At 41.1% G+C, this 144,179-nt stretch overlaps 2 protein-coding genes and 1 long non-coding RNA gene across 5 annotated transcripts in view; 2 read left to right on the forward strand and 1 right to left on the reverse strand.

Annotated features, from left to right (window-relative positions):
- Positions 1–9,906: 9,906 nt before the first annotated feature.
- On the reverse strand, positions 9,907–11,413 carry LOC123586296. Its single transcript, XR_006706720.1, has 2 exons — positions 10,964–11,413; positions 9,907–10,672 (listed from the first exon to the last, which is right to left on the reverse strand). It is a non-coding gene; the product is annotated as an uncharacterized LOC123586296 (long non-coding RNA).
- Positions 11,414–11,453: 40 nt separating this feature from the next.
- RB1CC1 (RB1 inducible coiled-coil 1) lies at positions 11,454–104,729 on the forward strand. Of its 3 annotated transcripts, none has more exons than XM_045455331.1 (24): positions 11,454–11,871; positions 35,941–36,055; positions 36,966–37,087; positions 38,378–38,504; positions 38,679–38,849; positions 44,961–45,163; positions 46,523–46,949; positions 51,754–51,924; positions 61,613–61,797; positions 61,968–62,154; positions 62,239–62,320; positions 62,588–62,649; positions 64,455–64,558; positions 65,004–65,130; positions 65,221–67,121; positions 83,949–84,114; positions 86,824–86,932; positions 87,033–87,273; positions 94,207–94,261; positions 95,362–95,409; positions 97,715–97,773; positions 99,944–100,080; positions 102,461–102,531; positions 103,333–104,729. In XM_045455331.1, the coding sequence occupies exons 3-24, from the start codon at positions 37,017–37,019 to the stop codon at positions 103,408–103,410; spliced, it is 4,782 nt and encodes a 1,593-aa protein (XP_045311287.1). In that variant the 5' UTR covers positions 11,454–11,871; positions 35,941–36,055; positions 36,966–37,016; the 3' UTR covers positions 103,411–104,729. The 3 variants fall into 3 exon arrangements, with proteins under 3 accessions (XP_045311287.1, XP_045311289.1, XP_045311290.1); XM_045455333.1 differs by having other exon boundaries at positions 99,944–100,071; XM_045455334.1 differs by lacking the exons at positions 83,949–84,114; positions 86,824–86,932; positions 87,033–87,273; ... (4 more) ...; positions 102,461–102,531; positions 103,333–104,729 and adding an exon at positions 74,123–75,000.
- A 38,113-nt stretch (positions 104,730–142,842) lies between these two features.
- The window catches only part of ALKAL1 (ALK and LTK ligand 1), a 14,223-nt gene continuing 12,886 nt past the window's right edge, over positions 142,843–144,179 (forward strand). Inside the window, exon 1 of the mRNA XM_045455847.1 lies at positions 142,843–143,458. Coding sequence (XP_045311803.1) covers positions 142,843–143,458 — 616 coding nt within the window. The remainder of the gene's footprint in view (positions 143,459–144,179) is intronic.

Genomic DNA, 144,179 nt, shown 5'->3' on the forward strand with positions numbered 1-144,179 from the left:
AGGGCACCTAGGTGGCTCAGTGGGTTAAGCATCTGACTTCTGCTCAGGTCATGATCTCAATGTTCGGGAGTTCAAGCCATGCTTCGGGTGAACCCCATTTCTCTCTACCCTCGCTCACTTGTGCCCTCTATAAATACATACGTACATACATACATAAAGTACTTTTAAATCACTTCAATGATGGTTAAATGAACCAAGCTTAGCAACAGGTGATTTATGGGGCTATTCTCTCTCTGCTATTTATCTCATTGTATTTTTTTAAATACCATTTTAAAATGTTAAGAAACAGTTACACTGAAATGTAATTCACATACCAAAGATTGACCATTTTAAAGTGTGCAATGTGGGGGCTTTTAGTATATTCATGTGATTGTATAACCAGCACTATGTGATTTCAGAATATTTTCAACATTCCCAAAAGAAGCCTCATGCCCACCAGCAGCCATACCCTCTTCATCCCTTTCCGGGGCCCCTGACAACCACTCACGTACTTTCTGTCTAGGAACTGCCTATTCTGAACATTTTGTACAAGCAGAATCAGAGTACGTGGCTTTTTCTGACTAGACCCTTTGCTTAGTGTATTTCCACGGCTCACCCGTGTTGTACCACGATTGAGCTTCTTTCCTTTTGTTGCCAGATAATACTCCACTGCATGCATGGGCCATTCGGTGTATCCATTCATCAGTGGATATTTGGGATGCTTATGTTCTTTTTTGGCCGTCAAGAATGCTGCTGTGAACATTTGTGACATTTTACTGGGAAAACAGGTTTTCAGCCGTCTTGAGTATAGACTGAGGAGCGGAAATACTGGGTCGTATGGTGATTCTATTTACTCTAAGGAATTGAAACTCTTGCATCATATATATTCTATCGTATGAACACGCCTTTTGGTTATCCATCGATCAGTTGATAGACATTAGAGTTGTTTCCAACTGTTGTTATGAGTAATGCAGTTTGAACATTTATGTGCAAGTTTCATACTCTGTGGAGACATATTTTTATTCCTCGAAGAGTGGAATTGGTGGGCTATGTGGTGCTCTGTTAACTCTTTCGAGGGACCATTAATCTGCTTTCAAAAGTGACTGCACTATTTTAGAATCCCACCAGTAATATATTAGTTCCAATTTCTCCACATCCTTGTTATTATGTCTTTGATTTCAGCCATCCTGAGGATGTGAAGTGGTATCTCACTGCAATTTTAATTTGCATTTCCATAATGACCGAGATTGAGCATCTTGCCATGTGCTTATTGGCTATTTGTGTATCTTTAGAGATGCCTGTTCAGACCTTAAGCCCATTTGAAAAAAATGGGTCTTCTTATTATTGAGTTGTGAGAGTTCATTATATATTCCGGATACTTGTTCTTTATGTGATAGGTAATTCACACTTTCTCGCATTCTGTATCATCTTTTCACTTTTTGGACGGTGTCTTTTGAAGCGCAAGTTTTTAAAACTTTGAGAAGTCCAATTTATCTAACATGCATGTGCATGTATCGACTGTGTTTTGGTGTCATATCTAAGAAACTATTACCAAATCCAAGTTCACAAACATTTACTCCTATTGCTTTCTACTAAGAGTTTTATAGTTTTAGCTATTACATAGGTTTTCCGTCCAGTTTAATTTTTGTACATGGTATGAAACGGGGGCCCCACTTTATTTTTTTTTACATGTGGGTATCCAGTTGCCCCGACGCCATTTGTTGAGAAAGCTATTCTTCCTCCATTGAAATGTCTTGGTACTCTCTTTGGAAACCAATTAACTTTAAATTTATAGCGGTTGATTTCTTGTATAGAATCTGTGTTATCAGTTGGAAAAATATCACCATCTCCGTAAGTCTTGTGATTCACAAACATGGGATGTTTAATTTCTTTCAACATTTCAAAAAATGTTTTACAATTTTAGGTGTACATGTCTTTAATTTCTTTGGCTAAATTTATTCCTACTATATTTTTAAAAGGATGCTATTTAAATGAAATTTTCTCAGGGCACCTGGGTGGCTCCGTCAGTTAAGCATTCGACTTTGGCTCGGGTCACGATCTCACAGCTTGTGAGTCTGAGCCCCGCATCAGGCTCTGTGCTCACAGCTCAGAGCCTGGAGCCTGTTTCAGATTCTGTGTCTCCCTCGCTCTCTCTGCCCCTCCCCCGCTTGGTGCTTGGTCTCTGTCTCTGTCTCTCTCAAAAATAAGCATTAACAAATTAAAAAAAAAAAGAAAATTTCTCAGTTTCATGTTTTCAAATGTTTATTGCCAGTACACAGAAATATAATAAAAATGTTTTCATGTGAAGAGTTAATACTACTGAGTTTCATGAAATAGGAAAACAACGTATGTCTTTAATCACTTAATACAGATTTTTTGCTTCTTTTGAATCTGTACTATCCACTGTGTTGAAGACATCCATACCGTAACTTCTTTCCAAAGGCTGGACGCTCAGCTTATTGTTTGGCGGTGTTGGGTATTTTCAACCTTCTTGAAACAGGAACGTCAAGTAGTTCCCTGGAGCCTTAAATACGGACAGGAAAAGACAGGCATTTAACATAACCAACTCTCTTTCACCAGCTTCCAGTACCTCGGGGGTACAAAGGCACGAAAGGGAGAAGGAAAGGAGACAAAAAACCTACAATATGAACGTAAATAACAAGCAAGGTATAAAATTAAGAAATATTTTGAAGTCATTCTTTTATTGTTAAATATAACTAGAGGTTTGTACGAAAATGCACGAAAACACTTCATTAGTTTTAAGAACTGATGGGGTTGTAGTTTTCAAAAGGTGTGAGCAGCCACTGTTAGCATTATTCTGCGACTGTACAAAATGTCCAAAGTGCAGTAAATTTTACATGCAGTTTTCATTCTAACCTGTAGAGTAGTGTGGGGAAGCTAAAACAGGTATTGTGAACACGGGGGAAATTCAAATCATATGTATTAAGTGATCTTCTAAATCCAAATAAGATCTCAGGCTTTCCAATTTCTAAATGCAAACAAGCTTATGCTTCAGTTGTATAGAAACAATGTGCACAATTCAAAAAAAAAAATTAAGGAACATTTAAGAATGACAAGTTCAAATCAATCCCTTGATAAGGGTACAAAGATTCAGAAAGTGTTGTGAATAGATTAGGATGTTTCTGATGAATTCATTGTCAGAGAGGGTGGTACCAATGGATTTAAAGCAGAAGGAGGAAGATTTAGTAGGATCAAAGGGATCTTTACAGATTTACTCTTCTGTTTCCCAAGGCTAAGTTTGCGTTAGAATTCCCTCCAGAGCTTAGTGCAAAAAGTAAGTCCCGGGCCTTGTCACTGTATAGTGTATTTGACACTTAGAGTGGATAATTTATTTTTAACACTCTACTCTTCTATGCAGTAAAATTAGTTTCAGTAACAATAATAATGGCCAGAAGAGACAGTGACAGTTTTTACTGAAATTTCATATGAATTCTATACCTGAAACTAATATTACACTGTATGTTAACTAGGTGGGATTTAAATATAAACTTGGGTAGAAAAAGAGATTTCATATGATCAAGGCAGTCAAACATTAAAAGTTAAAAAAAAATAGAGGACGCCTGGTTGGCTCAGTCAGTTGAGAGTCTGACTCTTGATTTCAGCACAAATCATGATCCTGGGATGGAGACCCGTGTTGGGCTCTGCACTATCAGTGCAGAGCCCGCTTGGGATTCTCTCTCTCTCCCACAATAAATAAAAAGAGAAATTTAAGTAAAATAAATTTATTTTTTCCATAGAATTCATCTTTTCACCAGTGAAAGCACTGGCAACAGGTGTTTCCTGAAAATCCATCATGGAGTCAAGTCATGGTGCTAAGTCTCCTATGCTGGCTTTGTAATTCTTAGAGCAGGCTTTGGATTGCTTTTTGGTATGCTGTCCACCACGTCTGATTCATTATGTCTCCCACCCCCTCTCCACAAACTTTTGACACCTTGTGTTCGAAAGAATGTTCCATCATTGTTTTTAGGATTTTTTTTTTCTAAGCCAGTGTTTTTGATATCTTGCGTAAACAGGTAATGAAGGGCAGTTGGGTAACAATGATGTGGTTTTGGAGCGGTGGTATGGGTCCAGAGCTGACAGCCAAGAATGAATTCTTGATACGTCTTTGGTGCAAAAATGTGATTTTATTAAAGCACGGGGACAGGACCTATGGGCAAAAAGAGCTACACTGGGGTTGTCACAGGTGACTGGTTATAGACCTTCAGGTTGGGAAAGGGTTAGGGATAGCCTAAGTCTCTAAGGAATTTTGGAAGAAAGGTTTCCAGGACCTTGAGGGGGGTATTGTTTAGGAAAAGGTCACTTATTACTGTCCAGTAAAACCTCAGTCATGGGACCCTTCAGATGTCTATTATCAGTGGGCCACAAGCTTGGAGTATGATTGCCAACATAGAGCTCGTGGGGGTAGAGATAAAAGAAGTTTCCAAAGGAATTTTTATATGTTCAAGTAGACTCATAGGATCCTGGGGGATGGGATAATGTTAAGCTAAGATTGCCTTTTGCCCTTAGCAAAGTGTCATGACTGAGGCAGCTGCGTCCCCAGAGAAAGGTCACTCTGCCTGTTTCGAGGACTTGTCAATGGGCTGTAGGCAGTAAGGAAACTTTTCATTTGCCTTGGTTTCCCATATCAAGAAGTTGCAGGACCCTATTCATTGTTAAATGCATCCAGATTTCAGAGATGTGAACATACCAAAAAGAGTGCACCTTGAAAAACAGTACAGTAGTTCTGTATTTTAACTTATTTTCCTTTGTCATTAAATATTTCCCTAAAATATAAAGCCTGCAATGCATTTCATTGTATGGATGTACCATGCTTTCGTCTGTGGTTCTGGGAAGAAAGTGATTTGGTCACTTTGGGAACATTACAACACATCCAGAGACATTTTTGGTTGGCATAACTGGGGGTGCCACTGGCATCTATTGGGTAGAAGTTAAGAATGTTGTTAAATATCCTAAAATGTAGAAGACAGCCCTCTTATAACAAAAAATTACCTGGCCCAAAATGTGAATAGTGCTGAGATTCTGTGACCTACTGCTAGACTTAAAATTTTAATTTTTCCGCCCTCTAGAAATGCAGGAAATTAAGGGACAGCATAATGTGGTGCTTAAGGCTACAGCTTGTCAAATTGGCTGGGCTCCTATACTGGCCGTAACAGTTTCTAGCTGAAGGACATTACCTAGAAGGAATTAGTAACTTAACCCCTCATTTCCCCATCTGTAAAAATGGACAAAATGAATAGAAACTGGATAAAGCTATTAAGACAAATAGGTCTGCACCTAAAGCCCACATTTGTCATCTAAGATACACTCACTAGTGTTGCACCAGCTTCAGTTAGGTTATTATTTTTTTTTTATTTTTAAATTTTTTTTTTTTTCAACGTTTATTTATTTTTGGGACAGAGAGAGACAGAGCATGAACGGGGGAGGGGCAGAGAGAGAGGGAGACACAGAATCGGAAACAGGCTCCAGGCTCTGAGCCATCAGCCCAGAGCCCGACGCGGGGCTCGAACTCACGGACCGCGAGATCGTGACCTGGCTGAAGTCGCACGCTTAACCGACTGCGCCACCCAGGCGCCCCTATTATTTTTTTTTTAAATAAACATAATCACAAACTTTACTATCCAGGGGTGTAGTCTACATAGGAAGCGCTGATGGAAAATCAGGGGCAAAATATCTCAAGGTTTGAGGCCTGTTGCCAACTCTAAGATCTTCCAAGCCATTGAAGGGTGGTAAAATCAATTTAGTGGGTCAAGATTAGCATTGCAACAAAAATAGAATAGAAAATATTGGAGTGAGTCGCAAGTATTGTTTTCATAAAACATGGTTTCAGTAACAGAGGCCTGTATGTATGCACCAAGTCACAATGTTAAAATGTATTTCTTTAAGTTTATTTTGAGAAAGAAAGAGAGAGAGAGAGAGAGAGAGGGAGGGAGAGGGAGAATCCCAAGCAGGTCCTGCACTGTCAGCACAGAGCCTACCACAGGGCTCGAACTCAAGAACCCGTGAGATCATGACCTGAGCAGAAATCAAGAGTCGGATGCCCAACCAACTGAGCCATCCAGGCACCCGTATAATGTTTTAATTTTTTTAAATTTGATTTCATTTCTTATTTTTTAAAATTTACATCCAAATTGGTTAGCAGATAGTGCCACAATGATTTCAGGAGTAGATTCCTTAATGCCCCTTACCCATTTAGCCCATCCCCCACCCCCCAACTCCTCCAGTAACCCTCAGTTTATTCTCCATATTTATGAGTCTCTTCTGTTTTGTCCCCCTGTTTCTGTATTATTTTTGTTTTCCTTCCCTTGTGTTCATCTGTTCTGTCTCTTAAAGTCCTCATATGAGTGAAGTCCTATGATTTTTGTCTTTCTCTGACTAATTTCCCTTAGCATGATACCCTCTGGTTCCACCCACATAGTTGCAAATGGCAAGATTTCATTCTTTTTGATTACCGAGTAAGACTCCATTGTATATATAAACCACATCTTCTCTATCCATTCATCCATTGGTGGACATTTGGGCTCTTTCCATACTTTGGCTATTGTTGATAGTGCAGCTATAAACATGGGGGGTGCATGTGTCCCTTCGAAACAGCACACCTGTATCCCGTGGATAAATGCCTAGCAGTGCAATTGCTGGGTTGTAGGGTAGTTCTGTTTTTAGTTTTTTGAGGAACCTTCATACTGTTTTCCAGAGTGGCTGCACCAGCTTGCATTCCCATCTTTAAACATTTTTTTAATGTTTATTTATTTTTGAGAGAGACACAGAGTGTGAGCAGAGGTGGGGTAGACAGAGAGGGAGACACAGAATCTGAAGCAGGCTCCAGGCTCTGAGCTGTCAGCCCAGAGCCCGACACGGGGCTCGAACTCATGAACTGCGAGATCATAACCTGAGCCGAAGTCGGACGTTGAATGGAGGGGGCCACCCAGCCGCCCCTAAAACGTAATTTTTAATGTGAGTCACAATAAAGAAGTTTGAAAGGCACCACCTGAAGTCCAACTACCACTTGATGTTTGTCTGTCTATCTGTAGGACTGATAAGCTTCTGCTTTAGGACATTTCAGCTGTGTATTTGGACACTTGGTTGAAAAACTCTTCAAAATAATGAAAGACAAGAACTTAATGTGAAAAATGACTACAAATAGTTTGTGCCAATCTATTGGTTTAAATCTGTTGGATCTGTTGGGGGGCGGGCGCCTGGGTGGTTCAGTCGGTTAAGGGGCCGACTTCGGCTCAGGTCATGATCTCGTGGTCCGTGAGTTCGAGCCCCACGTCGGGCTCTGTGCTGACAGCTCAGAGCCTGGAGCCTGTTTCGGATTCTGTGTCTCCCTCTCTCTGACCCTCCCCCGTTCATGCTCTGTCTCTCTCTGTCTCAAAAAAAATAAATAAACGTTAAAAAAAAAATTTAAATCTGTTGGGCAATGAAGCAGGCTGGAAGTGTTGTATGTGTTGCAGCATTAGACACAGTGTTGTTCACTGGCCCATTACACTCATCACTAGCTTTGAAGACACACACTCATAAGTTAACTAGCATCATTATCATTAATAATACGTGAGTACCAACAAACCAGCTGAGTAGGGCAGCTTCAACATCTGTAAACAGTACTAAGAATATTAACTTGACAATCATCGTGCCAGAGCCTCTAAATAGTGCATGACCGCGTTTTATACATCATTAGCTATGATCTTAAAAACGAAAGCCAAAACTTTTTTAAAAGGAGCTAAACTTTAAAAAATGGTTAGCTCTAACCCATTCTTTGAAAAAAGCCAAATTACGTTAATTGCAGTTGCTGGCTATTTGAACATAACCTAAGAGACAATGAGGGCAATTATGCTAGGTTGAGAATTCGTAATTCCTGCAGAATAAAATCCCCAATCAGGCAGAGTTAACAAAATTCAGCAGTAAACTGCAATCTCCCCAATATCCTGATGTATTCTGGGTAAGGAAATAGTGTCATTTAAACTTGTGACCACAGTGATGTTTGAATGGTCCCCTGCACAGGCTTTTGAGATATTTGAGGGCAGCAATTTTCCACAGTAACTTCTTAGTCAACCTTCAATACACGTATTTTATTAATTGCTAATTAAGTGCCAATCTCTCTAGAAAGTTCTAGCAACTTAAAAATTAATAATTCATAGTTCCTAAACCTCAGGGTTTCATAGACTTAGAGGGGAGACAAGAATTTATAGCTGTGTGGTATGGAGCAGAGGCAGTAGACCCAGTGGATCACTATATTGCCCAGAAGTTAGAAGCGGGCTGCTGTCCAAGCTGTTTGAAAAAATGAGTGAGAAATGAACAAGGAGGGAGGAACATTTCCTGGATGAGGAAACTCACATGTGTGAAGGGGAAAAGTGCCAGGAGGTAAGCTGGAGAGATGGGTTGCTACAAAATGAAGAGGCTCTGTTGCTATGTTAAAAAAGTTTAAATTGTATCCAATTTGTTTTTTTTTTTTTTTTTTTTTTTTTTTTTTTTTTTTATTTTTTTTTTTTTATTTTTTTTAAAATTTTTTTTTTTTCAATGTTTATTTATTTTTGGGACAGAGAGAGACAGAGCATGAACGGGGGAGGGGCAGAGAGAGAGGGAGACACAGAATCGGAAACAGGCTCCAGGCTCTGAGCCATCAGCCCAGAGCCTGACGCGGGGCTCGAACTCACGGACCGCGAGATCGTGACCTGGCTGAAATCGGACGCTTAACCGACTGCGCCACCCAGGCGCCCCTAAATTGTATCCAATTTGTAAAACAAAACCAGGGAGGCCTGCTAGGAAAGACACCTGACCAACATGGTCCTGGATGGTGTAAATAACAGAGACTAGTTGAGGGGTGAGTTTAAGCATAAATTGAAGGTCCGAAAAAAAGTGTAGGGCACCATCAACAAATGTTTGTGTGTATACCACATATTGGGGAAATAGTTCCCTCTGTTAAAAAAGGACTTACATTTCAGCATGTTAGACAGATAGTGAAAGAATAATCTAGAGGAACTGCAGACATGTTAGGGAAGGATTCCCTGAGAAAGGGACCCTGAAATGGAGACCTGAAGGAAAACAGGATTTTAAAGATTGGAACTGATTTGAAGTACTTAACGGTGTTTCTCTGTAGACTCTGTGTAACCCCTACATACTCCTAAAGACAAACTCTCTCTTTTGCCCTCACTATAAATCTATTAAAAGCCCCAGACGTTTATTAAATTAAGAGATAATCATGTAATGAGGACAAGATTAAGCCTCTCACCTCTTTTCCCACTGGGAATATTTGCATCATTTACATCGTTTTATAATTACTTGATAATCTGGAAGAGGACCAAATGAAAGGACAGAGATTTAAGAGCGAAGGGGGAGACACTGCAAAAGGGAAGCAAATTAAAGAGTGAATACTTAAAAAGAAGCGAGCGCTTGAGAAAGCTCAAAGAAAGTATCAGCACTGTCCATTTAACGCAATAATTTGGAGGCCCCTATTGATCTGTTTGCATTTCGGGGAGAAAAGGGCAGCAGGTGGAAATGAGGCTATAGAGTGTGGACTTCTTATCAGTCAAGCGGCTTGGTAGAAAAGTAATGCTGCATGAGGAAGTTTTGTTGTTTTAATTTACTAAGGAAGGGAGAATACAGAGAGTTTTCAACGTAGTCCTCGGAGGCAAGAAGATGTAACCTGGTGAAACTTACTACTATGGACATAAGCATGGGTAATTTGTAAGACTATTTACTCCAGATGCCTGCATATACATAACAAGGCTAATATTATGTATCACTAAGAAACACCACTAAACGCATATAAACTTTTGACCTTTATATCCTGGAGCGGATTGTAAAACCTTTAAGGTATAAACCAATCACTTCTGGTCCTTTCTTCCCAACTATGACTAGGAGAAGATGAGGACTGAATTGTTTGCTTTCCAAAGAAAGAAGTCAGACAAATAACATTTAAAAACAACTTTATTATTTAAGAGATTATCACTGGCATAGTTCAGTGATGTTTTCACATTCCGGGCTGTAGTGTGTGGTATTTGGAGTGACGAGTGTCAGTGACAGCTAAGAGAAGTTCAAGCAGCGGTATATTCTTTAGAGGCCTAATGTGTTTTGCTTAACCAATTTTTGGCCAAATCTTCCTCACTACCTAGTTTCTGTGTGCCCGTTACTATGCGGTGACTAATAAAATCAGCGTCTTTCTTCGGTCCTGCCAGTTCGTACCTCCTCCCGAGGCCTAAGAACAATTCAACCTCTTAATTTTCACTTCTCAGCTCTATCTTGCTGGGTGTATAAAAAAAAAATCCAGCTTAAAAAAAAAAAAAAAAACAAAAAAACGAAACAAATAAAATAATTTGCCAGACAAGATTCTCTCGGGAATGTACAGGAATGTAAACTAAAACACAAAGTGGTTAAAAAAAAAAAAAAAGTAAGAAAACAAGAAAAGCTCTTCTCAAATAAAACTTTCAGATACCGGGTAAGTGTGATGGAAACTAAAAATCGCTCATGCTTGCCAGTCGTCCAGTCCAATGTTTTGTTTTGTTTTAAATCAGTTTCCACCGTGATAAACGAAGGGTTGCAAACTTTGCTTCCTAACAGTATTTGCTCCGTTTCGGTGCTCCTGAAAACGGCGGTAATGCTCATTTTTACGTAAACCCAACTCAAGGGCGCTCCGATAGCGACAGCACATCTCAGCTTTCACTTGTACCAGACATGCCTCGATAGAACAGGAATTTAAAGAGTGTTACATAATCATCCTACGAGTAACTTCTGCTCACCACATTTTAATACCCACAGCCTTGGAGTTTCGAGCCCTTGCTTGTAGCCGATCATCCGCACACACTCAGGATCCCCCGGAAATCGTGTCCCCTCGGGAACTCACGCTAACCCACCCGAGAACCAACTCCGTTTACAAAGCTGAAAACTGGGGGTCGTGCTGCTTACACCTTCACTCCAATCGACCAAGGCTTAACTCCTTCTGGTCTCTTGGACATTTTCTTTGGCTTACCTGGTCCGAGAAAAATCGTGCCGCCCCACACTCGAAGTCACCCGAGCCACTTATCAGCTGTTTCAGGTGCCGGCGGTGGGGGTGCGGTGGTGGCAATCTAGCCTGGCCGGGCCACAGCCAGGTACGTCATCCTCTTACAGATCTTGCCCGGTATGCGGACGGCCGACGAGGGCACACAACCTCCGTGGGCCCCGCTCCTCCGCGACAGGTGGAAAGAGATAAGCTGTTTGACCTGGGGCTAATCCAAAATTCGGCGGGGTCCGCCTCAGGCCAACTCGCCGTGGCGAGAAAGGTCAAAATCACCTTGGGGCAGTCCGCGGCCGGACCGCGGCTCGCACCGCCAAAGGGCGCCCCAGCTGTGTCCCCGGGTCAGAAGAGGACAGCAAAGTCGCAGGCCGGCCGACCGCGACTGAGGGCGGAGCCGCCCCCCTTTTCCCGGCGGCCTGCCGACTTCCGGACCTGCGCGCGCCTCTCTGCGCCGCCCCGGCCGCCCGGCGCGCCCCACCCCCCGCCCGCCGTTTCCCGGCGTGCTCCGCGGAGGAAGGGACGGAGTCGACAATAACAAACCCAACCGCGGCGGTGTCCGCGGCCCTGCAGAGCCCTCGGCGCTGCCTTGGGGGGGTCTCCGTATCGCCCCGGCCCCTCGGCTCTGACCGGCCGCGGCCCCCTGCCCCCCGGCCCCTGACCCAGAGCCGAGGGGCCTGACAGCGTCCCCTCTCCGCCCCGACCCCTCCCTCCCGCCCGGAGCTCGGGGCCGCGACCGGCACCTGGGACGCCGGCGGTTGTGTCGGTTGGCGGTGCCCGATGGGCGGTTGGTAGCCGCCGCCGCGGACGAGGCGGCGGCGGAAGATGGTGCCAGGGGCTGCCGGCTCTGCTGCTGCCGCCGGTGGAGGAGGAGGTGCTGCCAGGTAAGTGCTGTCGCCGCCCGGGTCCCCTTCCCCCATCTGGCACCGCGGCCGCGCGGCGAGCCCGGACACAGTGGGCCGGGGACGCCGGGGTCCCCGCCGGGTCGAGCGCCGCCCGCGCGCAGGTGTGTGCGCCCGCGGGCCCGGCGCATCCGGCCGCGGCAGGTGTTGCCCTGCGGCTGCCTCCCCGGCGCAACAGCCCCGGTGGAGACACGCGGTCTGAGTCGAAGCCCCGCTGGGCTGCGGGAGGTGTGGGGCCGACTCGCCCGGTGCGGGCCTGCGTGCGGCTTCCTCGGCCGGGGCCGCCGGGGTCCCTCCCTGTGAACGCGTCCCCGGCCGGCCGCGGGCCGAGTTTTCGGGAGTGGCGGAGGGCGAGGGACGCCGACCCCACCGGGAAGCATCCTCGCTTGTGGTCACGGCTGGACTTAGTCCTAAGGCTGTCTGTGACTTGAGAACCCGGGGAGAGGAATTGGGCCGAGGCCGAACGCAGCACACAGCGGGAGGAACGCAGAGATACCTTTGTCCCGACCCCGGAGTGCGAGATCGGTATAAAGTTACTCTTAGGAATGACTCAGCCTCCGCCCGCCCCACTGATAGATTTGGGATGGGGTGTGTTTGCGGATTTCACAACTTCCTTAGTCGAAGCTGGAGAACAACAGGAGAAATGGCAGCTTCTGGGGGGGAATGAATAGTTTCTTCCACCGCCTGGTGGATGTACTATGTTTATTGTTTATGGTTTCGTAATCTAGTCTTTTCCATCAGGAACTCTTTAAAGTGGGGTCATACCACGAAGTGCTGTGTGCCTGGATGTCAAGGAAGACTAATGTGCTCACTGTTGATAGAGTCTTGTTACTACAAGTCATTAAGCTAGATAACAATGTTTGCCTCGAGTTCACTGTACGTAGAGCGATGATTTGGGCCCTATGAAAATGTGCCTATGATTTTGTATAGTTTCTAGGTTTTTGGGTGCTGATGCTGCTTGTTGATCTGTCCGATGGGTCAGAAGGTAAGCAACTTACGAGGAGACGATTCTTAATTTACATCGACATATCCGCTTAATGAAGAGTCACAGAATTATATTTCGATATTTGATACGAATTGGGTCTTTACCATTCCGAGATGATATTACTATGGGAAGCAAAAGTACCTTGAGGATTTTATTTGGGGGGAGTTTTGCTTTGTAAACAGACAATTGTTAGGGGTGGGAAGATGTTTTTGCTTTTTCTGTATTTAGTGTTGTAGCAGAGTGTGGCCTTAATGAACACATTTTCTCAATAACATTCCTGTCTTTTTTTTTTTTTTTAATTTTAGTGTTTACATTGTGTTTAAAATCTAGAGTTTTATGAAAGAGATGCTTTATGTTGTGTTTATGTGATAAATGTCTGTTGATGGACATTAGATATGGACTCAGACCACTTTTGGCGCATAATTTTCTTTAGTCTATTTTGAATGTTTCATGATAGTCAAATTTAGGATTAATAATTGGCCTAGTTCTGATGGTGTTGGATGACAGGGAAGGCAGTGAGGCAGTACTCTTGTCTCAGAAAATTTTTCTGGCCCTTGCTAACACAAATTCAGAATGCATGACACATTGACTTTTAGCAAGTCAGATTCATAAGGTCCTAAAGGGCAGAGGACACAAGACCTTTGTTTTTGAAAAGCCACACTTCTGAACCTAAGTTTTTATCATGTAAGATTAAGAGGAGCTTTTCTTTGGCTTCTGATTTTGAGACTGTCTTTAAATTTTCATGCCTTCAGCAAATGTTTGAGCACCTCCTATATGCTGTCCTTTGCAGATGTGTGTAACTTATAAGTGTTTTTTTAAAAGGGATATCTAGTAAAATGTTCTTATTTGGATAATACTATTCTCTAACCCCAATTAAGCCTTTTCTTTTGTAGTACAGATAATAGTGGCTCAAGAAACTGAAGTGAAAATCTAGCAGTGCCTTTCTACACACATTCATTCATGCAGTTATTTACTTCCTACAGGTAGACCATTGGACCCGTAATTACAAGGAATATAGGAATGTGTAAGAAATTGTTCTTGCCTCATAATAGAAAATTGGAGTCATGTATAAAACTGATGGCAATATTGTAGCATTATTGGAAATTTGAAAGAAAAGTACTGAAGGAGATTTGGGTTTTTATGGAGCGTAGCGATATTTTTAGAATCATGATCTGACATGGATAAGTCACTTCCCTTTTCTTTAAAAAGATGTCCTATCCACCTCAACAAATTTTGGCTTGGGTCTGATCATGTACCTACTGTGTGCCAGGCACACTGGTGTAAAAGTACTGGGGATTTGGCAGTGAACAAACCAAACCAAATCCTTGTACTCATTCAAGAAAAATAGGGAGTAAGAGACGCATGCTGGGAGGGAAAACAAACAGGAGGAGAGGAGTGTCAGGATTGAGGGGTTGAAACTTTGGATCAAGTGGCCAAGGAAGTCCTCACTGATTGTTAGCTTTGAAATAAAGACCCAGGAGAAATAGGGAGCCAGCTGTGTGACTCTCTGATCTGAGGCAAGGGCATTCTTGGCAGAAGGAATAGTAAATGCAAAGGCTGTGAGTGAGATATTTGGCATACAAAGAAAAAGTGAAAAGGTTACTGAGGGTGGACTGATAGGAATGAGGGGAGGGTGACTCATGACTGGGAGAATGATGGTAGAGAGGGCTCTGTAGATACTCAGGTTTTTTGGGTAACAGTAAGGAAGCTGCAGAGTGCCGTAATCTTGCATGTGCAAAGGCACGGAGGTTTGTTCCAGTAAACTCAGCAAGGCTAGAAGGCAACTTGTACCTAAATTCACGTATGTTTTCAGGAAATGTTAAACCCCTGCAACACAGTTTTAGCTCCTGTAACATGAACAGTGAATTAGAAGAACTTTATATGTAAGCTTTGTGTATAAGATTATAGGAAATGGTGAACTTTGAGAAATGTTAAAGAAGATACATTGCAAATGCAGCCTGCTTTAAGATGCTGGAATAGATATAATGCTAGAGAAACAGATTGTAGGGTGCTGCATTAAAGATGTACTTACTGTTGTTGATAAAAGTATGTGAATTTTAATTATCACGTTTCTGGTTTGCTTATTATTGTGGCCCTAATAAACCTAATTTGCCTGTAAGTGGACCTCTGTTGTCTGTCTCCCGAGAGGATAGCATTTCTTTCCGTCCCTCAATAAAGATGAGGTCCTTTTAAATTACTTTTTCCAAGTAGAGTACTTGAGTACTTTCATGCACCCTTTCTTTCATTGGTCAGTTTCTTCTTCCACAGCTGTTTGGTGAGTACCCTGAGGATTATGGAGGACACCCCACCCTCCCAATCACCCCCCATGACTTTGCCCTCTTTTGAGTTCTCGTATTTTATTAGCTTGTAATCGTGTTAAAGGATGAAAATAATTATGACTCATTTCCATTTTGTTGTTGTTGTTGTTACTGGTTCGGGACTAAACACATCATTTTTTCCTTCATACTCTACACGTAATAATTGATCAGTAACTATCCAGACTATCTGTTGAAATGTTACTCGAATCAGTACCGTACTGCTAATATATCTATTGTTTTTTTAGGTGCTATTTTGCAAATTCCAGATGTGCACATCCTTTTCTTGAGATTGCTGTGTTTTTACATAGGCTTCCTAGAACAAAGCTAATTCAGTATTTACTGTATGTAATTTTGATTGCATTTTCAAACTAAGTATTCTAAAACGAAGCATAGAATCATAACACTTTTGCTATAGACACAATTCTGCGAATATTAAGAGTTTAGAAAACCTGAATTCACATGTACAGGGAGGGTCCCCACTTGGTACTGCCATCCCTCAAAAATTACACCAGGCGCAGCCCTGGATGTCATAGCTCAGCTGGTGACACTAATGCAGAAGCAACGGATGTGGCTTCCGTTCTTGGTATGACTTGGAGGCAAGACGGCTATTTTCTAGTAAACTTGACTTAAATTCATTTTAGCAGTTTTTTTGAATTCCTGTTAAGCAGAAGCTGTCAAATGACATAGTATGTATAAGAAAACATGTTCAAACACAATAATACAAAATGAATTTACTTTTTGTGAATAAGACTAATTCAAAATGACAAAACTAATGATACTTTCTCTAGGGACTTTTTTAAGACTAATAAGGTTTTCAAATTCAGATTATCAGTAAATCATGCATTTTACATAATTTTTTATGAGTGGCAGGAGAGCAACATGTTGAATACATTTATGTGTGTTGAGGGAAAGATTCCCACATATATTATTCAGCTCAAATAAGTTGTATAGCATTACGCGTGGTGTTATCTCATTCTTATGAAACAAAACTGTCCGTGTTTACACACATACATTTTTTTCTCAACACACAGGAGAAAAATCTGAAGGAATATGCCAGACTATTAAAAGTAGTCCTGTTGTCTTCATTCTGTTGGAGCTGTCTGAATTTGAAGTTGCGTATTTACTTGTAGATAAGGCATTCGTTTAGGAGGCCTTGAACTTTCATGGAAAAGGTTCTTTTGGGGGGAATGTGAGGAAAATGGCTGACCTACTCTTCTTTTTCTCTTTTTCTTTTCCTCTTGGCAGAGAAAGGGTAGGATCAGATGGAAATAATCTGATTTGGAGGGTTTGAAGTCCAGCTTTCAGTCCCTGGGTAACCCAGACATTCCGTTTGTGGTGAACGTTATTTTCACTGATGCAGCGCCTAGTGGTCCCTCCTTGAGGTCAAATTGCAACCTGCAGAATTACAAATCCGACAGAATTATTTCCGATTCTTGTTCTTTCTCTATGAAACTTTTGGGCCAGTGTGTATAGTTCATCCAAATTTTGTGAATTCGACCAGACCTGAAAGCAGTTTGTGGGTACTTGTAATCCCAGCACCTGGCACAGTCTTGGCTTATGTTGAGTGTTCAACAAATGCAGTGTGAATAATGATTGAATGTGTTCAGTTTGGGATGTCAGAAATTGAGGTTTTTTTCCCCCCTTTGTTTTTCCCGTAAGGAAGCTAATCCTAAATTTTGAAAAGTTGACAGTAAACTGTAATGACTGACCTAATCATTATCGGTACTCTCTCAAAAGAGGAAATTGTAAGTTAATCTCCAATCGATAAATTGGATAGGTGGTGGCTTTCACGGGTATTGGAGATGCTTTTTTTTTTTTTTTCTTCTGGACTTGAAAGTCTAGTTGTAACTCCTGTGTATCTGGGAGTGAATTGAATGGAAGCATTTTTTAAGAAAAAGAACTATATCTCAAAGCAAAAAAACAGAAAAATATATCACCCCTTTAAGTCCTCTCATTTATAGCTGACTGTATCCCAGAAGGATCCAGGAAGAACAAATGTCCTTTTGTGATATGAGATTTTTTTTTTCTCCAGTATAATTCTACTACCTTACGTAGGTCTGTAAATTCAGAGGGAAAAGAGTTCTCGTGGACCACCTGTGATTAGGGAATACGTCCCAGAAGTGCTAATAGAACCGTGTTTTGGGACCATACTTGGATGAGTAAAATTCAGATGAGCAGAAATTGGGGGAGTTTTATCTGGCAGGGTTATATAAAGTGAGAGAATAGAAGTTTCTTGTCTAGGAGTAGTTAGAGATATTTCTAGAAAGGTAAACTAGGGCTTAATTATGACGTCTGTGAATACTGGAGTTCTAATCGCCACCGTTTTTGCACTGTAATGGAGTCTGAGATACACTCTGTAGAAGGTATCATTTCAGCCCACGGATGGTAAACTGATCATATGGATTATCTGAGCCTCATTGAGAGAGATGGGATTCACATAGAGGTAAATCTGGCTTCAAAGTCTGACAGTTTAATATTAATCTAGCTTTAAGCCAGAGGTGGCAAATTCACACCTTAAAGGGGCAGACAGATAATGAAATTCAGTGAAACCAGACTGGGGGTAGTGTACTGTGGTCCCAGGAGAGAGAGCTGCAAAGAAACAAGCTACAGAGCGAGGTATGCCATTGATCTGTGACCTGCTGTAGGCAGCTGTGAGGTTCTAGGGAAGGTACTTGAAGGTACAGGAGGCATGCAACCTGATGGCAGTGGTTGTGACTGGTGGGAGTGCTCAGGGAGGCTTGGGGTGGGAAGGCAGTGGGAAGAGTTTCTAGGCTCTAAAATAAGGGGTGTGTCCTTGGAAAATGAAGGGTCGGATTCTGAAGGAAAAACGGATAGGGTTTAGATAGAAATAACTGAAGTTCTGAGCAGCAGGGGAAAGATAAGGGTTTTTTTGACAAAAGAAGTTAGGGAGTAAATAGTTGTAAAGGAAAAGCACTGAATTGAAATGTGGGTATGTCAGGTTTGCAGCAAACAATATGTATGATTGCTAACGGCTGATATTTAGCATCAGCTGAGGGTTAGTCCTGTGCCCCGAGGCAGAGATCTGGGTTAAACGGTAACTGATGATGTTTGTATTGCACTCCAGTTTGCATAACTGTTCCGTTTATGTGTAGATTCTTTACATTTTCACAACAACCCTGTGAGATAGGGAGTTTTTTTGTAATCAAACTAATTTAAGTTTGGGGGTGCCTGGCTGGCCCAGTTGGTGCAGCATGTAACTCTTGATCTTCGCGTTATGAGTTCGAGCCTCATATTGGGGGTAGAGCTTACTTAACACTAGAAACTCTAAAAAACCCAGTTTGTTTGATGAGGTTAGTCAGGGTCACACACAGTCGATCGAGGGAATAAGACTTAAAAATAGGCTTCTGAGGGCCACCTGGGTGGCTCAGTCGGTTAAGTGTCCGACTTCGGCTCAGGTTCATGATCTCGCGGTTTGTGGGTTCAAGCCCCGCATCGGGCTCTGTGCTGTCAGCTCAGAGCCTGGAGCCTGCTTTGGATTCTCTGTCTCCCTCTGTCTCTCTGCTCCTGTCCCACTTGTACTCTGTCTCTCTATCTCTCTCAAAAATAAATAGTAAAAACGTTAAAAAAATTTTAAAAATAGCTTTTCTGGTTCCAAATCTCATGTTCTTTTCACAGTTCTGTTCTCCCTCTTACATGGACATAAAGATAGCAGTTGGAGAACTAAATATGAATGACCACGTAGGGAAGATTGTGGAGTGGAGAGGCATATCTACGCTGGGATGGCAAATTGGGGGCTAGAATGGGGACAGCAGATGGGGGTCATTGACTTGCTCTTTCAGTTGGACCAGCTCTTCTAGTGCAGCATACTCAAGTTTTTTATTTCTTTGTGGTGCATAAAATGTTGTCTTTTTTTCTTTTTCAAAATGGAAGTATTTTTACGCCTGGTTATAAATGTGATTTTTAAGGACACCAAAGAAAGTGAAAGGCCCGCATCCAGAAATAGCCATTGTAAAAAGATCGATGTTAAGTTGTTCCAGAGTTTGTTTTTTTAAGTTTTTATTTTAATTTCAGTTAGTATACAGTGTTATTAGTTCTAGGGGTCCACTGTAGTGATTCAACACTTCATGTATCATCCAGTGTTCATTACCGCAAGTGCACCCCTAAACCCCATTTGGGCCCCCCCCCAACTCTCTCCCCTCTGGTAACCATCAGTTTATTCTCTAAAGTTGAGTCTATTTCTTGGTTTGCTTCTTTTTTCCCCTTTGCTCATTTGTTTTGTTTCTTAAATTCCACATATGAGTGAAATCATACAGTATTTGTCTTTCTCTGACTTATCTTCTCAGCATTGTACTCTCTAGCTCCATCCATGTCATTGCAATGGCAGGATTTCATTCTTTTTCATGGCTGAATAATATTCGTGTGTGTGTGTGTGTGTGTGTGTGTGTGTGTGTGTGTGTGTGTACCACATCGTCTTTATCCATTCATCATTGGACATTTACTTATGCTGTTTCCATAATTTGCCTATTGTAAATAATGCTGCTGTAAACATAGGGATGCTTGTGTCCCTTGTGTTTTTATATTTTGGGGATAAATACCCAGTAGTGCAATTGCTCAATCATAGGATAGTCCTATTTTTAACTTTTTGAGGAACCGCTATGCTGTTTTCCATTGTGGCCACACCAGTTTGCATCCCTACCGACAGTGCAAGAGTGCTCCTTTTTCCCCACATGCTTGTCCACATTTGTTGTTCTTGAGTTTAGCCATTCTGACAGGTGGGAGGTAGTATCTCATTGTAGTCTTGATTTGCATTTCCCTGATGGTAAGTGGTGATGAGTATCTTTTCACGAGTCTCTTGGCCATCTATATGTCTTTGGAGAAATGTCTGTTCTCCAATGTCTGTTCATGTCTTCTGCCCACTTTTTGTTGAATTGGTGCTGAATTGGTGTTGAATTTTATAGTTCTTTATGTATTTTGGATATTAACCCTTTATCAGATATGTCATTTGCAAATATCTTCTATTCCGTAGGTTGCCTTTTAGTTCTGTTGGTTGTTACCTTCACCGTGCAGAAGCTTTTTATTTTGCTATAGCCCCAATAGTTTATTTTTGGTTTGGTTTTCTTTGCTTCAGGAGACATATCTAGAAAAAAAGATGCTATAGGCCACACTTTTTCAATGTTTGTGTATACACGCACTCTGTCAGCATTAGTTAATACGATAAAAATAAAATCTGCCTACTGAATCCCATGATATGTACTGTAACTAACTTTTCTTACTGGATAATAAATACATCAGTAATCAATATGTATAGAGCTAACGTTTTTAAATATCTAAATGATGTCACATAATATAGCTGCACCCTAATTTATTTGATCAATCATGATTGATAGTTTTCTGAATTTTCATTGTTAAAAATAAAGATTTCATTGGATATATACCTTTGTACACTTGTCTTTTTGCTTTCAATATCTTTCCAGCGGTAGAGTTGCTGGTTTGTACATCTTAATACATAATTTATATTTTCGTATTGCCAGATTAAATCTTATAAGTTGCACCCATTTTCATTCTTGTCAAAACTGCCAGTGTGCTTGTTATACGATAACAAGAGTCAACACTCTTCATTTTAGTCATTAGAAGTAACCTGAAGGGTAAAAACTGGTGGCATTTCAGATAGACTTTATTTTTCAGTATGTGCGGATAGCCGTTTGTCATAGTACTGTTGCTTACACAATGTTTCCTTTCCCCCAATTTGAAATTATAATGTTTATCTCTGTGTGTGTATGAAGATGCATTTGAATCTGTTCTGTTCCATATGTTATCTATTAATGGGCCAGGCTCCTGGTTTTAATTACTGTTAGAGTATGTTTGACATGTTTTGATAAATGCTCTTTCCTTCAGGGTCTCTCTCTCCCCCCGCCCCCCCAATACATATATGTGTATGTATGTAAGTATGTATAGTAGGCACTTAGTAGTTATTTTCTCAATGGACAGAAACTAAAGACGTTGTTTAGGGAAAAGACCACATAATAACTTTAAGAAAATCTTGTGTCAATTACTGAGTTACTAACCTGTTGCTTTTAGTTTAAAATTGCTTTGGGTTAGCTTTTGTCATACAAAGTATGACTTCATTTTATAAAAATTAAGTTTATACAGAAAACGAGCATTGTGCCAAATTTTAGAAAATCTTGACTATTTGGTGAAAAGTAGTACTGTGTTATGTACTGGGCTTAAATTTTATGTCACATAAAGTTAATTTCCTTTTTTTAAAGTTTATTTTGAGAGAGAGAGCACGACGTGCATGTGAGCGCACACAGGGGAGGGGCAAAGAGAGGGAGAGAGAGAATCCCAAGCAGGCTCCTCACTGTCAGCGCAGAGCCTGACATGGGGCTCGAACCCACAAATCGTGACATCGCGACCGGAACCTGAGTCAGGAGTCAGATGCTTAACCAACTGAGCCCCTCAGGTGCCCGCTCCTAAAGTAAAATTCTAACTGTTTCAGCGACAGTTGACTTATATACTGGCACTTTACCATTGCTTGTAAGAGTTTAGTTCTGGATCGTTTAGATGTAATCCACTTAGAAATTTGGTAGATTTTATATGAGTTAAGGGAAAATGTGCTTATGAGCAATCCCAACTTTGTAAGTTGATAAAAGGGTTAGCTCTTTTTTATTTTAAATGTTTGTTTTTTGTTTAGAGAATGAGCAAGGGAGGGGCAGAGAGAGAGAGAGAGAGAGAGGGAGAGAGAGAATCCCAAGCAGGCTCCTCTCTGTCAGCACAGAGCCTGAGGCAGGGCTTGAGCTCATGAACCCATGAGATCATGACCTGAGCCGAAATCAAGAGTCAGTTACGACTGAGCCGTCCAGGCCGCCCCAGCGTTAGCTGTTCTTAACGATTGATTTCTTCAAGGAAGTTAGTGAGTTGCTAAGCTTATCCTCTTTAACATTTTAGTAGATGTGGTCAAGGAGGCTAAATCATAGGTCAATTTCACATACCCTTTTTTGGGTATTTTTTGGAATGGCATCACCTTTATGTGGACTCTCGCCTATCTCATTCTTTTCTAGAACTTTTGCCTGCCTCTCTGTAGTGTTACATATTGCATTGCACTGTCACGTTCACTTTATGTAACTCAGCTCCTTGAAAGGAGAGCTGATGCTTCTTTTTTTTTAATCTTTAGAGACTGGCTCACTAAGTAAGTTAGAAACGAGTTTAATGTACATTTGACTATCTGGCATTTTATAAAAACATGGAGGAATTAGCCAGTATACCCTTTTCAGTTTTTAGGTGAGGAAACAGATCTGGTGAAGGTTCTTAAGGTCACAGAAGGAAAAATGTGAATCTAGTATAAAACCCAGATCTTTTTCACTTCTGTTCCAGTATTGTTTTAGGATGAATTCTCTTCATTTTCAAGATGACCAAAGATGTGCTTGATTACTAATGCCCCTTTTTGCTGCATGTGTTAACAATTACGTACCAAGGAGCAAATTCAGCTTTGGATATCTTATTTTGATTGCAAGAAAATAAGAGTATGTACATTAGACACTCTAATAAATAAAATACTCCAGTGGATTCTCTTTGAGCCATTTTGTATTTCTGGTTTCACGGTTTTGGTTCTTGCTCTAGTCCTTCTCCAGAGCCTTGGCCTCATTTATTGACCGTCCAGTGTCTAGTAGTTTAGGTAGTGAGTGTGTGGTTTTTTAAAAATTTTTTATTTTTAAACATTTATTTATTTTCGAGAGCCACAGAGCACGAGTGGGGGAGGGGCAGAGAGAGAGGGAGACACAGAATGTGAAACAGGCTCCAGGCTCCGAGCTGTCAGCACAGAGCCCGACGCGGGGCTCGAACTCACAGACCGCGAGATCATGACCCGAGCCGAAGTCGGCCGCTTAACCGATTGAGCCACCCAGGTGCCCCTGAGTGTGTTATCTTGAAGAGCAATTTAAGGCATGGCCAACTTTTCTCTAGCCATTTACAATACGGTTTTGGGAATGTAAGACATTTGACACAGGAAAAATGTAGAGCAAGATGTTTATTTATGTTCTGGATACAACACTATTATTTGATTAGTTAAAATTTCAAGTGTGGGTCTGGGGCGCCTGGATGGCTCAGTCGGTTGAGTGTGCGACTTCGGCTCAGGTCATGATCTCGTGGTTTGTGAGTTCGAGCCCCATATCGGGCTCTGTGCTGACAGCTCAGAGCCTGGAGCCTGCTTTGGATTCTGTGTCCCACCCCCTGCCCCACCCCCGTCGCCCCTCCCCTCCTCGCACTTTCTCTCTCTCTCCCTGCCTCTCAAAAATAAATAAACGTTAAAAAAAATTTCAAGTGTGGGTTTTAAGTGCCTCAGGAAGATTGTTGGCAGCCAGTAGATTGGTGAAGAATTTGTGACACAGGATGTTTGTGACTTCATGGTTACAAAATGGATGCAGTGAGATGACATGAAGGACCAAGGCTTATTCATCTCTCATCAGGAGATGGGTTTCCGTGGTGTGGAGCTTCATGTCATGAGGCACAGAAAGGCAGTCTTGGGTTGTTTACTCCAAGGAGTGTAGACAGTTGAGTAGATGTTATGAAGCATTTTTAGTTGGGGAGAAGTAAAGTGACATTAAACTAAGACCTAAGATTATTTAGTTGGTTGTGTCCTCCAGGATGGATTTGAGATGAAATCTACCGGTAGAAGGAGCTCAGTTAGGTTATTGTCGGAGCTCGGGCACGTAGGAGGAAGCACTGGATGGGAATAAGGGGAAGAAGGAAGTACACAGACCAAGCAGTCTCGTCACTCGTCACACAGATGGCATCTTAATTATCTTGTGAACCCAAAGAGGTCAGTAGGAGCGACACTTCAGTAGAGGAAGTTCTGTTTAAGGTAGGGTTGATTATTATTATATTGTGTTTGGTTTTTAATTAAAGAGCCTTGGGATACCTTGGCTCTAAGGAAACGACCAAAAGCTAGTTGGTTGAGGTCTTTCTCAGTTAACTGTTTGATCTCTGTTTTGTTGGGTACTTGCTGCAAGTGGTATGCTAAGGGTACTTTTCCTCACGAGAGCTTATTCACTCGATAGATGCCCTTGAGTACTCTCTGTTGTGTTTCAAGAGTGACTTCCTGTTCCTAGGTAACACTTTGGAGTATGTAATGTGCACTTGGCATTGTGCTAAATATTAAGCTCATTGCATAGATAATTTTACTTGTTTTCCACAAAGCTTTACGAGACAGGTATTGTTAGCATTCCCATTTTACACATTAGCAGATGGAAATCCAGCTGTGTGGTGACAGGGGGCCCCTGGGTGGCTCAGTCGGTTAAGCGTCTGACTCTTGGTTTCAGCTCAGGTCACGGTCTGTGGTTTGTGGGATCGAGTTCTGTGTCAGGCTCTGTGCTGACAGTGCAGAGCCTGCTTGGGATTCTCTCTCCTCCCCCCCCCCCCCCCCCCCGCCCCCCTTTGCTCCTCCCCTGCACTCGCATGGACACGTGCTCTCTCTCTCAAAATAAACATAAAAAAAAAAGAGAGATTCAATTTTGTCTGTTTCTAAATAGATAGTTTCAACCCTGTACATAAACTGTATCTTACAGACTCTTGCATAGGTGGGCACCTTGGGTATCATCAAGGTCAGATTTTTTCTCATTGCAATGTTAGGTCCAGGGAAACTGTTAACTCCAAAGAAAATTTTATTTTTCATGTCTGTGGTGATTTTTGCTGAAGAATTAAGGCTGAGAGTAAGAAAGCTCTGCATATCCTTTATATTGTATATTGATTAGATGTTGGTATAAAACAGAAGTTTGATTTTTATATTTCTGTATATACATGCTTACTTATAGGAAGTTGTGATTTTCATTGACTGAAATTATTGTTCACAAAATCCATACATGTATACACGATTTGCATATCCTCATGTTCACGCACTAGCTGCAAATATGATCTGCTGAGATTTGATATGCTGGGTCCAGACTTATTTAACAAGTTGACAAGTCTCTTTGAGAAATTATGGGAAAGAAAATTTCTCAGCTCTGTTTTACCACAGTGAAAAGCTGCTTTTAGAAAGTGTTTCAACAACTCACTATCAACATGAGAAAATATGACCAATAGATGTGGGGGGAAGTTAAATTTTTGTCCAGCATGGATGGTGGGAAGTGTAGGACACAGACTTTCTCACATGCACGTAGCCCTTTGTTAGGCACTGGTAGGGGTTAGGTTTCAGAGCAGACAAGCTTCTTTACAGCAGCCTTTTATAGGATGTGCTTGCTTTAGTGAATAAGTCCTAGCATTGCTCAAAAAAGCAAAAATGAAGCCATCCAACCAAAATACAGAAAAAACAGATTATTGAGCCACACTTTTAGCTGTATCATTTTTCTTTTGTAGGGATGAGGAACATCTGAACTGCTCTGTAAATTTTATTCTTGTATATTTATATTTACTTGTTACCGAAATTAACACAAAAAGGCAGTAGAGTATTGAGCCACACGTAAACATCATTTTGCGTCCATCATTTTGTGTCTGTAGTTATCTCATGGCCAGTCTTGTCTCAGTTATGGGCCATACAGGCCCTCCCCTCTCCCCGCCATTTCCCCTTCTCTTAGTTAATTTTGAAGAACAGATATGCCCACAATAGCCCAGCAAGGAAAATGTTTTCTGTCCTTTTGAGATGAGAAAACTGAATCTTAGGGCGTGTACGTTACTTAACTCGCTCAGCTTGTAAATGACAGAATAAGAATTTAAATCAGGTGCGTTAAACTCTTCCTACATAAAAGTCCATTATTTTTCCCTCACTTTAGGTCACATGATAACCGGGAAGGTGAGGTATTCTGGCAGCAGCTAATTGTTTAACTAGATTTTTGCTAATTCCAATACAGAGGTACTTATTTTTACTGTCTTGGTGTATTTTCTCTGTCATCATTTTTCCTTTATTCTTTTTGCGCATTGTAATTCTGTTGCGTGTACTGTATTCGTTCAACATCGTAACCTTGTTAAATATTACTGTATATCCTGTTTTACCATGTGAATGGTTGAGTAGGCAAGTATTTTTAAAAGTATTCACAAGTAATGAAGTGTTTTGTATATACTCCAACTGTACTTCAGACTATTTCTGTAAGATGATTTTTACGATACAATTACTAGGTGAAGAGAAATGTGTGTTTATAAAACTTACCTACCTACTCCATGAACACCAATTGCTTTTCCAGCAAGATCGTAATTATGGTAGATTCCCACCTATAATGTGAACGTTGAATATGATTGTCGAAATGCTTGTGGTATTTTTTGTACTGTCTTATGGAAATCTGCAAACATATACAAAAGTAGCGAGAATATATATTTGTTAAGTTTTTATCTTAATTCCAGTTGGCTACGGTACAGTCTTAGTGTGCAATCTAGTGATCCTACACGTCCATCCGTCACCGGGTCTCGTCGTCACAGGTGCACTCCCTCATCCCCGTCACCTATTTCACCCATCCCCCCACCTCTTCCCCTCTGGTAACCATCTGTTTGTTCTACATAGAGAGAATATTATAGGGAATTTCTGAACTGTCCCATTTCATTTGCTTTAATAGTTACCGGCATTTTGCTGATCTTATCTGTCCTTCTGCCCAACTGACTTTTCCCTCTCTCTCCCGCTTCCTGACTTTGTTTTTGCTAGACTGTTTTAAAACATCTCAAATACTATTTTACGTATTAAGTTTTCAGAATTCGTTATTTCATAACTGAAATGCCATTATCATCCTGCAAAGGAATGGGAATTCTTCAGTGTGATCTATACCTAATCCATCTTTAGATTTCTACACTTCAAAAATGTTTTTTTTATAATAGTTTGATTCAGAATCCAAACACATCCACACGTTACGTTTGATTATTATGCCTTTTACATCTCTTTTTAGTAAGTAGAATTCTTCCTCTCTTTTTGCAGCCATTTGTTAATCTAGCTCATTGTTCTATAGAACGTTTATTTCTCCTAATTTAGCTGATTGTTTTTCTTACAGTATTTTTCTTTTCTCTCTGTACCCCATGTTACCTGTAAATTGGTAACCGTAGGTAGAGGTAGAGTCTAATAAATTTGGGTTTGTGTTTTTCGGGGGAGGTGGGTGAGAATATTTTCTAGGTATACTTCCGGTTGAAACACCTAGAGACACAAGTCTAGCGGTGTGACAAGTGATGGGTGTGTTCGTGTTTGTCGGCTTAGTTTGTCTGCCAGATTTCTTCTACTTATTTTAGCATCTCTTGATGTCTAGATCCATTATTTCATTGTCAAATTGTTATTTTCCATACTCTGTCTGTAGTAATAGCTTTTCTATAAAAAGGTGTTTCTTTATCATTGGTTACCCTGAGGTATAATTTATGTAGGAAAGAGAGGATAAATGCTTAAATCCTTTCCGTTTTTAGTTTCAGAATGAGTTGCTACTGTAAGTCACTGAGGATTTGTCCTTCCTTTTTTGTATCATTGTGAACGTAAACATTTATGGGCTTTATGCTAAGTGTTTATTCTTTTGATGCGCAAACTGCCCCATCTTAGTCATGGAAGCCCCTTCAGGCTGATTTCTTTGCCCTTTTGACATGGTCTTTCTTATTAGTGTTTGATAGCTTCTTTGCTGTATGGCACATGTCCGTGTTCTAGGCTTAGGTGTTAGTACATTTTCTACTTTAGACTTTTGGAATCAGTCACTTTGCCAAAGGTTCCTTTTAGAAACCACAACATGGGCGTACGATGATTCTAGTCGACTCTAGAGTTAGAAGGTCCACCTCCACAAGACTGCTCTCACTTTGGATACTGGCCACCTGTTGGGTGGTGTCCAGGCCCGCCCTCACTTCAGGTCAGCTGACTACAAATTCGGGGTCCCCACAACCACCTTCTGGCTCGAGAATTCCCTAGAGTGGATCACAGACTTTGGGGAAAATGCTATACTATTTATGGTTTCATGTAGTGAAAGGATACAAATTAAAATGAAAAGCAGGCAAGGGAAGATGTACATAGAGCAGCGTGTGGAAGAGAGCAGAGCTCTGGTTGCCCTCCCCCATAGTCGGGGACAGCATTCCTTTCTCTTAGCCAGAGGGGGTGACACTACCTAGAGTAATGCTCACCCCGAAAGCTTACGTGGGCCTTTGGTGTCCAGAGTTTTTATTGGGGCCCTATCACCTTTACAAGGCGGCTGACTTCACTCTCTGGCTCTTCCTGGAGGTCCAGCTAATGTCCTTTGGTCTCCATTTTTTCTGGAGACTGGAAAAATCTCCAGTCTCCAGGTAGGTGTGTCCTACCACCCCTGTCATAAATCCCGTCGTTAGACTGTTCTAAAACCCCCGGACAAAGACACTCCTATCAAGCAGGACATTCCAGAGACCTACAGTTCCCCTCCTGGCAGCCAAGGTTCAAGGCCAGACCTCTCTTTGGACAAGATTGATTCTTTACTACACAAGACAGTGTGGGTACTTAGTGCCCTTGGGTTGTCACTGCCTCTATTTCAGGGGGCGGTGCAGTGTGTGTTTTGTGCGAAGAGACATTTTTGGGTCGAACGTTTCTAAAGTCCTTTCTTTTTGTATTGTATTTCTTCCCTTAGATTAAAAATCTAGGGATCTTAGGCTGGAACTCTTGCTTGTTTGGTGGGTGAAGATCTCTTTTTGAGATTTGTATTTCTTTGATTACTGAAGAGGTTTCATGTATTTTCCTCACTGGTTAACTGTAATAACTTTCTCTTGCACTATTTATTGTGGATTTTTGCGATTTTCTTACTAATTAATAGGAACTCCTTTAAAAAATAAACAAAGCCATTAACCCTTAGGCACTTGTTGTAACACTGTCCCACGCGCCATTTTGAGGAGAAAGATCACGTCCTTTGATACTCAAATGGTGAAGCAGGTAATGGAAAGATTCATCCTTTTTTTGGACTTCACGCTTCCCCAAAGTCAGAAAATGAATGATTACTGTGACCTGCCCAGAGTCCTGTCATCTGTTAGAAAGAAAGCCAGGAAATTGGGCCTGTCTCCTGGAGGGCTTCCTGTTCGCTCTTGCTGCTGTCATTTCCACGCGGTGTTACCGTTGCGCCCAGCGCGTCTGCCGCGAGGCTTCAGCTCTTGGCTGTTTGGGGCCTGGTGATAAGCCGGGGTGTGCAAGCTCTCACTGAGCTGGCCGCAGTTGCTCAAGGCTTAGAGCAGAAGCCGCCAAACTTTTTCTATAAAGGACCAGATAAGTATTTAGGCCTTGCTGGTTAAGAGGCGAGATCAAGGCTGTTAAGTAGGTGTTTACATCACGAAAGAAAAAACTGCCTTGCCCTGTCCCGTGTGTCCAGAATGGGCCATCCAGGGTGCTGGGCGCGCTTTGTGTTCAGTTGCCATCGGTTGAAGCTTTTTTTTTCTGGACACACGGGGGCCACCTGAGGGATAGGGGCCTGGCAGGCTGGGGGAAGAGGCCAATCAGTAAGTTTTACTCTGTGTCCAGAGGCTCCCAGATCCTGGGGTGCCCTTCTTCCTGAAGGTGCGGCAGGAGGCCAGGTGACCTGGGGCTCCCATTCCAGGGCTGGTTTCACTCCTTGCCGCCAGCGGAAGCGGCAGAGTCCCTGACGTGGCGGTGGCCCCCAGTGTGTACCCTGAGTAGCGACACAGCTCTGGGAGTGGAGGCGGGTCTTTGCAACTCCACCTGTCCCTTGGAACGGTGCCCCCACAGCCTGTGTGGGCTGCAGAGCAAAGGAGGCCACTGGCAGCATTTTCCCTCGCCCGTGTTCTTCTTGGTTACCATGGGCAAGTTCTTCTGTGTACATCCCTTTATCTGTGAAGTTTTCGGAGAATCCCACCGTGCAAAGATGCCTCACAGTATGGAAGAATTTCCAGTCTGTGTGCAGGGAACCGTGTTATCTGTGTACCCAAGGGAATCTTGTTCTCCCATAACCTGGGTGCACACCAGTTCTTGGATGGTGACTTTGTATTTGAAAACGTTACTGTGTTAAATTTTGAAGTGTTCTGCCATCCCACCCCCCTTACTTAATTTTAGAATTTTTTTCTATTATATTTAGGAAAATGAAGACTTTTTTTTAATGTTTATTTATTTTTGAGAGAGAGAGAAAGAACGTGAGCAGGGGAAAGGCAGAGAGAGAGGGAGACACAGAATCCGAAGCAGGCTCCTGGCTCTGAGCTGTCCGCACAGAGCCCGACATGGGGCTCAAACCCACTGACTGAGATCATGACCTGAGCCGAAGTCGGACGCATAACCTCCTGAGCCACCCAGGCACCCTTAGGAAAATGAAGACTTAAAACTGGTTGTAGAAAGTGATAGAATTGTTGAGTGTGTGAGGGGGGGTGAGTATTGGGATTTGTAAAGGAACAATAAAATAGCAAGTGCTATTTTAAAAATAGGATGTGCTTCCTAGATGTTTTAGCAGCACGTTCATGTTCTCCTTTCCTTTTTGATCCGGCCATCGATTTGAACTCTGGTTGTTTTTGTTATGTGACTTTGAGAGATAAGTGAACTTTGTTTAGAATCCACAGTTTTGTTATTGAGTTGATGGGGATAACACCAACCCTTCTCACAGTAGAAATTGTGAGGATATGTAGCTGGTATAGGTCTTCAGTTCATGTTATCAATCAGTGGTAGTTATTGCTAAGTCAACAATATCCGTATCATGAAAGAATAAAACATAGAGTGCAAGTATATGTTTTGGAATTGTTTTTAAATATAAATAATTGCATTTTTGTAGCTATTCTTTTTGAAAGTAGATGGAGTTTGTGTAGATATAAAATTTTCATGTTGCCCAGTAGGATGTAGGCTTCATGAGAGTAGGCAATTTTGTTGTATTGTTTGCTCTTTACCATCTGAAGCGAAGAAAATGCCTCGGGTATACTATATTCTCAGGTGAAATTTTTATTGAATTAATGTTGTAAACTGAGGTGGGTTCAGACTCTTGGATCTCATATTTATTAAGTTTCTACCTTTAGGCAAGTCGAGTAATCTCTGAATCTGTTCCTCACCTTCAAAAGAAAACAGTAATAATACGGATATCTTCTGTTACGAAAAATAAGGCAAACGTTGCATATAAAACTACTGAGCATAATGGCTGGCATATAACGAACCACTCAGTAAGTGTTAGTGATGATTATTTTATGTGCCGTGTACTTAGGACATACGAAGTGAATAAAGAAGATTTTGTGGTCATGGAAGCTATTAGCCTGGGTTGTTTTGTTTTGCTGTTCCCTTTTTTATTTTATGTTTCTGGTTTTGTTTTCCTTTTTTTTTTTTTTTTTAATTTTTTTTTTTTTCAACGTTTATTTATTTTTTGGGGGACAGAGAGAGACAGAGCATGAACGGGGGAGGGGCAGAGAGAGAGGGAGACACAGAATCGGAAACAGGCTCCAGGCTCTGAGCCGTCAGCCCAGAGCCCGACGCGGGGCTCGAACTCACGGACCGCGAGATCGTGACCTGGCTGAAGTCGGACGCTTAACCGACTGCGCCACCCAGGCGCCCCTGGTTTTGTTTTCTTTTTAATTTCAATTTTAGTTTACTTGACACAGAGTGTTTTATTAGTTGCAGGTGTATCATGTAGTAATTCAACAATTCTACACATTACTCAGTGCTCATCATAAGGGAACTCTTAATCCTTTACCTGTTTATTTCACCCATCCCTCCGCCCTCTTCCCCTCTGGTAACCATCAGTTTCTTCTCATAAAAAGTCTGTTTTTTTGTTTGTTTATTTTTTTCCTTGTTCACTTGTTTTGTTTCTTACATTCTATATATGAGCGAGATCATATGGTAAAGATACCCTCTAGAGCTATCTGTGCTGTTGCCTAGATCTATCTGTGTTGTTGCAAATGGCAGGATTTCACTCTTTTTTGTGACTGTGTGTGTGTGTGTGTGTGTGTATACATCATCTTTATCCATTCATCTATGAGTGGGCACTCAGGCTGCTTTCATAACTTGGCTATTGTAAATAATGCTGCAGTAAACATAGGGGTGCACATATCTTTTCCAATTAGTGTTTTTATATTCTTTGGGTAAATACCCAGTAGAGGAATTACTGGATCATATGGTAGTTCTATTTTTACTTTTTTGAGGAGCCTCCATGCTGTTTTCCACAGTGGCTGTGCTAGTTTGCATTCCCACCAACTGTGCAGGAGGATTCCTTTTTCTCCACATCCTCGCCAGCACTTGTTGTTTCTTGTGTTGTTGATTTTAGCCATTCTGACAGGTATGAGGTAATATCTCATTGCGGTTTTGATTTGTGTTTCCCTGATGATGAGTGATGTGGAGCATCTTTTCATGTATCTGTTGGCCATCTTGTAGGTCTGGAGAAATACCTGTTCATGTCTTTTTTTTTTTTTCTTTTTTTTAATTGGATCATTTGGGTTTTTTTGGTGTTGAGTTATAGAAGTTCTTTATGTATTTTGGATATTTACCACTTGTCACACATGTCATTCACAAATATCTTCCCCTGTTCAGTAGCTTGTCTTAGTTTTCTTGACTATTTCTGTTGCCGTGCAGACACTGTTTATTTTGATGTCGTCCCAATAGTTTATTTTTGCTTTTGTTTCCCTTGCCTCAGGAGACATACCTAGAAATAAGTTGCTATAGTTGATGTCAGACAAATGGGTGCCTGTGCTCTCTTCTAGGATTTTTAAGGTTTCAGGTCTCACGTTTAGGTCTTAATCCAGTTTGAGTTGATTTCTGTGTATGGTGTGAAGAAGGCGGTCCGGGTCTCATTGTTTTGCATGTAGCTGTCCAGTTTCCCCAACACCGCTTGTTGAAGAGACTGTCTTTCCCACTGCATATTCTTGCCTCCTTTGTTGAAGATTAATTGGTCATATAATTGTGGGTTTATTTCTGAGCTCTCTGTTCGGTTCTGTTGATCTGTGTGTCTCTTTTTGTGCCAGGACCATACTGTTTAGATTACTATAGCTTTGTAGCGTATCTTGAAATCTGGGATTGTGATACCTCCAGTTTTGTTCTTTTTTTCAGGATTGCTTTGGCTATTTGGGGTCTTTTGTGGTTCCATACAAATTGTAGGATTACCAGTAGGCTGACATCGATTCCAAGAACACTGGGGTGGTAAGACCATGGAGCAGTTATGATTCATTTTACTACTAGGTTTTTCTCTTATGCTTTCTAGCCTACATCCTGGGTGGTAGTTGGCAATAAATGAGGATTTAGAGAGTGAAGCCTCAGAAGGAGGCCTCTCGTCAAAGTCGCCAGTTCAAGGGCTTTAAATAATAGGTAATGGAGGAAGACATTGGGTGTTCTATCAGGTAGGTCAGGAGGTGCTTCTCAGATGATTGTCATTGCCATCCCTTAGGACTGTTAGCAATGAGCTAAATGACAAGAGACAAGTAGTGTTATCCAGTCTGCCTGTACAGTGGAGCAAAAGCATAGCCTAGGTCTGGGGCCACAGCAATCAAAACTCTCCTTGAAATCTTTGAAATCATCTTACGTTATTCGTGAATTATGCACATAGACTGATTCTCACATACGCTTTGTGTAGCTGTTTTTGTAAGCATTGTTCACAATTGTGCTTTTTAGGTTGAGCTGTTACTCGGGGTGAGCACCAGGTGAAGAGATTGGTGTTCCTTCAAAGGCACGTAGTAGCTGCTGCATTTGTCAGAGTTTCCCTTATTTACTGTAAGGACGATGGAACAGGAGAGTGGCACTAGGACATCTTTACAGTAATTTCTACAGCCTCTGATGAACTATGGGCGGTATTATTCCTAGATCATGAAAAGAAAAAGAGCGATGAAGTATTCCAGATTGAAGGAGATTAAATAGATTTAACGATTAAATACAGTATATTTTCCCGAATTGGATCCTAGATTGAGGGGGAAGACTGGTATCATTGGGGCAGTAATTTGAGTACGGACTGTGGATTAGATAAGAATATGGCATCTATGTTAAATTTCATGATTTGATGAATGAACCCTGGTCATGTATGAGAAAATTCTTGCTGTTAGGATGTATGCATCCTGAAATATTTATGAAGAATGAGCCACTCTGTCTGCAGGTTACTCTTAGATAGTTCAGAAAAATACGTCTTGTGCGTACGTATTTATGTGTATGTGTTTATTTGTATAAATATACGTGTATATAGAGAGAGAGGTGGGGGAGGGAGGGAGGGGGCAAGGCATGGAGCATTAAGTGGCCCAAATGACAAAGCAAATGGAGCACAATGTGCCGAGTTGATAACACTGGGTAAAGGGTACAAGGGAGTTTCTTGTACTATTTCTGTAACTTTTCACTAAGTGTGAAGTTATACCAAAACAAAACAGGTAAACAATATTGAAAAGGAAACAAAAGTAAAAACTTCGAATACTGTAGTGATGATGACAAAGATTTTATATTTAGGCTCACAAATGTTGTGTCTTCTTGTACTGTTTCACTCCCCCTTCGCAGGACAGTCTTCATCTCATCCCCATGACCCCGTTTAAATGTAACCTACATAGGGCTCTACTTTGATTATCCACATCCAAAGTAGGTCCTTCTTGGTACCCACGCTCCTCTTTCGTTGCATTTATTGCAACTTATGTTTGCTTTCTTTGCGTTTAATTTCTTTTTCTCCTTCAACATTGTGATCACCACCAGGGGAAAGATCTTGTCTGTTTTGTTCACAGAATACATAAACTCAATAAGTGTTTGTTCTGTGTAGATGAATTAATGAATTAATGAATCATCTCTGGTACCGATATTCCTTCCATTTTAGTCACCGTACTTTTAGCCACCGAATCCTTCAGAAAACAAGAGAACTTCGTTTAACCTGTAAGATAAAGTGTACTCTTGGATTTGGGCGGGGGGGGGGGGTGGTGGTGGGGGGGTGAGATCCCACCCAAACCCTGGAGAGTTGGCAGAGGAGAAGGAGCCCAAGCAGGGGTACTAGGGTTGTTTATTGAATTCTTACTCCCTGCCGAGTGCTGTGCTAATATGTACTTTTTCTCCCTTAATTCTCATAATATCCCTGTGATGTGGGGTGCTGTGTTTATTATCTTTTGCTGAGTATAAGAAACGTTTCAGTCCACGCTTTCCGGGCATAAGTCAGCTGGGTCCTGTGTGTGGAGGTCTGTCAGAAGATCGCAGTGAACGCATCTGCCGGGGCCGGGGTCTCGTCTGAGGCTCAGCCAGCGAGGGATCCCGCCTCCAGGCTCAGTGGTGGTTGTCAGGGTCAGCTCCTCACAGCCCGTCAGACCCAGAGCCTCGGCCTCTTCCCGAGGCTGACTTCAGTTTCTTGCCACACGGGCCCCTCCGGGGCAGCTCATCGCTTATCGGAGCTGGCAAGGGAGGGTGTCAGCTGGCACCGGGCAAGTTACAGTCTCGAACAGCAGTCGTGTGACATCTCGTTAACCTTGCCGTATTTCATCGGCTGGACACAGACCATGGGCCCTGCCCACGCCTCGTAGAAGTGGGGTGTCACCGGGGTGTGGATTCCCGGGGGCGGAGGGGCGATTTTAGAGGCTGCCTGCCACAGGTCCCACTTTTATTCATTTTATAAAACAGTAAATGCAGACCGCTAAGAAAGTTGCGCAAGATCCTACACGAGTAACGGGGCCAAAATCACACCCCGAGGCGGTCAGACTCCACAGCTGGGCTCTTTTTTGCCATTATATTTTAAGAACTAAGAAATGGCTGTAGAATTTGACAGTTTGGGAGAGTTCTTTACAGACTTGTGTTTTAGGTCTTTTAATGGAGGGCTATGGGTCAAAGTTACACTCTTGTGGTTTCAGTGAATGTGCAGGTAGGAAGACAGACAGACTGAGTTTCAGGAGGGAATTTTTAAAGGAAGAGAACAATAACCATATGTTGTCATATACCGAATTTTTTCTCTCTGTGATAATCCAGAAATTCTTCTTTTCCAGTTCACTGAGTTTAACCAGTAATGCCATTCAGTTGCCAATATCAAGCAAAGCAAACATAAGCCAGTTTTAATCTGCTTTTTAAGAAAAGTGGTAGTCCTTTTCATAGTGCCTGACGGTAAGTCACCGTTCCTAAATTCATAACTTTTTTTTATCTAGCGCATGTAAAATAATGATTTTACAAACATTATTCTAAGGCTGTCTTCGTTTTTTCCTTCTTCCCTGATGATTTTCCTCCAAAAGAGCATAAAGAAAGATATATTCTAGCATCTAGGACTTGATTACCTTTCATCACTTTCATTAATCAGGTGGAATTTTACTCTAATTGTTAAAATCAAATGCTAGATCTTGAAATCTGTCCCTTCTTATAAATGAGGAAGTTTATTTTTTATGTGAGGTTTTGACTTGGACAACTAGTTAATGGCAGAGTTGTTTTGAATATTCTCTTCTCCAGACCTGTGCACTTTCCACTGTTCAAGGAGATGATATAACTGTTAGGGTCACAGTTCCTAACTCAGTGTGGAGGTGGAATTTAGATTAAGAGACAGCTGGTGGAAGGAGTTGGAACTAACTCATTTCCCCTAACTTGCAAGTAGTGGCTACTCTTATTTGCTCTTAGTAAGTTTAACCTTAAGACAGTTTTTTTATTGTTATAAGGAACCAGCTGGGGAGGAACTTCTTGAGTTAGGAAGATCTTTGATCAAATGTTTAATTTTAATTCTTAATATAGAAAGGTACATGAGAACAGTGTGAAATGTACACATAATTTTTGTTCTAATTGCTGACCTCTTCCTTAAAGCGAATTTTTAAAATGTTGAACAATTATGCATTTTATTAGTCTCACTACTGTTGATTTTTTTAAGCAATGGGTTTGCCGAATTGTCTGGTTAACCATCTTAGACCTCAAAAACTTTGTCGTCGTCGTCGTCGTTGTTGTGTGGTACAACTATACCATGTCTTATGGGAGGATATTTGTATTTGTTGTTGTGTTTGTAAAACTGACCGTTCTTCTTATCTGTTTCTGTTAGTAACCAGATCAGAGTGTGAGGTATAAGCTCACAGAATCCAGAGAAATCATCATGAAGTTATATGTATTTCTGGTTAACACTGGAACTACCCTGACATTTGACACTGAACTTACAGTGCAAACGTAAGCTGTATTTCATTCAATCTCATCAGTTTCGCATTTTGTATATGCAAAAAGTTAAAGTATTGATCTGGAGAAAACTTTTTTTGTTAAATAAGGGTAGCGATATCTGAAACCTTCGGTCTCCGCATAGTACGTGTATAATTGCCATCCTTCCTAAAATGCTGAAGTTAAATTCATAAAATTATGCTTTGTTCCATTTGTGTGAATATATTATTCATGATGAACAGACTTACCCACAAATGAACCGATTTCTATCGAATAGAAGAAGTTTTCATAGTTGATTGCTTGTCTTAAGTTTCCCAGGACACCACTAAGGAAATCACTGCTAGCTACATAAAGCAATATTGTCGGTCCCATGTATTTTGGTGGTTGATTTTTATTCCTTCGTATGAGTAAAGTCAGTGGTATTTGTTTTGTTTGTTGTTGCGAGAATAAAATCAGTTTAATATTTTTAACCAATTTAGGAAGACTCATACATCTTAATAACTCTCCCAACTTTACGGCAAATTCAAATATTTGACTAATGAATGCCCTCCTATATTTGTGAAAGGTGGGGAGAGGTGTCAGGGGCAGCCAAACAGCAAGAGAGGAAATAGTAACAACTATTCCTGCTTATATTTGGCCCCAACTCTGTTTTGGGGCCAAACAGCAAGAGAGGAAATAGTAACAACTATTCCTGCTTATATTTTGGCCCTAACAGCAAAGACTGGATAGCAGTACAGAATAAATAACTCTGACATGGAAGATATTATGAATAATTTGTGGAATTAATATTCTTAGTTTTAAAAGTGGAATTTGAATTTATTTTCTTTCTTAAAGTTCTAGTTTTTATAAAATACAATTTTACCTGTAAAGCAATGATTTTCTGAAAGATAGGGAAAGGAAGCAGTTTCTTGATTTATACTTCATGTAGTTTGTGTAATGTGATGTGGGGATTTTAACAGACATCTGTGTTCTGAGAATTTTAACAGACCTGATGCTAATTTGAGCATATTCCTTTGCTATGTTATATAAAGAGCACAGAAATAAATATGTCTACTGCCTGTATTTTATAGACTTACTTTTAGATGTACCACATGGTTGATTTATTCACCTAAGAGATCAGCCAGCTTATGGAGTCGAATTCCAGAAACAAGAAGGTTATATTTTCTACTACTGTTTTGGGGAAAGTTTTGAGAGTGAAATTAATTAGTATCTATCAGGTATTTTCACACAGTGCCACTTCGATAGTGAGGACTTTGTCCCTGGGAAATGTAAATAACTAGTATTTTTTGTGCCTCCCCCCGAAAGTGTGGCAGACCTCAAGCATGCCATTCACAGCAAATACAAGATTGCTATTCAGCATCAGGTGCTGGTGGTCAACGGAGGAGAATGCATGGCTGCGGACCGAAGAGTGTGCACCTACAGTGCTGGGACGGTACGTGTCGCGAGCCCTTGCACACAGACGCACGCGCTCCGGCTCCCCGCCCGGGGAGCTGGGAACTCGGCGTCCGGGAGTAAGGGGTGTCTGCCTCCTATGTTGAGGGCAGTGCGCGCGGTCGGTATTTCACAGCATTTCACCGGAGTTTCTTTGGCTGTCTTATTGCCACAGGACACAAATCCGATTTTTCTTTTTAACAAAGAGATGATCTTATGTGATCGTCCACCCGCTATTCCGAAAACGACCTTTTCGACAGAAAATGACATGGAAATAAAAGTTGAAGAGTCTCTTATGATGCCTGCAGTCTTTCACACCGTTGCGTCAAGGACCCAACTTGCAGTGGTAAGATAAAAATCATCCTTGTTATTTTTTGTGATTATTGTCCTTCTTTACATCTGGTGTGGTTTAAAATTAAAAGTGGGTTACTTAACAAAACGATGTCTTATTCGAATACTTGGTAATATTTTCACGAGGTTTCGGCTTATTTTAGGCATCGATGAATGTTCTAACAAATGGATAGTTCCTAAAAGCATTCCAGTCTAAACAACACAGAGAACAAATGGGTGGTTGCCAGAGGGGACGGGTGTTGGGGGATGGGTGAGGAAGCCCGGGAGATGCAGCTTCCAGTTATGGAATGAATTAGTGGGAATATAAGGTACAGCATAAGGAACATGGTGATATTACAGTAGAAGTGGATGGTGACAGATGGTGGCTGTGCTTGCGGGGAGCACAGCCCAACGCAGAGAGTTGTACACCTGAAACGAATGGAACCTCGTGTGTCAGCTATCCTCACATAGCTAGCAAAAACACTTTGTTAGGCAAAACACAAAAATAACAACGTGAGGAGATGTTTTGCTGGTCGCTATGTCTGGTTTTCAGATTCCTACGTTGTTAGTCATTCGACATTTGCAAACAGTTACAAGATTTTAGAGTGGAAGAGCTGTCTTAACCGTGATTTCTTCACTTCTTTCCTAAATGATGGTATGCAGGTGATGGTTTCTGAACACCGCTGTGATGAGTAAAGTTACCTGTGTTAGAGTAGACAGAAGCAAAGGGAGAGCTTACACAATTCTTAAAAATGTGATTCTTTCTTCCATATCCGCATTTAGGTCCTGGAGGAGAACAAGGTCTCTTTACAATACATGCCTCTTACGTTGCTTCTGTAATTTCCGTGGGTCGTTGCACAGGCCTCTTTCGTTTTCCTTTTTGAATTGCCAGTACTTCACTGTGATCCTGGCCCTAAACTGTCATCAGCAAGACACGTTTACTTTACTTTCCGACACGGAAAAATGTTATCTTTAGAACCACACAAGAGGATTTATCATTTATAAAAATAAACAGATTAACAAAATATCAAGTCTTTAGTGTTAACGTTTGCTTTTGTAAGTAAATCTCAGCCGTTTGTTTTAGTGTAGCATATACATTTGTGAAAAACTACCCCATTTTTCACATAGGATACAACATAAAAAGAGAATAACTTCCGATTTCTGGGACATACTTGATAAGCATCAGTCTAGAAATGTTTTTGAGAAGGCAAAGTTGTTTTAAAAAAACAAATTGTGTAAACTGAATTTCTATGAGTCCTTTAGACTTGTTTTATGATTAACTCAAAAGAGCAAGACTATTGGTATACAAATAAACTAATAAAACTTTAGCCTACATATTTAAAAAGTAATATTTTTTGATTTGGATGAAAAATATAATACTAAGAAAAATGTACAAAAATCAAAGGATCACAAATAGGACATGTAACTTTTAAGTGAGAGACAAGTCAAAAAGAATAAGTAAAACTAGATTGAACGAAGGCATGATATTAAAATGCATTATATTAAAACAATTTAAATAGAAGATGAAGTGAGGATTAATCTAGAAATAAACAGTCCTAGCAGTATCTAGTGATGCAAGTTGACATGTTAAAAACTACTGAAGGTTCTTCCAGGCGAGGATCAACACAGAAATAGGAAGGGGGGGGGAGCATAAAGAGTAGCAGTGATTGAATAATAGCTTCATTAATCTAGCAAAAATCTAGAAACGATATAATACAAGCAATACTAAACATAAAGTAATGAGAGTAATACAATCCAGTATACCGCTTGTTAATTAATTTAGCCAACTTTCTTTTTATAGAAAGATAAGTGTACAAGAAAATTTTAATGGCAGTATTTATATATGACAAAGTGGATATCAAAACATTAAACAGAAAAAAGTGAAATTTATAATAAATTATGAGAGGGGCGCCTGGGTGGCTCAGTCAGCTAAACCTCTGACTTCGCTCAGGTCATGATCTCGTGGTTTGTGAGTTTGAGCCCCTTGTTGGGCTCTGTGCTGACAGCTCGGAGCCTGGAGCCTGCTTCTGATTCTCTGTCTCCTTCTCTCTGTCTGCCCCACCCCTGCTCATGCTCGCGTGCGCGCGCGCGCTCTCTCTCTCTCTCTCAAAAATAAAGCAACATTAAAAAAAATTTTTTTTTAATTTATGAGACCGATAAGTCAGATCTGTCTTGGCCTGTCAACACGGCTAAATGCTAATAATTTCAGGAAAACTTAATAAAATATAATGATGTATAAAATGTAATGACATGTTCATACTAGAATTATTTCCTATAGCCAAATGGTAGAAACAACCCAACTGTCCACCAGTGGATGAAGAAACAGAATGTGGTATATCCATACAATGGGATATTATTTAGCTTTGTCTGGAAGGAAATTCTGATATTAACCATAATACGGAGGAACCTCGAGGGATAGATATGCTAAGTGAAATAAGCCAAACACAAAGGACAGATATTTATACCATCCCAATTACACAAGGTACCTAGAAGCGTCAGATTCATAGAGACAGAAAATAGAATAGTTACCCAAGGCTGGGGGGTGAGGGAGGGTTGAGTTAATTGTTCATGGGCTGCAGTTTCATTCTGGGATGATGAAAAACTTCTGGAGATGGATAGTGGTCATGGTTGCGTGGCAGTGTGAATGACTTAATGCTACTGAATCATTCACTTAAAAATGTGTTAAAACAGTAAGCTTCATGTGTGTTTGTAATAATTAAACAGTAAATTAAATATTTTAATGTCGCTCTCAAAATCAGAAAGCTCTTATGGGCTACATTTAGTTTTTTGTATCTCAAAAATCCGGAATGTATTTATTTTTTCTTACAGATAAAACCAGAAGAGTATCAAAAGAATAATACATTTTAGTAGCAAAGAGGATATATTATTGCAATGCACGGGTGGTTCAGTATTTGGAAATTTATTAATATGATTAATTGCCTCAGTCATAATACAGGAGAAAGCAGAGAGTCGTGTTAAATTGTCCAGATGAGACATGTTAAAATTCAGCAGCTATTCCTTTTTTTTTTTAATTAAGTAGGCTCCACACCCAATGTAGGGCTTGAACTTATGATCCTGAGATCAAGTTACACGCTCTGCTGACTGAGCCAGCCAGGCACCCCCAGCAGCTATTCCTAACAAGTAAACTAGCTCTAGAAGGAAACAAAATAAATAAAATACAGAATTGGCCAAATATAGAAAATAATCCGCTTTCAAATCAGCAAAACATTAGAGCCATTTTTGCATAAATCGCCATCCGTCTATTCAGTATTCTTTTGGAACTGAGAAATGTACTGAAATAAGAAAATGAAAATGAAAATGAAGTGGTAAAATTAATGGAAGAAAGTGAAAAACATCCATTTTAGTTGATGATAACGGTTGTATATTTGGAATGTTCAAGAGGATTTAACAAAACTCTATCAAGAATTTTGATAAGGTGGCTTGGATATGTGATAAATATATAAACATTCACATTTCTTGGTACTGGGCCCTGCTTTGGAATAGAAATGGAAAATACATTACAGTCTCAGTAGCAAGAAAAAATACATAACGTGCTACTTAAGAACATAAATTATAAATCAATGAAAAGACATACTGTTCTTAATATTTCCAATCATAACGTTAATATATTCATGCACTTAATGAATTGCACTCAAAGTTGCCACGATGAAGCATTTTTGCTTTGGAGAGAGAGGAGGAGCTCTTGAGTTTTTTTGTTCAGTTTGTTTTAAATAAAGTGGTCTTTAAGTTTATGGGGAAGGTTCAGTGTCCAGGAATATCTAGGAAAGTTAAGAGAAATAAGAATGGCAGGTAGAGGAAATAACGTGTCTTTCTCAGATTTTAAAACACACTTCAGAGCTACTGTAACCCAAACCATGAATATGTCCGTGCATTTTAAAAGGAAGTAGAGGTGCTACAACCATGACAGGAGTGTGATCCTAGTTCTAGATTCACCTTGCCAGAGTTGAAATTTGGTCACCCCAATTGTGGTGTGACCTTGGACTCAGATACCTTCATTAGTAAAATTAATAATAGATTTTTGTTTACTGAGTTATGTACATAGTAGAAAATGCACAAATTATGGGGCGGCTGGCTGGCCCAGTCGGTTGAGCGTCCAACTTCAGCTCAGGTCATGATCTCGCAGTCTGTGGGTTCGAGCCCCGCGTCGGGCTCTGTGCTGACAGCTCAGAGCCTGGAGCCTGCTTCCGATTCTGTGTCTCCCTTGCTCTCTCTCTGCCCCTCCCCCGCTCATGCTCTGTCTCACTCTCAAAAATAAACATTAAAAATTAAAAAAAAAATGTACAAATTATCGCGCATTCATTTTTAGCACATTTTCACAAAGTGAAATTTTAAAATATGGTGTCACCCCAAGAAGTCCTCCTTCATGCTTTCTCCCAGTCATTATCGCTTTTCCATAAAAACAACCAATATCCTGACTTTAAAACCATAGATTGCTTTGCTTCTTTTAGAACCTTAAATAAATGGAATTATAGTTTGTTTTCTATTGTGTCTGGCCTCCTTCATTCATCTTATGTTCCTGATGAGATCCGTTCACATAATTGCATGCGTTAATGGTTTGTATTCATTGCTGAGCAGTTTTCCGTTGTTCAGATATGCCACGGCTTATTTATCTATAGATATTGTTTCAGGTTTTAGACTGTTGGGGCTCAGGCTGCTGTGAATATCTTTGCACGTTGTTTGCTAATGTGCTGCTAGCGTTTGAAGTGATTGTACCCGCCATTGAATGTTCTGCTTGCTCAACAAACTCACTAATACTTGGTTTTCTTGGTGCTTTTAGTTTTAGTCATTCTGATGGGTGGGAGGCCATTGTAATTTAATTTGTATTTGTTTGATAATTAATAAGGATGAGCAAGTTTCCATATGTTTATGAGACTCTTCATATCCGTTTTGTGAAGTTATTCTTCTAATTTCTTTTTATTTATTTATTTATTTTTTTAATTTTTTTTTTTTCCAACGTTTATTTATTTTTGGGACAGAGAGAGACAGAGCATGAATGGGGGAGGGGCAGAGAGAGAGAGACACACAGAATCGGAAACAGGCTCCAAGCTCTGAGCCATCAGCCCAGAGCCTGATGCGGGGCTCAAACTCACGGACCGCGAGATCGTGACCTGGCTGAAGTCGGACGCTTAACCGACTGCGCCACCCAGGCGCCCCTCTAATTTCTTAATTATTCGTTATTGGGTTGCTAATTTTTATGTAATTAATTTAGAGTGGACTTTATATCATCTTTATATAAGCTGTGGATTTAAATGCTGAAAATCTCTTCTGCCACTCTGTTGCTTGCCTTTTGCCTTTTCATTCAACTAATGGCGTGTTGTGATGAATTAAAATTCTTCGTTTAATGTCCACTTTATCAAGACTTTTGCTCTGCGGTCTTACTTAAGGAACATGTGCTTATCTCAGAGATCCAAAGGCAGCAGCCAGGGTAGAGGTGGTGGTGTGTGTCTGCTATGCTGTCTTCCACGAGCGCTCCTTTTTAGAAAAACGTCTGTTACATTTGGATCTGTAGTCACCCATAATTGATTTTCATATTGTAGTAAAAATGGAAAATTCACTTTATCAATCAAGCACTGTACCTTTTAAATTTTAATAATGTGTATTGACCTCCTCATACCTTTATGAGATGTAAAGATATTACTATTCACACCTATATGAGTATATAAAGATACTTCATCTTATTGAATGCTAAATGGATTGCGTTGTATAGATGCACATAGTTTCTTGGTAGACAGTAAGGTGGGTTTTATTTCATTTGATAGTTGAAATAAAGAACCTTTTAGTGTTTTTTTGTTCATTTCTTTAAGCTTTTATAGGGTAAGTTTCTACAAGATGAATCACTGCCAGACGATAGATGCCATTTTACTTTTAATAGTTATCGTTGAATTGTCCTCTGCAGATGCTCCACCAACATATAGTCCCAGCGGCGGTGAATTAGGAGTTTCTTCCTCCTTACTGTCGCAACAACAAACCGTAGTAATAAGACAAACTAAAACACTGCCTTGTCATGCTTTGCTTAAAATATATTTACACTGCATTCATGCATACAGGTAAATACACATATGCAAACATTACCTTCTTTTACTGTGTTTCTTCCTTTTCGATACAGGAAATGTATGAAGTTGCCAAGAAACTTTGCTCTTTCTGTGAGGGTCTGGTCCATGATGAACACCTTCAACACCAAGGCTGGGCTGCAATCATGGCCAATCTGGAGGACTGTTCAAATTCTTACCAAAAGCTACTTTTCAAGTTTGAAAGTATTTATTCAAATTATCTGCAATCCATAGAAGACATCAAGTTAAAACTTACTCAGTATGTTTGCCATTAAAATGGATAAAACGTTTGGTTAAAGTACCTTCTCAGTTGTTTTAGTAACTGATTTCATTTCTAATAATTGCTTGTATAATAATTGTTCATTTTTTGAGACTTTTATGATGACTTTTACGGATTCTGAAATTTTAAAATTATGGTCAATTTTATTCACCACCTGTTTTATGGATCTCCCACATTTCTTCTTCTTACTTTGTTTTCTTTATGTAAAGGGCTTAAGATACTTTGGAAATCATTTACAAACCCAAGAATCTTTGCCTCCTTCTTGCCCTGCTACCAACTTTACACTAAAGGCAAAATATAAACATAACATATCTAATGGAAAAGTTTGCAAACATTTGGCAATCAAGGAAAATTTTGTTTTCCTCTTTAAATACTGCCATATGATGTAGGCTTGCTGAGATGGAAAGAAGCCATTGTGTTCTAGCTGGCGTTTAGGTGGTTTTCTGGTTCTTTGCATATAAGCACATCTGATAGCTAGTGGTTGTTTTGGAAAAGGGCTATAATGAATATAAAAACATAGCAATAATTCAGCATGAATGTAGCTTCTATTTTGTGTGTTTGCTTTCAATTTTCTACATTCATTTTTTCATTTGTTTTTACATTTTTTGTTAACTTTGAATTGAATTGGAGAGAAGTAACATCTTTCTAATTCAAATGAACCTTATTAATTCAGATTTTTTATTTTGAGGTATGAATTAGATTTTGGCTTTGCCAATAGGACAGATCTCGGGAAGGAAGGGAGTGATTGCTTAAGACTAGAAAGTTTTTAAGAGTTTGTTTATATGACAGCCTTTTCAACCGACTGTTTGGAAAGTTCTCTTAGATACATTAGTTTCATGTAAGAGCTTAAAGCATTTCACAGATGTTTTTACAACAATCAAATCATCATCACTTCATCTTTCCCATAGCTTTCGACAGCATACATCTACCTGTCTATAGGGTGTAATGAACGTGAGAGTTACCTTAATCTTTATTAGGACTGTTAATTTTATCCTGTGCTTTCAGCTTATCAAAAAATACTTGATTGCCTGAAGGGACTGTTGTGGTAAATCATTTTTGTAAATTTGAATTTTTATGTCTTAAGGTTTGATGAAAACCAACTGTTCACTTGTTAAGTATAAGCTGGCCACCTTTACTCGAGAGTGGTATTTTAATGTGTTCATGTGTTAGTTAACCTCTAACTAGGTTTCTTTTAAAGAACATAGACTATGTATTTATAATGTAAAAAGTAGATGGTAATATTTATGTGTGTAACAATTAAATGCTGTTTCTTTGAAAATGCTAGTCTCTAACTGGAGCAGTCCCATTATTTTACTGACAGATCTTTTGTATTTTAAGTTTAGGAACTGCGGTTTCAGTCATGGCCAAGATTCCGCTGTTGGAGTGCCTAACCAGACATAGTTACAGGGAATGTTTGGGAAGACTGGATTCTTTGCCTGAACATGAAGGCTCAGAAAAGGCTGAAATGAAAACCTCCACTGAACGGGTGCTCTCTCCTGATATGCCTAGAACAACTAACCAGTCTCTGTTAGCCTCATTTCACAAGTCAGTGGAACACGTAGCCCCAGATACCACAGATGCTGAAAGTGGAAAAGAAATGAGGGAATCTTGTCAAAGTACTGTCCAGCAGGATGAAACTTCAGTAGATGCTAAAGACGGTGATCTGCCTTTTTTTAATGTTTCTTTGTTAGACTGGATAAATGTTCAAGATAGACCTAATGATGTGGAATCATTGGTCAGGAAATGCTTTGATTCCATGAGCAGAGTAAGTCATGTTAATTTGATATTTCTTGTGTCATTTCAACTGTTTGAAGTTACATTATTTATACTAAATATTTTATATGATGGGCCAATGGTGGTATAAGTAGAAATAATGAGCCTTGGCGTGAGACTTCAAGGATTCACCCTTGGATAAATCAAGGATAAATCAAGTCTTTTCACTTGTAACCTTATTTATGAATGTACAGTAAATTCGTGATGACTATTCGAGGTCAGAGATGTAAAATTTGTCCTGAAGTTCAGAGCCTTGAAGTGTCTACTCAAATGGTGAAGGTTTCGGTGGTAACAAGTTTGCAATATTTTTTTTCTGACCTTGTAATATTACTTAGATGTTTTAATATCTCCTATTCTTTCATTTGTTCCTACAGCTAGGCTTTTACTTCTGCTAGGTAAAACTTGAACAGTCTTAATGTCTTCATTCTTATGCCTTAAGTACCGAGCTCTCTGTAAATATAAGTAGATAGGTAAATGGTAATATTTGGCCACCTCTAGCCTACCATATTTCTTAATTTAATAAAGGATCAGATATTCACATTTATAAATGCTATAGAACTTTCAAGGTTTTTTTGGAAAATATGAAAGACACAATATTTGATTTTTATAATTAAACTTTTTTTAGGAGGGAGAATTATTTACATTCAGTGAAATATACAAATTCTTGAGTGGTTAGGCCACAGAGTAATACCACCCCAAAGAAGACACTGAACATTTTCATCTCCCTGAAAACCTTGTGTATGTCTTTCCAATCACCATCCCCCCTTGAGGGAGGTCTTTCTGACTTCTAAAAGAAACTTTAAATACTATATCTGCCTGAAATATTTTGAAATTCAAAATTTAGACATTGTGGTCTTGGTTGTATTTCATAATTATAATGAGCTTGTATTTTGGATTAAGTCCTCCCCCAAATATACTTACAAAGACTTTTCAGCATGGGGAATAAATATCTTTTAAAATGTGATCCATAAGCTGATGGAAAATCTTTGAAGTCAGAAAGGAAGTTGATGGGGCACGTGTTTCAGTAATACAGAAATAATGAAATAATATTTTGAAGTCAGCTATTGTCTAAAGATAACGAGCACAGTAGTTAACCATGTTTAAAAGGGAGCTCAATTGGAAAAGAGATTTGATCTTTGAACATTGAGAAAGGCAGTGCCTTGTCTGGGTTGCCTGGAAAATAGCACATTTCCTTTCAAAATGGAAAACCTAAAAAAAAAATAAATTCTAGGTTTCTTCTTAATTCTTTAACTGTCTCCTTCCTTGATGACATCTTTTAAAGGAGGCATTTATTTTTGGCCATTTATTATTTGTTAACAAAGAAAGCTTCAATTAAGACATTTGCCAGGGCATGGGAATATATAATATATGATGTAAAGATTACTGACTAAAAGGAGTGAAAACTAGGGTTCCTGTTTAAAATGTTGGCATTTTAGTAGTCTGAAAATTCCAATCTATGATTGTGGAAAGGCAAGCACATGATTGTAATTAGGTGATTGAGATATCTATATATTCAAAAGGATTTGAAATTGGCTTTGTGTTTGCATGGTTAAATGAAGTCCAGCACAGCCATGTAAGTTTTACTCATGTTACGAAACAAGGGGAAATAAACAACGATCCTTTCCTGGCTTAGTGAAAATTCACAAGAGTTTATAGCTACCGAAAACAGAAGTTAGCTAGAGTAATATCACTGGGGTGTCACGTTATTGACCTGAATTAATGTTTACTTTCATAGTACATACCAACAATATCGGAAGTCTTTGTGGTACTTAACATGGCCATTATATTGTAAAAACAGAATATAAATTTTTATCTGTTTATAGTTACTTGTTATGAAACGAGTTAACATAGCTTAAAATACTGCCTGTAATACAGCACTCTTTTAGTTGAGCATGCCCATTAGATCTAAAAAAATTTCTTCAAAAGCAGTGAAAACCTATTTTGAAGAATTTGTTTATATATATCTGCCTGTATTTTACACAGTGTGGGATATTGTATTGGGCTATACTGCATAATAAATTGCACTTGCCATGGTGTTTTTATAAGGCTAATATGTTTCGTGGTAGTTTTGTGTATTTATTCTTAATACTACTAGTGGGATTCTAAAGACACATGGAACGGAGCGTAGGACTTCTCTCGCGTCACAGGGTGCCTTCCTTTGATCTCACATTTGTTATGTAGTTGCCCAAAACAGCTAACTAACCTGTTTGATTCTCTGATAGTTGTACTTTTTGCCAGTGAACTTTAAAATGTGCCAAGATTTGATGTTCCTCTTCTCAAAGCAAGTTCTGTTCGAAGCCTCCCTTTCTACATACCGATCCCAGTTTCAGCAGCATTTGTAACATGCATTTCCAACTGGCAAAATCAAGTGTCTTCTTTCAGGAAACAAGTCAAGATGTAGGCGTTACGGAACTAGCCTAAGATTGGACATCGGAAGGGTTTAAATCCTGGCACTGCCTTTATGGATTGCCCCTGCCCATCTATATGGCATTGGAATCCTGTTTTATAATACTTGGGGGATTCTCACAACCTACCTTTTCCCCTCACGTACCAAGAAAAATTTCGAGTTGTTTCTGCGTTTTTGTGTACTCGCATATTTTCTTAGGTTGTAGTGTGTTCATATTAGAACGAATCTTGGATATTCTAGTTCAGGTTATACCACAAAAGGCAAACGTTCATATATCTGATGATGAATAACAATTGGAAACATGCACATTTAGCTCATTTCTAAGCTGTTCAGAATAATACCAGTGTAATTTATTGACTTTTGGTTTAGTATTTCATTCATGATTCTTGTGATCTTATTGGAATATTGTTTATGCAATGGGCAGGCATTTAGAGGTGGGATGGAAAGAATGGTGAGGATGAGAAAATTTTATTTTCTTCTCTTCTAAGACAACAATAATGTTAGTCTTTGTAGATGTCGGTGGAAGAGTCCAAGAGGGACAAATAGTGTAAGACTGTGTTCGGTTGCTGAAAATTTGCTAAATAATTATTAGTGGGATTCTGTGGTTTAAAATACTGTTTTAAAAAATTGCTCCAGAGACTCTATTTGGAATTTTTATTTTTTATTACTTGTGGTCAAATGGAATAAACCATTAAGTAGAGTTAGATTTTAGGAAGTCAAGTTACATAGCCTGTGCTCAAGTGATTCACAAAATGCCCTTCCATATTAATACTGTCAGTGTAGTTGCATCGTACTTTCAATGAATTGGGAAATACAGAACTATCAGAATTAGGAGCTCTGGTTTGGGGGTTGTTTTTTCTTCTTTAAATCATCGCTGTCTGAAGTCTTTGTGTAGTTGCAATTTTGTACAGGCTAAAAATTTGAATCTATTTTAATCCTTTCTTTAGCTTTTTATCGTCTTAATGATTTATAGCTAGTCTTTGGTTTGTACAATATCTTGGGTCAGAAACGAATACAGATTAGACTCCGTTACCATGAAATTAAGAAAAGCGAGACAATGTTAATGTACGCACAAGTTTTCATTAATAGGCAGATGGCTGCCTGTATTTAAGTAGTGCCTCTGTTAACTTTTTTGTAGTGTTACAAATGCAGCCTCTTGTAAATTACACTGGATTATTGATAATAACAATAAAATAGCTGAGTTTTAACTGCTTTTGTATGTCCTCTCTGTACCAAACACTGTACGTTAAATAATTTATGGTCCCTTTGATTGTAGAGATTAGGGAAGGCATCATGAAGGAGGCAATATTTGACTAGGACAGAGATGGGCTTTTCAACAGCTAGGCAGGATAATCAGTATGAACAGAGATCAGAGCTAGAGAAACACAGGGCTTGTCTGGATGTAATGAGCAATTCAGTTTGAAAAGAGGATAGGCCTGGAAGGATTTACTCATATCCGGCCAATCACTGAAGCCTTCATTGTGTGCTATGTTTTTTGGATGTCATCGTGGGCAGAGGGAAGCCATTTGGGTATTTCAACAGGAGACAACTATAATTAGAAATAGAAGATACTGTGGTTGATACTCACACGGAGATATTATTAGGAAGGTGTCAGAAACAGGCTGAAAATGTATGAGAACGATCAGGCATTACAAAAGCGTTGGGAGCTTCATAGAAATTATGCTTCATTCTGAAATCACACAAGACATAGTAAAAATGGGCTAAGTACTAAGTCCTGGATCATCTGTGTTCATGGAATGAGAAAACAGGAGCCAGAGAAGGGAACCGTGGAAGAACCAGTGAGGTGATGCCCGAAAGCTTCCGGAGTTCCGGAGACGACATGTGAAAACCACTGCCAGTGTAATCTTTCCAGGGAAGGGGAAGGGTGTAGAGAGAAATTTGTTAGGTTTCATGAATTCCAGAAAATTTGTGGAAGAGTAAGAAAGTTGGGTTGATCAAGCAGATTTCTTTAGGAGATAGAGGCTGAAAATAAAGAGATCTGTAGGAGGGAATTAAGTTTGAAGATGTTGATACATTTTGAGGGAAATTGTGTTTTTAACCCTGCTTTATCTTATAAGACCATGAAAATAACATTTACGGTGTGACACTGAGGACTGATGAAATTGAGGCATTGATTGGAAGGTAGAATTCCAGGAATTCTTTCCAGTATACTTCCTGGAATTCCTAATTGTGTATTCCAGTATAATCAGTGATTTTTTACTAACATAATTATCTTGCTCTCAGTTTTGTGAAAGTATAACTTAGATTCCCGTGCATTTTTCTGTATTTTTCAATTTTTTTTTCCTCTGAAGCTGTGTATCAGAATAGTGAGAAATGTATTTTAAAGTATTTGCTGGAAACCTCATTCATATCTTCTGTTGTTGTTCAGCTTGATCCGAGGATTATTCGACCATTTATAGCAGAATGCCGTCAAACTATTGCCAAACTTGATAATCAGAATATGAAAGCCATTAAAGGACTTGAAGACCGGCTCTATGCCCTGGACCAGATGATCGCTAGCTGCAGCCGACTGGTGAATGAACAGAAGGAACTCGCTCAGGTGCCCATTCCAAACTTCTCTCGGGAAAAGCTGTTTGTAGTTTCTCTACCAGTATTTTTTTTTTTTTTTAATTTTTTTTTTTTTTCAACGTTTATTTATTTTTGGGACAGAGAGAGACAGAGCATGAACAGGGGAGGGTCAGAGAGAGAGGGAGACACAGAATCGGAAACAGGCTCCAGGCTCTGAGCCATCAGCCCAGAGCCTGACGTGGGGCTCGAACTCACGGACCGCGAGATCGTGACCTGGCTGAAGTCGGACGCTTAACCGACTGCGCCACCCAGGCGCCCCATCTCTACCAGTATTTTATGTGCGAAATCAGTTTGCTGTGCACCATCATTTCACCTCATCCTTCACTGTTAAGGAAGATGGCGTGTTCTTAATGTTCAGGTTTGATAAAATAAAGCAAGCCGAGACCACTTCAGGTAGTAACTGAAAGATAAACCGTGAAAATGTTGTGTGCGGCTGGGGAAAAAACATATGTGGAAGGAACATGATAAAACAGCCCTTGTACTAAACATCTGAGTACTTCCTGCTCCGCCCTCAAAAGACTACAAAAGAATAAATGAGGTTTCTTTCCTTTTTCTTTTTTCTTTTTTTAATGTTTGTTTATTTTTGAGAAAGAGCAAAAGACAGAGTGCGAGCAGGGGAGGGGCAGAGAGAGGGAGACACAGAATCTGAAGAAGGCTCCAGGCTCTGAGCTGTCAGTGCAGAGCCCTGTGTGGGGCTCGAACCCACCAGCCGTGAGATCACGACCTGAGTTGAAGTTGGACACTTAACTGACCGAGCCACCCAGATGCCCCAGAATAAATGAGATTTGTAAAGGTACAGGAGGAAAATATGAAATCTTGCAGGTTACGAATACTTAGGTTTTTAGGTCAAATTTAATGCAGTGTTCTAAGAATTCTGTTGTCAAGTTGGGTTAAAGCGATGGAATTGAAAGAGTGGTTAGCCTGGACATAGCCTGCCACTCTAGTGACCCACCCTCGAAAGTACTCTGACAAAAGAGTTGACTTGTATAATCTTGATTCTAACACACACTTTTCTAGTTTAACTTTCCTCTGCCAATATTTTCCCTCCAAATGCGTTCTTACATTAGAACATACAAATCATTTTAAGTGGGTACTGATGTTTTGCTTCACCTGCATGGCATTATACGCAGTATGTTGTAGGTAGGTAAAACATGTGTATCCTTGCTTTATTCTTTTTAAATAAAGTTTAAAATACTTAATTGCATTTTTATAGTTTCTTAATTGAATTCATCTGTAATTCACAGACTCTCCTTTTTTTGTTTGATTGTGTATCCAGCCACCGTGTGAACTGGATCCCTTTATGTTGTGCATTTACACTGACTTTGAATCCTAGTACGCTGCTGAGTAGAATGTGATAATGGTGTCCTTGTTTAATTTCTGATCTACAGGAAGGGTTATTTCACAATTATAATGTTTCTAGTAGTTTATTTTTTCTCTTTGTCCTAATAGAAACCTTTTATCAAATTAAGAAAGTTAATAGCTTCTAATCTTGAACCATCCTTGGATTCTTGGAATAAACTCAACATGGTCATAATATGTTGTCTTTTTTAACATTTTGGTAAACTGAATTATATTCGTGTGTGTGTGTGTGTGTGTGTGTGTTTCTTTATTTATTTATAGACAGAGCGAGAATGTGCACAAAGGAGGGGCAGAGAGAGGAGTGGGGAGAGAATCCCAAGCAGGCTCCGTGCTATCTTTGCTGACTTGGGGCATGATCTCAGGAACCTTGAGATCATGACCTGAGCCAAAATCAAGTCAGACACTTAACTGATTGAGTCACCCAGGCTCCCCTGTATGTATTTTTCATTTGGTATGTATTTGTCAAGTTTGGGCATCAAGGTTTTGATGGCCTCCAAATAAGTTGAGAAATTTCTTAATTGGAACATTTAGTCCATTTATTTATTTTTAATTTTTTTTTTTTAACAGTTTTTAAATTTTTTTTCATGTTTATTTTGAGAAAGAGAGCACAGTCAGGGGAAGGGCACACGTGGAGGGAGAGAGAAAACCCCAGGGAGGCTCCACACTGTCATCGCAGAGCCCGAGGCAGGGCTTGAACCCATGAACTGTGAGATCGTGACCTGCGCCGAAATCAAGAGTTGGACGCTTAACTGAGCCACCCAGGCGCTCCTAGTTCATTTATTTAATGAAATTACTGAATATTTGTTTTTAAATCTACCATTTCCAATTTTTCTTCTTTTTTTTCCTTCAATTATGTCTTTGTGCTTTTGCCCTTTGGATTATTTTTATCACTTAAAAGTTTTTGTTTTTAAATATTTAGTATTCTGTCTTCCAGATTAGCTTTTTTCCTCTTAAGTAACACATGCATCCTTGTAAGTTTCATATGCATTAGAATATCCTGTAGTATCCTTTAGTAGCATATTTAGTTTTTGTCATTTGAAAATCTCGTTAAATCACGTTTATTTCTGAAAGGTGTTTTCTCCTGATACGGAGTCTAGGCTGTCGACAGTTTGTTTTTCACACATTGCCTTTGGTTTGGTTGTTAACAGTTTTACAATAATATGACAGGATGTGGTTTTCTTTGTATTTCTGTTGCTTTGGGTTGGGCATATAGTACTACGGGAAGCTGTGGCTTACTGACATGTCTTTTGGTAAAATTCCCAATCAGTTTCTCTTCAAATTTTGCCTTTGCCTCACTCTTTCCCTTTTCCTTCATTGGTTCCAGTTACACACGAATTAGACCTTTCATCTCATTCTTTGCATTTATTCTTATTTCCTGTATTTCCCATTTGTTATATCTATCTGTGCTTTATTCCGGATGTTTCCTTTTGACCTAACAATTGGGATTAATTTTTTTTCCCACTGAATAGCTGTTATTACCTCCATTTATTGATTTTTAGTTTTTGTTTTTTAGCTCTACAATTTCAGTTTGGTTCTTTTGTTTATATAGTTTCAAATTATCTACCAAGATATTCTGTCTCATCCATCATCTCTTTGATCAAATTAATCATATAGTAATTTAAAAGTCTGTATCTGAGCTCCATGCTTGTGCCTATGTTTCTGTGGATGTTTTTGTTGTTTCTTATAATTAATGTGGTCTTGCCTTTTCATGTGCCATTAGGCATTATTTTTGATAAGAAAAGCCAAGGAAGCATGAAGCTTCTTCCAGAGAGAATTTGTGTGCGTGTTGAAAGGGCAGTTACAATCTTAGATCATCTTAATCCAGTTTCAGGGATTCAGGTGATAGAAGTTGCTCTTCCAGTCCTTGTGTTAGCCAGTCTGCTTTTGTAGACTCGCATTCCATAGGCTATAGCTTTGGGGGTACTAGGACAAAGTGTGTTCCATCATCCTTTTTGTTGGCTGGCACTGATCTCCAGTTTTTTATTTCATAGCTCCGTGAGAATGTCAGAAGGATTGCTTGTCTTTAAAAAAAAATTTTTTTAACGTTCATTCATTTTTGAGACACAGAGACAGAGCACGAGCAGGGAAGGGGCAGAGAGAGGGAGACACAGAATCTGAAGCAGGCTCCAGGCCTTGAGCTGTCAGCATAGAGCCCGATGTGGGGCTCGAATTCATGACCTGAGCCGAAGTTGGAAGCTCAACCGACTGAGCCACCCAGGCGCCCCAGGATTGCTTGTCTTTTTATTCTTAGTTTTGGACTCTCTTCAGGAATCAACACTTGTCTCTAGGCAAAGCATTCCTTAGTTGCCTAACCGGCCTCTCTCGGTTTCCTCCTCCTCCTTAGATCCTGGCCCTTCTCCTTCACTGCTTTCTTAGGTCTCTAGTAACTAATGCCACAGGAAGCTTGGTCTGCATTACCATTAAATTACAATTTATCATTACTTGAGACAGCTCTGAATTCCTGAAATTTTGCTGTTTCTCCGATGTCATTCTTTTTCACTTTAACCCTTGATAGAATGAATCAAACAATTTAGTTAACCAACCAGACTTCTCTTGATGATTCTTCAGGTCCTTTCCAGTTTTTCAGGTTACACACACTGTTTTAATATCCTAGCACTTCTCTGTCTTAACATGCATGTTCTAGTATTTCTTTAGAGACAGCCTCCAGTAATGGAATTGTTGGACTAGGGTGTTTGTGCATTTAAATATTAATTAGTAATGTTATACCCTCCATAAAGGAAAAATCAATCAACACTCCCAGTAATTAATGAGAAGAGCTGTTTCCCTTATATCAGTGTTTCCCATCTATTTCCTCTATTTGGTTGGTTGCCAGTTTTTTATCCTAATGTTTTTCTGTAAGAATTTATTATGTATGTAGTCTGGGTAATTCTTTGTCTATTGTAAATAATACAGATAACTGTCTTTCTCTTTGTTGATAGTGTTATAAAAGTTGTTACACAGAAATTTTGAATTCCGCTGTGGTCAGATGTATTAGTCATTTTTCATATTTAATTTTATGAACTCATCATTCCTTTAATGAGCCACCTTTGGGGGTGCCTGGGTGGCCCAGTTGGTTAAGTATCTGACTTTGGCTCAGGTCATGGTCTCACAGTTCATGAGTTCTGTCAGCACAGTGCCCACTTTGCATCCTCTGTCCTTCTCCCTGTCTCCCTGTCTCAAAAATAAATAAAATTAAAAAAAAAGTTTGAATCTCCACATTTCTTTATAGCTATTTCCCTAACTGAATAAACCAGGGCTTCCAGTTTTCTTAGATTATCTATTTCCTCTCTTTGGTTCCTTCAAATCTCTTGGTGTGTGTAGGGGTGTGTGTGTGTGTGTGTGTGTGTGTGTGTAATACTGTTTCTACAATCAGGCAGCTACAAGGAATGGTTTTACTTATGGTTGTATTTTTTTTTTTTTTAATCTTGCTGATGTTATTCTCAGATCTGCATTGGATTCAGCAAATGGACTTGTGTCATACAAGGATATGTCATTTTTCTGGAAGTGTAGTTGCCGTGATGAAAGGCTAATGGTACTTTTTTACTTTCTTTAAAAAACGGAAGAAGGAGGGGAGCCTAGGTGGCTCGGTTGGTTGGGCGTTGTTGGACTTCTGTGTAGGTCGTGACCTCGCAGCTCGTGAGTCCGAGCCAGTTCAGAGCCTGGAGCCTGCTTCAGATTCTGTGTCTCCCTCTCTCTCTGTCCCTCCCCCACTCACACCCTGTCTCCCTCTGTCTCTCAAAAATAAACATTAAAAAACAATTTTTTTTTAATGGGAGAAGGATTTCCTTTAGTTTTGATCCTTTTTTGTTTGCTTTCCAGACCTGACCCTTAAACTTTCTTGAACCCAGACTGAAATAAAATTTAGTAGACATGTCCTATACTGTTCCTGTGAAAATTTGAAAATTAATTTTTGATGTCCTGTGGTGATAGAAGTACCCTGTCCAACCAACTTCTTTGCCCCTCATGTATCTGCAGCTTTTGCTAATATTTTAAGCTGTAGTAGCTTATAGAATTTAGCTTTTAGAACATTTTATCCTAACTAGCGATAATACTTCCACTTTAAAAAAATACGTTTTTCTTTGATTTTGATACCTGAAACATTATAGTCCTTTTTTGACATTGAGGGGCAATTAAATTCTCATTTAATTATTCCTCAGTGAAATTTTTTGATGTTCCTACATACTTTTTAACATTAAGTGTGTTACATATTCAGAATAAAACTGTAAAATAGATGCAAATCAAGTCCCTGAGATTGATGGATGTCAGCTGGGCTTGCCTGAGTGAAGCCCTTAGAGAAATTGACTTTAATAAGATAATTCTCAGTGTACTCATGAGAGACGGGAGAGAACCTGTTGAGGTTAGGTGATATGTGTGCATTGGAGCAACTTTTCACTCCTCTATTTTTATGTATTTGACTGTCACGGGATTCAGAGTCAAGGGTTTTAACTGAGACATCACTTCCACAGACAAGCTTTCTCTGATTTTGCAGTCTTGATCCGATTTATTTTCTCTTCACATGTTGTTCTTAGCCTATGTCATAATCATATTTAAGTGATGGTGTGTGTTTTTTAAAAAGCACTTTCTTCTTGAAGAATATAAGCTCCACGCCAGCAGGACTGTAGTCTGTCTTTCTCATTGCCCTGTTCACAGTGCCTTGTCACTGTTCCTGACCCATAGTAGGTAGGCGATCTATACTTCTAGAATCAGAATTTGGGTTAGCATAGTCTTAAGTTTGTGAAATGTTAGAATTCTCTTTAATCTGGTCTGGAATCTTTCACATTTTATTTATAGATGTCTCATCTGTCAGTTTCGTTACAGCTAATATTTTTTTTCCCATTGCACATATTTTCTTTGCTTATCAGTATTTTGTTGAGAATGTGGTTGGTGAAGTAGATAAATTCAGATTAATTGATTTGAGGAATTGATTTTAAATCTTGTGGAAACACAATTTTGTGTAGTTCATTTTATCTACATAGCAGTTCAATCTTCTAAGCACTCTTGAAGAGAAAGGAAAAGAAATGGTAGAAGGCGATTTTTTGTCTACATATCTTATACGATAAAGATCAGTTCAGGAAGCTTTAAGCAAGTAATTTTTTTAAAACCACAACACTTCCAGTGATGTTTATGGACCCTTCTATCTGGTCTGACAGAGAAACTTCACCAGGTCTGTGAACACTGGAGCCCTGAAAATTTATTCAGTATGTATTATTTCTTTAGCCATCTTCTTATCCTTAAGGATTATCAGCAAACTAAGAAAATAACAGGGGCGGCACCCGGGCAGCTCGGTGGGTTAAGCACCTGACTCTTGATTTCGGTCAGGTCATGATCTCATTATTTTGTGAGTTCAAGCCCTGCGTCAGGCTCTACACGCTGACAGCAGGGAGCCTGCTTGGGACTCTCTGTCTCCCTGTCTCTCTGCCCCTTCCCTGCTCACACTCTGTCTGTCTGTCTCTCTCTCTCTCTCTCTCTCTCTCTTTCTCTCAAAAATAAATAAATAACAAGGAATCTTCTTCCTAAATGAAAAGTTCACAGAATACATCTTGACGGCAGTCGTAAATACTGTAGTAAACTAGCAAGTAGTTATATTTCTTTAGAACGTTGTCATGGTTATTTAATTCTTATTAGATAATCTACTGAAATTTAGAATTATGATATAGTTTAAGATCTGCTTTCTATCTTCGCTCAGTCACCTATGTAATTTTCTTTTAAACATATATGCGTCATGTAGCTATCCTTATTTACACACAAAAAATTAATACTACGTGACATCAGAGATTATTCTGGTTTTTTTATTTACTTTTTTTTAATTTAAGCATAGTTGACATGCAATACTCTATTAGTTTTAGGTCTACAATGTAGTGACTGAACACTTTTGTACATTACTTAGTGCTTACCGTAATTAAGTGTAATCACCATCTGTCACCATATGACATTACGACAGTATTGTTGACTCTCTTCCCTATGCTGTACTTTTCGTTCCTGTGACTTATTTTAAGAAGCTTGTACCTCGTAAGGATTTTTCTACTTAGTCTATTATACTAAGGATGGTGTAACAAATTTATTTTATTGAAAACGGATTTACATTTTTTCTTGCAACATTTGCATATATGTGCTCCCGCTGTCAGGAAGTTCTTTATTGATAGTCTAGAATTTAGTTTGGGGGATGGATGATGTAATTTACTTGGGTTCAGTAAAGAGTAGTTGAAAACTTAATAAGATTTTAACACAGTTGATGAAAGCGCAGTAAGTTATTTTTAAATTCGGAAAAATTAGTCACAGTTGAGCATATAGCATATTGCAGCGGAAGTAAGATACACAATTACTGTTGAAATTGTCTTATTTTCAGATATGAAACCATTTTGACTTTATTTTAATGCACATCATTTAAATTCAAATGTGTTCTTGAAATTTAGAAAGACATGAAACAGAAAGGAGAGTGAGAACTACCAAAAGTTGGAAGACATACTGTCGCCAGCCATATTGTTCCTAGAAGGATAATTATTTACAGCAGCAAGTATGGGAGTAGGATGGATGTGCAAATCCCGAAACTCGTATAGCACCTTAATTATTTAGAGAAGGAAAAAGAACCTACAAATACAATAAAAACACTTAGTAATAACATCATCAAGATGTCTTTGGACCTTTTTTAAGTGTTTGCTGTTAGGTTTTGGTTAAAGTTTTGTACACACAACTACCTTTTTTTTTTTTTTTTTTAACTTTTTTTGTTGTTGTTTTTTGAGAGAGAGAGAGTGAGAGGGATAGAGAGAGGGAGACAGAGGATCCGAAGAAGGCTCGGCACTCAAGCCCACGAACCATGAGATTATGACCTGACCTGAGCTGAAATCAAGAGTCAGACTCTTAACCTACTGAGTTACCCAGGCACCCCACAACTACCTTGTTTTAAATATGGCATATCTGTCTGAATTAATTTGTAGCCTAAACACAACCCCTACTTAACAAAATGATGCATATACCTATGAAAACAACTGAGTAAGGATAGCCAAGAAAAAGTACGAGAGTTATTTTTCTTACCAAGTAATAAATCGCATTGTAAAATTACACACTTAAGGGACTCCTGGGTGGCTCAGTTGGTTAAGCGTCCAACTTCAGCTTAGGTCATGATGTCGTGGTTTGTGAGTTCGAGCTCCGTGTTGGGCTCTGTGCTGACAGCTTGGAGCCTGGAGCCTGCTCTGGATTCTGTCTCTCCCTCTCTCTCTGCCCCTCCCGTGCTCGGGCTCTGTCTCTCTGTCTATCAATAATAAATAAACATTAAAAAATTTTGTTTAATTACACATTTAAGTTATTGTTCTAACAATATTTGCACTCATCTATCTACCTATCTATGTATCTATATATCTATCTGTATAGTAGAACAAAATATAGTCCAGAAATACTGGAGAGAGGAATGACTTTTCAATAAGAAGTGCGGTCACTTGATTGTTACTCATTTGGGGAAATGTACAAAATACTATTGAGTATCATAGAGGTTAGATTAAGTCAGTTATTTCATGGCTTAAAATCAGTGCCCATGTTTTATGTAATGTCATGCTCTAACTGACCCATGATGTCGTAGGAGTCTAGACACATAAGTTCCAGTTGTAATTTGACTAAGTGTGTCCTTGGACAAATCACTCTTCCCAGTGGGTTTTTGTTGTTTTTTTTTTTTTAACCCCCTAGCGTGAAAATGGAGTAGAATTAGATGAGCAGAGAGTTCTTAAAAGCAATCCCTTTGGGGCGCCTGGGTGGCGCAGTCGGTTAAGCGTCCGACTTCAGCCAGGTCACGATCTCGCGGTCCGTGAGTTCGAGCCCCGCGTCAGGGTCTGGGCTGATGGCTCAGAGCCTGGAGCCTGTTTCCGATTCTGTGTCTCCCTCTCTCTCTGCCTGTCCCCCGTTCATGCTCTGTCTCTCTCTGTCCCAAAAATAAATAAACGTTGAAAAAAAAAAAAATCTCTTTTTATGAACACACCTACATTCAGTAAAGTAGATTTTTAAAATCTTGTTTAAGGGTTGGCTGAGCTCCAACTCTTGATTTCGGGTCAGGTCATGATCTCAATGTTTGTAAGTCCATGCTGTCAGCACAGAGCCTGCTTGGGATTTCCTTGCTCGCTCTCTGCCCCTCCCATGTGGGTGTGTGCTCGCTCTCGCTGTCTCTCTCCCTCCCTCAGAATAAATGAACTTAAAAAAAAAAATCATGTTTGAAAGTAGAACAGTTCATGTTTAACAAAGATTTTCCTCTTAAATGAATGTTGATGTCTTTCATGAAAGAAAGTTAATATCCTTTTCAATATTTTCTCTCAAAGGGATTTTTAGCTAATCAGATGAGAGCTGAAAACTTGAAGGATGCATCTGTATTACCTGATTTGTGCCTGAGTCACGCAAATCAGTTGATGATTATGTTGCAAAATCATAGAAAACTGTTGGATATTAAACAGAAGTGTACCACTGCCAAACAGGAGCTAGCAAATAACCTACATGTCAGACTGAAGTAAGTGACTCTGTTCCATCGAATCTAGGGTGGCTAGCATTGATTTTTAAAATTTCTACCACGTAATGGAGTCATTGTCTCTTACCATTACACTGAAATATTTGCTTGGTTGATAAACTTGGGATTAGATCATTTTTATAGAGTTTGTGTGTCTCAATTTCATTCTATAGGTGGTGTTGCTTTGTGATGCTTCATGCTGATCAAGACGGAGAGAAATTGCAAGCTTTGCTCCGCCTCGTAATAGAACTGTTAGAAAGAGTCAAAATTGTTGAAGCTCTTAGTACAGTTCCTCAGATGTACTGCTTAGCTGTTGTTGAGGTTGTAAGGAGAAAAATGTTCATTAAACACTACAGGGAGGTACGCAAGTTGAATTCTGTTCTCGTTGTGTATGAGCCTTAACGAATTGGTGCGTGATACTAACATCAGCTTTCCTCCTCTTAGTGGGCTGGTGCTTTGGTCAAAGATGGAAAGCGATTATACGAAGCTGAAAAGTCAAAAAGGGAATCCTTTGGGAAATTGTTTAGTAAGTGTTCTTCACTAATAAATTTATTTGTGATGAAAAATGCTGTTTCTGTTTTGTAGATACGAATGTATTATTATGTAGCATGTATGTGATATTAATTACAGTCAGATCTGGAGGAACATTGCTTTTAAGGTCTGTAGAGTTGAATCCATTGTTAAAATTTAAATATGAAGAATTGTCCATTTGTTTTTTTAAAAACCAGAGGGTTTTTTTTCCCCCCGAAATAGAAAGTTATAAAATAACCATGTTGTTCATTTCTTTACACAGGGAAGTCCTTTTTAAGAAATCGTCTGTTTAAGGGATTGGACTCCTGGCCCCCGTCCTTTTGTGTATGTATTTTCTTTCTTATTTATTTTTTAATGTTTGTTTATTTTTGAGAGAGAGAGAGTGAGCTCGAGTGTGAGCGGGGATGAGGCAGAGAGAGAGGGAGACACACAGAATCCCAAGCAGGCTCCAGGCTCTGAGCTGTCAGCACAGAGCCCGACGCGGGGCTCAAACTCACGAACCATGAGGTCATGACCTGAGCTGAAGTCAGACGCTTAACTAACAGAGCCACCCAGGCACCCCTTGTGTGTATATTTTCTAACCGTGACTATATTTTGTATGTGTTCAAACCTTTATTTCAGAAGGAGGGAGATTTTCAGAAACATGTAGAATTTTTTTTTTATCAACGTAAAAACAGTTTTGGTTTTAAAAGCCAGTTGTCATTTAACTCTAAGATACATTCATAGTTTTCAGTCCACGGTTTTCATAACACAGGAGGATAAGCCATACTATACTGTTAAGCTGTTGATTGGTAGGAACAGACTTGCTTGTTATTTTGCCGTGTCCTTCCCCCTGCTCTTTCTCTCTCGCCTCCTTTTTCTCCCCTTCCCGGCCCCTTCTCGTCCTCCTGTCCTCTCCCCTTTTCATTCTCGTCACCACCACTGCTACCACCACCACCTCCATCCTGTTTTATTCATTTGTTTACAGATCAGAAGAGGGTAGCTAGCTCTTGAGGTGGTCTTCATTGAACCCATGAGAAATACATTTGTGTTGTGAAACCAGGATTACCGGGGATCGATCATTTTATTTCATGAAAAAAATGATTCCGCAGGTCAGAGAAGTACGGGAAATGCTGTAGGTTTTTTTGTTGGTCTTCAGATACACTGCTTAGCTGTTAACCATGCTTGTATACTGCGGGATTTCTTAGGGCTTTAACTATGTAATTTTGAGTATCTAAGAATAAGCGATGTAATGGGGTTCCCCACACTCTTTAATGAAGAACATCTTGACATTTCTAAATCTGGTTAGGTAATGAATCCAACAATTGGAGTTACTTTAACAGTTGTATTTCTCGGGGGAGCCTGAGGGGCCCGGTCGGCTAAGCATCAGACTCTCGGTTCCGTTCAGGTTGTGATCTCACCGTTCTGTGAGTTCCAGCCCCACACCTGGCTCCACACTGACAGTATGGAGCCTCTTGGGATTCTCTGTCTTCTTCTCTCTCTCTGCCCCTCCCCCACACACGCTGCCTGCCTCTCTCTCTCTCTCTCTCAAGGTATTTCTTGCCGATATCATAAAGAAATGATGTTATAAATCTAATTTGTTTTTAAAGAAGCTGAAATCGGCTAAGAGTTTATATTTGAAAATGTAATGGAAAAAAGATCCAGTGAAAGGCAAGCAAGGCAGTGTTACGTAGGAGAAAACTTTTCACAGTACAGCAACAAGGCGTGCTAGTAAGTGATAGGCATAGAAATGGGGCCAGGGCTAGAGAGATCTTCATGGTGAGGCTGTAAGTCAAAGAAAACTTCGGGAACAGCCTATGTGCTAGTGACGCAGATGTGTTCCTTTAATGTTGACAGGCTGCTACCCCATTTTTAAAAAGCCGACGAGAGAAAGGAACTGTCCCGACAGTTAATCACCAACAGCTTATGGTTCCCAGTTATTTGAGACTCAGAAAATAGTATACCATGTTGTCATTGAATAGTCCCTTGTTTTTATTTTGTTTTATTCTATTCCTTAAATGTTAGTAGGGGCTTTGTAGCACGTTTGCTTCTTTGTTATATTGGAATTAATGACAGTAAAAAAGCATTCGTGAATTTGTCCTCTTACGTCTTTTGGTCATTTTTGAGTTGATTTGTTTTGTTTTGTGTAGACACAGAAGCCTCGAAAGTTTGACTGTGAACTTCCAGATATTTCATTAAAAGATCTACAGTTTCTGCAATCATTTTGTCCTTCAGAAGTTCAGCCATTCCTCAGGTAAATGTCATTAGTGTTTTTGACTTGGGTTATCCCCTTACAATGTTTTCCTTATTTTGGAGCTGTGGAAAGTAGCACCAGTAGTCTTAGGAGATGCCCGAATATAGAAATGCGTTATGATAGACTGGCTTTCCTGTGCTGCTTTAGGAAATTTCTAGGGAATATGCAAATGATCAGAAAATGAAGATAAAGTAGAAGGAAATTAATGCCTTACATGCAATTAATTTTTTTTCTAGTAATTACTCTGACTTTTGGTATACTGTGGGGGATTTCTAATTCATCACTGTAATGATTATGCCTCAGGCCCCTGCAGCTGTTGCTGGGATTGATTTGAAGAGGATGTTGATCCTGTAGTTATTTTGGACATAGTTTGACATATTTGCGTGTAGGTATCCATCTCGTCATTGCAGAATCAGAACTCTAATTTAATTGCATTCTGTTTCAGGGTTCCCTTACTTTGTGATTTTGAACCTCTACACCAGCATGTACTTGCTCTGCACAATTTGGTAAAAGCAGCACAAAGTTTGGATGAAATGTCACAGACCATTACAGATCTACTGAGTGAACAAAAGGCAAATTAAGTTCTTACAAGTGGTTTGCTTCACTGGTATTACGTGTTTTTGTTGCTGTAGCTCTGTAAAGCCTGTCCCTCTCTCTTCCAGGCCTCCATGAGTCAGGTATCCCCACAGTCGGCTTCCTCACCAAGGATAGATAGTACAGCAGGAACTGCAACTACTACCTCACCGAGAACCCCTCCTCCGCTCGCTGTTCAGGATCCCTTGTGTCCTGCGGTGTGTCCCTTAGAAGAATTATCTCCAGACAGCATCGATGCACATACCTTTGATTTTGAAACTATCCCTCATCCAAACATAGAACAGACTATTCATCAAGTTTCATTGGACTTAGATTCATTAGCAGAAAGTCCTGAATCGGATTTTATGTCTGCTGTGAATGAGTTTGTAATAGAAGAAAATTTGTCATCTCCTAATCCTATAAGTGATCCACAGAGTCCAGAAATGATGGTGGAATCGCTTTATTCATCAGTCATCAATGCAATAGACAGTAGACGGATGCAGGATACAAACGTACGTGGGAAAGAGGATTTAGGAGATCATGCTTCTCTAAATGTCCAATTGGAAAAGTGCCGACTTGTTGCCCAAGACTCACATTTCAGTATACAAACCATCAGGAAAGACCTTTGCCACTTCAGAACATTTGTCCAGAAAGGACAGTGTGACTTCTCAAATTCTTTAAAATGTACAGCATTAGAAATAAGAAACGTTATTGAAAAGGTAAGATATTCTCTGGAAATGACACTAAATGAAAAACATCAAAAAGAACTGCAGTCTTTAAAAAGTGAGTATGAAGACAGACTTGCTGCACTCAGAAAGGAGAGTGAGGAGAACGAAAACAAAATTAAAAAGCTGAAAGGAGACTTGGCGTGCCTCGAGGAGGTTTTACAAAACAAAGATAACGAATTTGCTTTGGTTAAACATGAAAAAGAAGCCGTCATCTGCCTGCAAAATGAGAAGGATCAGAAGTTGCTGGAGATGGAAAGTCTCATGCGCACTCAGAGCTGCGAAATCGACGAGCTGAAACACTCGCGGGAGACCGTTCTGGAAGACCTGCAGAAGCTCCACGTGGAAAATGATGAGAAGATTCAGTTGTTGCGGACGGAGCTCCAGGGCTTAGAGCAGCGTCACCTCAAGGAGCTCGAGGACGCTCTGCACGCCAGGCACGTGCAGGAGGTCGAGAAGGCTAAGACCGACCACGGGGCGTCTTTGGAGAAATTGAAGAAGGAGAATCAGCACAGAATCGACCAGATCCAGGAGTCTCATGCCGCCGCTATCCAGGAGAAAGAACAACAGCTCCAGGAATTAAAACTCAAAGTTTCCGACCTGTCGGACGTGAGATGTAAGTTAGAGGTTGAACTTGCATTGAAGGAAGCAGAAACCGATGAAATAAAAATTTTGCTGGAAGAAAGCAGAGCCCAGCAGAAGGAGACCCTAAAATCTCTCCTTGAACAAGAGACGGAAAATTTGAGAACAGAGATAAGTAAACTCAACCAAAAGATTCAGGATAATAACGAAAGCTACCAGGTGGGCTTGGCAGAACTAAGAACTTTAATGACCATTGAAAAAGATCAGTGCATTTCAGAGTTAATTAGTAGACACGAAGAAGAATCTGACCTGCTGAAAGCTGAATTAAACCAAGTAACATCCTTGCACCACCAAGCATTTGAAGTGGAAAAAAACCTGAAAGAAGAAATAGCTGAACTGCAGAGTAAACTGGATGCGGAATTGAGTGCTCTCGAAAAGCAAAAAGAGGAAAAACTCACCCAGCAGGAAGAGAAGTATGAAGCTATTATCCAGAAACTTGAGAAGGACAAAGAGAAATTTGTCATGAGCCAGGAACAAGACAGAGAACGGTTAATTCAGAAGCTTAATTGTGAAAAAGAAGAAGCTATTCAGACTGCACTAAAGGAGTTTAAATTGGAGAGAGAAGCTGTTGAGAAAGAGTTATTAGAAAAAGTTAAACATCTTGAGAATCAAATAGCAAAAAGGTAAGAATTACTTTAGGCTGTAATTATACAATGAAAATATTGGCGAGTCAAATTTTAATTGTGTGTGTAATCACAGTACCTTGATTTACTTACGTATCTTAGGTGAATAAAGTAACAGGTATTTTTATAAAATAAAAACTTTTGTAGTCAGTGTTTCTTGGAAGCATTTAAAAAATAACACTACCTAAGTCCATTAGTGGCTTTTTAAAATGGATTAGTATCTAGATGAGGCCCCTGGGTGGATCAGTCGGTTAAGCATCCGACTCTTGATTTCGGCTCAAGTCCTGATCTTACGATTTGTAGGGCTCCTTGCTCACAGTGTGGAGCCTGCTTGGGATTCTCGCTCGCTCACTCACTCACTCACTCACTCACTCTCTGTGCCCCTCCCCCGTGAGCACATGTGTGCGTGCGCACTCTCTCAAATTAAATAAACTTAAAAAAAAATAGAAAAAAATAATAAAAATAAAATGGATTAGCACTTGGACTTCCAGAGGATGATTTTTTTTTTTTTTTCAAATTTCAAGTGTTTTCAAGGACGACTTCCTTTTTAATTCATTAAATTCCCTTTGGTTTATGTGAAGTTTTTTTTTTCTAATTTCTTCCAGTTGAAAATTACTGTTTTCCCTTCTTTTTAAATTGTGGATGTGTGGGGCACCTGGGTGGCTCAGTCGGTTAAGCATCCCAACTCTTGATTTCGGCTCAGGTTGTGATCTCATGGTTTGTGGGATCGAGCCCTGCATCAGGCTCTGCACTGGCAGTGTGGAACCTGCCTGGGATTCTCTCACCTCTCTCTTTGCCCCTTCCCCTGCTCGCTCGTGCTCTCTCACTCTCTCTCAAAATAAATAAATAAAGTAAATAAACCATTTTAAGAAGTTGCGTATGTATGGAAGATAACACCTTCCTCTGAGCAGCACTTAGTAAAGGCTAAATTCTAAATTGGGGCTAGTTTCATTGTTATTTTCTTGATATTAAAGTTCATACTAAAGTTCAGTTATTCCCTCTGCGGTTCAAAAGATAATGTTTTTAAATTCCAGGTTTTATACAGTGGGGGTTGTTTTTTGGGGGCTTTGGGTTTTTTGCATTTTTAATATTGTTCCTGTCTGATGTTACCGCCTTTTGACCAGAGAAAGTAGTCTTCAGTTATTTCTGCTCTTTAAATTCCACTGAGGGGTTTTATGGCCTAATAAAGAATTTCTGGAGCATTATCCACGAGCTCTATCACTAATTCTTCCAAGTGAATATATTTATAGGTTTGTATGCCTGATATGTTTTAACCCGTTTCTTGCCTAATCACTTTTACAGTCTCTTGTGATTGACTTTCTGCTGTGTAATATGCATATATTGACCTACAGTTCAACTTCCCCTTCTGTTTTGAAAACAGAAACCCTTTACGTATTCTGGGGGGATTGGAGGGTTTAATCCAGGAATCAGGGCCTGCACGAACATTTACGGGGCTAGAGGAGCTAAGGTCAAGGGAATGGCTTCTAAAAACAAGGAAAGCTCTGGTGAAAGAAAACAGATGCTGAAATGCCCACCAAAGCTGATAGCCCTTCACAGCTCACTGGAAAGCTGCCGTGGCGACCCAGAATCTCTTCCAAGCCCCAGTGATGCAGCTCAGTCTGTAGCACAAAATGGGCCGCTCTCACTCGCTTGCCAGGAAGCTCCTGTGGAATTTCATCTTGGGTACACCCACCTCTGGAGAGTAAGCCTGGACTGCCTTTCTCCTTTCCAGATCTTGTGCGTGTGCACTCTCTCTCAAAATAAATCAACTTCTTTAAAAAATAGGGAAAAAAAATAATAAAATGGATTAGCATCTTGGATTTCCAGAGAAGGATTGTTTTGCAAATTTCAAGTGTTTTCAAGGACTTCTTCCTTTTTTAATTCATTGATTTCCTTCTTTTGGTTTATTTGAAGTTTTTTTCCTAACTTCTTTTCATTGGCAAACTTGCAGTTAGAGAGGGATTCTCGGAAAAATAGCCTCTCTGCAGGGCAGTGCGGATGAGATTCTGGAAGAGGAGGGAGAGCAGTGGCAGAATGATGACAGTCCAGCACTGCATACGCCCCATTTCCAACTCAGGGGAGCCTTCCTGTCTCTACCCATTTTGATTCCAAATCAAGACACTTAAAATGTCAGGTTTCTGTTGGACATGATTCAGCTTATGTCCCTCACATCACCTCCGATAGCCTCACCCTCTTCAACACGTGAGACTCATTCTGTCATTTTAGCCGTCCTGGAGCTCGTCATGTTTCTCTCTGCACAGACCTAATCTCTCTTTGATATTCTGTAGGTTAAATACTGAAATACAGGGTTAACTACAATTGTCACAACATTTATTGCATAGTAAAATAATGAGAGAAGGGGAATAAAGATAAAAAAAAATCGATCAATATGTAGAGGTTTAATTATGGTAGTCTTTATTTCTCTAGTTAGTCTTGCAACTCTAGTAGGTATTTGCAGCTTCCTTCTGTTCCGCACTCCGTTTTCTACCTTAGACGTTACCTCCGCTGATTTCACTTCTTGGCCCGAAGAGACTGCCGTTAATGGTTCCTCCTGTAATGCGGTTCGTGTAGGTGCTCATTTGTTTCTCAATGGACACAGCAGTGCCAAGAGACACCCTAGGAAAGCTGCTGACTTTCAGGCATCTTCCTCTGCCCTTACAGTGTAGGAGCAGCTGTTTCCCGTTGGTAAGTTCAGTCGTATCGATACATGATGCAGCTTCTTTCTTTGTGTGTTGATTCCGTGCTGCGATGAGCCCTAGGTGTCCATGTGGTGGTTTAAGCTTCCAGTTCACTGGGGCCCCGGTTCTGTCTCTTGGCAAAGGAATTCTTTTGCAGGGAACTAAACTGGCATGGTCCAGAGTTGTAGGGAAGGGAAGCAAAACTTTTGCTCTTGGCTCATTGAAATACTAGTTATTCTAGTTTTCATCCCTGGTTGTCCAGCCTGTGTGTTCTAACTGTGGGAGGATTCGTTTCACAAAGTAGTCTGTGGTTCAGGGCACGCACTGCATCCTTCAGCCTGGCCATTCAGAATGCCGCCCATCTGGTACCCTAACTGAGCTTTCAGTGCAGTGATCCACAGTTGTATCAACCGAGCTGTTTTAAGGGTTGGCCTATGTGGTAAGATAAGTGACTTCCATGGGCTACAGGCCATGGCTACATCATGTTTCGCTGTAAAATAAAATTCCTTGCTCAGAAGCAATTCTAGTAGAATATCATGGCAGTGAATAAGTCCTTTTGTCTGTTCCAGAATGGTGGGTATGTTCAGAAATACTGCGGGCATGGAAGGTAATTCCATTTGGAGAGTAATAAACTGTCCTCGTGAAGACAGATTACTATCCTTTTTCTGACGGAAACGGTCCCGTGTGATCAGCCCGCCACCGGGTAGCTGGCTGGTCTCCCAAATGAGCACTGCCATATCGGGGGCTCGCTGCTGGTTACTAGATGCACAGAAATCCATGTTACCGAGCCCCTATGTAACCTCACTTCCTGCCTCTGTGGATAGTTGCCCGTGAACCTTTTGAATAGGACTGATTGATACTCACAGAATGCTCACCTTGCCCATCTGAGAATTAAGAGGTTCCTCACAGCGGGACATAATATATTCAGAACCTAACCTCCTCATACTTACATATCCTGCACATTGAAGAGTGTGATCCGTATTTCTTTTCCAGAAACCTTCCCACCAGCTTTCAATCTAGTTTCTCCCGAGTCCCTCACTATCCAGCCGAGCCTTTGACCAGTCTCCATGAAGCAGCGTAAATCTGTACCCCTGACCATTTCTCCTCCCAACTAACTTCGGGTACACTGTTTGACATGTTGCCGCTGGGAACTTTCCCTTCTCCACCCGTCTTCGGAGCCACTCCTCAGTGGGGCTCTGTACCTCAACTGGACCTTTGAACCGTGGCAGTGCATTTTGCGGAATCCTGATGAAACCAGGCCTGCCAGTTTTTTTCGCTCCTGGTGAATGTCAGAGCGGTGAGGGGGAGAGAGGCAGTGTAGCGGGAGAAGGCACCTTGGGAACCTGAGCCTCTTGTGCACGCCACACCTGTCTTCTGAAAGAAGACTGCTGTGTATACCCAGCCTGTGGTTTCAAGTATTCGCTTTACAACGGTCAGCTCAGGTCACCCAGTAGCTTGGGGGACCGTGGCCAGTCTGTCAATCTGTACAGCCCCAGTAGCAAGCCGCAGTCACTTTACAACAGGGAGCCGGTCGTGCGCTTCACAATTCTAAGGGTCTCAGCTGTGATTTCTCCTGTCGGCCTCGCCAAAAGCTCTATGCGGTGTTCATCTCTGCTACCGACACTTCAGGCATCTTCTGGCAAATGTGGCCCGAGGGGCCGAGCGACTTGCTCGTCGCTCTGGGCCTTCTGCCGACCAGGGAGCCTCACAGGTTCTTCCGTAAATGAGTCGGAGCGGCATACCCAGCTGCACCGTAGCGTCTTGCCTGCGGGATTCCCAGATGCTCACCTGGCAGCAGCTTGGCCCTTCACCTTAGAGGGGGTAGCTCACGTGATCAGACCACCGGGCGCTTAGAAATTTCACCGTGCCAACAAGCAGCTGACTTTTCTTCTGTTGCTTTATCGCTCATCTCCTGGCACACGTGTGCCTTGCCCTGGTCGCTCAGGTGGTTGCCGCTTTTGCCTGCTTGGCCCAAGGAGCATAAATGCCGTAACTGTATCGGATTGGTGTGATCTGTTTTTTTTCTTCTTTTTCCCCACCTCTCAGATGAGTGTGATATCTTGAGGAATCGCCAGAAGACCAATATCCCTGCCAGCGTGGTTTTAACAGAGGACTAGAGAATTGGTATAATCCAGAGATGATAAGACATTGGAAGCGTATTGCTGTTGCTGTAGGTGAAATCTGACGGACTCTTGTGGTCTATACTAGGGATTGACAGACTGGCCTGTGGGAATCCAGCTTACCACTTGCTTTTGTAAACGCAGCTGTATCGGAATACACAGATACCCGTTCCTTGACCTGTTGGTTGCCTGTGGTTGCTTTTGGCGTAGTTGAGTAGGTGTGACGGGTCATCCGGCGAAAATGTTCACCCGTCCCTTTAAAGGAGTTTGTCAGCCCCGGTGTCTACTTAGAGCTACGAAGAGGGAAGAAATCACTAAGTCAGTAGCTCCGTGTCAGGTAGTGGTAGTCTTGCTGATTTGCCACAGCAGAGAGGGCACGTGTGGAATAACTGTTTTCTTGGAGCCGCTGCCTGATCAAATTGACAAGAATCCATTGTTTTTGTGTGTTTTCTACAGGACACATACTTAAGTTGAATAAGAATGTGGTAGAAATCTCCCTTATATCATGTGAAGCGAGAGGCGGTTTTAGGGATTTGACTTGGCTTTTCACCATGATACGTCTCCATTCCGTAAATAAGGGAACGAACAGGGTATCTCCACCAGTTGCTTTTGTGTCTATTCCACTATAGATTGTGGATGTAAGGGACCCACTGGGTCCAAGCTCCGTGTATCACCTGGTGGACCGCAGTGACATTCGAGCCCCTTCGGAGCCAGCATTCATTAGTCCCTCCAGAGCCGGTTAATTACTTACCCAGAGTACACAGTCAGTCTGAGAAGTGGGCACAGGTCCCTATGCTAAAGACTATAAAAGAGACCATATTATCAAACTTTGGCATTGTAGTTGGTGACTGACTCAGGTCTTGGGATTGGGTGAGGGGTAGTGATTCTCTGTATTTTAATTAGCTCTCTGAGCAGCAGATTCTGAGTTGTAAAAAAACAAAACCAAACAAAACAGGCTTTTGAAGTTTTAATCCTTGAGCATCCCATTCTGTCTTAGCCCTGCGGACAGCCAGCACCAGAGTGTTTCTGGGTCAGACCTTCTAATTGCCGCTCCAGCACTGCTGTCTATAACAGCCCCACATCGTGTGTCTGCTTAAGTGCCGCTGATCGGCCTCCATCTCTCCAGAGTCTTGTCATTCCCGTTAAGGTCATTGATTTTCAGCGATTTCACCTCACTCTGCTCTCCCTGTCCTGCGGAGTACCACTACAGAGCCTTTTGAAGTCGAATTTCCCAAAGCTTTGGCGAAGGGTGTATTCTCTGGACCCTCCCAGGGTACAAATAATAAATCTCTTCCACGGTGCCTGTCACCATCATTCTTTGGGTGTCCTCCTCAAGACGAAATTTGTTCTTTGAAAACCATTTTCTAAGATGAAAATTAGTGAGAAGAGTGCCATTGTGTTTATACATTTGTAGATCTCCTTAATGTTTGGCTTAATGGAGTCTCCTGTTTCTGCGTCCAATCTGTTGTGGTGTCTTTTGATTAATGGGTGATAAAAATTCAGCCTTTCACTTACATGTAACTGGAAAAGAGGTATATTTCAAGAGCTTGTTCAGATGCTTGTGAATATTTCTTTGATACTAAATAAAAATCCAACAAATGATGATTTCTTAAACATTGGTTTCAGTATGGAATATTAAACTGTCAAGTGGATTTTCCTACTGTTACTTGCTAATATCTGTTGAACGATCTGTCTTGCACTTGGAGTGGATGTTTTACTCATGCATGATTTTGTAGCACAACGAATTGGTCATTTGAAAACCACTGGTTCCCGGAGTTAAACGGATCTTGTAAATACTGACATAGTTTATTGACATAAAAATCAGATGTTAATATACCTACCAATTTTATGAAAAAGATCTTAGGTGCTAGGAAGCTCTCAAACTTAGAGTGGCAGATACAAGTTTTCTAAGGTTTGGGGCACGGTGGGGGGGGGGTGTTGTTAGTTTTACATTTTCTCTATGCCTAACATGGGGCTTGAACTCATGACCCCAAGATTAAGAGTTAACATCTGACGGAGCCAGCCAAGTGCCCCAAATCTTCTAAAATTTTAATTTATTCTTAAAGAGTGACATTTTACCACTGGTAAATTCTGTCAGGTGTTCATTGAAGTAACACACTCATGTGGGTCATTTTTGAAAAAAAAAAAAATGTCTGTTGGAAAACGCAAATTTAAATAACAAAGATTGTCATTTTTCAAATAGAAATCGTATAGGATGAAAAAAGCAGCCAAATTCACACAGCCAGAACAGTCATACAAGAACTGTTCCGTGAGACAGACACGCTTCTGGAAGCGGCAGAAGGGCTTTATATGTTCTCATTTTGTCACACCTGACACTAAAAAGTGCATACTCAGTGGTCAGATTTCGATAGTGACAATTTTTACCACATTATGGATGTTCCAAAATCAACCTGCCTTTTTCTTTATCGCTTCGACTGCCTTGATGGAAAGGAAACAGTGACTAAAAGTACAGTTTGGCACTATTGTCTTTAATTTATGCTAACGGGTCAGCGATCTTATCATCTACAGATGACAGCAAAGTATTAAGAGACGTGTCATTTTAGTATTATTGTGAAAATAGCTGTGTTCTTACTGATCCCTTGAAAGTGTTCTGGTCACCTCAGGGTTCCGGGGATCACACTTGGAGAATCGTTGATAAAGGGACTGGTTGGCACCATCGTAACCCTTCGATAAGGTTTCTGTCCATGCTACTCACCTGGCAAGAGGCAAGTGAGACCATATAAATGACTGGGTGTGGCTGCGTTGCAGTAAAACTTGAGTTACACCAACAGGCAAAAGCTGCATCTGGCCTACCCGCCTTTGTGTGCCTGCCTGTAGTCTAGAATATCTCCTCTCCGCATCGCATTCTCTTGGAGTGTTGGCCATTAGGTCCAGGTGTCAGGCAGGCAGTGAAGTAAACTGTTAACATTGAATGTAGAGTCTCTGATTATTGTAGCCGTACAGATAATTATGGCCTCAGTTATCCCTATGTTTGCCTTTCCCCTTCAGACTCCTATCGGATGTATTCCCATACATGTTCCCTATGTCGCTACCAAAATAAATGGAAACTTTGCAGTTGGACTTCCTCCTTGGTTAGATTTTCAACTCGCCTGGGATCTGGAGATTTGAAAGTAGAGATGGGTCTGGAAGTAATTAAATAGTAGGGGAGCCGGTTGAGAGGGGTCAGCCTGTTGAGATGGGACCCTGGGGCAAGGGGACACTAATCTTTAGATGAGGGAACAGAGGCTGCTGCTGCTGGCCAAAATGCCTGGGTGGGATTCGGTGGGGACAGCTATGGCGTCTCTAAAACCTTTAGCCACCTGAGCCAGACAGCTATAGGTGTCAGCTGTTAGGCCCTGGAATGCCCTATTCTCCCAGAGTTCGTGTCCCTCTGGCAGTGAGGTCACGACTGCCTGCAGATCAGAGCATCAATTCCAGATTCCTGTCTTTATGCTCTTTTCCCCCAAGGATCATATTTGTGTCTGTTAGGATTGAGTCTAGAAAACAGAATCTCTTAAATACTCCAGGATTAAAGGGTTATATATTAAAATGAGAACTTCTGTGAATTTGGGGAGACCTAAGGGAGGGACGGGGTAAGGGAGTTGCTGCTGAAGACCTGGAAATCTGGATTCAAAGCCATCGGAAGCACCAAAAGTGGGTGGCTCGTCAGGAAATGGCTACAGGGTCACCTGGGTGGCTCAGCCGACTAAGCATCTGACTGTTGATCTCAGCTCCGGGATCGAGCCCCACATCGGGCTCTTGCACTGACAGCACAGAGACTGTTAGGTCCTCTCTTCCCGCCCCCACCCCCACCCCTTCCCTTGCTTGCTCTTTCTCTCAAAAATAAATAAACATTAAAAAAAAAAAAAAAAAAAAAAGGAAATGGCTACAGTTCCTTGGAGACTTCCACACGAGTTGCCTAGTGGGGCACCAGTGCAGGCACTTCACTTGGAAAACCCTTTGGAATCTTACGTAGCACCCATATCTAGCCATAGCCACCTCTGGAGAGTGACAGACTCTTTCTCGTCTATCATTGGCAAACTTGAACTCAGAACTTAACTGGGAAGGAGTTTGGACGGTGCGGTTCTAGGCTTCTCTGTCACGCAGAAGAAACATTTGAAAAAAAATAAGTAGGGGCACCTGGGTGACTCAGTCGGTTAAAGCCCCCGACCCTCAGTGTGGGCTCAGGTCATGATCTCACAGTTTGTGAGACTGATCCCGGCGTTGGGCTCCGTGCTGACAGCGCAGTGCCTGCTCAGGATTCTCCCTCTGCCTCTCCCCTACTCACTCTCTCGCTCGCTCTCGCTCTCTCCGCCCACCGCCCCTCTCTCTGACCCCCCCCAAAATGAATAAACTTTTAAAACAAAAGAAAGGAAATCGGTGAGAAGAAATGATGCTGAGGCGATGACACAGCCCAGCACACCTCCTTGCTTTCCGCCACTCGGTTGGTTGCACATGTGCCAGAGGCATCGTGGAGAGACCGTGGGAAGCAGCAGCAAGACACAAGGATATTGGATGTATCCGTAATGTAACTCCCACAAGTCAGTAAGGAAAAGGCAAGCCGTTAGGCAAATGGGCAGAGGATAAAAACAGCCAGATCAGTGAAGAAATACAAATGGCTAACATGCGAATAGCTTTTCAGTCTACATGGGATTAAGGAAATGCAAAATTAAAATAAGATGCATTCCTTCCTATGTAACTGGGAAAAATTAATAGTATACTTTATTTTTAAGGGGAAAGGGGTTTCTCATACACCTGTGTACACAGGAAGTGCAAAGAGTGTGTGTGTGTGTGTGTGTGTGTGTGGTGTTTGCATATGTTGGCATATGCATGTGTTGGCATATGTTTGCATATGTTTTTGTGCCAGGACCATAGTGTCTTGATGACTACAGCTTTGTGATATAGCCTGAAATCCAGAATTGTGATGCCTCCAGTTTTATTTTTCCTTTTCAGGATTGCTTTGGCTATTTAGGGTCTTTTGTGTTTCATACAAATTTTAGGATTGTTTGATCTAGCTCTGTGAAGAATGCTGGTGGTATTTTGATGGGGATTGCATGAAATGTATAGATTGCGTTGGGTAACACATTTTAACAATATTAATAAGTGTTCTGTAGTTTTCAGACTACACATCTTTAACCTCTTTAGTTTATTCCTAGGTATCTTACTGTTTTTGGTGCAGTTGTAAATGGGGTTGATTCCTTGATTTCTTCTTCTACTGCTCTTTCTTTTTCTACTGTCTATTATTGGTGCATAGAAATGCAACAGATTTCTGCACATTGATTTTTGTATCCTGCAACTTCGCTGAGTTCATGTGTTCTAGCAGTTGTTTGGTGGAGCCTTTCAGGTTTTCTACGTAGAATATCACGCAGCTTCAAATAGTGGAAGTTTGACTTCCTCCTTGCTGATTTGTCTTCCCTTTATTTCTTTTTGAGGTCTGATTGCTGTGGCTAAGAATCCCATCCTGTGTTAAATGGTAATGGTGAGAGTGGGCATCCTTGTCTTGTTCCTGACCGTAGGGGAAAAGCTCTGTTTTTCCCCACTGAGAATGGTATTAGCTGTGGGTCTTCGATATATGGCCCTTATGATGTTGAGGTGTATTCCTTCTGTTCCTACTTTGTTGAGGTTTCTATCAAGAATGGATACTGCATTTTGTCCGGTGCTCTTCACCTGTTGGCAGGATCATACGGCTCTTATCCTTTCTTCTATTAATGTGGTATAGCACATTGAGTTGCGAATATTGAACCAGACCTGTGGCCCAGAAATGAATCCCACTTGATCATGGTGAATAATTCTTTTAATTTGCTGTTGAATTCAGTTTCTGCTATCTTGTTGAGACTTTTTGCATCCAGGTTCATCACGAATATTGGCCTGTAATTCTGCTTGTTAGTGGGGTTGTTGTCTGGTTTTGAAGTCAAGGCAATGCTGGCTTCATAGAATGAGTTTGGAAGCTTTTTTGGAAGAGTTTGAGAATAGGTATTAACTCTTCTTTAAATGTCTGGTAGAATTCCTCTGGGAAGCCATCTGGCCTAGGACTCTTGTTTGTTGGGAGATTTTTGAGGACTGATTCAATTTCTTTGCTGGTTATGGGTCTGTTCAAATTTTCTGTTTCTTCCTGTTTGAGTTTTGGAAATGTGTGAGTGCTTAGGAATGTGTCCATTTCTTCCAGGTTGTCCAGTTGGTTGGCATATAATTTTCCATAGTATTCTCTTATAATTGTTGGTATTTCTGTGGTGTTTGTGATCTCTCCTCTTTCACTTGTAATCGATTTTATCTGTTTGGGTCATTCTCTTTTTTGGTAGGTCTTGCTAGGATTTCATCAGAGAACCAGGTCTTCGTTTTGTTGATCTGTTCTACTGGGTTTTTTTGTTTGTTCCTGTAGCCTTTATTTCTGCTCTAAACTTTATTTCCCTTCTGCTGGCTTTAGGCTTTGTTTGCTATTCCTTTTCTAGCTCCTTTGGTTAATTTGTATATTTGGGACCTTTCCTGCTTCATGAGCTAGGCCTGAATTGCAATACACTTTCACCTTATGACTGTTTTAGCTGTATCCCAAAGGGTTTGGACTGTTGTGTTTTCATATTCGTTTGCTTCTATGTCTTTTTTATTTCTTCTTTAATTTCCTGGTTAACCCATTCATTCTTCAGTAGGATGTTCCTTAACCTCCATGTATTTGAGGGCTTTCCAAACTTTTTCTTGTGGTTGACCTCAAGTTTCATCATGTTATGGTCTGAAAATATGTATGGTATGATCTCAATTTTTGGTACCTGTCAGGGGCTGATTTGTGACCCAGTATGTGATCTGTTCTGGATAATGTTCCATGTGTACTCAAGAAGAATGTGTATTTTGCTGCTTTAGGATGAAATGCTCTGAGGGGCACCTGGGTGGCTCTGTCAGTTAAGGGTCTAACTTCAGCTCAGGTCATGATCTCGTGGTTCGTGAGTTCAAGCCCCGCCTCAGGCCCCATGCTGGCAGTGCAGAGCCTGCTTGGGATTCTCTCTTCTTCTGTCTCTCTTCCCCTCTCCCACTTGCTTGTGTTCTCTCTCTCTCTCTCTCTCAAAATAAATAAATAAACTTAAAAAATAAAAGGATGAAATGTTCCGAATATATCTGTTAAGTCCATCCAGCCCAGTGTGTCATTGAAAGCCATTGTTTCTTTCTTGACATTCTACCTAAATGATCTGTCAGTTGCTGTAAGTGGATTGTTAACGTCCCCTACTGTTGTTGTATTATTACCATTGACTTTATGTTTGTTATTAATTGATTTATGTATTTGGGTGCTTTCAAGTTGGGAGCATAAATATTTAAAGTTGTTAGATCTTCCTGATGGACAGACCCCTTAATTATGATATAATGCCCTTCTTCATCGCTTGTTGCTGGCTCTGTTTTAAAATATAGTGTGTTTGGGGCTCCTGGGTGGCTCAGTCGGTTGAGCGTCCGACTTCGGCTCAGGTCATGATCTCACAGTCTGTGAGTTCGAGCCCCGCATCGAGCTCTGTGCTGACAGCTCGGAACCTGGAGCCTGCTTCCGATTCTGTGTCTCCCTCTCTCTCTGCCCCTCCCCGGCTCATGCTCTATCTCTCTCTCTGTCAAAAATAAATAAACATTAAAATATAGTGTGTTTGGTAGGAGTATGGCTACTCAGACTTTCTTTTGACATCTGTTAGCATGATAGATGGTTCTCCACCCCCTCACTTTCAATCTGCAGATATCTTTAGGTCTAAAATGAGTCTCTTGTTGGCAGCATGTAGATGGATCTTGGGTTTTTTTTTTAAATCCATTCTGATACCCTGTGTCTTTTGATTGGAGCATTTAGTCCATTTGCATTCAGAGTGATTATTGAAAGCTGTGAATTTAGTGCCATTGTGTTACCTGTAGAGTTGATATTTCTGGTGGTGGTCTCTGGTCCTGTCTAGTCCTTGTTACTTTCGGTCTTTTTGTTTTGTTCTATTTTTTTCTCCTCTCAAGGAGACCCCCTTAAAATTTCTTGCAGGGCTGGTTTAGTGGTCATGTACTCCTTCAGTTTTTGTCTGGGAAATTCTTTAACTCTTCCTCTATTCTGAATGACAGCCTTGCTGGCTAAAGAATTCTTGGCTGCATGTTTTCTGCATTCAGCACGTTGACAATTTCCTGATGCTCCCTTCTGACCTGCCAAGTTTCACTGGACAGGTCTGCTGCTAACCTCATGTATCTACCCTTGTAAGTTAAGGGCCTTTTGTTCAGAAATCTTTCTTTGTTTTTGTATTTTGCACATTTCACTACAATATGTCATGGTGTTGACCTGTGTTTGTTGATTTGGAGGGGAGTTCTCTGCCTCTTCGACTTGAGTGCCTATTTCCTTCCCCATGTTAGGGAATTTTCAGCTAAAACTTTGTTCAAATAAACCTTCTGCCCCTTTTTCCCGCTCTTCTTCTGGGACTCCTATGATACAGATAATCTTTGTTTTATGGAGTCACTCAGTTCTCTGAATCTCCCCTCATGATCTAGTAGGTTTTTTTCTTCATTATTTCCCATGATTCTATCTTCTGTATTACCTATTCTTTCCTCTGCTGCTTCAGTCCTCATTGTGACTATCCAGTCAGTTTGGTATCTCAGTGATAGCATTTTTTTATTTCAGCCTGACTAGTTGTTAGGTCTTTGATCTCTGCAGCAAGGTTTTCTCGGGTGTCTTCTATACTTTTTTCAAGCCCAGCTGGTAGTCTTATGACTGCTATTTTAAATTCTTGTTCAGATATATCGCTTATATCTGTTTTGAGCACGTCTCTGGTTTTGATTTCTTCTTGACCTTTCTTTTAGGGAGAATTCCTCCATCTTGTCATTTGGGCTGCGTGTCTGTCTTTTGTGTGTTTCGAAAGCTTGTCATGTTTTCTGCACCTGAGAGTAATGCCGTATTAAAAAGGGGGGAATACACTGTCCCCAGCCTGGCACTTCAGGAAGAGTTTCTGGCGTATGCCGTGTGCACTCTGCTGTTGAGTTTTGGCTGCTCATTCCCACTGGTCAGTCCTGTGCAGAGCTCCTCCTTGCTTGTCCTGGGGCGGGTTTGGACTTTTAAATAGGTATGCTTTGCTTTGTTTGTTAAAATAAGCCTGGAAAAAAAATGAAAAAAAAAAAGTAACCCAACAAACAAAAAACTATGAGCCTGATTCCAAAAGAACAAAAGAAGAAACAAAACAAAACCAAACCCAGTAAGCCTGGTCCTGTTTCCCCCAGAACTGCAGGTGTTGTTTCGAAGCACTGGATTTTCGGAACACTTTGTGCCCGCGGAGTGCTCTCTGTGCTAGTGTTCTGCAGGAGAGGCCCTGTGCGCTGGCCCCGAGTCACCCCTGCCCAAGTAAACACGTGGCTGCCAGGCACAGGGGGGGGCAGGGTTTGGTGTAAGTGGCCCGTTCTCCATTATGGGCCACCGGGCTGCTCTCTGAAGTCCTGCGGTGTTGTCGTTGGGGGGGGAAACGGCACCGCCAGTCTCTCGTCCCAGACGGGGCGATCTCCCACCCCTTGCTGTTGAGGGCAGGGAGCTGGGATTCAAGACTCAAGTCTTCAAGGACCTGACACCACACTGCCCCGCCCCCCATCCTCCAGAGTAGAGCCTCTCCACGCTGTGTCTGATGTCCTTCGTCGCAGAAAAGCAGTCCCACTGCCTGCGCAGTGCACAGGATCTGTGGTGTAGCACCTCCAAAGGCAGCAATAAAGCTCTATGCCCTCTGGGTGCACCTCTGTCCCCCGCCAATGGAAAGCCTTTCGCTGGCACCTGTAGGGTCTCTGGTCCTTGGGGAGGCAATACACCGACTTCCGGAAGTACTTTGGGAAGGGGAACTTTCTCTCCCGGCGCGCGCGCCCTGGGGATCCCTGCACCGTGGCTGTGCGCTCCGGCGCCGGCTCCCTCCTCCCCAGACGCCCGTGCGAGTCAGAGCTCGACTCTGGAGAGAGTCACAGGCTTCCAGAGTCCTTTCTCACGCTGAAACCTTCCCTCCTTTATACTTTGTTACTGTGTTCCAGTGTTCTGACCAGTATCCTCACAGCAGTCTTTTACAAACCTAAATTTATATTTTATCATTCTCTCTCTAGATAAAATTCTTTAATGACTTTACATTGTACTTTTTTTTTTAATTTTTTTTTTGAACGTTAATTTATTTTTGAGACAGAGAGAGACAGAGCATGAACAGGGGATGGGCAGAGAGAGAGGGAGACACAGAATCTGAAACAGGCTCCAGGCTCTGAGCTGTCAGCCCAGAGCCCGACGCGGGGTTCGAACTCACGGACCATGAGATCATGACCTGAGCCGAAGTCGGACGCTTAACCGACTGAGCCACCCAGACGCCCCTACATTGTACTTCTAATAAAATCCACAATGTTTGGGGCCGTTGGGTGTCCAACTTCAGCTCAGGTCGTGATCTCGAATTTCATGAGTTCGATCCCCCCGTGGGGCTCTGTGCTGACGGCTCAGAGCCTGGAGCTGCTTCAGATTCTGTGTCTGCCTCTCTCTCTGCCCCTCCCCGGCTCGTGCTCTTTTTCTCTCTCTCAAAAAAAAAATAAAAAATAAAAAATAAAAAAATAAAACGACATTTTATTAGACAAGCACTGTTGAAGACAAGCTAATATGTAAACTCTGCGTATACCTAATTTTAATCCTTAACACTTGGTATGTTGAGTCCACATTTATATTCTGTTTTCTCCGTAATCCTTTGTTTTACATAGCCTGTCAGGTTTCTTTCTGTGCTACAGTTTTTACCTTCCGTACCCCTTTGTCGTCTAGCCCTAAAGGAAAACTTTGAAAACAAATCTTTTACCTTATCCCTTTTTACTGTATCACGGATTAAGTGTTTCCCCAGTTGAAGCCTTTCTGTAAACTAAGAAGTGTCAGACTTTGTTAGAAATATTATGTCTCTAACTTCATACTTCATGTTTGCTCATTTAAAACCATCTCTTAGGAGAAAATGGGGACCAAGTTCATATGAATTACTAGATTTTATCAGTAAATTTGGAAGTACGACTAAAAGAATCACAGTGAACAGTTTTTGTCTGATTATCAATTGCTGTAGTATTAATTGCATAATAATTTTATAGATTATGAAATTACATCAGGAATAGGTAAGAGCAAACAATTTCAATATCCACATTGGTTGTAAAATGCCTTCTCATTCCAGAAACATTAAAGTGTCATTTGAAATTGTGTAAATGTACATTTAAAGCAATGAGTTGCTTTGGTCACTAAAATAGTGTGGGAGTATTTGCTAAGATGGCAGCCTTTTTCCTGTGGTTTAACATATTTGTAACTCCTTTGGTGGGATTAATTACCTACTTCATGGACAAAGTTTTTTGATGTACAAGATTATTAGGTTGAAGACAGACAAAATTCACTTCTGTATCAGAAGTTACAGTGCTTACTAACTTGTGTTTGTGCTTTTTCTCTTTGCCTTTCCTCTTCTCTTCTCTCGGGTGCTTTGTCAGCAGCCCTTCAGGGGTTAGCTAATTTCGAGGGAAATGAGTATGAATTATGAATACGTGGATGTACCGTGAACATTTCAGCTCGCCTTTAGTTTTGTGTTATTTACGCATTAGCTAACAAAATGAACCAAAACCTGTTTTAAAAATTTAAGGTCTTTTCAACGTACGTGATCTTCACGTATGGGTTTCTTTTTTCTTTCTCTTTTTTTTCTTTTTTTTATCTCTGTGTCATGTACATTACAGTTGTAGGACTAGCAGAACTGAAATGTGAAACTGAGTTGAGAGGCATATTGATGTTTATACTGAGAACATTCCCACTTCCTGGTAGAAGCAGGTTATCCTGAATTTATCACATAGGATTATCATAGTCGTTCAGCCATGTTGGTGTCAGTATCTGGCACTTTGCCCTCTTACTTGCTTCCAGTTGGTAGATAAAAAGGGTGGAGGGTTACCCAGAAATATCTCCTAATTATTGTTAGGTTTAAGGAAGATACGTAGCCTTTCTGATGTCAGCGAATTGTGGCATTTGATATATTCATGATTATGTGTTATTTTGGGGAAAAAGTTTAATACTTCATTTAATTTTCAAGTCTTGCCACTGAATCTACCCGAGAAGATTCTTCAAGCCTAGTCGCCGAACTTCAAGAAAAGCTTCAGGAAGAAAAAGCAAAGTTTCTAGAACAACTTGAAGAGCAAGAGAAAAGAAAGAATGAAGAAATGCAGAACGTTCGAACATCTCTGATTGCTGAACAACAGGTATGTTCCCCAACCCTCATTACATTTACTTCAGGTCTAAAGAAGCTAAATATAAATTACCGAATATAATTTTTTTGTGCAGCTGAGGGTGCCTCATATCTGAGATGTGATTTTTCCAGCTTTGACCTTGATAATATTTATTAAATATCCTCATGATAAAAGCATTTTCAATTCTGATTACTTTTAAGTGCTTATACGACTTCATATATAATGATTGAATTTTCCCCCTGAGCTCTAAAATTTTATTATTCTAAATTACATGCTAATCGGTACAGACTTCTTACACTTCCCTCATTCTTATCCACATGACAGGCCGGTGGTAGATAACGGCGGGCTGTTGAACTTTGACGATTCACTTGTTAGTATTGATGACTACTGAGAGTGTAAAGCTCGTGAAGGACACAGAGACCAGACCGCTAAGAAGTAGGGGGCCTGGTGAAGGAGCTTGTACTTCACCGCAGGCCTGGATGACGACGAGCAATTGGAGAGGAAATCAAGGGACCAGAGTTTGATTTGTACTTAATAGGGATCGCCCACTGGGGCAGGGAGAAAGAGGGGAGAACTGCCAGACACGGCCACAGTGGGGGGGGGGGGGGCAGTGGGCATCTGCAGTGACAGCTCGGGCCGGTGAGAAGAGTGACCTGGTTTTCTTACCCCGAGGGATGCGTTTCTGAAACGGTGACACATGGTATATAGTTGGTACCCACATTCGTTCGATATATGTGGGTCTTTTCCCTTTTCTGAGATGGTATGATTACCTTCATGTCTTTTTAGAATTCAAGAAAGTCCAGTAGTTCAGAACCTGTAGTCACTTTCCATTTTAAGTTTTAAGGCCTGGGGAAAGAAAGGAGAGAGCCTGAAAAGAAGGAAGGAGAGTAACTAGAAAAAGAAAGAGTGCGGCGCAGCCAATGAAATTTTAAGTGTTCGCGAAGTAGTGACCAGTTTTAAGTAAGAATTACCAAGGAAGAGATCATTAATGATGTCTCTGTTTTTAAAAATCTGAGGTTGTACATTCCCTTGTATGATTCATTCGACATGAACTCTCACTCTCTTGCTATCTTTCTCTGTGTGCTCCTTTATGAGCAACACATAATTTTAGATTGCCCGAATTAGGTAGGGAATGAATTAACTGACAGAAATGTGTGTGCTATTATAAATATTTGTTGATTCTTTTTACATAAATAATACATAGAGAGATGGCTTAACAAAAGACATCATAAGTGTCCCTTTTGAGGCATCTTCATGTATGCTTTCTGGCTTAACTCAGTGTTTAATGAATTCACTAATTTTGATCTAAAAATGCCATATCCTTACACTGTCTCCCAGTTTTTAGCGTTATTGGCAGTATGCATTAATTGAAGGATCCTGACTCTTAATTTTGGAATGCTGGGCAGATGGGAAGAAGCCTTTGCTGTCCATCAATGGCTCTTAAGTTTGTAATGTTTATTTATTTTTGAGAGACCGAGAGAGACCGAGTGTGAGTGGGGGAGGCAGAGAGAGAGAGGAAGACACAGAATCTGAAGCAGGCTCCAGGCTCCGAGCTGTCAGCACAGAGCCCGATGCGGGGCTCGAACTCCCAAGCCGTGAGATCATGACCTGAGCCGAAGTCAGACGCTCAACCGACTGAGCCACCAGGGCGCCCCTGTGGCTCTTAAGTTTAAAGAAGATCTTAATGGAGATTTTGCAAATGAAATTGTCGACCATTTGGTCATCTTTATAAAAGAAACTACAGTGAGAATTGCCACAGGGACTTTCGCGATCTGTGCAGGCACTTCAGTACATGGGCTTCATAGTAGGAAGGGGTTTTGGTTTTTTTCTAATTGTTTTTTTTTGAAAGAGAGCAGGTGTGTGTGCCTGGGAGAGGGGCAAAGGGAGAAAGAGTCTTAAGCAGGCTTCTTGCCCATCTTGGAGCCTGATGCGGGGCTCGATCTCATGACTGTGAGATCATGACCTGCGCTGAAATCAAGAGTCAGACACTTAACCGACTGAATCACTCAGGCACCCTGGAAAGTTTTTATAAAAGTCGAGGAAGAACAAGTCTAGTTATTATAAGCCAGATGTCCAGATAAAGAGATGGGATGATGTCATCTCTGTGAAACATTACTGTGGTAGTCAAGATTTAGCTAAAAACAAAAGGAAGATTCCAGAAGCAGGAAGATTATTAAAGAAGAAAAAGGGAGTGTATAACAACACTCGTTTTCTTTCTTTCCCCCCAAATTTAAAATCATCTCTTCATGCTAAATTTCCTCTGACGATAAATAGGTAGACAGTCTGTAATGAGAAAATAGAATTCATTTTAAAGGTATTAAGTTGGAACGTATCTTAATGTGGAACCAGGACAGTGCAGTGACACTGTATTTACGACAGTATAGCATTCTTATTTAAAAATAAACATCATTTGTGGGGCGCCTGGGTGGCTCAGTTCGGTTAAGCGTCTGATTCTTGGTTTCGGCTCAGGTCACGATCTCACGGATTTGTGGTTCGAGCCCCACATCAGGCTCTGCACTGTCAGTGCAGAGCCCGCTTGGGATTCTCTGTCTCCGTCCCTTTCTGCCCCTCAAACAAACAAACCAGACATACATCATTTGTGAGCTGCCCTATAGCTTCTCCACATACAGATGCACCACGCAAAAATATTGGCTAGTTTATTCAGCCCTGGCTGCTGTGTACGTGCAGATAATTTAAACAGTTGTCATTCTCTTGTTCCAGACCAACTTTAACACTGTTTTAACAAGAGAGAAAATGAGAAAAGAAAACATAATCAACGATCTTAATGATAAGCTGAAAAGTACAATGCAACAGCAAGAGCGAGATAAAGGTAAGTGACGTTTTGTCATGTATTTTCAACACCTTTTAAGATTAAAACAGTCACATGAAATGTTTATAATGTGTGATTTCACCTTGGGGGGGGCCTCCAGATCTGATAGAGTCGCTGTCTGAAGATCGAGCTCGATTGCTTGAGGAAAAGAAAAAACTGGAGGAAGAAGTCAGCAAGCTGCGCGGCGGCAGTTTTGTTCCCTCGCCGTACGTAGCCGCGGCCCCGGAACTTTACGGAGCATGCGCACCGGAACTCCCAGGCGAGCCAGAGAGGTCAGGCCCGGAAACGCAAGACGAAGGCAAAGCCGACTCGGCGATGGAGACCAGCACGATGTCTGTACAGTAAGTCCGTCCGGCTTCAGCTGCCCCAAGTAGGACAGGCTCTCCAAGCACCGGTGCATTTCCGTGAGCCAAGCGCCGAGGACAGGAAATACGTGTGGCGCTGCTGTGCCTGAAAGTTGTGCCTTTTAGATCTTTGAGCCGCAAATCCGAGCAATACTTTAGTGTCGCTGACTGTGTGTGTATGTGAGTCGCTTTGACCTCTTTTCATAGTTTACGTGTGCCCCAGACTTGTCGTGGGCTGCCCGCTGAAGGCTCCCTGCAGGAGTATGAAGCAGTTCTTGTTTGCAGGAAGTGTTTATTTTTTTAAAAAAATTTTTTTTTCAACGTTTATTTATTTTTGGGACAGAGAGAGACAGAGCATGAACGGGGGAGGGGCAGAGAGAGAGGGAGACACAGAATCAGAAACAGGCTCCAGGCTCTGAGCCATCAGCCCAGAGCCCGACGCGGGGCTCGAACTCACGGACCGTGAGATCGTGACCTGGCTGAAGTCGGACGCCCAACCGACTGCGCCACCCAGGCACCCCTGCAGGAAGTGTTTAAACTCTGAGGTCCACTACCTAGGAGGAAGGGGCGTTACCATAGTAACGGATGTATTGATTTTGGTGAGTGTGTGTTGGGCTGGGGAAGGCAGAGGAGGCCCTAAAGGGACTATCGTAATTAGAAGGCGTAAGCGACAGAAGGAAGTCCAGACATGGGAACAGTTAACCGGCCGATCGCAGCAAAACCTCTCAAGAAAAAAAAGTATCCAACTGAATTCTACATATGAAAAGCACCTGAAGAAAAATAGTAAGGGGAAAAGTGTGTAAATCATTCAAAGCAAAGGGGTTTTATAAGTTACAGAAGAAGTTTCAGATTTAGAGAGGGCGCGGTTTTACCTTAAGCAGTTGGTTGGTAATTGTAGTTGCTTAAAAATGTAACTTTGATCAATTGTGTATGAGTAGAAGGTGGATTAAATCTAGAACGAGAATTTGTAGAGCCACAGTTATGGGAGGCCTTTTTCCTCTCGTGACACAATGAAGTAAAAATAATAAATAAATAAATAAATAAATAAATAAATAAAGCAATAGAGAAACCGTTAAGGAAATTCACTACATACCAGATCACAAAACAAGTCTCAGAGTTCTAAATACTGAAGTAATTCCTGCCACTAAGCATAAGCAGTTGAAAATTAGTAACGAAAGTAGTTTATCCATTTGCTAATTTGAATACCTATATATACAACATAGGTATTGATAAGAAAATGGAAATTGAGTTATTTAAGTCTAAACAAAAGTATCAAAAATGAGAGCTATAATCAGGGTGGTAACACTGGGACAATTATGTAATCTCAAGTACATGTATGAGAAAATGAAATTAATAAAAGTATGTAAACTGTGATAAATAAAATATCAAGTAAAAAGGTACAAATATGTGGAATGAATAGAACCATAACCACACGTATGGATTTAAAAATTACAGAGAATAGGATACAGGTGTAAAAAAATCCCAAGGACAGTTTTAACATTTCAGATGGAATGGAGTCAAAGATGATCATCATGACTCATTGGAGTATTTCAGGAATGCGATAAGTAAATTAAACATCAGGGTGCCTGGGGGGCTCAGTCAGGTAAGCATCTTCTGACTCTTGGTTTCAGCTCAGGTCATGATATCACGGTTTGTGAGTTTGATTGAGCCCCATATTGGGCTCTGCACTGACAGTGTGGCACCTGCTTGGGATTCATTCATTCATATTCATATTCATATTCATTCTCTCTCTCTCTCTCTCTCTCCCCCCCCCACTCACATGCACATGTGCATGCACTCTCTCAAAAATAAAAGTTTTTAAACTATTAAAAAAAAAAAAAAAAGAAAACCCACGAGAAGATCATATTCAGTGGTGAAACACTGAATGCTTTCCCCTAAAAAATCAAGAGCAAGAAGATGGTCCACTTTGGCTACTTGTATTCAGCATTGCACCTGAGGTTCTATAAAGGGCACTTAGGCAAGAAAAAGAAATTAAAGGCATCCAGATTAGAAAGGAAGAAATAAAACTCTCTCTATTTGTATATATAATATGATCTTGTATATTGACAGTCCCCAGAATTTCACTACAAATTTAAATACTTAAGAATCAATTTAACAGAAGTTGTTCAAGACATGTACACTGAAGGTTACAAAATATTATTGAATGAACTTGAAGACCTAAAAAGACATCCCATGTTCATTGATTGGAAGACTTAATCTTGGGATGCCTGGCTGGCTCACTCAGTAGAGCATGCAACTCTCGATCTTGGGGTTGTGAGTTCAAGCCCCACGTTGAATGTAGAGATTACTTAAAAACAAAATCTTAAAAAAAAAAAAAAAGACTTAATTTTGTTGAGGTAGCAATACTCTGTGATCTGCAGATTCAACACAGTTGTTGTTGAAATACACCTTTTTTGCAGAAGTGGACAGTGGGTCCTGAATTCATATGGAAATGCAACGAACTCAAAATAACCAAAACAGTCTTCAAAAAAAAATGAAGTTGGAAACACACATGTCCTTATTTCAGAAATTAATACAAAGCTACAGTAATAAGGATGATGGTAGCTGATATATTTGTGTGTAGTTATATGTATGTAGACATATATATAAACCATTGAAATAGAGTCTGGAAATAAGCCCTTATGTTTATAGTCTGTTGAACCTGAATCCTTGTATTATGGTGCCAGGACAATTCAATGGATAAATGGTAGCTTTTTCAATAAATGGTGCTAGGACAGGACAGGTGAATATCCACAAACAAAGAATGAAATTGGATCTCCTATTTACAAGACAGGGGAATCACAGAGTTACATGTAAAAGCTAAAATGAAATTAAATCTTCATGACCTTGTCTTAGGCATAGCCTCTTCCTACAAGAATTAACATTAGGGGTGCCTTGGTGGCTTAGTTGGTTAAGTGTCCCAACTCTTGGTTTGGGCTCTGGTAGTAATCCCAGTGTCATGGGATCGAACCCCATGTGGGGCTCCATGCTGAGGATGGAGCCTGCTTAAGAATTCTACACCCTCTTTCTTGCTCTCCCTCTACCCCTGCCCCCCAGCTCATGTGTGCTCTCTCTGTCTCAAATAAAAAAATTTAGACAAAAAAAAGAATGAACATTTAGAAGACACAATCCCTGCTTTAGTCAGTTGCTTAAAATGTAAATGGGGAATTACACAGAATAATTTAGAAGTCTACATTACTGCTAACACCAGACATAAAGAATTGTAAGAAACTACTATGTACAATCATTTACAACAAATTGGGCAATCTAGAAGACATGGATACACTCCTAGAAACATACAACCGTCCAAGACTGAGTCATGAAGAAATAGAAAATCTTAACAGGCCAGTTAAGTAAGGAGATTGAATCTGTAAGCAAAAACCTCCCAGCAAAGAAAAGTCTGGGACCAGATGGCTTCACTGGTGAATTCTTTCAAACATTTTTTTTAAAGAAGAACTAATACCAACCTTCCTGAAACTCTTCTAAAACATAGAAGAGGAAAGAGCTGTACGGAACTCAATATATGAAGCCAGCATTACCCTGTTACCTGCATGACAGGGGAGCTACAAGAAAAATACAGGGCAGTATCCATAATGAACATAGATGCAAAAATGCTCAGCAATATATTAATAAACCAAGTTCAGCAATGTACGAAAGGGAATGTACACCAGGATCAAGTGGGATTTATTCCAGGGATACAAGCGTGGTTCAACCTCAGCAAACTGGTGTGATCTACCCCATCAACAAAACAAAGAATGGCCATCGTTTAATCATTTCAGTAGATGAGGAAAAAGCACTTGACAGAATTTTCAACATCAATCCTTTCATGATAAAAACTCTTCACAAAGTGGGTGTAGAGTGAATGTACCCCAACATAATAAAGGCTGTATATGCGAAACACACAGTTAACATCATACTCAACAGCAGAAAGCTGAAAGTTTCTCTGTAAGATCTGGACAAAGCAAAGATACCTACTCTCGCCACTGCTTTTCACCATAGTGTGCTGGAAGTCCTAGCCAGAGCAATTAGGCAAGAAAAGGAAATAAAAAATACCCAAACAGGTAAGGAAGAAGTGAAATTATCTCTTTGTAGATGACATGATAATATGTAGAAACCCCTAAAAGACTACCAGAAACTGTTAGAACTAATCATAAGTTCAGGAAAGTTGCAGGACATGAGATCAGTAATGTTTTTATATGCTAACAATGAACTAACAAGGAGATTTGAGAAACTGTCCCATTTACAATTGCATCAAAAAGAGTAAAATACTTAGTAATAAATTTAACCAAGGAGGTGAAAGATTTGTACACTGAAAACTACAAGATGTTGGTGAAAGAAATTGAAGAAGACACAAATAAGTGGACAGAGATTTTGTGTTCATGGATTGGAAGAATTAAAATTATGAAAATGTCTTTACTAACCAAAGCAATCTGAAGATTCTTTGCAATCCCTATCTCAAAACTCCAGTAACACTTCTCGCAGAAATGGAAAGGAGCAATCCCAAAATTCATACGGAACTACAGAACGCCCTGAATAACCAAAGCAATCTTGAGCAAGAGGAACAAAGCTAGAGGTTTCACACTTTCTGACTTTCTGACAGGTTTCACACTGCGTTACAGTGCTGTAGTAATCAAACAGGTGGCATAAGTAGATACAAAGCTGAATGGAATAGAATAGAGATGCCAGAAACAAATTCCTGCATATTAGGCAACTAAAATTTGACAAGGGAGTTTAGGAATGCCCAGTAGGAAAGGACAGTGTCTTCAATAAATGGTGCTGGGAAAACTGGACAGCCACATGCAAAAGAATGAAACCGGATCCCTATGTTAACACCATACACAAAAATCACCTCAAAATGGATTAAAGACTTAAATATAAGACCCAAAACTGTAAAACTCAGAGAAGAAAGTATAGGAGAGAAGCTCCTTGACATTGGCTTGGCAGTGGTGTGGGGGGTTTTCACTGGAAGCAAAGACAGCAAAAATAAACAAGTAGGACTACATCAAACTAAAAAGGTTCCGTACATCAACAAAATCAAAAGACAACTTCTGGAGTGGAAGACAATATTTGCAAATTATGTATCTAATACGTTGTTAATGCCTGAAATATATAAAGAACCCACACAACAGCAAAGAAACAACCCCAGTTAAAAAGTGGGCAAAAAATAGACCTTTTTCCAAAGAGGACGTGCGGATGACCTACATGAAAAGGTACTCAGTGTCACCAATCATAAGGGAAATAGAAATCAAAGCCACAAGATATCAGTCTCCTCGTATCTCTTAGGATGTCTGTTATTAAAGAGGCAGTGGGTAACAAGTGCTGGTGAGAATGTGGAGAAAAGAGAACTCTCATGAACTGTTCATGGGAATGTAAACTGGTACAGCCAGTATAGAAAACAATATGGTGGGTCCTTGAGGAATTAAAAGTAGAGCGGGCATATGATCCAGCTGTCTCTCAGCTCGGGGCACATCTGTGCAAAAGAAATGAAGCCATTATCTCAAAAGAGATCTCTGTCCTCCCACGTTCACTGCAGCAGTATTCACAGTAGCCAATACATGGGAACATCCTAAGTATCCCTTGATGGATGAATGGATTAAGAAAATGGTGAACAAAAATATTTCACGAATTATTCTTCAGCCATGAGAAAGAAGGAGGTTCTGCCCTTTGCGGTAGCGTGGATGAACCTGGAGGCCAACATGCCAAATGAAATAAGGCAGCCAGAGAGAGACAAATAACGCATAGTATCCCTTATATGTAGAATCTTTAAATAAAAAGTCAAATTCATAGAGTAGAAAAGTGGTTGCCAGGAGCTGGGGCTGGGAAAGGCAAGGTTGGATAAAGGTTGCAATCTTTCAGTTACAAGTTATAAGATGAACAAGACCTAGGGATGTAACATGGTGACGGTAAATGATAACACTGTGTTGTATAGTTGAAATTTGATAAGAGAGTAGAATTTCAGCATTCTCCCTGCCTTGCCAAAAAGGTAAGTGATGGAGGTGTTAGTTGACTCATCACAATGTGTATGTATATCACATCATCATATTTTACACTTTGAATGTCTCATAATTTATTTCCCAATTGTGCCTCCATAAAGAATTGTAATAAAAATACAACGTTCAAGCCTATACCCTATTAGACATTTTTTTCTTTTCTAACTTTTGAGTGTTTTAGTGCGATGGGCAGATTTACACATGGCAGAGAGACGAGCACATTTCTAGCCACTTAGTAGTACCGCTGAAATCTTTATTGAGATCTGGTTTATTTTTTTGTGGAATAAAACTTTTAAGTTCTGTCTGTAGCTTACTCATAGATGTATTGTGTTTTGTTTCTAGTTTTAATGGTGAAGCCACCCAGGAAATACCACTTTATTGGTACCACGCATTAACCCACACGTAGGAAGAGGAGTGCTTCTTCTCTCTGGGGCAAAACTTCAGATTCAAAAGACATGGTCCCTAGAAAAACGCATGCACAAAGTTTTGCTTATAATTTCAAAAGGTTTGTCGATCTGGGTTCAAGACCTCCAGTACAAAGAACATGTACCATTGAAATGTGTCCTAATTTAAACATTAAGGCTGCTTTTGAAAACGTAGTCCAGAGGTGCCTGGGTGGCTCAGTCAGTTGAGCATCCGACTTCAACTCAGGTCATGATCTCACGGTTCAGGAGTTCGAGCCCTGCATCAGGCTCTATTCTGTCAGCTCAGAGCCTGGAGCCTGCTTCGGATTCTTTGTCTCCCTCTCTCTCTGCCCCTTCCCCGCTCGCACTCTGTCTCTCTCAAAAATAAATAAACATAAAAAAAAAAAAAATTAAAAAAAAAAAAGAAAATGTAGTCCAAATATTTTAATTTTTTAGTTAAATTTCCAAACCTTATTGAAGAATGTAAAGTCCAGAATTTTAAAAGACTTAAACTAAAATAAATCATTCTCTTTTAGAGAAAATATCCATATGCTCTCTGAAGAAAAACAGAGAATAATGCTGTTAGAACGAGTAAGTAAATTTCTTTCTTGAAATGCAGTGTTGACTGTGTTCGCGTTCATTTGGGACGCTGTTACAAAATGTTTATATTGAAAACATACCAGGTTGTGTTTATAAAGTTAGATCTTTTAAAAAGTGGTTACTTTTGCGATTAATGTTTTGAGAAATCCTGTCATTTTTTTTATTCAAGTGGCTAAATATTTGGTAATAGTATTCCAGGTCTGTTACTTGTCATTTCTTCCCAGTAAATGAAGTCTATATCCAAAAGAAGAAGATTGGTGGTCTTTATAAAATGAATATAGGGAATAATGGTTTTATTCAATAACAGTTCAGAATGCAACAAAAGATTATAAATAGGAACCCTCATGTATTTATTTCAAAAACAAGGTAAGTATTTTCTAGAAGTGGGCAAAAATAGAGTATGAATAATGAGATAAGTTAGGGGTTTTGTTTTTTGTGGTTTTTTTTTTGAGATTAATTGAAATTTTAAAAATATGGCAATGAGGGGTTTCCTCTCAATTGTACTATCAGGTTATATATAATTTTGATTCAGAGTTAACATATCCTTATTCATAGATCACTTTCATTCCTTGGGCTTTTAAGATTTTGCTCTTTTCAGGCTTAATCATCCAATAAGAATCCAAAGTCAGAATTCTATAACTTTGTGTTCTATCATGCATTCGTTTCTTATTAAAGGGTTGTGTGGTCACCTTTGTGAAATTCAGCTGGGGTGTGTGTTACAACTACAGAATCCTCCTCTTAGGCCAGACCTGTTCCTATCCCCCGGCTCCTCTCTATCCCCTAAGAGTCTTCGGGAATAGCTCCCAGCTATTTACTGCACATTTACAAGTTCCACAAGTAATTCTAATGCATATTAAACTTTGAGAACCCTCAGCTTAGGTAAATGTAACTAAAATTGTTCTAATTCTCTCTTAAGCCTGTAAATAATTAAAACAGTTGGAAAGGATCCATAAAAAAGAATATCCTCACTAACTTTTCATACTAGATCAGAACATTAATGTGAAGATGAAGGAAATTTGACAATTACGAAGTTTCAAGTAGAGAAGGTACAAGGGATAAACCACAGGTCCCTTTTTTTTTTTCTCCTGCAGACATTACAATTGAAAGAAGAAGAAAACAAGCGGTTAAATCAAAGACTGGTAAGTTATTTTTCTTGGCCAATAGATGTTAACATTTCAAAATGTTTTGCATTACATTTCATTATAAATACCGTCAGCAACATGTTTGGTTCGATGAATTTATTTCTGGTAGTTTCATTGGGCCGTGTGGGTCATTAATGACTTGGTTCTCAGAGAGGTGACCGTAGGTCAGAGGTGCCCTCCGTGGCAGTAGAACGGACAAAGCTGACTACCTTACTAATGTCACGTTAATATCAGTCAGCAAATTCAAGACCGTGTTTCCGGTGATTGATAAGCTATGATCACTTAGGATTCATGTATTTGTAATTACATGTATTTGTAACATCAAGTTGGGATTCTTAAGTCAGTAACTCTTTATAGTTAGAAGTACTTTTTATAGGCCTTTTGGAAATTAACATATTCACTCTTAAGGGTGCGTAATTAATACATTATGTCCGTTCACTTTTTTTTTTAAACTGAACATGTTTGATCCTGACACTTTGCATGATACCCTGTATAATCTTCTGAATTAATCTTGGCTTTACTCTAACCTGCAAACATATTGACCAATTACTTGAACAGTTATACAGTTGATCTTGCTTGTTTTAATAAGGCAGTTACTTCATTTTGCAAGTTCTAATAATTGTAAGTTATGAGGAAATAGGAATAATCTTAAGGCGTGTGTTCAGTACTTTTCAAAAGTTTTGATACTGATTAGAATTGAGCTTTTTAAAAACAGTATCTTGTAGGGAAACATCTGCTTTTCTTTCCTATACCTTTTTGAACAGCAAAAATTACATCTAAATTCTGTAGTCATTAGTCATATGGCCAATTAGTCTACAGTCATTATAGTCAATCATTAACTTATCACCCAGACAATCTTAAGTCTATTTGCTGTTTTTGTAAGTACAGCGAACCGTTGTTCAAAAAGACTGAGAAGAGTTGCCTGTCTCAGACATCATTCAACATGCTGTTTTATGCAGTATTTCCAATAGATTATAAGCTCTGTTTGGCAAGGGTTTTGTAGTCAGTTTTGTCTGTATTCATAGCACCTTCAGTAGTAACTGGTACACAGTTGATGCTTGGGAAGTGTTTATGAAAGAAGGAATTTTGCCCTTCAGATCCAGAGGACCCCACTCCCACCCAGAGAGGTGTCTCAATGTTAAGTATACTTTCATGTCAATTTACAACTGTTTTCACAGTGTTTTCTTAAATCTAAGACCTCGTTTATAATAAATATATGAAACACTTAAGCTTCTTAAAAAATCTAAATAAAATATGGTCCAGAAAATGGATGGCCAAACTTGCCTTCACTGGCAGTATGCAGACCATTTGGATGATTTTGATAATAAATTGCTGTCCTTTTAGGCCTTTCTGTTCATTATTTGTTATTGTTCTTTTTATTTTGTTTCAAACACTAATGAGACCCTTCGTTATTCCAGATAATGTTCAGAGAGCAATGGAAGAAATTCTGAGAATCAGAATTAGACTTAATAAGAGAAATCCACTTGTCTGTCCTTGATTTGTGCTACCCACTCTGCTTGGGAAGTGAAGGCATCTTTACCATCCTTTCTGGCCCTGAGACTGGGGGACACGTGCCCCATGTGTCATGTGATGGTGTCAGAAATGGATTAAAGCCCGCTTGAAGAGCGAGCCGTCCCAGCTGGGCTAAGGCAACAGCGCGTCAGCTCGCGTGTCGCGTCCCATTTTGTTCGTCATCAGGAGAGGAAATGGGTGACAGTCACACCTTTCCTCATTTAGCGCTTGCTCAGAATTGTGGGTTTTTAAACTGAAGCTTCTCAGAAGTTGCCTTGGACGTCAGAGAGGGACTTTACCGACTCTCAGAACTTTGTTCTCCGACCCACATTTCAGCCAGAGTAGCATTGTGTTTATTTGTTTTTCCAAGCTAGTGAGTCTTTGAGTAAGATTTTCCGGCAGAGTTTTTTGGTTTGTTCTTTTACCAGTAGATTTGAAACTGATGTGTTAGAATTGGCAAACTCTTCTCCAAAAATTGTTAATCTCTTTCCCTGTGATATTTTTAATATTAGCTATGGAATTACAAATAAAATATTCTATACGTAGTCTTTAATGCAGCCAAATTTGATTAAGAAAATAACATAAGTAAAAGTGTAGGTGAATTTGTCCACTGAAAATTATTGTTGAAGGAAAAGAATTACATTAATGAACCTTATGCTTGGACTCTTAAAAGCTGAGGCACAGATCTGAATGTGTGTGACATCGAGAGAAATTTTTGCAGCAAGGACCTAATAAATATATGTGGTGCTTTAATTGTGTAAATAGCTTTATGAACTGTCCATTTTTTTAGATGTCTCAGAGCATGTCTTCGGTATCCTCAAGGCATTCGGAAAAGATAGCTATTAGAGAGTAAGTATTTTATTTATATTTTCTCAAAGTTTTGCCTGTGAAATAGAGTCACTGATTTAGATAGTATTGGATTGTTCACAGAAATCTATTTCAGTGGCTGTAATCCTTCAGATTTCAGGTGCATTGAGCTGAGTGTTTTGTACTCATTGGTAGTAAAACATTTTCTATTAAAAGTAAAGGTTTTCTAAACTATTCTTGGAAACATTAGGATTACATTCAAAGCCATTCCGATTACAGCTTTAATTATCATTTGTACACAAATACTTCTGAAATCTTTTTGACTCCACTTTTCAGCTGATGCCACCTCTTTAAAAAAAATTTTTTTGCATTTATTTATTTTTGAGAGACAAAGACAGAGTACAAGTTGGGGAGGGGCAGGGAGAGAAGGAGACAGACAGAATGTGAACCAGGCTCCAGGCCCCGAGCTGTCGGCGCAGAGCCCAACGCGGGGCTCGAACTCACAAACCGCGAGATCGCGACCTGAGCCCAAGTCGGCCGCTCAACCGACTGAGGCCCCCAGGCACCCCCAGTGCCACCGCTTCTAAATCCTGTTGATCACCTTAGTCTTTTTCATTTTAGATCGGAGAGTCATTTCAGATAGGAGATTTCTTAAATTGCAGTGTTTCTGGTTTCTATTTTTCAGACTTCGTTGTAATTGATACACTACAGATTCATAATACACTATTAAATTTATCAGTTGAATTATTTCACAGACAGCCGTCCTGTTCCACATTACCTCACAGTAATATATTGGGTTTTGACACGGGCTGTTGGAAAGGAGGGTCTCCGTAATAAGGTTTTTGAAAAGCATTGTTAACAGCTCACAAACACTGGTTAGTCTTCTGGATTTTGTCTGTAATAGGTCTGTCAATGAAATTTTTGGTTGTCAGACGCCTGTGGTTACTGACCCTCATTAGAATGAAGATTCTTTTCTCAGTGATTTGAAAGGGCTAAATGGTATCTGCTTTTATGTATCAGCTGTATGTCAAGTCAGATCCAGGGTTGGGCCTTTCAAAGATTAGAATGGGATGAGCTTTATGAAAAAGAAAAAAAACTGCCTGGGAGAGGCCCTATCTGCCTTTTTAAAGATGTTCTGGTGTTTAGCCAAAACAGTGCCTGCCACATCCTGTGAGGCGGGCACCGAGGGTTTGTAGGATAAGCAATTAATGAATAAAAAACTGTTCTCTTTTCAAAGCTTTCCCAGTGATTCTGATGATTTATCAGGTGCAAGACCTACAGAATTAAATGATCGTGGCAAGTGTGAAACCCAAGATTAACTTTCCTTGTTTTTTTTTTTTTTTATTAAGTTTTTTAATTCGATTTCCTGTATAGTTAACGTACAGTGTTACCTTAGTTTCGGGTGTGCAACATAGTATTTCAGCAACTGTGTACGTTACTCAGTTACTCAGTGCTCAACATGATAAGTGTACTTACTCTTAATCCATCCCCACCCCCCTCCCCTCCGGTAACCACTGCTCTGTTCAGCATAGTACTGGAAGTCCCGGCCACAGCAGTCAGACAGCAAAACGAAATAAAAGGCATCCAGCTCTGCAAGGAAGACGTATTACTTCCGCTATTTGCAGATGAGATGATACTACATCAAGAAAACCCTAAACCCTCCACTAAAACACTGCTAGACTGAGAGAGAAATTCCGTGAGGCCGCAAGATTAGCCTTCAAGGCCTGTTCATATTTTGAACATTTTGAAAACTGATTCTGAAGAGAGCATCACTTGGAGCCTATGGGCAGCCACACCCACTTCCTTCTTTCCTCACTCCGTGTTTCAGGCCTCACCCTAAAGCAGTCATTTCCACCGTCTTGTTTAAGCCTGATTAAGTACATGAACTGAACACTGCTGGGCTTTCTTTCAAACAGAAGAGCACTGTACCCAGAGACAGAAATAGCAGATGGCACGTAGTGTGAGTGGAAGATAAAGGATGAACATCTTCTTCCTGTGACTAGATGACCGGGGCGGGGGGGGGGGGGGGGGGGTCGGGGGGGGGGTCTCCCCCGTCATTCAAGCATTTGTTTTGTTTTGGTTTGTTTTTCTAAACAATAGGTAGTGTTTGATACTTGAATATAGGGCTGAACACTGCAGAATATATGCTTGAAGTTTTCAGAAGAGTGCGGCAGTGACTCTTCAGGGCAATAAATTACCTCCCTTTCTTCAGTTTTCAGGTGGGAGATTTGGTGCTCATCATCCTAGACGAGCGCCATGACAATTACGTGTTATTTACCGTTAGTCCAACCTTGTATTTCCTGCATTCGGAGTCTCTGCCTGCCCTGGATCTGAAACCAGGTGAGGGTGGTAAGTGTCACATCCGGAACCACACTAGCGAAGCTGGAGCGCACGCAGTATGTCAGAGGTTTTCCCCTCCTGTCTAATCCTAACAGAATTACATCACTCAGACGGAACTCTGCTTAAGACGTTTTTGTTTTTGTTTTGTTTCTGTTTTGTTTTTGTTTGGTTTCGTTTTTTCGTTTTGTTTTTGCTGTTGTTGCTGTTGTATAAAATCTGCATTATCCAGATTATTTTCCAGGATTCTACTGACAGTTCGAAAATAGAGTGGATTTAATGAGATTGGATCAGATATACCCTAGCAGAGGCAGAATTATATTGCCAAAATTCTCATACACATGCAGCCTATTTTAGCTTAGTACACACTCATTTGTCTATAAAGGCAGTAAAGACCAGTTTTAGAAAAAAAGTTCTCCAGTTGTAAAATGCCTTTTCTATCCGACTTACCATCTTACGTTCTTCCTTTTTTTTTCTTTCATTAAACTTTTCAATACTTACTGGTTTTTTTTGGCTTTTTTAAAAAAACTTTGTTAAAATATACTAAATTACAGTGTCTATTGTCTATTGCTTTGATCTTTAAAAGAGAATAGATACCTTGGGATACTTAGCTTCAATAGGATTATTAAAGTACAGGAATATATGCCCATTACAACTGATGTGTCCGTGTGGAATGACCTACCAACATGGGCAAATACCAATTCTTGAATTAGGCCACTGTCACATGATCACTCCATCATGGCTGTTGGTGATGGGTTATACAGAAATGTGCACGGACTTGTACAGTTTTCGTAGAACCTTGAAAAATGAGAAGATAAGCTTACAACGTGCTGATTTTGTGCCTTGAAAACAACGCTGTATTTTTTTTCGATTTTCTGGGGTTTTTTTCATTTCTTTGAATTTTTTTATTTGAAAATGATTCTGAAATTTACCAAAAAGTTGCACAAGTACCAGCGTTTAAAAAAACAAAAAAAGGACCTATAGACCTTTACAGATTCACCTGTTGTTAACATTTTGTCCCATTTGTTTTAGTCTACGTGTGTATGTCTGAATGTATAAATGCATAAATATACACAAACGTGTGTATTTTTGTTTCCAGAACTATAAGGGCCTAAGTTGTATCATGGATCTTTAAAAATTTCAGTGTGCCTTTCCCAAGAGTCGGAGGGTTAGTGTTTAAATCTAGGAAACACTTCCTGTGTACCCTTAGAGGTCACAGTGCACGTGACCACGTGAAGGGCTGTCACAAGTCTTGGAGAAAAGAATTTAACAGTCTTACTTTACCAAGGAGCTCTACCCTCCTGACCCCCACCCCACCCCCACTTTTTTAAAGAAATCCAAAATACTAGAGTGTTTTTATGCCCTTGACAGCGGGACCCATTACTCCTCAGACATAAAACATAAGCATTCAGTTTTAGGTCATTCTTTTCAGAAATCACGCATTATCTGTGAAGTACTGAATTACTCTGTAGAGCATTTTCCATTTCTGATAGTTCATTCATGATATCCTTCATTTATATCCTGCCAAACTATGTTTAGGGAATAAAAATCAGATTTGTCTTCTCTTGGGAATCTCAGGCTTTAGCCTAAGCAGATCATTTATTGACCCAATACTTTGGAAATCAACTCTTTTATTAGCTTCTCTTTTAATGAATTTAAAAATGAAATGAGTACTCTCCCTTTCTTAGCTTGTCTCACTTTGGCTCTTTGAGGATTAGCTTTTCATCCTGTCTCCTCCCTCATTTTCCGTCTCCCCCCGCATTTTCCATCTCCCCTTCACACAAGCACCGCCCTTCCGGGCTTTGCCTCTTAACCCGTTAGCCCTTAATCGTTATTTATTGTGCACCAACCATGTTACCACTGCCGTGCCAGGCGCTGTGCGGGACAGATATGACACAGGCTCCTACCCTTGAGCACTGACGTTAAAAGCACCACCACCCCCCCACCCCCCGACCCCCCCCCCCCAAAGGCAGTGCTTTGCTTTGAACCTAGAAGATAAATTTTGTCTGAATAACTGTCTGCTTTCAGAAATAGAAATGGTCATCTTCATTAGCATTTCGGTAGATGGCACTGTTGAGCTAATTTAGAATTCCTAGATTTATTTGTTCATGATTTGTACTTAGATTATTTGTAGTTCTTGAACTTTTATTAGTTCTGTGATTTGCTTTACCATCTATATTTAGTGAGGAAAGTTAAAATCAATGGCTGAAAAGTAAAATGATTCCATTTCTGTTTCAGAAAACATTTTGTTTTTTAGGGATTTCAGTTTTAAGAGTCTTACACCTTTTTTCACTTCTGAGAACTTTATTTGTCTGTTTTGATTCTGGCAGTTAATGTTTTCATGAGTAATTATAACTACTTTTAAAAAGAAACTCACACTTTCGTTCACTAGCTTCAGGTGCATCTCGAAGACCCTGGGTACTCGGAAAAGTAATGGAAAAGGAATACTGTCAAGCCAAAAAGGTAAAAACTACATCAGATAATATAAACCTAGGAATCATAAGGAAGATTCAGATTCACGTACTCCTTTACACAGAAATTGTTAATAGGGCAGTGGTTGGGTTTTAGCTCACTGGATCGAGTTAGGCCTAGTTAGGCCTTGAGTTTAAGGAGTGTGAGTACGAACCAGGAGTTTTATAAGGATTTGTTATTTCTCTTTAGAGAGTAGACATGGATAGATGATTACCAACAACTCATCAGCCTGTACATGAAAACTACTACGCTCTTCTGTTCTGTGACTATCCAGTTATTAGTGTTTTCGTGTGCGAAGAAAGAACACGTAGCATAACTGATGATTGAGTACGTCTGTTTGTAGGCAGAGTCGTTTTCTTATTTTCATATGCTATCCCGCGGAAAGGAAGATCACGTGAACTGTCTGATGGCTGAACACGTACCTGACTGTAGTGTCAGCAGTGTCGACACCGTAGAGTCGGTGGAATCTACCGAACGGTTTGGGGCCTCTCTGCTCCAAAGCACTGATGGAACCTAAACTGTGTACTGACAGTTCTTCCGGTACGAAATCGTGACCTGTGGCTCCGTTTGTACCGTATTGTTGAGCAATGATTACCAGCTCTTCCTTCCATCGATGTTAGTGGTTCCGTGTACTCTCAGCCTGGGGAGGGGCGGGTCTTGGGCACTTTGGTAAAGACTTCTGCTCGCCCGTGCTCCCCAGCCCCCAGTACTCTCACACCGAGTAGTACGATCGGACACGCCTGTGTGGTTTGGTTTTAACCATTGAAGTCATTCCTCCTCTTTTCTTCTTAGGCACAAAACCGATTCAAGGTTCCTCTGGGGACAAAGTTTTACAGAGTGAAAGCTGTGTCATGGAATAAGAAAGTATAACTTAAGGAAGAAATCAAACGTTCTGTGACACCTTCCTGATCTGTCCTACAGTGCTTACTCATCACTCCAAAAACAGCAGGCCGTCTTTTTATACAGAGGTCGCCGTGACAATACACTTCACTGGTGTATATCACTTCCTTTTTAACTGGCTACGTTTTAGGAACAATAAATTCATCAAAAGCCTTGGCTGACTTAAAATGGTTTTGTTTTTGTTTTTTTTACCCAAATAACTAGAAATGCGGACCAAAGTAGTTCATTTTCTCAAAGGGCATACCCTGCATTGTGGCTTACGGTGAGCCATATTAATTGCCTGTTACATATACATTAGCTTGGACTTAGATAGTAAATGTTAGCTCTTATTACCAGCATTTGTCCTTTTGTGAAATCAATATCAGAAAACTTGCACTCTGAAACACATTCTTTATAAAATGTATAAATTCTTCAGAACTATTTAAAGAGGAGTGTTACTGCATGCAGATAATCATAACTTTGAGTTTGCGTCTGTAGATTACTAAAGCAAATTGTTTCATTTATTTTTTTAAATGCCCTTTGACGTTTCAAAATAAAAACTTGCCATTTGATCGACTGATGTTAAGGCCAGCCGTAATCAGCAGTCTTCAAAAGCACTTTGAACAGCGGCCACCTGGGTTCTACGGGGAAGCGTGTGTGCTCTTGACCGTTTCAAACGCGGCACTCAAAACCTTCCCAGCCTCTTTTGATTTGGGTTGGAAATAATCCTGTTGATGAAATCGTAATCCATGGTTTGAGTTCAGAAAAAGCATATTCATTGTACATTAACCATTTAGAGGTCATTTAAATAACAAAATATTGTATTGTAAAAGACATGTAGAATTTTAAAACAATAAAGATTTGAACCTGTAAATGTGTGTGCCTTTTAAAGAAGGATGCATTTTTAATATATTCGAGTGATTGCTGGGAAGTGTGAAAAACTTGTTCTGTATCATATCGAAAGAGAAACATGTTTATTACAAAAATGTTCTTTAACTATATACTATGTAACAGGGTAAAACAGTGTTCTGTAGAATAGAATTGTGTAAACTCGATATTTAGACAAATTGCTACGGAGCAAAGGTATTTACATGAGTTAGTTGAGTTGGATGAGGCTTGTTTCAGGTTTGTTGCTAGAGAACGATAATAAAATGATTCTTTTTCAGAAAATATTTAATTTCTTCCTAAAAATAAGTTAAATATTTTTTTAAATATGTATATCTAATAGTACAGAAAATGGAATAAACACCATAGTGTATAGAAAACTGAATTTGACAACATATTAATGAATAAATGAACAAATGATTTCACATGTTTCTATTCAGTCCTTCCATGACCTCTCAGGGCAAAGAATACCAAAGCGATAAACTGCCGTATCTCCAGAGCGGTTTTGTTAAGCAGATTTGGTTGGGTCTGAATGAATCTGCCAGGTGGGCCATTTTGACTGACTGGGTGCCTCTCACACATAGAAATACGTGGTCGTTGTGCTGTGGAACCGCCGTGGCCTGACACACGACGTGGAAGCCATCCCATTGACGCTGCTCTTTCATGGATTTTGTCACTTACCGTTTTCTTCCATCCTGTTTTATAGCCATCCCATCGGTGTTCACGTGTCCCTTTATAAAGCACATGGAGAGAAAATGCAGTTTTCTTTGTTAAAAAGAGAAACGGAACCTGGCAAAACTCTTGGAGTTCTTCCCTTTGTATGGTTACGGTCAGTGTACTGAGCGTTTGGGCATCAGAACCCCTGAGTTCCATCTCGATCTAACCTTCACTTTGGGCGACGTGCATTAACTGTGAACCTCAGTTTTCTCCCTAGATGGGATGGTAGGACCTACCTCGTAAGGTTATTTTGAAGGTTAAGTGATGAAGTTAATAAACCTATAAAGTGCTATGAACAATTTTAAAAACATTAAGTATTCAATAAACATGAGGTATTATAAAGATTTTTTGCATAATCAAAGCCTGTTACATTCATTACCCAATCTCTCATAGAAACGTAGCTTGCTTTATTACAAGAATCATGCTTAAATCATTTTATTGCAAGTAAAACTTAAGCACACATGGATTATGTGGATAATTTTACTGATTTTCGCAAAGATACCTCTGCATATGCTAAGAACAGAAGGAGCAAAAAGTATGTAAACTTTCGTTTTTATTTTTTAAATTATCATGGTGTCAAACATGCCTATGCTTTCAAAACAGCGAACCCTCTCCCAAGCCCCTGTTCTGTTTCCCAGTTGTGTCACCTAGAGGTATACTTTTTAGCTTATAAGTGCCAAATAATACTATACTGCGATTATCTTGATAAATAATTTATCGATTTACTTTCTTATATGACATTTTAGCTATTTCGTAAGAACTGTCTCTGCTGTTTTTCCAGTAATTTACTATGTTACTTTCCAGCTGGTTCACGAGCATTTACGTTATCATGACTCTCTGCTGTTTGCTGAGCAAAGTCGTGAACTACGATTACGTTTCTTTTCATGTACAGCCCACAGCCTTTACTAAGAGCTTTTCTACTGGGTTTTGTTTTTGTTTTTGTTTTTTTTTCTTCTTGTGCTATTGTGGTGTGATTGCCACAACTGATGTCTTCAAGTGCTGCTTCGTATTTTATTTCGTCAAGTCGCGTTTCCCAGAGACGTGCGTTCTGGAACCATCTCTCCCCATGCCTCGTTATACACGGCCAGAATGAACTAATTCTCACTTGGAGTGTTTCTTCGAAACTTTCAGCCAGAGGCACACATTTGTTTTGCCGCCGCAAAACTGGTCATCTTTCCAGCTCAGGAGCAGTTTCCCTACCTTCCCAGCCTTGGTGGTTGGGCCGCGCCAACCGTTAGGCTTTTGTTGTGGCAGCACCGCGCTCTTGGTCCCGATCTCTGGGTCAAGTGCCCATTGTTGCGTCACTGTTCATTCCAGACCCGGTACTCGCTCACGTGGCTGCGGGCATCTGTTGACTCCGCTCAGGCGGGACGCTCTGTGACGCCTTCACGCGAGTGTCTGAAGGCTAGTTAGGGCTGTCCTCGGGGATGCTTCGGCTCCCCTTGTGGCCTGTCCTAATATCCTGGGGTTCTAAGCTGTGGCAACAGCATTCCTAAAAGAGAGGCAGCAAAAGTCAGACGCTTGGGAGTCCAATTAGGCCACTTGTCTTTTGGTCAGACTAACAGAACCCACTGAGATTGCAAGTGTAGGAGTGGTGGGGGGGGGGGGGGGGGAATTGTCTTTTTTAAACCACCACAGTTCTTTCTGAAGTTGGGTGCAAAGCAGCCGTTGCCCTTTAATATTTAGAAAGAGTTATGGATCGCCTCGGGTTTTTTGTTGTTTTTTTTTTTTTTTTAGAATGTGATTTAGTGATGTCTAAAGCCACAAAACTGTAGGTAATCCTTTAAAATAATTTCCATAAATATGTCTTTTACTTACTAGCGAAACCTGGAAGCAGTTAAAACTTACTGTCCACCAATCGATAGCTTTTATTAGTCATATTCTCAGAATATAAGCAAGCCATCTTTGGCCAATTTTTGAACATACTCTTAGATGATTTATCATCTTTGTAAGGTGGAAATTCTTTCAAACAATTCTTAACATAGTGGTAATGAGACTCTGCAGTCAGCTGAAAGCTATTTGGTTTACATACTTCTTAGGTGTCTCACACTTGGAGGCCATTAGACTGAGCGCCACCTGTTCCGTTCCTGCCTTAAAATAAATAAGTCTTACTGGCAACACCAGTCCTCGTGTTGTGGAAACAAGTGGCCAGTGTCAGTGTGACAAAATGCAAGATCGGTTCCCTGTGTGCTCTCATCAAAGCAGTAACTGCCCCACGCGGAAGATACCCGGTGATGCCTCTCGATTCGGTGTCCGTGCCCCCCCGTGAAAACGCTGTGCTCCTAAACCATTTTCATAGATGTCACCCTTTCCTTCTGCCTCAGAGCAGGTGCTAGGCCTGCAAGACGGAAGAATCCCTCTGTGCTCACTCTCACTATAATCTGGGCAATTCGGGAGTTTCCGACACTCGCAGGGTGAGAAAAATCTTTACCACTTTTACGGGTGGCTTCCGAAAGGTCTCCAGCTTTGTGGACGCTCATAGCAAAGATGCGTCTGACCGTCTAATTCCCAGTTGGTGGTGTAATACTCCTCTCTCGGACTGATTTGGAAATGCCACCCGCGAAGTCCTCCACCCGTCCGTGAATAGCTAATGCAGGTGTCACTTGTAATGTCTTTGGAATTCCGCTGTACCGGTGACTGTCTGCCTAACCAGTCCAAGCCTCTAAGGCGAACTGCTCAGTGTCTTGAAGAGTTCTTAACTCCCACGAGTGTCAAGCCGAATCTCACGAGCGTGTAAGATGCCTGAGTTCTCAGCAATTCCAGTTATAATCAGATACTACAAGTTTACCTCTTTATCCAACCTGTTTAGAATTATGAATTCTGGGGGCCTCCCGGGGGGCTCAGTCGGTTAAGCAGCCAACTCTTAATGTTGACTCAGGTTGTGATCTCACAGTTGGTGAGATCGAGCCCCACGTCAGGCTCTGGGCTGACAGCGTGGAGCCTGCTTGGGATTCTCTCTCTGCCCCTCCCCCGTGCATTTTCTCTCTCTTTTTTGTCTCTCTCAATAAACATTTTTTAAGAGGTGTCCCATACATGTAGGTATCAACTTTGAAAACAGGTTAGACATGGCCTAGTAGAAATGTATGCTTTGGCCTTCTGTTTCATGCCACCATAGACATAACTAAATCCTTGCAAATACCACATTTTCATGAATATTCTTCAAGGTTAGCCTGAGGCACTGAATACAAGAAACCATGAGTGAGCAACTTTTTCAACTGTGGCCATTTTGTACTCTGGAAATCCTGCCAGAAGACTTTTTTTTTAAGTAGGCTGCATGCACAGGGTGGAGGCCAGTGCAGGGCTTGAACTCACAACCCTGAGGTCAAGACCTGAGCTGAGATCCGGAGTCAGCTCAGGCACTGAGCTACCCAGGCACCCCCAGAGGACTCTTTTTTTTTTTTTTAATCTTTATTTTTTGAGAGAGAGAGAGAGACAGCACGTGAGCAGGAGAGGAACAGAGAGAGAAGGAGACACAGAACCCGAAGCAGGCTCCAGGCTCCGAGCTGTCAGCACAGAGCCCAATGCGGGGCTCGAACCCACGAACTGCGAGATCATGACCTGAGCGGAAGTCGGACGCTCAACCGACTGAGCCACCCAGGCGCCCCGTTTCCCAGAGGGCTCTTAACAGCACTACAAGCAACTGTGCATAATTTAAAGTATTTTTAATTGCCTGACGAATAGCATCGTCATTATATAATAGCTTTCAAAAATTCTGCGAGAATTTTGTCGTCGCTCATCCTGACATGCGTGGGGATCGGGAGCGCCAGACAAGTCACGGTCCAACTTTGGTACCTGCTGTTTCCCAAGGCACCTTCACGTTGGTGAGGACTGTGAACAATTGTGTACTCCTTGAAACATCAGAGAGAGAGGCTTTCAAACAAGTTCCAATGTATTGAATAACTGGCTATTTGCTATTATCTATAGAGTATTTCCGGTTCAGATAGTTGAAATCTCACACCACGAACTAAGTGATAATTACTAGTCACAACAGCATGAGATGGGTTCGGGTTGTGTAACTAGAACGTCAAGAAGAAATCTCTCCGCTTTCACAGCACATCAAAGTTGTCCTCTTACTCCTTAAATTACTCATCGCCTCACAGGCAGGCCTATGTGGCTCCGTCTTCTAAATATCTTTCCCCAAACTGTTTCCCAATAAATAAATGAGTGCATCGATAGCACTAGCTTTTCCATGTCTTTGTATGAAGGCAGGCCATGGTCGTGGAGGTGTGATTCTGGTTTACAACAAACCCATTGGCCTTTGTGGTAGTAATATAGTTAGTTGCCAAGGGAACAGAGTGCACTAACATGAATTCCTCGTCTCGTGGGATGCAGAATTACCAAAATGGAGCCCGGTGAGCCAGAAATTGGAGCACGTTTTGACCGTCGGGTAGCCATGGCGGTTCAGCTGTCGGCGTGTAACGTTCTCGATGCTCCTCACCCCTCGCGCAGTCGTCCCCAGCTGCGTCTCCCAGCTTCCTCTTTCCATCCCCCTGCAGTAGTCGTGCTGCCTTTTTCAGTTGTTCAGGTGTTAGCTTTTTAAAAAGTGTAACCACGTTCTGGTCACGTTTCTGTGAGACTACCACCAAATCCATGTTGCCTTGACGGGACTTAATGTTTTAAAATCCCAGGGGCGCATGGGTGGCTCAGTCGGTTGAGCCTCCAGCTCTGGATGTTGGCTCAGGTCATGATCTCACGGTCATGGGGCTCTGTGCTGAGTGTGGAGTCTGCCTGGGATTCTCTTTATCCCTCTGCGCATCTAGATTTCCTCCCCATATATGTTCTTTGTAGTGTTTATTAGAATAAGCTAACCTGGATGGAAATACCCAGGATTTTATACAAATCTTGAATATCCCAACAATTTAGGCATACTAAAATATCTCCCCCATGCTCACCACCCTATTATTTCCAATTGTTTTAATTACACAGCTTGTCATTAAAAGGTTATGATTAGAATGACGTTCAGAAAGTCTCCATTAAAGTTGACATCAAGATGACTCTGTGTATTCATGTAACAGTAAACTCCAGAAGTTTTATTTTGGTTAGAAGGACCAAAGCAAAATGCCTCCTAACGCACTTGTGGCATTCTTTAAAGGGCTGCAATTGTGAATTGGGGGTTGGCTAATATCAGTGAATTTAGTAAAGTCACTTTGCACAGCATTCGCTCACAAGTTCTTTGCAAAGTTCTTGGGGAGCCCATCTACTCAAGGTTACTGTAATAACAAAATTGGATGTTGGCTGAAAGTGGTGAGTGGTCACTGTGGCCCTCTCCTGGCGGAAGTTCTAGAAATTACTGTAAGAGCACAAGCGTAGCTTAGAAGGATATAGTTCGTTAGCGACAAGAAGCGTGTTGACTGTTGTGCAATAAGCCTCTTATATTAGTATGAACCTACTGGTCTACACGAAGTACTCCACGTTTTCAAAGACCACGCTTAAGAAACCAAGAGTCTGCAGGGTTGACTTTTGTCACTCCATCTGAATTTAGCCTTTGTCCTTGAAACAACTACGCCTTTGCTCTAAGGAAAAATCCTGAACTTTATCCAATCGGGTCAACCAGTCACACTTAACCCATAGGCCACAAGGATGCGAGGCCGAATCAGATAACATACCAGTGACGCACGCTGAGGGCAACAGAAGCTGTCTGCAGTGCTTGTGGTCTAGTACCTTCTGTTCGTGGTGGAATTTCAGGACTGCACTTTGCCCAAGTTTATCTTTAGTCCCACATCATCAATATCCACAGTTGAGCCTCAAAAATGCATGACTTGAACATAGCCCTCCTTATTCATGGGGTAAGTCTTTTCAATGTAAACATCTAGAGAGCTTGTTTCCTCTGGAAAATTCCAGTGTTTTGTGCAGATCCTGCTGCTTACTTAGACTTGTAGGTAGGATACCATGTGATATTCTGACAAGGGGCAGAAGGCTTCTAGTGTTTAAAACTGGGTTCAAATACGACCTCCGAAGTAAATTGCTGGCTAACCTATGTAACTTCTTTTTTTAGCCTCAGATGTCCTGTAGGAATTTCTTTTATCTAAGAAATAAACCTTACAGTGTGTTGTGAATCGTCACAATGGGAGAAAGTGAGTGAAAGTATTCTGCTTACTGAAGAGTGATGAACAAATATTTATACATGCCTAGAAAGACTTTTCAAAGATTCCATATACTTTTAGTTACTTTTTTTTTTTTTTAACACTTCTTATTTATTTTTGAGAGACAGAGAGAGAGCATGAGCAGGGGAGGGGCAGAGAGAGAGGGAGACACAGAATCCGAAGCAGGCTCCGGGCTCCGAGCTGTCGGCACAGAGCCTGGCGTAGGGCTTGAACCCACAAACTGTGAGATCATGACCTGAGCCAAAGTCGGACGCTTAACCGACTGAGCCCCCAGGCGCCCCGTCTGTGTACTTTTTAAACACTAATTAGAAGTGGCAGAGTGGTCTTTCTAGGCTTCTACGTCAATGCTATTGTTATTCACTGTACAAACAAGGGGCAGATAAGCCCATCCTAACCCCCGCCCACCACCAACACCACACAAAAGTTAAACCACGGCACCTCAGAGAGCAGACGACAGCCATGATATATTTAGGGATACAAAGAGGAACCCAAAACTCTGTGCTTTCCCTCTCTTTTTTCCCCGGGGTAAAGATTTCAACACAAGAACTTACAAATAAAAATTGTGATTCCCATTCCAAAGTTAAGCTGTAGCTGTACTTGGGGTGCCTGCCTGGCTCAGTTGGAAGAGCATCCGACTCTTGATCTCAGGGTTGTGAGTTTGAGCCCCATGCCGGGTGTAGAGACTACTTAAAATCTTTTTTAAAAAAAAGGTATAGCAGCACTGAAAGATTACTTAACATCCGTATTTTGTATCGTAACATAATTTTAGGGGCACCCAGGTGGCTCAGTTGGTTAAGCCTCAGACTCCTGATTTCAGCTCAGGTCATGATCTCGTGGTTTGCAAAATCGAGCCCCACATGGGGCTCTGGGCTGACAGCGCAGGGGGTGGGGGGGTGGGGGCTGCTTCGATTCTCTGTCTCTTTCTCTGCCCCTCCCCCGCTCAGGCATGCGCACTCTGTCGAACGTTAAAACATAAAAAAATAATTTTAGAATACATATTTTAGGGTATTTTTGAAAACATTAAATATTTTGATCGCTATTTTAGTTTGAATCATTCATTAGAGGGACCCCTGAGTGACTCAGTTTGTAAAGCCTCTGACTTAACTTCAGCCCAGGTCATGATCTCACAGTTCATGAGTTCAAGCCCTGAGTCAGGCTCTATGCAGACAGTGTGGAGCCTGCTTGGGATTCTCTCTCCCTCTCTCTCTGTTCCTCCCCAACTTGTGCTCTCTCTCTCTCTCTCTCAAAATAAATAAATGCACTTAAAAAAAGAATCATTAGGGGCGCCTGGGTGGCGCAGTTGGTTAAGCGTCCGACTTCAGCCAGGTCACAATCTCGCGGTCCGTGAGTTCGAGCCCCGCGTCAGGCTCTGGGCTGATGGCTCAGAGCCTGGAGCCTGTTTCTGATTCTGTGTCTCCCTCTCTCTCTGCCCCTCCCCCGTTCATGCTCTGTCTCTCTCTGTCTCTCTCTGTCCCAAAAATAAATAAACGTTTGAAAAAAAAAAAATTAAAAAAAAAAAAAAAGAATCATTAGATACAGCCATTTTTATTTTGACAATTCTGTTTTTCTCTAAATGAAGTATAATTTTCATGGAAACCATGACATATGGAAACTTGTTTTTGACAGGGAATTAAAGATGTTAGAGAACTAATCATATTACGCAGTAAACGGATGAAAGTACAGATCTAGACATTTTTTTTTCATGTTTACTTATTTTGAGAGAGAGCGAGCCCGTAAGCAGGGGGAGGGGCAGAGAGAGCAGAGAGAGAATTCCGAGCAGGCCGTATGCTGTCAGTATGGAGCCTGACACGAGACTCGAACCCACAACCCGTGAGATCATGACCTGAACCGGAATCCAGAGTCCTACATTTAACCGATCGAATGAGCCACCCAGGTGCCCTGATATTTATTTTTTTCATTTCCAAACAAGAGAGGTTCATTCACCACCTCGAAATTTAAATGAGCCCTCTTGCGGCTGATGGAAAAATGCCTTTTTAAATGTTTCTTACATCAGTTTACGCGCTTCAAAAATAACTGAACTGGTAAAGTGATCAGCTATATCACTTCTTTCCCACATGGATCCGCTAGCTCAACTTGACTTCTCTTCACAGACTAAGGTCATCATAGAAGATCTCAGGTAACAACGTGCTCCCTTCGTGGTCCTTACTTTGTGTATATTGTGAATGCAAACACACTACACAGGTTTCATGGTGCAAATGAGCCAAAGTTGGATTCTGTGGGGCAGTGACGACTCATTCTAACTTCATTCACTTGGCAGGAACTTCCTTGCCTGAACGATTCAGGTAGCGGTCATTTATCAACAAGCTTTGGGGTTAGATGGGACTCCAGAAAGCTCCCCTAGCATTTTCAGGAAGCACGGGTGAATCTAGAGGGAGGAGAAAAGAGGAATTCTATAACTTCATGATTAAAGCTTTCACGTATTGCCCAAACTATTTTTCTGGGAGCCTGGTGCTTTGAGAGATGAACTTATGAAATTTTCACGTTAAGTGTTCAGTGACCAAGTAGTTGCGAAGAATTGAATCCACTGGATGCATCGGAGAAACTGGGACCAACACTTACATCAGGAGGTTTTTGTTTTCAGCTGTCAGTTTATAAAGAATATATGGAATTTCATTGCACAAAAAATAGGACAGCCAAAGTATATAAAAATATTTCTTCTTGTGCTTAATGTTTCCATTCACAAACAAGAACTAAAAATTTACCTCATCAAAAGGTAATTTAAAATATACATTGCAAATATGAAGATTGCATGAATATCTACACTAATTACTGTATTAAATGCCAAGATTAAAGATAAACCGGTGTAACATTCTCTTAACACCCAAAAAATAAGAGAAGTTAAAGTCTCAGATTATAGCACTGTTATTCTCCGAGATCTCAAAACATTTGTAGAATATTTTCAGTAGGCGTTCATATATAATCAGGAATCTAGAAAATGAACTCTGAATAATGCAAAATAAAGGCTCATGTAATTTTACTTTTTTCCTGAATATTGGGTTAAGGAACATGCTAATTTTTGTAGTAATTTTTTTCTATTAGAAAAAGTAAGCATAGTAAAATGTATAGTAAAAACTGTCTGGGGTCACCATTACCAGCGCGTGTCTTCGAGCACCCTGCCATCTTTGTCCTTCTAAAGGGTTGGAAAGCACGTCAGGGAAAAGAATCAAAAGAACTATATCAAGGCAAAAGCATTCATGTCTCAACCTAAAAATAGCGTGCTGGGAAATTACTATCTATAGCCTCACAAATCCAGTCCTGGTTTCTGCTCACAGCATAAAATGGAAAAGAAAACAGTCCAGAAATATACGCACATATATACAGTCACCTGATTTACCGCAAGGGTACCACTGCAGCTAGGTAGGGAAAGGATGGTCTTAATAAAAGGTACCAGATGGAAAATAAAATGAACCTTGACCTTCCCTGCATACTAGGCACAAAACGTATTTGAAACACAGAAAGCATATTTGAAATGGATCATGAAATTAAATGGGAAGGTATAATAAAACTTTTCAAAGACAACAGAAAAATGCCCTTTTTTTTTTTCCCCTAAGACAAAAAATTCTTAAACAGGACCCCAAAATAGCCAATTAAAAGATTGAAACATTGCATGTCACGGAAACTAACAACTACTGTTCATCAAAAGACTCTACTAATAGAGTAAAAAGGCAAGTCACAGGCCAAGAGAAGATATTTTCAATGCATACATCTAACAAAGTGTCACCGACCAGACCCCGAGACCTGACTTTTACTGCCTGTACTCGCTTTACTGCTTGTACTCACAACTTTTGTCTTACATTTTTCCTTAATCTCTTTAGGGTTTACCTCTTAACCCAGGCATATGAAACCCAAAACCACCCTTCAGGTGACAGCAACTGCCCTGATAGGGCCTCCAGCCGGCCCAGACCACCCAGACCAGTTGAGCTAAACCCCTACCTAGGCCTGCACAGATGGACCCCGGAGTGACCCTTGGAATGACCATGAGACAAAGGGGACAATTCCCTTGATCTCATTATAATACTAAAATCCTGCCCCAGGTGGGACTTCAGCCTCATTTACATACAATGTAAGTATAGGCCTGTTTCCTTAAGATGTAAGTCAAATTTCTACCCGCCTCTAATTATGATGACAAAGCTTCCCTGTCTAAATATTCAGCCGAACCCTAAAAAAAAAGGTACCCATTCACCCTCTCTCAGAGTCATGGCTTTGGAAGTTATTCCCCCATGACTCCTCATTTGCTGCAAATGAAGTCTATTTTGTGCAACAACTCCACCTCGTGTATCTGTGACTCACCAAGGAGTGAGAGCGAACCCCTGTTGGTTCAGGTACAAAAGGACTAGTACCTAGAATATATAAAGAGCTACAAATCAGTAAGGAAAAGACAAGGAAAAAAAAATACTTGAATGGATTCTTTATTAAAGAGGAAAACTAAATGGCCAATAAGCTATTAATAAAGTGCTAAATGATTCCATTTATGTGTAGTTCAAGAACAGATAAATGAATCGTGATGGTAGAAGCTAATTTTGTAGAAGGGAGCATTGGGTGCTAGAAATAGTCAATATTTTCGTCAGCGTGGGGTTAAGTGGTTGTATCTATGGATTTTACTACATATTTGTTTTATCTCATTAAGTTTTTATTTTTTTTTTATTTTTTTTTTTATTTTTTTTTTCAACGTTTTTATTTATTTTTGGGACAGAGAGAGACAGAGCATGAACGGGGGAGGGGCAGAGAGAGAGGGAGACACAGAATCGGAAACAGGCTCCAGGCTCTGAGCCATCAGCCCAGAGCCTGACGCGGGGCTCGAACTCACGGACCGCGAGATCGTGACCTGGCTGAAGTCGGACGCTTAACCGACTGCGCCACCCAGGCGCCCCTCTCATTAAGTTTTTAAATAACTACAATGGTTGATTTGTGTATTTCTTCTCACTAGTTCGTCATATGTTGCTGCACGTATTTTTTAGACTATACGGTTAAGTGGCTCTATGTTCATGACTGTGACATCTTAGCGCATTTTCCTTTTAGCATCCCTACAACATTCCTCTTTATTTTGTATTGTTAATGGAGGAAATTCAAAGATCTAATTGGCTTTATTCAGTGACTCATGAATTGGGCAACATCCCATCTAGTGAGTAGAAAGGAGCTCCAAGGATCTGTGCACATGGAAGGCCTTTGCTGGCAGAAACAGAGCGGAGCGAAGAAAATTATTAGCAAAAGAAAAGAAAAGATTGTTTCGGGCAAGGTCACCTCCCTTTGGGGGAAGAGTGGGAGTCTCCCGTGCAGGCTACCTCACTAGTGCTGATCAGGAAATCTCATATTGACTGGTTGAAGCTCACATGCAAGTAGTTAAGTCTCCGTGTGCTGTCCTGGGGGCAGGTGACTCCATTTGGGGCCTCTTTACAATTTATTTTTAACAGTATGATGCTTTAAGCTTTAAAAACACATTTTGTCTTATATTGACTTTGCTACCCTGGCATCCTTTCAACCCACATTTGTGTCACGTATCATTTTCCCATCTCTTCACTTTTACCCTTGTATTTTGTTTCAGGAGTCTCTTGTAAAAAATATATTGATGGATTTATTTAAAAACATTTACTTTACAAAATGTTTATTTTAGGGCTTAAAGTCTCTTTTTTGATGTCAGCGGTGTTTTACCTTGCTTCCTTTTTATTTTTTTTAACTTTATTTTAGGGAGAGAACACACGTACACATGGGGGACAGGAGCAGAGGAGGGAGAGAGAATCTTAAGCAGGCTCCAAGCCTGATGCAGAGCCTGGTCTCATGACACTGGGATCATGACCTGAGCCAAAATCAAGAGCTAGATGCTCAACCGACTGAGCCACCCAGGCACCCCCACCTGCTTTGCTTCCTTTTTATCTCCACTTGCATTAAATTTATACATCTAAGAAAAAATCTTTCTGGGTGATGATCTCCAATTTATTACATATATGCTTTATTTTCCCATGTATTGATAGCTTTATTTATTTATATTTACTTCTACCCATCTTTTCCATAAATAAAACCTTTTCCCTGGATAAACTCTTAGCAAACTCCTAAGTCCTTTGGTTTCTCTTGACACGACCCATGTTTGTATTGTTCAGATTTACTTCCAAACTATTTGACAACCTATTTCTTTCCTAGAACTTCAAGAAGATTGAGTTGAGTCAAGAGAGAGAGTTTCACCATCTTTTTCCACCTGGAACTAAATCTCTCCGTTTTTACATACGAGTGTTACGGAAGTCAAGGGGTCCAGTCAAAGGGTCTACCCCTAATATACTTAATCAAAACTTCCTGTCCTAACCCACAGGGAGACAGTGCTTTACGAGAGCTATCTCCCTGTCTCCTTTTGGTAACAAGTCATCAAAAGTTCTTCGCTTTCAACGCTTCCTTGGGTTGGGTTCAGTTTAATGTACCCCAAGCAATTCGGTCCAATTGCTCATGCCGAGCACGTCAACATGCCAGTGCGTACATCATATGCTCAAAAAATGGCTGAAAACTCCGCCCACAGGGGGAGATCCTAGTATTATAACGAGCTAAAGTAACTTCAGGACAAATGAGGAGGGCTTCTGCGCAGGTCCTCGGCTCCAATATGGCTCCAACTGGCTCACGTAAGGGATTATCAGGGGAGACCCACCTAGCAAGGGGCCCTCCGGTGAAACGCCTAGCAAGGCAGCTTCCTGGCTGGATCTGTTGCTTCCGCGAAGCAAAACACATTCCTTCCCCGTCGAGTCCCTTGCCCCCTCCTCCCTGCTGGTGGCTTTCAGTCTTCTGATTGATTAACTTCCTGCTGCCCCTGCGTCCTAGCTAACGTAAGGACACTGCTGTTTAGAGAGGTGGATGGACTAGCCCAGGATCAGGACCATGACCTCTATTCATAACCAACCTCACAATCACAGACGCAAGGAAATGCTCTCGTCTCAAATTACCCTCGCTCATTTCTTTGTGCAAGTCACTGTGGGCCAATGGGTAGGTGGTAGAGAGGATGTGCCCCAAGTCTTCCCTCTGTCCGGTCCAGTCTGACTGTTCTCACCTTCCCTCTGGTCTCCAAAATTCAAACACGGTAAGCATCGCATTGAACCAATACCATAAGATATTCAGTGCACTTGGAGGATGTCTTAGATTATTAAATTTATTGTCTGACGGGGCGCCTGGGTGGCGCAGTCGGTTGGGTGTCCGACTTCAGCCAGGTCACGATCTCGCGGTCCGTGAGTTCGAGCCCCGCGTCAGGCTCTGGGCTGATGGCTCAGAGCCTGGAGCCTGTTTCCGATTCTGTGTCTCCCTCTCTCTCTGCCCCTCCCCCGTTCATGCTCTGTCTCTCCCTGTCCCAAAAATGAATAAACGTTGAAAAAAAAAAAGTTATAAATTTATTGTCTGCCTTTGTATGTCTTTGTCTTGCATTTAAAATTTTTTTTGATGTTTATTTATTTTTGAGACAGAGACAGGGTGTGAGCGGGGGTGGGGCATAGAGAGAGAGGGAGACACAGCATCGGAAGCAGGCTCCAGGCTCCGAGCTGTCAGCACAGAGCCTGATGTGGGACTTGAACTCATGAACTGCAAGATCATGACCTGAGTCGAAGTCAGACGCTTAACTGACTGAGCCACCCAGGTGCCCCTATCTTGCGTGTATTTTCCCGTCTTTCTGCCTGTCACTCGAGGCTATGAGTTGCAGAAAGTCAAGAACAGTACCTGGCAGCTAGGCTCAAAGCAAGTTTATTCCTTTTTCATTTTGGAGTTCCTTACATCTAGCCTCAATCCACCCTGATGCAAGCTTAGACAACAGAATCCTTCGTTTATGTCTGTTCACAGGATAAACATGGCAGAGAAGGGAAATTCAAAGGAAGAAATGGAGAAAGCCAAGCTTTCAGTATCGTACTTTAAAAGAGTGCATTGCTAAATGCTTAACAACATCCCTAGAAAAAGATCCAGTGCTCAGAACAAATGATCTGCCTTTGTTTTGAAATTCAGGTTAAATCAAATTCCATGATGTAGCTTTAGCCTGGGAGGTGTATGCATAAAGAGGGGAAGGGCAATGTCATAATTTTGATGATGGTAAAAGGGTAATAGGAGGCGGGGTGATTTATTTTGGGTCTTTAAACCAGCCCCCACAACCTTCTTCACATTGTAGCGGGGGGTGCCTGTGTCACAGTCTGGGTACTGGGTAGTCCCAGATGAACCCCACCAAGCACGCCTCAACCTGCACCTCGTTCCTGGTGCCTGGACAAGCCCACTGGCCCCTTTCTATGCCCTCAGCCAAACCATCATGAAACCCATCACCTCAGAAATGAAGACACTGGGTCCACAGAATCCCTCCATAGAGCAGCAGAGGGAAGAGGCCAGGTTAGCTAATCAAGCACATCATAAATGAAGGCAGAGAAGACATCTGCCTTGCTTTAAAAAAAAAAAAAAAAGAATCCACCTAGCTCCTCACCCAAAATAACATCTAGATGAGTTATAGAAACTATAGACAGGGCGCCTGGGTGGCTCAGTCAGTTAAGTGTCCGACTTTGAATCAGGTCATGATACCGCGATTCGTTGGTTTGAGCCCTGTGCTGACAGCTCGGAGCCTAAAGCTGCTTCAGATTCTGTGCCTCCTTCTCTCTCTGCCCCTCCCCTGCTCGTGCCCTGCCTCTCTCTGTCTCTCAAAAACAAATAAATGTAAAAAAAAAAATTTTTTTTTTAAAACTATAGACACCGCTTAGAAACAAGAACAGTGATAGAGTTAAACAGTTGTCACCACCCCGAAAGGGGAAAGACTTTCTAACCTTATGAAGAGAAGAAATTATAAAGAAAAAATTAAAAAAAAAATACCTTCAGCGAATGAAATAACCAAAATAAAACGGTCACCAGCTCACCAAGAAGTGTTGTTTCTACAAATATGGCAAAATCTTACCATTTTTTTTACTAAAAAAAGTTTTTTTATGTTTATTTTTGAGAGAGAAGGGAGAGAGAGAGAGGGAGAGAGAGAGAGAGAAGGGGAGGGTCAGAGAGAGAGGGAGACAAAGAATCTGAAGCGGGCTCCAGGCTCTGAGCTGTCGGCACAGACCCCTACACGGGGCTCGAACCCACGAACTGTGAGATCATGACCTGAGCCGAAGTTGGACGATCAACCGACTGAACCACCCAGGTGCCCCAAAGCTTACTATTTTATACAACTAAAAATAAATACAAATTAATAAGAAATGTTCTAAGATCAATCAATGAATGGGTCAAATGACTTCAAAAGATGCCATGAAATTTGCTAAACAAATTGGAACCTGTTTATATTTAACTTTTGAAAAGGATGTATCAAAAGAGAGAGTTAACGCTATAAATATGCGGGTTCTCCAGGACCTAAATCACAGACTATTTACTCTAACGGCTCCTTTAAGAGTTCAATTCCACTGACTTCTTAGTGGGTTTCCATTTCCCTTCCAGGAGAAATTCAACTTTTCAGTAGCGTCCAGATTGGTACATCAAAATGTTTAGTTTTTATTTGTTTGTGACTTAAAAACAAATTCATGGCCTATTACGTACAAATTCAAGCCTGCCCTTCACCCATCATTCTCTCCTTTTTCTTTCCTTCTAATCTATGCAGTTCCCTTCTCAATCACAGTGTTCCCGAGCTACCTGCTTCCTTAGCACGACGGCTACACGGTTACGCCACGCACGACCGCTCGTGAGCATTCTCAGAGCTTTGAACCTTAACTGGGTTAGCAAAAAGTATAATTAGGAGTCTTAACAAAGTCAACGGTCTTTTGGCAATCTCGTCAACTTTGGATTCATCTGTGCTGTACAAATGGTCAGGTCAACTTGAAGGGTTTGGGGCAACTGCCTTTTATCCGGAATCAACACTTAGAGTGCCAGCCCTTAGGGGCCCTCCGACTGAACTCCGTCCATCCACACTCCTGCGCGCCCACCGGTGTGCACCCAGCAGACGGGTGAGCCAGGCCCGGACCCCTCGTTGCTTTCTATTTGGGGGAGTTTAGTCCTAGACTTCCCTTCCAGACTAGTTCGTCTCACTGAATTCCCATTTGCAGCTGACCGGCACCTCCCAGAGGAGCAGATCTAGAAAACAAAGGTGGTCTGCTCTAGTTCGCAGAGGCCCTGGGCAGCAACCCAGAAAGGGTTCTCCGAAAGTCCAAGTTAGTCCTCGCATTCATGATCAGAAAAGCCTATGCTTCTTCCGCCAGCATCGCTTAAGAGCGTTGTATGTGAACATTCTAATAATGACAACACTGAAGAAAATACCAATCTGGTTGTCCTACGCCATTTACGAACAATTTTTACTTGTTTTTATTTGTATTTAATTCTTTCTTTCTCTCTCTCTCTCTTTCTTTTCAGAGAGAGAGAGAGAGAGAGAGCAGGCACACAAGCAGAGGAGGGGCAGAGATAGAGGGAGAGGGAGAATCCCAAGCAGGTTCTGTACCGTCACCGCAGAGCCACACTTGGGGCTCGATCTCACACGGACTTGTGAGATCATGACCTGAGCCCAAGTCAAGAGTCAGATGCCTAACCCACTAGTCACCCAGGTCCCCCTGAACAATCTTGAAATTAGCATGTACTGAGGACTGACGTTTTGAGACAGTGCCTCAAATGAGGAAATCATGCCACAAGTAAATGTCACCTTGTAAGCCTCTTCAGGACAGGAGCAAATGTAACGGAGACAACTCACGTAAACTCTTGCGTCCGGTGTGATTGCCCACCGGCTGGTTTTCAGCGGAAGGGGCTCCCTGTGCCCCGGTGGGGCAGGGGCCGTGCACAGTGACCGCCGAGAGCCTGCCTCCAGGATGTGGGGGAGGGGCTCCTGCCGGCCAATACTGCTTCTTAGATGAGCATTGGCCATTCAACATGTTGGCCCTTCTGTGTCTGTTGCATTCCAGCAGATAACTCTGCTTATGGAAAAGTAGGAGTTCTTTATTATCTTAGCAGTTATGTAAAAATGCTTGCAGCCAAGCCAAGGAACTAATTGCTAATTTTGCAGAGATGCAAATGTACAGTCTGCAGACAGGAAAGCCAAATGAATACCGATCTCCCAAGTACCATCCCATAACATGTCAGGAAAAGAAGCCTCCTGACGTGCAAAACCGGTGAAATTTGATTTGGTTTAGATGATTACGTTCGGTAAATAAATTAATGCCAAATGAAGAAACTAACATGGTTTCAGCTGAGAGCCGAGCACATGAAGTCTGGAGCAGACTGCCCAGTTCAAGTCCCGCCTCTGCCAAGTATAAGCTCTGACCTTGGACCAGTGACCTTGTCCAGGATTCGCTTTCTCCTTCTGTACCATGAAAATGGGGAGAGTTGTTGTGTCAACAATTCACAGCATGCTTATAAAGTTGTTGTATGCATAGTGCTTGGAAGGTGCTGGCATCGTCTGTGTGGTAGGTGGCTAACCACCATCACCGTATGGCTACGTGTGCCTCCTTTATGTAGGCACAGGGTCCATATTTTGGTACGTCTTCATCTTTGTTATAATTAACACACATCACCCCCAAACTCGTATATATTAACAATGGAGGGAGTAAACTGTGATATATTTTAGTAAAATTACTCTGCATTCATACACTGCGTTAGTGGCTCAATCCTCCTAGTGGTGTATTAGTAATTTTTTACTGGTGAGTATCCATTACTTTCCAAATATGATGCAATAGGAGGTGTGACTCAGAATCTATGGAAAATGGCCCTAAAGGTTCAGCTTTGCCTCATCAAACTTAATATTGACAACAGTTTGTGTTAGACGTGATCCGAGCAACAGCCATTTATTCATCAAAATTTGTACTTTATGATCCTAAAGATGTTCGAAAATACGTATTATAAACCAGTGTTTCCCAAGCTAGTGTTCACAGACATATTCAAAGGTTCTATTAAAGCTTTCTTTTAATTTAAACATGATCCTTGAATAAAATTACTTTGCCAGTCGTCATGACAAAACGCCCTGTTTACGGGGATCAATCACAACTGCAAGATATTTTCACGCCAAGTTACCTTTTGGGCTAAGACCGTATTCCTTTCATTCCTTATGAAACCTGAGGACCAATTTGCCAAAAGGCCTGAAATATACATTCCAAAGTATGTTAGGTACAACAGAAGTCTCAACACCGGTTGCCAGAGATAGTCAGAAAAAAATTGTTCACCTACTAGCCACCGAAACAATGAGTCAGCGATGCCTTAAATAAAGGTATTTTAGAGAGCTATCCACAATACCCAAGTAGCCTAAACTCCTCTAAAGTATAATAAGCAAATAAATAAGTAAACGAGCATTTAGATTTTGAGTGATCTACTTAGGAAACACGCATTATTACTGCCCATCTGCTCCTCTAAAATATGCCTGGACGTGTTTCCTAGTGGCAGAAGGTGACACTAGGCAAAACCTGACAATCGTCAGAGTATGGTCCCACTGAAAACCACAATAATTATCTTGCTAAAGTAAGTGTGGTGTTTCAATTATTGGTAATCAAGTTTATGATACTCTATTTCCTCTCTTATACTTGACATCTATGAGTACCGGTTATAAAAGTGGCAATTGCTTTAATAATTGGGGCACCAAAAAAGCGTATGAAATTAACCTTGTTTTCTTAAAATTGGCTAATATTCGCATGCAGAGTGCAGCAAGCCTCTTTATCATAGGGCCAGCTCAAATCTCTCTGTAAGCTGAGGAATAATGAGTGAAATATCTAATACAAACATGTAATTTTTGTACATGTGTAATTATCCAGATTTTATTCATACGGTAAACATTTGATGGAGTCTTCCTGCAATTAATGACTTAAAATCTACTCTCTTAATTAGTAGGCAACTTCTCAGGAAAATCACAATTTAATAGACGATTTCTTTGAATGGCGTATGATCTTTTCCTTTGTGATTTAGGTACAAAGCATTTACGTTGGCTTCAGTGTTCTAGAATTCGAACCTATCCTAAATCACCAACAGAGTAATATAAAATCATAAAATATCAGAAACCATAAAGACCATCATCATCACCCAAACCTAAGCAATGTTTAAATCTTGTCTGCAATACACATGAATTCCCTCGGGATACCAGGTGATGTTTGAATTGCTCCAGAGATGGAAAAAGTTGCTACTGTCCAGGGTAGTTCAGTTTATCTTTGTGTGATCTCTGATTCTTAGATATTCTCCTTGTAACACCAACCCTTTGGTCTTCTTGGAGACAGAGCAGTTCTTATCCTGCTTTGTGTGAACCAGACCAACGCCATCTTGGACAAATTGATCATGAAGACCGTTCTGTGACGTGAATCTTCTAGAGCACAGCTCCCACCCCTATTGTCTCCTTTTGTTTAACCACACTCTTAAGTACACGCTTGGGGCAAAACATCCTTATCTGCTCCGCACCTAGGACTCTGGCATGTACCCACCCTTAAGCATTCTTCTCCTGTGTGGTCCCTCAGCACGTACTCCAGCCTCCAACATATTTTCACATCACCCAAAAGAGGATTGCAGGTGAGAGAGGGAGCATGGAAGGAAACTCTTCTCGGGATAGACGCTCCAGGAATGACCCTAGGATTGAGTGGTGACAGAAGCCAGGCTGAGTTGAAGACATGGGAGAAAAGATGGAGGCCAGGCTCTGGCCATGGGCTGGGTGTGTAGGAGCAGCCCCCAGGTGGCTCAGAAAGACGCTGAACAACCGAGAGGCAAAAGACCCACCCACCGTAAAACCAAAAGTAACCAACTCCCTCGTAAAACTGTCAAAAGTCCCCCTTGGACGGTTAGGTTTAAGTCATCCTATTAAACACCATCAGGAGATTTACGAGGAGATTAGCAGATACACAAGGTAAGTTTTTTCCCTTAAAGGGTTTGAATTTGTTTTATGTGTAAGACCGTTGAAGAAGGTAGCTAGAAATGTAAACACACTTTACAGGAAGCTGAACATGCTGAGCAGCAAGGTAGGGAGACTCTCTCCCTCAGTTTTCGCAGTTCAACCGTTTCTCTCACGCAGAAAAAATTCATTAATTGAGCTTGTGGCCCCAAGTCCATTGATAAGAAATAACCATCATGCGAATGGTTTATTTAAAGCAATAAACAATATTTCGTTTCTAAAAGCACTAAATAATATTTCTGTCTATATCCCTCAAACTGATATTTCTCAAAATGTATTATAAATAAGCTTTCTTTCTGCTGCTGAAGGGATAAGATAAAACTAGGAATACCAAGTGAATCGATATCCCATTGAGGTAGAAAAGCCATTTGCCCCAATATTCTAATATAAAACTGCTATTGAGTCGACTTAAACGTATTAACTTTTGGGGGGGGGGGGTCTCTGGGGGGCCCAGTTGGTTAAGCGTCCGACTCCTGATTTTGGCTCAAGCCATGATCTCACGGTTCACGAGTTTGAGCCGTGTCGGGCTCTGCACTGATTGGGCAGAGCCTGCTTGAGATTCTCTCTCTCCCTCTGTCCCTGCCCCTTCCCTGCTTGCACTCTATCTCAAAGTAAATAAAGAAACTTAAAAAACCCATATTAACTTTTTACAACACTTTGAATTATAATAATGTGTTTTATCAGTTTTTCTACGATACTCTTCAGGAAGCTTATAGAACAAGCCTCTGGACAACCAGAGCCTCAAGAGACCAGGGTTAAGCAAAACTACCCTTTTTCAATACCGCTAACGAGTCCTGGTGACTCTTGAATGAAAATCAATGTTTCTTTCATCCTCCACAAATGTTGTCCTCCATTGGGCAGAGACGCTGGTGCTTCCGGGGAAAGTGATGGCCCTAAAGAAAACAATCCTCCCAGTGCCGTGGAGGAGAGAACCTTTTGAAGAAGTGAAAAGACATGTTGTAATTAAAACCACATCAAAGCGCATGGGAAGGCCTCGTGTCTGGCGCGGGAGTTCTCAGGTGGGATTCTTGATCACCTGTACCTCAATCACTGAGGACACATAGCAACAAATGCAGAGTTCCAGGCCTCCTCCTGGCTACACTGAGCCAGTCTCTTTGGCATGGGTCTGCCTGCTTCACGAGTTGCCTAAGTAATTCTCAGGCTCATGCTCTCATGCTGAGAGCCCCTGGTGGATACCAGAAGTTCAGCTGTAGACTCAGTCTGACAACGCAGGCTTGGGGAAGTTAAGTTACATTAATCAAACTCACCTGGATCTTATTAATACCCTAGAATGTTCTCAAGAGCAAGGACTACGTCCTACTCACTTAGGTGTCCCAGAGTTCAGAGTAAAACCTCACTGATCATAGAAACTCACTAAGTGTTGGGTGAACACAAACTAGAATGAGTTTCTCAAATACAAACAAGGAATTGGATAAATATAACTAAGTATGTAAATAAACGAGGCAGAGGGGACCGTTCTTCCTTAAATATACTTCCAATTAATAAATGTAAAACACTGATAAAAATGGAAAGTTACCCTTTAGCAAACACATGTAACAATTGTTGCAGGAAGCATCGTCAATGGATGCTAAAATCAGTGCGTGAAAGTATGATGGGAAGCAAGATCCGTGGTCAAGAAATATCTCTTCGCAAGATACCCATTAATTACAGAGGGCAAACTAATACGTTACTTGGAGCTATCTAGCAGACAAGCGATCCAAGAGAACAGGAGTCCTGAGACAGTGATGTCACGTGCCTCCTGGTAAGATGCCCTGAGAAGGCTACACACTCACTTATGTGGTGTTCCTGCCACAATGCCTGGGCCGAATCTGGTTTTGTAGAGACATCGGAAAACTAAAGCTGAGGTTTATTCCGCAAACTAACTGGTCAGTACTCCTGAAAAGTGTCAAGGTCATGGAAGACAAGACTGAGGAGCTGTCCCGCGTTGGAAGAGACTATGGAGACACAAGTTCTAAGGGCAAGGCAGAATCCTGCAATCCAATCCCTGGGCTAGGAAAGATGTCGGCAGGGCAGTTAATGAACAGCAAGCCCAGTCTGTAGATGAGCTAACAGGATCGTATGGATGTTAATTTTCTGGGTTTGGTTATGTACTCTCTACTGTGGTTATGTTAGATGTTAATAATAGGGAAGCCAGAGAAGCAGTATATGGGAACTCTGTATTATAATTTTTGCAGTTTTTTTTTTTTTGTAAGTCTACAACGGTTTCAACATAAAACATATAAAAATTAAAAACATCTAAAAAGTGTGATTTATAGACTCCCTGTGCAGATTTTTTTTTTTTTTTTTTGAAGGGAGAGCATTGCTTATTAACAATGCAGGTCATTGGACTCCACACCATTAGACTCCACGCCATACAAACCAGAATTTCTTCCAATGAAACCCAAGAAACCGCATTTTCACAAAATCCCTGAGTGGTTCTTAAGAACACTCGAGTTTGAGAAGAGTAGGAACTCCTATATTAAACTGCCAAAAAGAACATTTGACAAAGTCAGAAAGTTTATCTTCTGGATTGCAAGTTATAATGGGTTAGTCTAGCCACATATACCAATCATTGTGAAGTGTCAAGTTAATGAAATTAGGGAGATTTCCGAGTCTCTGTCAGAGGTCAGGATGCCAACCAAGATCATACAAGCCGATCACAGACTGATACAAACAACATGGTAAGGCTGTAACACACCTTTCACAAAGCAATGGTGCTCCCGGTGACAGATTAAAAAGAAGATTCAAGCAAACCCATTTGACATTTGTCTTTTACGAGGTAGATTCCCCTCTTGTTTTAAATATCCCAAGCGTGGAGAAATAGCTTCATGGAAATAGTCCTTAAGCGATATTTAACTTTTTTCCTCTAAAGCCCATTTTTTTTTTTAAATTCTTATTTATTTTTGAGACAGAGAGAGACAGAGCATGAACGGGGGAGGGTCAGAGAGAGGGAGACACAGAATCCGAAACAGGCTCCAGGCTCTGAGCTGTCAGCACAGAGCCTGACGCGGGGCTCAAACTCACGGAGTGCGAGATCGTGACCTGAGCCAAAGTCGGCCACTCAACCGACTGAGCCACCCAGGCGCCCCTCTAAAGCCCATTTTTATCAGGTGAGGTTTTATCTTCCGTGTGCTTCTACCCGCCAGGGGGGAGTGCTGCTGGCAACATGTTCTATCCCTGTTATCCTGCCAAATACATTGCCGTGGTTTCGATTGCCCTTCCAAAAGAGATTTTTCTTGATAATTTTATTTTTAAATTTTTTTAATGTTTATTTTTGAGAGAGAGAGACAGAGAAGTAGAGTGCAAGCAGGGGAGGGGCAGAGAGAGAGGGAGGGAGACACAGAATCCGAAGCAGGCTCCAGGCTCCGAGCTGTCAGCACAGAGCCCCACGCGGGGCTCGAACTCATAAACCCGCGAGATCATGACCTGAGACGAAGTCAGACACTTAACCAACGGAGCCCCCCGGGCACTCCCCAAAAGAGATTTTGAAAGAAAATGTAGTAGATGGTGAACCTTAAGTTAACCACAAAATTAAATTAATCAGGAATTTCTTTACTGAAATGGTTACAAAAGTATATTTTTTTCATCATGAAGTTAACTGTTTTTACATATGTATGTACGTGTGTATGCATGTATGTACCGTTGATGCTATTAATTTGGAAAGTAACTTCCAAAGTTTTCCAAAGTAAAACTTACGGTACACATTTTTAAAAATTGAAAATACACCCCTCAACTTTCACCTCATCTGTGTAGAAAGCGGCGGCTGTAGAATGTAGGGTGAAAGAATTAGTTTATAAATGAAGATTAACAAGTTAATGACATCTTCCCTTAGAATATAGTTAACTTGAAATCAACACAAATCTATCTTGTGACAATAAAACTGCACATTCTTTATGATGGGTGGGAGGAAGAACGATGTAATTAATGTAAATGATCAGCCCAAGTGTCTCTTTCACCTGAGAGTTAATTGGGACGGTCAATGTGTGAAATGTAGCTCCTCATTTCAGACATTTCTCCACACTGAGAAACGTAGATTCCCCCCATGTTCATCATAAAAAGACAAGCAGAAGACGGCGATGAGGTCGGCTACTGATTCACATGGGGGTACCACAAAACATCTGTGCTCGCCGAGTTACTGACTTATCACATCAAGGTGACTGTTCTAGCTACTTCACAGAACTTTATTGAAGAAAGTGACAATAACAGAAGAGAGTCATCTCAGTCATACGAAAAGCTATAACAAATCAAGGTGGTGGAAGTAATAGTAAAATTTAGTCCCACTATCTGATAGTTTATGTCCTCAGAAATTGGAAGCAATGCCTAATTCTATCTCAAGGGTTTCTCGGTGAAGTGCCCATTGCTATTTGGGGCAAGGAAATTATCCAGTGTACGGGACTTACCCTTGATTTATAGGGCTTTTGATATCCCTACTTCTAGTCACAAAATGTCAGGAACAACTCCCAAGCAACATGTCAATTCAATCACGCTGACATATTTCTCAGGGCCCTCTGGAGAGATCGTATGACCCCCGTATGAACTGGTGAAAGTCCATCAAAATGCTGTGACAGATAACATTAATATATATCGTAGTATCAGTATGGTCAGTAGTTTTTACTTATTTTTTTTTTGTTTAAAAAATTGTTTTAAGTTTATTTATTTATTTTGAGAGAGAGCGAGAGCGAGAGAATCCCAAGCAGGCTCTGCACTCTCGGCACAGAGCCCAACATGGGGCTCGAACTCATGAACCGTGAGATCGTGACCTGAGCTGAAACCAAAAGTTGGACATTCAACCAACTGAGCCACCCAGGTGCCCTGGTCAGTAGTTTTTTTTTAAAAAAAGTTATAAAATTAAGGATAACGCTTTAGATCCTTACTTTTTTGTTGTATGGGAAGTTCGTACCCTATACAAGTGATTAGGATTATACATAACCTAGGGAAACAACCTAAGTGTCCTCAGATGAGTGGATAAAGAAGATGTGGTACACACACACACACACACACACACACACACACACACACACAATGGAATATTATTCAGCCGTGAAAAAGAAGGAAATTCTGTCATTTGCAACAACATGAATGGACTTGAGGGCAATATGCTAAGTGAAATAAATCAGACAGAGAAAGACAAATACAAATACAAATATGATCTCATTTATACGTGAATCTAAAAAGTCCAAACTCATCGAAACAGAAGGTAAAGTAAATGGTGGCAACCAGTGGGTAGTGGTGGGGTGGGTTAGGGGAAATAGGGAGATATTGGCCAAAGGGCACAACCTTCCGGTTATAAGATGAGTAAGTTCTGGGCATCTGATGTATTGCATGGTGACTACAGTTAACAGTACGGTGTTGACATACTCGAAAGTTGCTAAGACAGTAAATCTTAGATATTCCCACCATAGGCACATGCACAAGGTAATTATATGAGATGGTAGAGACATTAAGTAACAATTTTGGTAATCATTTTGCAATATACATGTATCCAATCATCATGTTGCACATCTTAAACTTCCTCAATGTTATATGCCAATTGTATCTCCATAAAGTCGGGGAAAAAACGAATTATGTGTAACCTAGGCTTTTGCTTAAATTAACTTTTTATTTTCAAACAGTTTTAGGCTTACAAAAAAACTATGAAGATAGTATAGAATTCCATACATCAGCACATACATTCCATACATTCCCATATTATGAACCCCTTACATTAATATGGAACAGTTGTTATAATTAATAAACCAATATTAAAAATTGTTTTTCGTCAAAGTCCATACTTTATTCAGATTTCCTTGGTTTTTACCTAAAGCGTCTTTTCTGCTTCAGGATCCCACTCAAGGAACCGCATTTTGATTCACTGTCATGTCTCCTTACTCTCCTCTTGGCTGTGACAGTTTCTCAGACTTTGTTTTTGGTGACCTTGGCAGTTCTGTTCAGATGTTTTGTAGAATGTCCCTCAACTGGGGACATTCTGATGTTTTGCTCACGGTTGGATAATGGATTTATAGGACAAGGTGCCCTTTCATCACATCCTATCAAAGGTATGCACTGTCGATATGACTTAGGACTATGTTGATCTCAGCCACCCGGCTGTGGTAGGACTGTCGGGTGTCTCCACCCAGAAGTTACTTTTTTTCCATCTCCACACTGAACTCTCTGGAAGGAAGACATTATGCTCTGGAAGGAGTTTTCTCTTCCTTGAGGGTGGAGTATCTGCATGAGTTATTTAGAATTCCTTTGTATAGGAGGTTTGTCTCTTCTCTCCTACGTATGTACGTATGTATATACATATGTGTACACATGTATATACACATGTGCACGCATGCATTACATATGTATGTGTATGTGTGTGTTGTGTGCGTGCGTATGCATGTATGGGCATGTGTGCACATATGTATATGCATGCATGCGTGCGTGTATGCATGCATGCGTGTATGTACACATGTATGTGCTTATGTGTGTACATACGTGTGCATACGTATGTACGTACGTGTACGTATGTGCGTACATATTATGTACGTACGTGCATTTGCGTGTATGTATGTGTATGCATGTATGCGTGTGTATGTATGTATCTGTACATATGTGTGCATACGTATGTACGTACGTGTACGTATGTGCGTACGTATTGTGTGCGTACGTGCATTTGCATGTATGTATGTGTATGTATGCATGTATGTGTACGTATGTGTCTGTACATATGCATGTACATACGTATGTGCGTACATGTATGTGTGTACTTATACCATTATGGATTTATGGATTTATGGATTTTACACCTTAGATAATAATCTAACACTACAGTGTTTATTTTGTTGATTGAAGTATGCCAGCTTTGGCAATTGAGAACTCGGAGTTGGCCCCTGTGTGCCTTTGACAGACCCCCATCACTGTGTGTGTGTGTGGTGGGTTGGGGGGAGGGGGGCGGTTCCTTACTCTGGGCACTACAGTGTACTTCAGGCTCATCTCGCCCACTTCCTGCCCCAGTCCTGTAATGGTCCATTTCTCCGATGAGTCGTGGATGCTTCCACCAGCGAATAGTACTGGAAACCAAGACGTCCACTCTAAGTGTGCTTGGTGCTCCTGGATGTCATTGCTTCCAGACCTTCTAAGCTGGCAGAGCGAGGAAGTGCGTGTGTATACTGAGCACTATATACACACACACCTACAAATATTTCTGTGTGTAACCGTCTGTATCTGTACTAAGCCAAACGTGAGGTCATACTGAAGTGTTCAACTATAATCCATTATCCCGCGGATCATCCTAGCCTCCTTCCCTTGTTTATTTATGAACTTCCGCTCCAAGGCGAAAAACCTGGCTCCTGCCATCCATCACCGATTTACTGAATTGTTCAATTCTCTTTTTTATTTATTTGTTTTTATTTTTTTAAGTTTGTTTATTTATTTTGGGAGAGACAGAGACTGTGCAAGTGGAGGAGAGCAGAGAGAGAGGGAGACCGAGAATCCCAAGCAGGCTCCGCACTGTCGGCACAGAGCCCAGCCTGGGGCTCGAACTCACAAAACCGTGAGATCATGAAACCAAGGGTCAGATGCTTAATCGACTGAGCCACCAAGGCAGCCCTGAATCGTCCAATTTTAAAGTATAAGTAGTAGTATCAGACTGTGAACCCCTAATCCCACGAGAAGCGACATTTTCAAACGGAGTACAACGCTTATGGACAGGTTCCTTTGCATTTAGTCTTAGAGATTCCACTGATTTACCCAGTTTCAGCACATTTCCCACCCTCTCACCCTTCCTTTACTAAGGCTGTTTCATACTTCTGCAATATAGATTATTTTGTTACATTTGGTGTTCTATCCGGGGACCCCACAACCTTCTGAATGAATATGTAAAATTTTGTATACCCGACCCTAAAAAAATCCCCCATGTGTCACATAGTCAATTCTCCCTCTTCACCGGAACCACTGATCTTTCTACTAACATTGTCGTGTTCCAAAATGTCTTATGATCGGAATCATGTAGTATGTAGTATGGGTTCTTTCGGTTTAAATGGCAATATGCATTTTACATTCATACACGTCTTTTGGGGCCTGATAGCATGTTTGTATTCATGACTGAAGAATGTTCCAATGCACAGACGTGCTGCTGTTTGTTTACACATTCACCTGCTGAAGGACATCTTGTTGCTCCCGGGTTTCGACTATTACAAAGCTGCTAGAAACATTTGCATGCAATGCGTGCATATAAGTTTTCAAATCGGTTGTGTAAGTACTCAGGAGTGCAGTTGCTGGACTGTATGTTAAGACAACGGTTAGCCTTGTAAGAACCTAGCAAACTGCCTTCCAAAGCGGCTGCACCATTCTGCACTCGCATCAACAATGAATGAGAATTCCTGTTGCTCCAGCCACTGATACCGTCAGGCTTTTCGTTTGTTTGTTTGGTTGGTTTTGTTTTAATTTAGCTATTCTAATAAACGTGGGCTGGTATCTCACCATAGTTTCAGTTTGCAATTCCCTAATTACAAACGGTGTTGAACACCTTTCATATGCTTATTTGCCATCTGATTATTTTCTTTGGTGTCCTGGCCGTTCAGACAGATTTTGTCTTTAAATTGGGTCAGTTGTTTTCTTACTGTTGCATTTAAGAGCTCTTTTTGCATTTTGGAAACGAGTTCTCTATCAGAGGTAAGTTTCTTCCGGTATGTGGCTTGTCTTTTCATTCTTCACGGTGTCTTTTGCAGAGCAGAAGTTTTTAATTTCAATACACTCCCACTTCTCACTATTTCTAAAACTCGTCACCAAACCCAAGTACATCTGGATTTTTTTCTGTTTATTCTCCCAGGAGTTTTGCATTTTACGTGTAAGTCTACGAGCCATTTTGAGTTCATATTTGTGAAAGGTGTGAGGTCTGTGTTCTTTTTCCTTTCTGCATATGGGTGTCCAATTTCTTCAGCACTATTTTTTTTTTTTTAAAGAACAAAAAGATTTTTTACTCTTTGTCAGTTGAACGGCTTTTGCTCCTTTGTGATGGTTTTGGCAAGAATTTTTGTAATTGAGACGCGATGACAATTTGTTAAACTTCTCCACGAATCTTTTACTCTCTCTCTCTCTCCCCCACGAATACACACATATCCCTTCCCTCTGGAAGCCCACAGTATTTTGAAAGAGAGCACATGTCTCTTGTCTGATTTGAAAATGGCCCTAGAGAGGTAGGAAAGTCTTACAGGAACAGAGTGCTTTGGGAATAAAGAATGGAAAGATCAGTCCCAATGGAGCAGGCTGCAGGGACTGAGTGGGAATATAAGAATATATATTGGTCACCCTTGCTTGGAAGAACAATTGAGAAGACTCGCTGAGCCAGATAACAAAGGGAGAGTAAAAATTACCAACGTTGCAAACAATGACGGTTTGAGAACCAGGCTGGTTGTTGGGATTTACTCTAAGCCTTGGGGAGCCTCTTCAGGTTTGAGCAGGGAACTGACACGATCAGACCAGCTTTTGCGCATGTGATTTAGCAGAAATTCCTGGGGTAGCTTGGAAGAGAGGTGAAAACTGTGAAGTCTAGTTAAGGAAGCTACTACAAGCGTTCAGGCAGCACTTATTTAGGGCAGAGGCAGACGGAGCTGAGAAAGACAGTGAGGACATTGGAGGCTGGTAGAAAATGCGATACAGGGATGGAAAATGAAATCAGACATTCTTGGGAATTCACTGCTTTTCTGTTATAATAATCTGCCCGGAAATTAAACCACCAGCGCCACCTATTGGTGAGTGAGATTCTTACTCTAAGGCTGCCCTATACACGAAGTCGCGTTTTATAATACTTTGGCAAGAATGATGCTGATTTCTCTTACTGTCCCTAATCAGCCAGTCTCAAAATACATTATTGAGCTCTGTTCAAAGTACTGAGTGGCGTGAACAATAAATACTACGTGTACAGGCTGGAAAAGTTTATAATATAATTTAGGAATAATATATGCAAAACAGTTAGCTGTTCACGTGTCTAAGTACAATCCGAGGCTCCAGAAGAGAGACTTTGGTGGGACTAATTTAGCTTGTCGCCGGCTGAAGGTTGGTGATATGAAGTCCATCCCAAAAGGACACAAACCAAAGTCAAGCTGCAGGTGTGGCCTGAAAGGGAAGTTCACAGATCCAAGGTACCCAAGAGAACTTTCCATCTGGCTCTGGTGGCGTTTATAACGAACAGGGTTGACGTTTATTTAATTGTCCCAATTTTTAAGCCAGATGCGCTTTTCTGAGATGTATGAGATGCTATGAGAATAAGAACATCTTTCTTTTTAAAACAAAATTTTAATGTTTATTTTTGAGAGAAAGAGACAGAGACAGAGAGTGAGCAGGGAGCTTTTTTACTTGCAGGCAAAAAGCCTTCTGGGACTACTCCTCGAAAGTAGAAGATCCAGATCTATCCAAAGAAATGAAAATGTTATTTACAGCACAAGCAAAGAACCAAAACCTGCAGGCAGTTAACTAAGCGGGCTAAATGGAGACTCATCTGGCGACTGGTCAACGGATGTCCTGAAATTTTTACCTTTGTATTTATTTTGTTTTATTATTATTATTTTTAAAGTTTATTTATTTATCTTAGACAGAGAGCATGCACATGCAGGGGAGCAGCAGAGAGGGAGGGAGAGAGAGGGACCCACGCAGGCTCTGCCCTGCAGCACAGAGCCACATGCGGAGCTCGAACTCACGAACTGAGAGATCATGATCCGAGCCAAAATCAGGAGTCAGACGCTCAACCGACTGAGCCGCCCAGGAGCCCCATCTTTATATTTATTTTAAAGAAGCCCAAAATTAAGTCTGACCTAGACATGGCAGTCCCTTAAAGTGGGTTATTTTTCCTGTGTACAGTGTAGAGATGGGTATACTTCCTAAGGTCACACAGCTATGAAGTGGGAGAGCTGGGATCTGGATGGATTTTGGAGCCCACTTTCTGGACTTACAACATTAGACTGTTGCCTATACTCTGCTCTGCTTGAGTTAGCAGGAGCTGGTCAATGTGGCCTCAGTAAGTTGCTGGCACCATGGATTATGACTAATTTGTATTATTTTAAGCACAGTCCAACATCTAGTATTTTGTGTCTCCTTCAAGATCAGAGGGGTGCCTCATAACTCATTTCGCCCCGTACGGCATTTTACGTCTCAAATTACATTAAATACTTTCAAATTCCAGTCTTTTACTTTTTGAATTATTCCCAATCGCTTGGAGTGTTTATGTGCACTCAGGACAGGACATAAACATTATAAAAGTTTGTAATGATCCAAACACTCATCTAAGAATATTACCATTTGTTTCCTTATCTCTGCGTCTGAGAATCTCGACTCAAAAATATGGATAGAATGCACTATGATGCACTTGTTAGATATTTATTAATGACGTCTTCTTCCTCTCACTTCATCTAAGTATGCCACTTAGCTGCTTCAGAATCATAAAAGTGATGTAAAGGTAGCTCAGACTAAATATGGAAGAGAGACGTGCGCTAACACTTGTGAATAAGGCTTTTTCTGATCACATTTCTTACTCTGATATTACTCGGTACCATCCCCGGTTAAAGCCCCCCACGTGTTCAGAGTGACCACCCTGTACATCACTATCACTTGTGTTTGTAAGTACCCAAGGCGGCTATGCCACAAAGTCCAGTTTGGTACCTTCTCTGGCAGAGATCAGTGTGGAATCAGGGAGCCTATGGCACCAAGGAGAAATGCGTAGTACAAATACACTTTATAATTCTTCTTTCTGATCTCCATTAAAAGTGAGATATGGACAGGAAGTCTTACACAGAAGGAAGCAATTTTCCAATCTCATTAGACCTGAGCGTCTTTCTTTATTTAACTGCTGAGCTGTAAAATATTTTCCTAAGATGATAAGAAATACAGAATACTTACCACTCAGCGTGCTAAACAAAAAGCCTGTGTTACCCGTCTGCTCAGTCTGAATCAATGATTTTAAATAAGAGTGGCTGTCACATTTATCATAGGTGGCAGATTCTTTGTTTTATTTTCCTGACATTCAGTAGAGAGATGAGGATTTTGTTGTTGATTGTTTTACTATAGACCCTATAAGTGTCCATAATGTAGCGCAGTAACTCCAAAGCTTGTCAATTAAGAACATTTCTGAAACGTGTTTGTAGACATTGCATGTTTTCATAAAACAAGTTTGTTAAAGGAAGTGTTAGTTCATAAATATGCCTATTATTTATTCATTTAAGTTATAAGAGATGTTACTGTTTTCTATCTTCTCTTTCTGTCTTTCTTTGTTCATTCTTTTTTTGCTTTTGTAGGTAATTTTATGAATCACAAATACATATGAAAACTCTGAAAAGCTGATAGCCAAGAAAGGGAAAATTAAAAACATATTTAAAAAACGATTCAAAAGAAGGACTTTAGTCCTTTAGTTAAAATTGGAAACAACCACATGAATTCATGACCTTTGATACACGATCTTTGATACCCTGCTGACATATCATCCACCTGCCATGTTTTGTCATGTGGAGGAATCTGATCTTCATCTCTGCTGAAACTTCCTGGACAGTAGTCAGTCAAGTGTCTCTCCCTAATAGAAAGGAATCAGGGAAATCAAGATGTGCTCGGATATCTTTGTTGCTGCTAAAAAAGGAAGGATGCTTGATTTGTGGAATGTCAAAGAGAAAGGAAGTGGCTTACAGGGTCCCAGCTGACCAACCTGTGTTGTTTGAGCATCAAAAAATATAGTTTTGTGAACATTTCTATGAAATTTTTGATATTACTCAAAAGAGGGAAGCAAAAGCATTATGTGATTCTTCATTTATATTGACAGAACACATTGTATATTACTCAATTCAAATCATGTATGTATGGAACAAAGTGTAGGTCAAATCAAACAACAAACTATTATGTAAAATCTTGCAGCCTGGGATATGTATGTGCCCAATGTTCCAGTAATATAGGCAGAAAAAAAAGCTATGAAAGAAATTATTTAAACGTTGTGTAAGACGGGATGCTTGGGTGGCTCGGTTGGGTAAGTATCCAACTTCAGCTCACGTCATGATCTCACGGTTGGTGAGTTCAAGTCCCTCATCGGGCTCCACACTGACAGTGCAAAGCCCGCTTGGGATTCTCTTTTCCCCTCTTTCTCTGCCCCTCCCCTACTCGTGCTCTCTTTCTCTCTTTCTTAAAATAAGTAAAAACTTTAAAATAAATAAATAAAAGTTGTGCCAGAGATCACAGTTAAAAAGAAAGAGGTTAAAAAAAAAAAAAAAGTAAGAGTGCCATGTAATACACCAAGTTTTAGAGGGAAATGGCCTGGAAGGTTTTATTACTATAAAAAGGGGCTGGGTTCCATAACCCCGTTGGCACGGTTCAATTGTTTTGGATGTTCTCCTGGTTTTCTGTGTTACTGTCTTTACCTGTTCCTCAAATTCACACTTTGAATTGAGGTTGTAATTTTTTTTTTTAATTTTTTAAGTGTTTATTTATTTATTTTGAGAGAAAGAGAGAACACCTAGGAGCCCGGGTTCTAAATTTCTAACAGATAATCCTGGATCGATAATTTCAGCTGACCTGAAATAGAACTTCTATTAACCTTAAAGAAGAAAAATAACCTTGTTAGCCAAGAAGATACAAAATACACATAGAGATGGTGATTTCTTAAAAATTAAGCTAATATTGGGGCGCCTGGGTGGCGCAGTCGGTTGAGCGTCGGACTTCAGCCAGGTCACGATCTCGCGGTCCGTGAGTTCGAGCCCCGCGTCAGGCTCTGGGCTGATGGCTCAGAGCCTGGAGCCTGTTTCCGGTTCTGTGTCTCCCTCTCTCTCTGCCCCTCCCCCGTTCATGCTCTGTCTCTCTCTGTCCCAAAAATAAATAAACGTTGAAAAAAAAATTTTTTTTTAAAATTAAGCTAATATTATCAATAATTTGGGGGAAGCGTAGCAATGGGTTTTTCAATTTTTGTGCCTTTTAAATTTCTATGTTTTAAAAATGGGACACCGGGGGGCGCCTGGGTGGCTCAGTCAGTTAAGCTTCTGATTCTGGAATTCTGCTCAGGTCATGATCTCACAGTTCGTGAGTTCAAGCCCCACACTGGACTCTGCACTGACAATGCAGAGCCTTCTTGGGATTCTCTCTCTCTCTCTCTCTCTCTCTTTCTCTCTCTCTCTCTCTCCTCTCAAAATAAATATATAAACATTTTTTTTTTTTTTCCTAAATGGGGCACCTGGGTGGCTTAGTTGGTTGAGCATCGACATTGGCCCAGGTCATGATCTCGCTGTTCGCAGGTTCAAGCCCCACGTCGGGCTCTGTGCTGACAGCTCAGAGCCTGGAGCCTGTTTCAGAGTCTGTGTCTCCCTCTCTCTCTGCCCCTCCCCAGCTTGTGCTCTGTCTCTCTCTCTCTCAAAAATAAATAAAAACATTTTCAAAAAAATAAAATAAAATAAAATAAAATAAAATAAAATAAAATAAAAGTGATTGACAGCCTGAACAGCCAAAGCAAACTTGAGAAAGAGGAACAAAGCTGGAGGCATCAGCCTCCCTGACTTCAAACTATACTACGAAAGCTACAGTAATCAACACAGTGAGGCATTGGTACAAAAACACACACATAGATCAACCGAACAGAATAGAGAGCCCAGAAACAATCGCTAACGATATATGGTCAATCAATTTATGACAAAGGAGCCAAGAATCTACAGGAGGGAAAGGACGGTCTCCTCAAACAAATGGTGCTGGGAAAACTGGACAGCCACAGGCAAAAGAATGAAACTGGACACCTACCTCCCACCACACACAAAAATCCACTCAAAATAGATTAAAGACTTGAACGTGAGACTTGAAACCATAAAACTCATAGAAGAAAACATTGGAAAAGCCTCCTTGACATCCATGTTGGCAGGGAGTTTTTAGATTTACATCAAAGGAAAGGCAACAAAAGCAAAAATAAACAAGTAGAACTACATCAAACCAGAAAGCTTCTGCACAGCAAAAGAAACTCTCGACAAAATGAAAAGGCAACCTACTGAATGGGAGAAAATATGGGCAAATCACACGTCTGATAAGGGGTTAATATCCAAAATATATAAAGAATGTACCCAATTCAGTAACAAAATAAAACACAACAAAACACGTTTAAAAAATGAGCAGAGGAACTGAATAGATTATTTTTTCCCAAGAAGATATACAAATGGCCAACTGAAAAGATGCTCAATGTCAGTTACCAGTCTTCAGGCAAATGCAAATCAAAACCACAATGAGATATCACTTCATACCTGTCAGTATGGCTCTGATCAAAAAAAAAAAAAAAAACAAGAGATAACAAGTGTTGATGAGGATGTGGAGAAAAGGGAGCCTTTGTGCACTGTTGGTGGGCACGTGACTTGGTGCAGCCACTGTGGAAAACCGAACTATCCCGTGATCCAGCAATGTCACTTCTGGGTGTGTATCCAAAGGAAATGAAAACAGGATAGCGAAGAGGTATCTGCACTTCCCATGTTCATTATAGCATTATTCCCAAAAGCCAAGATATGGAAACATCTGAAGCATCCATCAACAGGTGAACAGATAAAGAAGATACACGCAATGGACTCTTACGCATCTATGACAAAGAGAGGAGTTCTGCTGTTAGTGATGACGTGGATGGTCATGGTCATGGATGGCATGATGCCAAATGAAACAAGCCAGAGAAAGACAAATACTGCACGGTATCACATATGTGTGGATTTAAAAAAAAGTCCCTCGTAGAAACAGTAGAAAATTGGTTGCCAGGGACTGGGGGTGAGGGAAATAGGGAAAGGTTGGTAAAAAGGGTACAAACTTTCAGCTACAAGATGAATTCTGAGGATTTAATGTATAACGTAGTGAATATGGGTCGTAACACCATATTCTATAATTGAAATTTGGTAAGAATAGAATCGAAAATGCTATATACTGTATGATTCCAACTATATGGTATTCTGGAAAAGGCAAAAATATGGTGACAGGATAAAGATGAATGGTTGCCAGGGTTGGACGCGGGAGAGGGAAGGATGGAGAGACAGACCAAGAGGATGTTTAGGGCAGTGAAACTACTACATATAATAATACTATAGTGGTAGATAACATGTCATAATACATTTGTCCCATCCACAGAACATATCGCACCAAGAGGGAACGGTAATGCAAAAGAAGCACTCTGAGTGGTAATGATCTATCAATGTAGGTTCATCAGTTATAGCAAAGTACCACCCTGGTTGGCAATGTTGATAATGGAGGAGGCTATGTGTGTGTGGGAGGGCAGGGGACAAGAATTCTCTGGAATGTGTGTGTATCTTCTCAATGTTGCTGTGCATCTGAAACTGCTCTTTAAAAAGTCTATTAAAAAATAAGTCCGCGGGGCGCCTGGGTGGCTCAGTCCATTAAGCATCCGACTTTGGCTCAGGTCATTATCTCACGGTTTGTGGGTTCAGGGCCCATGTCGGGCTCTGCACTGACAGCTCAGAGCCTGGGGTCTACTTCGGATTCTGTGTCTCCCTCTCGCTCTGCCCCTCTCCCACTCACACACACTCATGCTCTCTCAAAAATAAGTAAAACATTAAAAAATTTTTTTTTTAAAGTTAGCATATGTTACTGAGATAGTATCTACGTGAACACTTAGAGCTGCTTCGGAACTAATTAGCAAGAGATAGGCAAGTAGCATAAATTGGGGCAGTAAGAAGAAATAGTCAAGGATAAACAATAAACTCAAGAAAAAACAAATGATAACTTAATTTAGCTATACACAACCTGATCGTCTACGATGAAACCATTACTTTAGGGAACCAGAAACATGAGGCTAGATGTTTCGCAAAGACAACGAGGTTGTGTATTTTGCCCACGCAGGTAGCTTCAGTGTTTCCACTGTGCCTGGCCTAGAGTCTGCGTTCAGATGATTTTCGATGAATGAATAAAAGTGGGTTTCGAGGACCAATTACTTCCAAGCTACCCAGAGTCCTTGAAAAGGCAGATTCACTGGGCACCTCGGGGGTGGAACCGTGAGCCCTGGGGGGTACCAGAACTGCAGTCTTCACAGGCATACAGCGGATGCTCCTTCCACATGCTACTTGCGGTCTGAGAACCCCTGAAAGTTCAACCTCTTCACTTGGTCAGAGAGAAAATGGAGGCGAAACAGTTTGCTCGAGGTCACAGGGCTAAGGACTGAGCAAAAAAAAAACTAGGGCTCCAAGCGTCAGGCTCTGACAAGTTCATCAGTCTGGTGACTTCCTGTAGTGTGAGTATACGGAGAGCAGTAATCGAGGTTCCAGGTGTGTTTGGTTTCTTCCTCCCCCTGCTAGTTGGTTTCGAGTCCATTTCTCCCGGTTATTTCTGCATCACGTCCACTAGCATTTCTTCACCTCGTACCTTTCCTGCTTTTCATAGTGGTGGCTAACTCCCTAGCACAGTGAATTTTTGAAATGCTTCTCACTGTCCGTGAGCGCCCAGGGATTTCTCGTTTCACCTGGAAAAGCTGTGAGGAAGAGCTTATTCCACCTAACTAGGCCATCTGAGTCTCCTTCGGCGCACTTTCCCCAAGGTTGCGTTTCTGTGTCTCCCATGGTGGAAGCCGTTCTCCTCTGACATTTTGCTTTCTTCGGGAATACCGGGTTCTTAGGCTTAACGATAGTAAAGCGATTCACCTGTGCAACATCTTTCTCTGTAAAGTTCCATTTGCAGGGCTCTTGAAGAGCCTGCTCTGTTGCCCCAGCTCCCGGGACGGGGTGTTGATTCCAGGTCTAGAAAACCTGTTGGCTCGCCCTTGGGACTATTTTCACGGCACCGTTTGATCAGAGATGCCCACTTTAATCAGAGCGGGTGGACTCCATCTCCTCTTTGTATTGTTGGCATCGGACGAAACATTTGGAGAGTTCTCGATCTTAAAAAAGAAAAAAAAGATCGAGCCGGCTGCGGCCTCGCGCTCGCGGGTAAACCCCGATGACCTCCTCCGTGGGAGCACGCCAGCGGGGAGTCCCGGGGGAAGCCCCGCGGGGAGCCGGGACCGCCGGGCGTGGGCGGTGGGCGGGCCCGGCGCCGCCCTCCCAGGTGGCGGCCCCGCCCCCGCAGCCGCCCGGAGGACACTTAGCGCCCGGGACGGGCCGCCCCCCGGCAGGTCGCGCCTCCTGCACCGCCGGCCTCTGGCGCCCCGTGCGCTCCGCACCCCGCAGCCCCGGGCGGCCGCGTCCCGACCTGGAAGTTGCGGGTTCCGTGAGCCGAGACCCGGTGTCCGAGGTCGCGAAGACCAGCCGAGTCCGAGGCTCGCGTGTGCCGCGGAGCCGAGTCCCCGCGCGGCCCCAGCTGGACGCCGCCCCCGCCCGAGGTCGCGGACACCCCGGCTCCCGGCGCGCACACACCTGCCTCGGGACGTCCCGGCGCGCAGACATGCGGCCCGCCAAGCCTGGCGCCCTGCTGCCCCTCCTGCTCCTGCTCGCGCTGGCGTTGTCCCTGCCCGGGGCCCAGGCGAGGCCCCGGGGTCGCCCAGGAGCCCGTGCCACGGACCAGGAACCCCAGCCGTGGCCGTTTCTCCCCGCGGCCAGGGCCACCCGGAGCACAGGTAAGCGGTCCCCGTCGCGGCCGGACGTGCGCTCTGACCCTGGGTGTTCGGGGGCTGCCCGCTGCGGGACACCGCAGTTCAGCAGGGCAGGGACAGGACCGTCTCTGCACATGACTGGTTCTCAGGGAAGCAGGTAAGGAGTTTATTAGACTTTGCCTTGTCGAGACTTAAGTAGCAAAAAAATCCCGTCTCACGAAGGAACCGGCGTGACCCGGCGAGGGAGGCCCTTTCCGGAGGCAGGTGCAGCGGCCGAAACCCTGCGGGTCGGCCTCCGCCGCCCCGGGCCTGGCGCACGGTTCCCGCCCTGGAAGCCCGTCCTCCTGGGTCTGCCCGGGCCTCGAGAACTGAGCAAGAACCCTGCCTGAACACGCAGACACAGCCTGACGGGGCTCGGGGAGCCCCGCTTTGCTTCCCTCGTCTAGCTGGCCTCCAGGAATGCTTGAGGGGCACGCGGTTTTGAGCCGGCCGAGGTGGCTGTCGTTAACTCGCACCTTCCCGAGGCCAGGCTCCCAAATCAGCCCTGGAAACTCAGATCTCTGGCTACTTAGACGCCCAGGGAGGGGATGAAGGAAGGAGGGGGAACAAAACTAGTCAACATAGATAGAGGTCATGAGACTCCCCAAGGTACAGAAGTCCAAGATGGGGGCCCCTGCTGGCTCAGTCCGTTGTGCCTCTGGCTCATGACTTGAGCTCAGGTCCTGATCTTGTGGTTGTAAGATCG

This window comes from Leopardus geoffroyi, chromosome C3 (genome assembly GCF_018350155.1).
Source record: "Leopardus geoffroyi isolate Oge1 chromosome C3, O.geoffroyi_Oge1_pat1.0, whole genome shotgun sequence".
Classification (NCBI taxonomy): domain Eukaryota; kingdom Metazoa; phylum Chordata; class Mammalia; order Carnivora; family Felidae; genus Leopardus; species Leopardus geoffroyi.

Bases quoted from the DNA above. Each gene is read 5' to 3' on its own strand.
- RB1CC1 (XM_045455331.1), top strand. From the start codon at position 37,017: ATGAAGTTATATGTATTTCTGGTTAACACTGGAACTACCCTGACATTT. The intron at 64,559-65,003 runs GTAAATGTCATT...ATTCTGTTTCAG, and splicing joins GAAGTTCAGCCATTCCTCAG to GGTTCCCTTACTTTGTGATT. The intron at 100,081-102,460 runs GTAAGTGTCACA...TTCGTTCACTAG, and splicing joins TCTGAAACCAGGTGAGGGTG to CTTCAGGTGCATCTCGAAGA.